Below are 144179 nucleotides of genomic sequence, written 5' to 3' on the forward strand. Positions count from 1 at the left end.
GGATGGACCATCGAGTTTATATCGATGGACCTAATTCTCAAATTAAAAACTCAATGCGTAACTTACAAATATTTTTCACGGGTGATCAATAAACATTACAAATAACAATAAGTTATAAAAAAAGAGATTAGTTTTTTTAAATGTTTTATTTTTGGATAAAAGGAACATAAAAAAAACCAGCACTCACACAACACACAGCTGTTGTCATCACACCTCGCTCAACACCTGATATTTTCCCAACCAGTGCAACACAGTTCTTAACTAATCTCTTTTCGACCTCCTTTGAACTGTTGGGCATTTTGTTAATTCGATTTTGAAAATTTTCATTCGACGCAAGATTGTACTTGTTCTCTAAAATGTCAGAGACCTAATTGTATTTTATTACTGAAACGAGAAGCTTAAGTCTCAAACTACTAGATAATATAGTACTTGAAACAGTAAAAGTATTTAAAACTGTGCTATTATGTTTTAAATTTTTAATCGATTTTATAAAAAAAATTGAGTTGAAATTAAAATAAAGTAAAAGGGTTTTCTTGAATTGCTGAGAAACTTTTTAATCATCATATTTATTTTAAAACAATTGAGCGAGTATCAAAGATAATTAATTGAGCTGCTGTTACAACAATATTTTGAGATTTTCCATGAATGAACCACTTTGTCAAGTAATCCCTTCGTGAAAACACCTTGAGGTCCAATGACAGCAACTGCGTCATTTTGAATATTCTTATAGGTGCTACTGCTAGGACGAATCATGAGGAAATATGAATAATGCGGATTATAATTGAAAAGGCATTTTTTAAGTCAGTGTTCCCGTTTGATTGATTAGTCACATTCAAAGCATGTTATAATAAATAAAAATCTCAATAATTAGTAAGATAACAGTAGAAATCTTTTTTGACCGATTAATAACATGACGAAGTAATTTTTAGCTTCTTGACGACTCTGCAGTAGACAGTTTTCAGACAAGGGAAGGTACTTTTCTCCGCACACACCCCACCGTAGGCCTTAGGTTCCACCGCCCGGGGGGTCCGCGTGGCGGGCCCCCCGCACGGCTGGGTGCGGCGGTCGACAAGGGAAGGTACTAAAACAGATTACGCGTCTGTATAGAATTTGGTAAGAGAAATATCTTCGCGGTCTAGTCATGGAACCGGTTCATTGACGAAAACCTTCCCCTACAATTGGGGAGCGTTTTTCAACTTCTTTTTTAAATCAGCGGACCGGTAAAATTTATGCAAAACATTTATGGGACCGATATTGTTTTTCATCTTTTTACATAAAAAAATTCTCTATAGAATGTTATTTCCTTCAGAAAAAGTTCTACTTTTAGTACCTGTAATTAATAAAATAAGCAAGAAAAATAATCTTAAAGCCTGAACTACTTGAATGTTTCCAATTTTTAATTTTTTTAAAGATATTAGAATTCTAAAACAAGGTGTGGCTTTGTGGGACATCACAAATGATGATAGTTCACTGAATATTTTCACAATATGCTATCCACAGCTGTGATTATTCAGTTCATGTTATGAATCGTGTGTTATTTTTTTAAATAGACCGCAGAAGTAATAAGTTTTTTCGAGCACAATCGGATAATGATTTGAAAGTTAGCTATAGACAAAAACCTTTTGCAATAAAGCAAATATCCTTTAGTTTATTACATAACTATTCCAACAATATTATCCTTAAATTACCGACATTGTTCTTAGCGGTATTTCGGGAAGTGATTTTTGTCTTATTTAGTCTTAAATTTACGTAGTGTATAAATTAGTAACAGTTGTGAAAAGTTCATTCAGTCAGTGTTGATATTTTTATTAGTTCACGTTACTAATAATAGTTTTAGTTATTATATATCACCGAAATTCCCATAACTGCTTTTATGACTTACATTACTTATTAAGTTAATTAAAATTTCAGAAAATTTAATAATGTAACGGAAATTTATATATAAGTTGAAAATAGCAGCAAGTGGCTCAGTAAGAAGTTTGGGCATTAGTAACATACTAGCTGCGTTGCATGGCTTTGCCCGGTCTACCTTAAAAATAAAAATTGTGTCAAGTGACGTATATTCAACAATCAGGAGTAAAAAATAAATTAAAAAAAGATCATGATTTCCCTTCCAAACAATGACGATATATATTAAAATACTTTTGAGAAATTAAATCCAGAAAGATTGATTTAAAATATGTAACCATAGAAACACAAAATAAAATAATTTTAAGAAATTAAAATGCGAAAGAAAATGGTTCATAATTTGAATGGGATCGAGATTTCTTAAACTTGATTTTAAAAGGCTTGTAACTTTTTTTCCTTTCGTGATAAAAGCTAATTTTTGCGACCATAGGTCGAGTTAGATCTGGAGTAAAAAAGGTCGCTTTTTCCAATGGCGTTAAAAAAAAAAGCTGTGGGACAATTTCTTCACTTTTTATTGATTTATTTAATGAAGAAAGTAGTGCCTAAATTTCAGCTAAGCCGAAAAAAATTCGAGTTAAAAGCGCAAATAACTCCCGCCGTAATAAAGTGAGAGCATTGAAACAAATTGCGTAGAACGTGGATAATTCTACCCTTTCTATTGATATGTAATATTAATATGTGCAAGTAATTTTTCACCCCCATATTTGAGAATTTATGTGAAAATTGGACGTAAATTGGAATAAAAAAAGAATTATTCATCGAATTTAATTCGAACTGGTCTGCAAACCTTTTTAGGACTTAAAGGAACAAACTGTGAAAATTTCAGCGCAATCGGCCTAGTAGTTCTCGAGTTATGCGAGTTCAAACACACAGACGCTTTTTGGGGACTTCATTTTATACTATGTAGAGATATAGAATTAATTAAAAAATTAAAAATTCACTCACAGAATCTTAAAATGGAAAAATACCTTTTAAAAAGTACCTTGGGGGTTTAAGTGATTTCTATAAAGATAGTTAGGAATGTTTTAAACAAGTTTGTTGTATGAGTTTTAAGTTTAGCTTTAGATTTGTCTTAAAATACGATAGCGATAGAATATATCACGAATGTTACACGAATGTAAACACCATGTTACTTAGAGCATGTTTTAAATTAATTTTGAGGCTTCAATATGAAAATTTTTATTCCAAACTTTTTGTATACACGCATCTTGTCAACGTGCTTAAAAATTAACGAAAAATGTCTAGTAGAAAAAATTACAAAACTTAATAAAGAGTCATTGTTTACCGAAAATGACTTCCGGCGAGCTGATCATATGACCTCCAATATAGAGTAGGGGGGGGGGATTTTTTTTTCTTTATATTTTTTTTGTGCGAACATCATTTTTTTTAGAAAGGAGCTATCATTACGGTACCCCGGTACTAATAATATAGCTTTTTATGTTGTAATTTAATTAATTATTTATTTATTTATCTATCTCTTTATATTAAAAATTAGTGGTACCCGCACGGCTTTGCCCGTAATAGAAAAATTAAATGGTCTTTTGGTTCGCCAGTATATTTACAATTAATGTGGGGTGAATTTTTTCGCCAATTGTCTTTTACCCATGTTTCGGTTCTACGTTCTGATAATTTCGTATCTCGCCAATTGGCTTGTGCCCATGTTACGGTTCCACGTTATGATAATTTTGTAATTTACTCGTCCATCTTATGATAATTTTGTTCTTAAAATTGGAATAGAAAAAGAACCACATCGAATTTTCGAAAAATCGCTTCGAGGTGCACACTTATGCTACAAACTAACTTTGCCAAATTTCATGAAAATCGGCCCAACGGTCTGTGCGCTATGTGCGTCACAGAGATCCTGACAGACAGAGAGAGATCCGGATCCGGACAGAGAGACTTTCAGCTTTATTATTAGAAAAGAAAGAAAAGTAATGCCAAAGAAAATTTTGAAAGGAAGTCTGTGGCGGGCCTGCGTCCAGAAGACCTCATAGCACCTACACCTTTGAAATTTTGTACAAAATTACTTCGAGTAACGGTGGGCGTTTGTTTTTTAAAATTCGAATTAGTTTTTTGTAATTAATTTTTTAAGCTCAAATTTCGCGTAAATTGCCTATTAAAGGGGTGAAAAATTACTTGCACATATTAATATTATAAATCGTTGGAAAGGATAGAATTTTCCGCGTTCTACGTAATTTGTTTCAACGCTCTAACTTAAATGCGGCGGGAGTTATTTGCGTGTTTAGCTCGAACTTTTTTAGGCTTAGCTTAAATTTAAGCACTACTTTCTTCATTAAATCTATCAGTAAAAAGTGAAGGAATTGTCCCATCTTTCTTTTTGACACCACTGAAAAATGCGGTTTTTTTAACTACAGACCTAACTCGACCTATGGTCGAAAAACGTATTTTCTATCTCCAAAGAAAAAAAAGTTACAAGAAGTTTTAATCAAGTTCGAAAAATCTTACTTCCGTTCAAATTATTGATGTCTTATTCGGCGTTGCCATAGTTACGTCTTTTCAATTTTTTTGTTTCTTCTTACTTATTCCCAAATTTTAAGGGTTTCGATATTTTAGCGGAAACTGTTAGGCTCAACTCAATTCAAGCCCCGACCTAAAAAGCAAAATAAAGGGTGTCCCAAAATTAACGCAAGATTTGATTTTGTTGCCATTTGTGCAAAATAGTGTTGGCATCTCTGACAAAAAAAAAAAAAAAACAATTGATAGCTGAGAGGTTAGGGTTTAAAAAAATGGAGCCTTATACGATACAATAACGCGCTTTCATTATTGAACAATTGTTTCAAAAATAATGAAAGTTGAGGCTGGTCAAGCAGTTACTGTTATTGGCGCTCGGTATCGCAACACGCTAATGCACGGGTGGTTGTGGGCTTGTTGACATAGACCTCTGAATTCAAATAACCCCATAAGAAGAAATTTAAAAATGTTAAATCACACGATCTAGGGTGTCAATTCTGATCACCGAAATGAGAGAGTACGCGACTAGGAAATGCCTTATGCAGTCATTGAAATGTTTCACTCTCTCTAGCTGTATGGTACAATAACACCCCATTTTTACTAACCCTAAACTCTCAACTGTCAAATTGTTCTTTTTTCATGGCTGCCAACAATTTATGGAAAAAATGGTGGCAAATTCAAATCTTGCGTTAATTTTGGGACACCCTTTATATTACTAGAGACCTTGAATATGAAAGCGACTTTTCAAACGTACCCAACTGTAGTTTTGCAATGCTCAGGAGCCTCTTAGCCCTTATCGCTCTGCAAGTTGGTACTAATTTTTTTTAAACCTGGGGAAAGGGTGCTAACAAAAAGGGGCTAGGGACAAAATCCTAAGGGAGCTCATAATGTGTTTTTAATCTGTTTTTTTCTAATTTGCGATTTAAATTTTTTGTCTTTTTGAATCAAATAAGATTGCGAAGCAATCTTCGGGGGTTGGTGAGCGTTAGCGAGCAGGGGGCAGAGCTCCCTTTATTAAAAAATTAATATACACAGCACAAGTTATAATACACAGCAAGTCGTATTCTAACGTTCATCATTGGCGATGTCATGCGCAGGTGTGCTGTTTTTAGGTACCCCACTTGCGCAAAATTATAATTAATTTTTAATTAAGTGGCTTGATTGACGATAAAATGGGTCTTAGAAATTGATTGTTCCCAATATCCTCGCTACATAAAAAAGAGTTTCGAAAAAATAAGAAACTCCCCATTAAATGTATTTTTTTTTTAAATGTAACATAAAATGTTATTGGAACGGTTGCAATTGCTCTTCAATTACCATTTCAACTATAAGTTTTGAAAATTAGTCAAGCTACGTCGAAGCATGAGGCATTAAAAAAAAGGTAATTGAGTGCTAATGATGAAATAGTGTCGTTCAGTGGAACAGATTAAGCACGTCAGTGCTATAAAATTCAAAAGGGAATTACCGCCATACGCAAATCCTGTATCACATTCTGCGAGTGAAAATGAAAGATAAAGCTTCAAACAGTCATACGAATGACATTCATTGGTAGAAATAATGAAAACTATGTCTACAAGTAATCAATGAATATGAATTCTGTTAATAATCCTTACAGAAATACCGTAATTTAACTGTCAAACATAATCCTTCGGGTAAAGCTGTGTTCGGAAGGAAACGTTGACAAGCTCTCCTTTCTGCAGAGCGCTATGTGTTTAAAAACTTCAAAATGATAAGATTTGATAAAAAATGTTGATTCCTTTTACTATGCGCAAGCGTTAGCACTTAATCCTCAATAAAATAACAAATCATATTCCAGATTTTAACGTGCAAAGCGTACAATTTATTGTTTTGAGAGGAAAATGAACTAATTTCCAGGTTTCGAAAAAGAAGAAAAATAATACTAAGAAACAGTAGGAAAAATGCTAATTAATGGGATTCGATTTGTTTTGACAAATTTGAATTACATTTTTGCAATGGAAATTGCGATAGGAACTTTTCAAAGAAACAAAGAAAAATGGGAAAAAAGCTTTTGAAGTCTCTTTGATTGATCAGGCAAATAGAACTAGATTTCTTTTTTTTTTTAATTTTTGTCAAAAATTTAAATTTTTTTGTTTACGAACATGCTTGTTTGGTTTTTGGTGAAAACAAAATATTTTTCACCTTCAAGTTCTATCGTTGTATGGATATCTGTAGGAGATCAGAAAGCTGCTCTTAAAATATTTCTTGAACTCATTTTTTGCTTCCTTTTACCTGTCCATTAGGGATGCGACAACGATGTCGATGTTTTGGAAACATCGATGCTTTTGTTAAAACATCGATGTTTTTAACATCGATGTTTTACTTTCGATGTTTTTGGACCATCGATGTTTTGGTTTCGATGTTTTTTCGATATTGATGGTTTTGCATTTTAATTGAAAATTATCATAAAATTTGCCCCAATTTTCTCGCTATGTAATTAAGTTTACTTATGGAGTTGCCAAAAAAAAAAAAAAAAAAATCATTTTTTGAACCCATTTTATAAGATCAATTTTTCTGTGTAGAGGATGAATTTTGGGAAGATCACTACAATATAGTAGAAGATTAACTAGAGAATGAGGAAGAGGTTAAAGCTGTTGGAAGAACCTGAAACTGGTAGTCTGGTGCCAGAACTTGCATTCTATTTCAAGGCTCCAGTTCTTAAACTAAAGGAAAATCCTATACGTTACTACGGTGAAAATTATAACTTTAAAAATTCAGAGCTGGTAAAAGTTGCTTTAAAGTATTTGATAGTGATGGCTACTTCTGTTCCATCGGAAAGAGATATATCTTTGAGTGGTGGGATAGTCTGCGAAAAGAGAGATGCGCTTCTGGGGGTACAAAGTAAACAAACTTCTTTTTCCTCAAACTATCAAAACCAATATTCGGGGTTACTTATCGATTTCCCCCAACAAGTCGTCTCTCTATTACTTACAATTTGTGTTTAATTATTAACTAACAGTACAACACATGTTTCTTGCTCTTAAAAATAATTGTTAGAATTAACTTTGTATTTTTAAAATAATTGGCGCAACTTTTTCTCATCATTCAACTGACGGTAAGTGCTATGATACATTTTTTCTTAGATTCTTTTCTGATGTAAATTTACTTTGTTTCATTCAGTTTGACACTATTTCCTTATTCTATAACTAGTTTGTACTAATAGGTGCTTGTCTTATTACTCATTTTTTTCCTATTATAATACCAAGATGTTGCGAAATTATTCTTATATTCATAATTTGAGGTTCAGTATTTTCAATATTTTCTTCGGGTACGTACTCTTTTGTATTGCTTAAATTAGTGTAGTATATTCAAAAATGTATGTTATACATTGATAAAAAGATTGATGTTTTAAAGCATCGATGTTTTTTGATCGATGTATCAATAGCATCGATGTTTTGATTTCTAACATCGATGTTTTGAAACATCGATGTTTTACTATCGATGTCGCACCTCTACTGTCCATGGCATTAGAGACACAGTACCACTATACAACCATAAAGTTATGGCTCTCGTATCTCGCTATCCACTGATCACAAAGCGAACAAGACTAACGCTAAGCCGCGACAGAACGCAACATCGCTTAACCTGTAAAAACGATTCAGAAACATTCTTGGTAATTGATGGGCAGCTCATGTGCCCAATTTCTGCCAGTAACATATCTTCCAAAAACCAGGAACGTTTTTCGCTAAAAATCCTTCCTGAAATTATCCTTAAATATTTCTGAGGAATACGGGGATGATCTCACCGGTTAAAGCCAGTCTATAGAACCATGGGCGCCAATATGCAAAATTTTAAGGGAAGGCTCAGATATTTTCCCCATGGTTTAGCAGGATATTTTCCCCATAGAAACCAATTTCAGAGATTAGAGAGTTATTAAAGTTGGACATTTTTAATAAATTATTCATTAACGGCTGAAGAAGAAACATTTTTACATTCTTGCAAAGAAAAAAGTACTGAAAGCAAGGAACTTCTAAGGGGGGCTTGAACCCCCCTTGACCCCTATATGGGTGCAGTGTTGCCAGATTGGGGGAAATTTCCCATTTTGGGGAAATCTGGTGCTCTCTGGGGAAATTTTGGGGAAATGGGTTTTGAGGGGAATTCTTTGGGGAAAATTTTTTCCCTTGGGGAAAACCTGGGAAAAAGAAAATCTTGGGGAAAAAGAATTTTTTTTCGCATTTAAATTCGCGTCAAGAAGTAGTGGGAACATTGTTTGTATCAAACAGTGTTGGTTAGCTTTGCTCAACTTTATGGAATTCGCATTTTGCATTATGTGGAATATTATGGTATAGAATTCGCATTAATGTTCTGCGTGAGTAACTAGTTAATACGTGAAACAGGTAAAAATAAGTGTGATGAAAAGTGTTCTTGGATAAATATATTCAAAAATCATAGTTTAAATGTACATACAGAAGCAGAGTAGTAAATGCGAGTAGAAAAAAAATATTTGGCTATTTCTTATCTCTCGATCAGGCGCTTGTATTTATGACTAGTGGCACCCGCACAGCTTTGCCCGTAGTAGAAAATTAAAAGGTCTTTTGGTCCTCCTGTATATTTACAAATAATGCATGATTAATTTCTCGCTAATTGGCTTGCCCACGTTACGGTTCCACGTATGATAACTTGGTAATTTACTCGTCCATCTTATGATAATTTTGCTCGAGAAAATGTTCTTAAAATTGGAATAGAAAAATAACAAAATCGTATTTTCGAAAAATCGCTTAAAGAAGCACACCCCCATGCTACAAACTAATTCTTTGCCAAATTTCATGAAAATCAGTCGAACAATCTTGGCGCTAAATGCGCGTTAGAAATAGACAGAAAGAGATCCGGACAGAGATATCCAGACAGAGAGACTTTCAGCTTTATTACTAGCAAAGATAAAGAAAGATAAAGATAAAGAAGACAAAAGAAAAAAGCGAAGATGAGGAAAAAAAAGTTGGGGAATTTTATAAGAAAATTTGGCTATTTGGGGAAAAAAAAAATTTTAAGAGACAAAAATATGAGAGGAAGTCGATTCATTTTAGGAAAATATAGTGGAAAAATAATTTTTGCATTTGGGGAATTTTGGTAGAAAACATCGTTTTTTGGGGAAAAGTTGGAAGGGAATTGGGGAAATCTGGATTTGACCATCTGGCTACACTGTATGGGCGCCTTTGTATAGAACCCTTTTGGGAAATTCGGTAAGTTTGATGTAAATGATTAAATAATTCCAGAGCTCTTAAGAAAGCTCCTGAAGCCTCACTGCACCCATGGCCAAACCTAAGGCAGAATTGCAAGTAAGGCCAAGCATCTTCCTTGCCGTCAAAGCTGCAGCTATCCAGAGAATTATTCGTTCTCGTTGGGAGCTTTGTCAAGCCTGAGTAAGCCGTGATCGGGCTAAAGACGATACACATAATAAATACACTCAGTTAATCTTTAAATTGGTAGCTAAAAAGAATTTTTGCACTAGTAAGGAGTGTATATTCGTGCAACTTTAAGCAATGCAAGAAACGTTTTTGCAAAAATTCTTGATTTCAAGGGGAAATAAGCGAAAACCCGTGAAATCCCGCAACGTTCCACGGTAATAATCAGCAAAGTTTCGGAATTGATTTTGCAGTGTAGGACCCACTCGCCTCTCAAACAAATGGATCACGTGTCTCACTATCTACCAATCACAAAAGCAATAGAATAAGAAATGCCAGGACCCCGCAAAGCATCTCCATAAGCAATATTGATTTCAAAATAAAAAAAGAGACCATAAGAAACATTTATTAAATAAGACAAAACATACTTCAGTGAAAAGCAACGTAAATAGGGGTTGTTCATGAAGGATGTCACACTTTGTTTACAAAATATTTGAACCCTACTTCTATTGAATCAAAGTGTCACTTCACCTTTCTGCCACATCTAATTTTTTTTACGTGTCACTCAATATTTTTTTAATCTATTATTACAAAAATGTTTCCTTTTACTAGAACATATGATGTCACGCTTCTTTTTCTCCTATCCCTCCCTCTTGTCACAAACTGTCACGATATCACTGACCTCCCTCCCCTTCTTGAAGCGTGACATCATTTTTCGACGATTCTATAGGGGCAGTCCTCAAATGATGTCACGCTTGGAGGGACGAGGGGGGTTCGTGAAATTGTGACAGTTTGTGTTAAGGGTACACTTTTCAGTCCAGGGTCCCCCGTACCTTCCATTAGTTGTGGTTTTACCTGTTGGATGGGACCCTGAAGACAACTCTGATTTTTTGATCCAGATCAGAAACCGAGCAATCCCTGGTCCAGCACCCCCAGAGAACCCGTTTCAATTTAAGGACTTTGTGACCACGACCATATTTAACGTTCCCCAGTCACCAGTAATGAAGACGGTGGTTCCTCGAATGGCTAGGATTGAACCGGCAGAGAGGATAACAAGAAGAGTGGTATCACACATTATTTCATTAGAATTTATTTATGAACGTGCTGATGTGTGCATCACATGACTTCCTTTTACTCCAATTTTAATGTCATTTTCCCATTATTGGCAATTTTAATGTGATTCAATAGTTTACTCTCTAAATGTCACCAACAGTGACCAAATTGAAATCAGATTTAAAAAATAAAAAAAATCGCCAAATTTGTCGCCAAGTTGGCGACAAAAATTGGCGACCAAAAGCCTGGCGATATATTGCCAAGTGTCCGCCAAATTGTAACAGTACTTGAGTTTACATTGAAATTAACAATTATTTCCCCCCAAAAAGGGGCAAAAGACCCCCTCAGAAACATCCGAATGCAACCAAAAGGGGAGGTGCATAACTAGACCCCACTAGGAGTCTACGTACCAAATTTAAACTTTCTAGGACATACCGTTCGTGAGTTATGCGACATACATACGCACATACGTACATACAGACGTCACAAGAAAACTCGTTGTAACTAACTCGGGAATCGTCAAAATGAATATTTCGCGTGTCTATACGTTTTTAGACACTTATCCACGTGTGGTCGAGTCGAACAAAAAACTCAACATTCATTTGGGGGTTAGCAAAATGGAAATTAAGGTCGATTTTTGAGTGAAATTTTTTTCGTGAATACAATCCTTTTTACTTCCTTTTACAAAAGAGGAAGTATTGTATTCGCGAAAAAATTTTCACTCAAAAATCGGCCTTAATTTCCATTTTTCTCACCTCTGAATGAATGTTGAGTTCTTTTTTCGACCCGACCACACGTGGATATATGCTTAGGAACCTACAGACACTCGAAATATCCATTTTGACAACCCTCGAGTTAATTACAACGAATCTTCTCGTGACGTCTGTATGTACGTATGTATGTGCGTATGTGTGTATGTGTGTATGTGTGTATGTATCTCGCATAACTCAAAAACGGTATGTCCTAGAAAGTTGAAATTTGGTACGTAAACTCCTAGTGGGATCTAGTTGTGCATCTTCAATTTTGGTTGCATTCAGATGTTTCTAAGGGGGTCTTTACATTTTTCAGGGGAAAATCATTGTTAATTTCGATGTAAAATCAAGTGGTGTTATAATTTGTCGGACACTAGGCGATATATCGCCAGTTTTTAGGTCGCCAAGTTTTGTCACCAACTTGGCTGCAAATTTGGCGAATTTTTTAAATTTTAAATTTGATTTTAATTTGGCCACTGTTGGTGATATTTAGAGAGTAAACAATTGAATCACATTAAAATTGCCAATGATGGGGAAATGACATTAAATTGAAGTAAAAGGAAGTCATGTGATGCACACATCAGCTCGTTTGTGAAAGGAACTTAAAAATGAGTGACATGTGACATAAAGGGAGGAGGATCAAAATTGCTTTAAAAAATGTGACATTTATGGACAGGCACATAGGTGACGATGAAACTGACTAAAATTGATTTCCGTCATCAATCGCTTCCTCCGTTAGTGCCAAGCAAGGAATGTAAAACATACTCTCTGAAGGAAATGGATACTATACAGAGGGCTCTAATCTAATCACGATTCAGCATTTGTAGAAACAGGATCCTCCAAAGACGTATTGAAAAAGGCAAATTTAATATTATCAGGAGAAATCTGCGAGACTGCTAAAGACTCATTACAGATTCAGCCGAAGTTTTTGCGAACGTGAGGTGTTTTCAAGAAGCCGAATTAACCGACAGTGGGAAAAGTTGGCAAATAATTTTAGCATCGGAAAATTTAAACTTGTGACCTACTGTTTAACCATCGATTACATGGAAAGGCTAGTATCCGGTTTATAGGCGGAAATGGACGTATCTATTAGTTTATAGGCGTGTTAATTGATTTGTTTCAGATGTGCACTTTTGCCTCTCTATTATTTAGCCTTAGTTTTGTAAAAAGGAAAATTTGCTCACAGCAACTTTTTTTAAAATCAAAATTATATTCGATCTATTTTCTCACGGCAAAAACTAATTGAATTATTTATTCACAACAAAGTTTTGAGCTTACCATTTTGCTTTTACGTTCCTGAACGAAATTAAAATATTTTATTTTATTTTTGTTGTTTCTATGGAAACTTCTTTTGTTCCCACTTATTTTATTTCTGAGAATGCAATACATGAAAAAGGCACTAGTGACATCATAAAACGCATGTATCAATATCCCATAGCTATTTTCCCATCTTCCCAGCTAGATTCATTCACATGGAATCGTCTTTACTTGGCAGATTGCCAGATTACATACAATCCGTGGTCAAACAGTATGAGTCTCAAAAGTGTATGACTCCAGTTGCAGAACTATTTTAAGCAGTCTGTAACGTAGATATGACTCATTCAAAATCATCACCAAGGAAAGACTGAATATAAAATGTTGTATTTAAAAGCTGCGAGTAAAACGTAAACCCCTATACCCGAAGGTTTAGCCGAGGTAACTGATGTTGGTAAGATTGTGGGATGTACAGGTCATACTGGGACTTGGCGAAGTATTTTTGCACGCTTTGTTGACTTGGTGAAAACAGAAATATAGTGCACTTCAGTATTGTTGGCGCTCGTCCTTGGACGAGTCCACTTCAAAACCCGTTGAAAATTGCAGAAGCATACGGGTTGCTATACTTGTTAAGCCTTGTAAATAGTTTATATAAAGTTATGTTTTGAGCCGCGTGTGTCGGCATCTCTGTTGTCAAGGCAACAATAGCTTTGGTTTAAACTGACTTGTTCGGAAGATTTGTAGAGCAGAGTTTGCAATATAAAAAGAGCAAATGAAATTAGTATCCTGTTAATCTTTATAACTATGGAGTTAGTCTTTTGCAAGTATTTTTAAGTATAGCTACAGGTTTTTAGTATAATTTCAATAAGGCATGAGAATGCAACAATACTATCGTGGGAAAATTAAAGGGCAATAACTGCGAACTTTCCGTTTTTATTTTATTTTCTATCATCTATTGCACTCTAGCTCGGAAAAAGCGTTAAGTACCTACATTACCCTATTCTTAGTAGAGAATCCAAAGTACGTTTCTTCAAGTATCTCAAAAACTCATTTCTATAGATACTGTCTTTTACCTTCCCAATACAGTATAATCAAGCGTTGACATTTTTTTTTGAGCAATCACCTTGCTTATTGTTCTCATTTGACTGTTTTGATGTCCTATGACTTTATTTTCCCCCCGCCTCCCTCTGCAGCACCACCGACGACCGGCCTCACAATGCTGCTCCTCTAGCGAAAATCGTCTCCAGGTTGAGTCCATATCCTACCCACAAACGCATACATACACACACCTACACACAACTACACACACACACCTACACACACCTACACACACACACCTACACACAACTACACACACACACACCTACACATACATACACACACTCATGCCTGCACACAGACACGAACACACACGCCTACATACACACACAAACACACACGCCTACATACACACACAAACACACACGCCTACCTACACACACAAACACACACGCCTACATACACACACAAACACACACGCCTACATACACACACAAACACACACGCCTACATACACACACAAACACACACGCCTACATACACACACAAACACACACGCCTACATACACACACAAACACACACGCATACATACACACACAAACACACACGCCTACATACACACACAAACACACACGCCTACATACACACACAAACACACACGCATACATACACACACAAACACACACGCCTACATACACACACAAACACACACGCCTACATACACACACAAACACAGTCGTGATTGCGAAAAACATAATTTGAATTCCAGATGTCAATTTTTTTTTTTTTTTTTTTTTTTGCGGGAAGCATCGTTGCTTGTCTACAATACAAAATAAATTTCGGTAGAAAATTGCGCCAAACTCGCCGCGTTTACTATCCTCCCCATTTTCTATGCATTTGATGATTTTGACTCTTCCACCGATTGTCAATAATGCTGATCAGTGAACCATCTTAACAGTTTAACTATGAAAAAAATAAAATAAAATAAATAAAATAGGTAGCAATCGAAGGCATATATTGATTCTTTTTATTTGAAAAGGGATTGTCCACAAATAATGTCACGTTTTGAGGGGGATTCACGAAATTGTGAGTTTGTAGCAAGAAGGAGAGATGGGGTTACAAGAAGTATTACACCTTAATTTTACTTCATTTTACAAAAAAGGAAGTACTGATTCGCGAAAAAATTTTCACCCAAAATTCGGCCTTAATTTCCATTTTGCTCACCCCCAAATGTTGAGTTTTTTTTTTCAATCCGACCACACGTGGATATGTGCCTAGGAACGTATAGACACCCGAAATATCAATTTTGACGATCCCCGGGTTAATTACAACGAGTTTTCTCGTGACGTCTGTATGTACGTATGTATGTGTGTATGTATGTCGCATAGCTCAAGAACGGAATGTCCTAGAAAGTTGAAATTTGGTACGTAGACTCCTAGTGGAGTCTAGTTGTGCTCCTTCTTTTTTGGTTGCATTCGTATGCTCCAAAGGGGGTCCTTTGCCCCTTTTTTGGGGGGAGTCACTGTTAATTTCGATGTAAACTCACGTAGTGTTATAATTTGGCGGACACTTGGTGATATATCGCCAGTCTTTTGGTCGCCGAGTTTTGTCACCAACTTGGCGACAAATTTGGTGTATATATTTTTTTCTTTTTTTAAATCTGGTTTCAATTTGTCACTGGTGGTGATATTTAGAGAGTAAACTATTGAATCACATTAAAATTGCCAGGAATGGGGAAATGACATTAAATTGGAGTAAAAGGAAGTTATGTGATGCACACCCCAGCTAAAAAAAATCTGCAGAAAATCTTTTAAAAAAATCTGCAGAAAATTTAAGCATATTTGGAACATGCTTTCTAAAGAAAATCTGCATATTTTATCTGTAGATTTTTTGCAGAAAGCGTGTTCCAAATATGCTCAAATTTTCTGCAGAATTTTTTCTGCAGATTTTGTGAAAATAACATGTTTCAAATATACTGAAATATTCTGCAGAAAATCTGTAGATAAACTGCAAAAAATGTACCCAGCAAATTAAAAACAGTAGATAACAATTAATAACAAATGAAATTAATGCAATAAAATCCGAAAACATTTTTAATTTTAAGTTTCGACATTTTTTTAATAAAAATGAGTAAATTCACTGCAGAGTGGTGTTTCATGTTTGTTTAATAAAACATATAATTAAAACTTGAACTACTCCTCCAAAATGAAAATTTAAATTTTATTAAATTGGAGCTTATGCAAATTGAAATAATTAAACCAAATTTGTCACAAAAATACATCGCTATGATTGTAAAATTAGTATAAAGTTTCAAGACGAAATAATAAATAGAACTATTTGTAAAAATTAAAAATTCCGAAAAATTCTTCCAAATCGACCACGTGGTGGAAAGTAATTAAGTTAATTAGGCTGGTTATTATTGAGACATCGTAACACAATTTTTTTTATTAATAGATATTGACAACGTAAATGTTCGCTCAAAATTTTAAGTCAATCGGTAAAAAAGTAAAAATTTCAAAAATTAAAAACCTCCGATTAGGCAAAACATTTCAAACTAACCCTAATATACCATACACTTATTTAATAAAAGTTAATTTAATCAAATAATAATTGTTGAATTTTAAAGTGTCTTACCTTTTTGTGAACCGGGGCATGAATCCAATATTTTTTCATGGGTTTCCAATGATGAAACTTGAAATTTCCCTAATTATTTGTTTCCGTGGCGGAGCAAAAAAAAAAACAATACGCGTCACCTGGTCGAGGGGTCATCTACTCTCGTAGCTTTGTGGCACCCGAATATTGCGGGACGGACCGAGGCCTCCGCGGACGATAAGAGGCTTGGCGTTCGGTGCGTTTGTACTCGAACGGCGCGCCGTCCAAAACATTATTTCAAGTCATATTTGTTCTTATTCAATTTCAATTTCCTGATTTTTCTCCAAGTGAGTCAAATTTGACTCTGCTCCAATCCGTATCCTTCTTGAAATTGACATTTTTGAAAGCCCTTTCAAACCATGTAATAACTGCGTTATTCAATATCGTTTTGTTTTCAAAAAAAAAAAAATGATGTATTGTAATTTCATTTTTATTTGATTTGAATCATGCACTTATATTAAAATTGATTTTCATGTCATATTATTTGTATAATACAATAAACAGACATTTTTTATTTGGTAAATATTTCAAACGTGTTGAAATGCTTTTAAATTTCAATTTAAGTTATCAAAATATAAATCAAAGTTGTTGGGGGAAAAGTTTAAGTTATTTATTACTGATTTTAATTAGAAAAACAAAAAAATGTGTTTAATTTTCTAAAAACTGAAAAAAATATAAAAAAAATTAAAGTGTGAAAAACTTTTATGCTGTAATAAAACTTTAAAAAATAATTTAAATTGAAATACAGATTTCTTTTTGATGACCATAAAATATCTACAAACGTGCGAATTATTTAGAGAAAACTGTAAGAGAATTTTTTGTGTAGATTTTCTGTAGATCTAATTGAAGAAAATTTGCAGATTTTTTTTACCTTAAAAAAATCTGCAGAATATTAAGAGAAAACTAAAAAGAAAACTTTTTTGTGTGGATTTTCTGCAGATTATTTTGAAGACAAAATGCAGATTTTGCTTGTCTTCTAAAAATCTGCAGAAATCTTGAAAAATACTTCAAAAAAAAATTTTTTCTGCAGATTTTCTGAAGATTATTTTTAGCTGGGACATCAGCTCGTTTTATGAGAAAATACTTGAGATAAACATTGTGACATGTGACAAGGGGGGGGGGGGAAGTAAGGTGAAATTCGACACTGTGTGACAAAGGAGAGGGGGGGGGAGCAAATTCGCTCAAAAAATTTGGACTTCATTTTCGGACAACCCCTTAACGCCAATTGTACAATTTATGACTTACACCTCTAGTCTTCTAACATGCCTAAATAATAACCCAAAGCAGAAAGAGTTGCAAAACGTCAACATAAATGTTCAAATTTTTTTTCTGCAGATACTTCATAACAAACATCCGCAGCAGTCGAATTCAGTAATGACTTTCATTTTCTAGAAGTCATAGCTATGCCGGGACATTTTTCACAAAATAGCAAGATGATATCATCATTCCCAAAGAACCAATTTATTATTTTGTATTTCAGGAAAGGAGCAGATTTATTTTCTTTCTTTGCATTCAATTCATTTTCAACGCTTTGAATATTTGGAGCGATGCATGCGTGTGACACACATATGCATATTGCCAATATCCCAACATTTCTATTTTTGTCCATTTTTTTTCCGCAGGCTATTTTCTATTCGTTCTTCAAATTTGCAGTTTATTATTTTAGTTTTTCTAGAAAACTGCCTTTGTCATATTATTCAAGTCAGAAAAATGTCTAGCAATTTATTCATTTTTATATTTTTTTGTGTGTTAAAACGGAAATGTGACATACCAAAAAAAATAAATAAATAAATAAATAAAGGATAAATCTTAATAAAAAAATTATAAACCTGTTATTAAGAAATCTCATCAAGCAGTTTTCACATTTGGAAATTTTTTTTTTATCTTTCCAAATTTCGATGCTCTGTTCCGTGTTTCTGCAAGTCATAATTCTATAGGCTATCCATAAATGATGTCACACTTTTTTTCAACAAATTTGACTCCCGCTCTTTCCTGTGTCACATTTTTTTCATAAACATTCTTATAATAAACGTATGATGTCAACCTTCTTGCTACCCCCTCCCTTTTTTCACTAACTGTCACAATTTCATGAACCTCCCTCCCCCTTTAAGCTTGACAGCATTTGTGGACGATAGCCTTTTTTTTAATTTCATTCTATTTTTTTCGGATTTTATTATTCGCACTGAAGATTATTACAATAAAAAAGACTCATAAATCGTCATACATTTAATAGCTACACCATGATATTTGAAGCAATTATTAAAAAAGATATATGCAGTAAAACAGTGCACAAAATGTATAACCAAATTATAAAACCAATTTTAACGACACTGTAATAAAATAAAATGTTTTTGCTGTATTGTCATAGGTATTGCTCACTAAGAAGATTCGGAGTGCCATTGTCTCGAAAGGTTGGACTCTTTATTAACAGTTTAGATAACACTAGAAATATTTACGGCACAAAGAGAGGAAATAACGTCGAGGGGTGCGGTGGGAATAGAACCCACAACCTTCGGTATTCGAAGCGAAGCTTCTACCTCAAAGAGACAGATGCTACCCATATAAAATGTCACTTATGTGGAATTATTTGGAACTAGTGGTACCCGCACGGCTTTGCCCGTAATAGAAAATTAAAAGGTCTTTTGGTTCGCCCGTATATTTAAAAATAATGTATGGTGAATTTTCTCGCCAATTGTTTTGTGCCCATGTTTCGTTTCCACGTTATAATAATTTCGTAATTTACTTGTCCATCTTACGATAGTTTTGCTCTTAAAATTGGAATAGAAAAAGAACCACATCAAATTTTTGAAAAATTGCTTCAAGGTGCACACCAAAAGGTTCCAAAATAACTTTGAGTCAAATTTCATGAAAATCGACCGAACGGTCTAGGCGCTATGCGCGTCAGAGATCCGGACAGACAGAGATCCGGACAGAGATCCTGACAGACAGAGAGACTTTCAGTTTTATTATTAGTAAAGATAAAGATGTCTTGCAGTTGTCCCGTTCTTGCTCTAAATTCATAAAATAAGTTAAAACAAAATTGAATTGTTCATAACAAATCAAGCCGCCCGCCTTGTCTAGTGGTGCGGGGAGTCTGACTGCGATGGGGTGGTATCGGGTTCGAATCCCGGTTCGGGCATGGATGTACTTTCTCTCTCATGCCCTTTTCCTTCCTTTGTGTGAATGTGTTGTTATGCAGTGAATGGTTGTCCACCCCATAAACGGGATCCTATGGCATGTGTGTACTTACGAAGTCGGATTTCACACTAAATTACGGTACAGTTGGAAAAGCGAAGCAGCTCGCTCCGAATTGCCAGCCTAGCTGGCACACGACAAAAACAACAACATAACAATTCAAATACTATTTGGTTCTTTTAAGATAACAATATGTGTCTTGAGATGAATCTCTAACACTTTAATCTTTATCTTTTCTTTACTTATCTTTGCAAATAATAAAGCTGAAAATCTCTCTGTCCGGAGGATGTCTGTAGGATGTCCTGATCTCTGTGACACGCATAACGCCTAGACCGTTCGGCCGATTTTCATGAAATTTGGCACAAAGTTAGTTTATAGCATGGGGGTGTGCACCTCGAAGCGATTTTTCGAAAATTCGATGTGGTTCTTTTTCTATTCTAATTTTAAGAACAAAAATATCATAAGATGGACGAGTAAATTACGAAATTATCATAACGTGGAACCGTAACATGGGCACAAGCCAATTGGCGAGATACGAAATTATCATAACGTGTAACCGTAACATGGGTGCAAGCCAATTAATTGGCGAGAAAATTCACCAAACATTATTTGTAAATATACAGGCGAACCAAAAGACCTTTTAATTTTTCTATTACGGGCAAAGCCGTGTGGGTACCACTAGTTAATAATAAAGCTGAAAGTCTCTCTGTCTTTCTGTCCGGATCTCATGTGTCTGTCAGGATCTCTGTGACGCGCATATCGTCTAGACCGTTGGGTCGATTTTCATGAAATTTGTCACAGAATTAGTTTATAGCAGAGGTTCCCAACCGGTGGTTCGCGAACCCCTAGGGGTTCGCGAGGTGCAGGAAGGGGGTTAGCGAAAATTTCGGTGCAATGGCGGATTTTTCCTAGTTTGGTAAAAAATTATAAAATATTCAATTTGCACACATAGTTACTAAATTTTTTTTTTAATTTGAAAACGCGCCAGACTCTTGTATTAAGCTCAAAAAAAAAAAAAAAAAATCTTTCAGCGGTTTTATAATCTTGGTTAAAAAGAAATTTTCTCATTTTTTTTTCGATAGACAACAAAAAGAGATATCCTTCCTTCTTTATTGCGAGGCGCCATGCAGAAACGTTGTATTAAGCTGTGGCGGGGATCACGATGACCTTAAAAAGGCGCCATCGCCTGGAGTCAATCAAACAATATACATAATATACATATGTCGAAAAAAATAAAGAATTCTCAAACAATGCATCATAGGGGTATTATTTCTAATCTGGTTGAAATATAACTCGGGAATTTCCGTCGAATTCAGTCATCGAATAGCAGACATGACAGCAAAAGGCTCCAAACTTAAAATTTATTACTGGATTTTACCCATCTGTTCGTTTTCAAAAATATATAACATCAGCATGCTCATAGTTCTGGGGAAATAGTTGTTAACAGACGTATTTAGAGATACTTTAGAGATGCTTCAAAACAAGTGATTTTGTTTGCAATTGGTTTCGTTACGTGAACTTGCTACTCTGTGAAGTTAATTTTTATGATTTAATAACTTTCTTCTGTTATGGATCGATGGTTGAAAACTGGTAGTTTGGTTGAGCGACAAATGGACAAGCAGTCAATCGATCAACCCTCAACATCAGCAGTAACTTTCGAATCAGCACAATATTGAAATAGATAGCTGTAATGAACTGCCGCCTCCCCCGACTAAACAGAAAAGTGAACTAGGGGAGAAAAAAGGAAAAAAACGAAAATATGACAGTGACTATTTACAAATGGGCTTTTATTTTACTGGAGAAGAGTCTGAACCTAGACCGCTTTGTCTTCTCTGCAACGAAGTTCTAGCGAACAGCAGATTGAAACCGTCACTTCTGAGAAGACACCTCGAAACAAAGCATCCGACACACAAGGACAAACCTATCGAATATTTTAAAAGAAAATTGGAATATAATAAAAAGTGTAGCGTCTCTACGTTCCTGTTAGAATCCAACGAAGATAGTAAAATGGCCCTTGAAGCTTCATATCGAGTCAGTTATAGAATTGCAAGATCTGGACAGCCACATACAATTGCAGAAAATTTAATTGGACCGTGTGCTAAAGATATTGCTAAGTGTATGATGGGAGAAAAGTCAGCAAAAAAAAATTGACCTGGTTCCGCTATCAAACAACACAGTATCACGCAGAATTACTGATTTGGCAAGTATTGTGGAGAAAGAACTTGTAAATAGAATAAAAAAGAATAATTTTGCGATCCAGCTTGATGAGTCGACTGATGTAGCAAACGCTGCAATATTACTTGTCTATGTTAGGTATATTTTTAACGATACAATTAAAGAAGATGTACTATTTGCAAAACCTTTGAAAACCAACACAACTGGAGAAGCAATTTTCGAACTGGTCAACAGTTACTTTGAAGAAAATGGAATAGATTGGTCTTTGTGTGTGGGTGTGTGCACGGATGGTGCAAAATCAATGACAGGAAAATTTGTTGGCTTTGTGGTGCGAGTAAAGAAGATCAACGAGAAAATTGAATGGACTCATTGCTGCATTCATAGACAAGCATTAGCATGTAAGCGTATTCCCGCAGAATTATCCGCTACTTTGAATGATGGGTAAAAATTGTAAATTTCATAAAATCACGTGCCACAAACTGCCGTCTATTACACGCGCTTTGTGAGGAATTGAGAAGCCTTCATGTTACTTTACTTCTTCACACAGAAGTTAGATGGCTTTCCCGTGGCAAAATTTTGACACGCTTATTTGAATTGAAGTCAGAAGTCCAAGCATTTTTTGTTGATCATCCATTTTACTTGTCCACTTGCATATTCGATCCTCTTTGGATGCAAAGGCTTGCATATTTAGCTGACATCTTTTCAAAATTAAATGAATTAAATCTATCCTTGCAAGGTGCAGTTGTTAATATTTTCGTTGTATATGATAAAATTGAAGCTATGGTAAAAAAATTGAATTTCTGGATCCAATGCCTGAAAATGAATGAGTTTTCTTGTTTCACTTCTCTTAGTAGTTTTTTATCAGAAAACTCAATGAAACTTGATGAAAGCGTTAAAAGAAATGTATGTGAACATCTGCAACATCTTGAACTAACTTTTGACGAGTATTTTCCTAATAGGCGTAACGTCCCTCTCTCAAACAACTGGATACGCAATCCTTTTGAAGGAAATCTATGCTTAGAGAACACCCAGACATTACCTGAAAAGGAAATGCTCATCGAGTTATCCTGTGATAATTCATTGAAAACTACCTTTAAAGAGCTCTCGTTAATTGACTTCTGGCTCAGTGTAAGAAATGACTATACCGTTTTGTCCAAAAAAGCAATTCAAATTTTATTACCATTTTGTACAACATATCTGTGCAAGAAAGGATTTTCTTCCTATACTTATCTCAAAGATAAATACCGAAGCAGATTGAATGCAGAGCCTGACTTAAGACTCAAACTGTCAGACATTGAACCAAACTTTCAGTTTCTTTGTTCCGTCAAACAGCCACAAATATCGCATTAAGGATTTTTTCCCCCAATTTAAAGTATGCTTAAAAAAAATAGTTGGTTTATAAAACTTCTTGTTTATAATTTTTCTTGTAGATGTAGTTTTAACTTTTTATTAATGTTTGCACTTAATGATATTTTACAATTATATTTTTGTTTATTGCAATCAAATGCTGCAAAAAATGGAAAGCAAACATGCTGTTTTTTTATTGTTTCTTACATGTTACTAATTTCAACATCAGGGGGTTCGCGAACTTTTTTGCCTGTTCCAAGGGGTTTGCAAAGAGAAAAAGGTTGGGAACCGCTGGTTTATAGCATGGGGTGTGCACCTCGAAGCGATTTTTCGAAAATCCGATTTTTTTCTTTTTCTATTCCAATTTTAAGAACATTTTCCCGAGCAAAATTATCATAAGATGGACGAGTAACTTACCAAGTTATCATAACTTGGAACCGTAACATGGGCAAGCCATTTGGCGAGAAATTCATCATACATTAGTTGTAAAATATACAGGCGAACCAAAAGGCCTTTTAATTTTCTACTATGGGCAAAGCTGTGCGGGTGCCACTAGTTTCAAAATAAAACATAACAATGTAAGTAATGTTTTTATTCATCTCCTCCTGAAAGGTAGCTTGTTATAGCTTTACCTTCATAGCTTACCCTTTAATATCTTATAGAATGTTGGTTGGAGATACCTTGTTCATGTACAGAATGAAAGATAGTAGGGGAATGTGGGGCAAAGTGAAATGGCTAAGATGATTGAGCATTTTCAAAATAAACAAATTGGAAATTTGCTGTGAAAACTACAGTTCAAAAAGAAAAGAACATTTCTTTTAAAACTTTCTTTGAAACATTACTTTTTAGTTTTGGCAGTAAGTTTGAACCAAAAAAAGGGGGGGGGAAATTTTCACTTATTTTTTTCGTGAAAGTGGAAAAATATCAAGTGAAAATAAAACATTTTTATAATAAAATATTTTTTATTTGATCAAATATATCTCTAAATAAAATTTTGAATGAATAAATGAAAAGAAAACGGAACAATAAATGAATAATTTATTTAATTAATTAATTAATACATGAAGAGAAATAAATGAGCGAGTGAAGGATTGAATGAATAAGAAAATAAGTGAATGAATGAATCGATAAGTGAGTTACTAAATCAAGGATTGTAAATGAATTAATTAATAGATGAATACCTAAGTGTTAGTAAATGATTGAATGAGTTAACGGAATAAGCTAATTCAGTTTGCCCCATCCACTTTGCCCCGCATGTACTCGACAACTTGGGTAAAATATTTCAAATACAAATAAGCTTAATATCAACTAAATAAATACTACACCGCATATTGCAAGGTCTCATTTAATATGTAAAATGTTAATAAGAAGAACTTTATAATTTTATGATATCATAAGTAATTTTTGACTTACAACAAATATTACATTATGAGTAGCATTTCTTTTAACTGACTGTCTTATCATATGCTTTAATCTTTGAAGGTATTTTTACTTCCTTTTACAAAAAAGAAAGTATTGTATTCGCAAAAAAAATTTCACTCAAAAATCGAACTTAATTTCCATTTTTCTCACACCCGAATGTGTGTATGTGTGTATGTATCTCGCATAACTCAAAAATCGACCTTAATTTCCATTTTTCTCACACCCGAATGTATGTTGAGTTTTTTTCTTTTTTTTTTTTCCACCCGACCACACGTGGATATAACAACGTGGATAAACATATATGCCTGGGAACCTACAGGCACCCGAAATATCCATTTTGACGACCCCCAAATTAATTACAACGAATTTTCTCGTAACATCTGTATGTACGTATGTATGTGCGTATGTGTGTATGTGTGTATGTATCTCGCATAACTCAAAAACGTTTTGCCCTAGAAAGTTGAAATTTGGTACGTAGACTCCTAGTGGGGCCTAGTTGTGCACCTTCAATTTTGGTTGCCTTTGGATGTTCCTAAGGGGGTATTTTGCCCCTTTTTGGGGGGAAATCATTATTAATTTCGATGTAAACTAAAGTGGTGTTATAATTTGTCGGACACTTGGCGATACATCGCCAGTCTTTTGGTCGCAAAGTTTTGTCGCCAACTTGGCGACAAATTTTCTGATGATTTTCTTTTTTTTAATTTGGTTTTAAAACGGTCACTGTAGGTGATATTTAGAGAGTAAACAATTGAATCACAATAAAATTGCCAATAATGAAGAAATGACATTAAATTGGAGTATAAGGAAGTCATGTGATGCACACATCAGCTCGTTTTCCTGACTGGAATAGACTACTACATTGTTAAAGTATTACCAGATAGGTGGCGTTAAACGCAGAGCAAATATTTTACCTTTTCACTTTGATCCACATTCTCCTACTTTTCTTCGTTTATTTCAAGGGAAAATACCAAAACAACTAAAACTGCACCCCTTGGACAGAGCTTTTCAGTTTTAATTCTAACCCTCATTCAAAAGATTTTATGATGCAACTATAAATTCAATTTCAAAGGCGACTACAAAAAGTTTAGATTTGACATATGTTTGGCTTGTAATTTAAGTGAAAACTTTTCAAGCACTTTCTAAATATTTATAACGATAAGCGATTTTTAAACTCGCATTTCTTGTTATAGAAGCATTATGAATAATGCATTACATGCATTATTCAAATGTTTAACTATAGTTACTTTAAAATCTCTTTTGTTTCTTGAAAAAGTTACCTCATAAACACTTCTGTGAATAATTTAACTGCGTGAATGCTTAATAAGTTTAACGCTTACTTTCTGATGAAATTATGGAATCATAATGCATTAGGGGTGGGGAAATTCTAAAAGCGGCTTTAAAAAGCAAAACTTACTGGCAAATACGAGGAAAATAAAGTTGTACAGATATGTTGAGGCAGGGGCGGCATTTCAGCATTTCGTTTGGGGGGTCGAGTTTCTTAAATTGTATTACCACAGTGCGGTACAAAACACACATTAGCTAACAGGAAGTGCTCATAAAATCGGTTTAATATGAATAAAAATTAGTGTTTAGAAACAATTAAAATTTTGATTCGTTTTCTAATAAGTTATCATACAAAACATCTCGATACTAAAGTTTTTATACCTTTTGGAAAATTTTTAATGCATGGTTTTTGGAAAAATGGAAGAGCAGGGAATCGCGTTACTAATCTATCAGTGCCCAGTATCGAGCTGTTTTGCCAGTACAGCGAAATAGAAAAGTTTTTTTTTTTTTTTTTTTGCTCATGGTACTTCGAAAGTATAATTCTCTAACCTCCTGAGACATAAAAAAAAATATCTTTCTCTACTAGGAGCTGATTGGGGTAGTTAAAAAAATAATTGAAGTAACAGAGTTATATATATGAAAACACTCTTTAAATATCTTGCTCTTCAAAATCACCCTGACAACTTCAAAAATTGTGAGAGGCTTAGTTTTTACTCATTGAATAATTTAGTCTCGTCGGCGCTCTCAGCTTCAATGAGATGTCATCTTCCTCTTGCTCTGTTATTCACTATTCCAGACTGAGGAGTCCATAACAAGGACGAAATTGCAGTCTCTTTGATGTAATAACGGTCTTTCGGTAAATTGCTCGTAAATTTCTTGCCTCATGCTAAAAATGTTACTCATAATTGAAACAATTTATTTTTCGTTTTCAAAACCCAATCCAGATAATATATAAAGCCAACCATACAAAAAACTAATTATCATCAAATCTTGTGTTAATTTCATTCGAAACTGAATCTATTACTTCATACAAAATATTAAAAAATCAATGTTTAACTTCACATCATCATGGATTTTTCTTTCTTTCTTTTCTTTTTTTTTTTTTTTTTTGCTCCTTTTTTAAATTGACTCGGAGGAAGAATTTTTTTGAAAAGTTTCACGATTGATTGAGATACAATAATACATCTATGTAAAATCTATTTTCAGTTTCAATTGTAGATTGAACTATAGTAGTACGAACTCACAGATCAATTGTAGATTGAACTGTGGCTTGAATAGTATGAAAATTAAGGGTAGCGGATTGAAGATGTTTTGCGATAGAGTAAAGCATTTTTCAAAAACTTTCCTCAATACAAACAAACTGAAAAAAAATTCAAACGAAGACATACATGCTAAAGGGCATGAGCTTTTTCACCTTTGAAAGAATCGTTTTGCAATAATTCTTCCAGTCGTCAAATCACTGCTTTGAAGTTATAGAGAAATGTTTTTATGGTTTTAATTCTTGAAAACCATCTTGTGTCACTCCGAGATTGCATAATTATAGAGCCCCATAAAAGGCATTTGTTGATACTTTTTTTTATTTTATTTAATAAGCACATGCATTTTTAAGAAGTTACTATGAAAGCATATAACGCATTGAGCAGCTGAAACGTGTTTCTAGCAAAAGAAAGCGATGAACACTCATTAAATAAATATACACTTAAAAAGTGAGCGTAAAAGTGAATGTAAAATATCAAGGAATTTTCTTGTGAACATCATGCAGCCACATCACTTTGCACGGGCCTCTCCTATTGGACATACCATCGTTACACTGGGCACACAAGTATGAAATATTTAGCCTATATGAGGAAATGTCTTCTTTAGTTAAAATTAACCATAGTTGTCTATCAGCTTTTTATGTTCTGAAAAGGCTGGGAAATACTTAATGAATTTCTAAGTCATCATCCAAATAACGAAAAACCCATTTTCTAGTCTGGGAATGTGTCGAGTTTCATAAAATAGTTACTGAGAACCAGAGAGATTTTTTTTATTGAACATTGATTTCCGACTTGCATAAATTAAATTCACCCATTTTCTATCATTCTGCTCAAAAAATTTGGGGGTGCGACCGCCCCCTCTTGACCCTCCTACTTGCCGCCCCTGTGTTGAGGAATAAATCATTAATTTGAAGTGTGTATGGCAAGGAAAGTACATGGTTTACTTCATTTTTGATGGAATAAATTTGTGTTACGTAAAATAAGTAACTTCGTTCTTCTTTTTTTCCTTTAAAATAAGTAATTTTTTATTTCTTTTTTACCCCTTTAAAATAAGTCAAATTTTTTCTTCCACCCCCTTTAAAAGAAGTACCGTAAAATGGGGGAACATTGCTCCTGCAGAGATAACATTACTCCAAAAAGTGTATAAGTTTTTTTTACTGATTTTCGGTCTCGAACTGGCAACTTGCCCACCTGTTTACTATTATCTTCTATCTAGTTGAAAGAAAGTCTACATTTTCAACCACTTTGTCACTGAAGTCCTCAAAACTCAGTAAAAAACCTTTGGAGCAATGTTATCCCTACAGGAGCAATGTTCCCCCATTTTATGGTATTGTTCCCCCCTTTTTTTCTTTTAGAAAAAAATCTTTTTTGGGTGAGGAATCAAAAAACATTAAAATCGTATGGTAGAGTACACGTTATGTTTCATTTTTGTGATAAATCAGTCATTACTTTTTGCTGTTTTCACGGAAAGAAGGCAATTAGAACAACTAGGCAGCTCCAACATACCTCCCAATTATTTCACAAAACACCCTACAAAGACTTTGAGATACGTTAGAAACTTTTTTATTGCATAAACTTCATAAAACATGGGCTCCATCTACTTTTCGCAATGAAATTAAATTTTGAAGATTTGCAGAAACAATATAGGCCAGTGCCAATAATGTTTGAGACCAAAAAAATTTAGAACAGGGTAAAACCAGTTCGAAAGGTAAGAAAATCTAATAACATTAATAGGAAAAATGAATTACGGGCGAGCTGAGTTCGGGAAGGGGGGGTGTAGGGGGGGTTTAAGGGGGGGGGAACGGTTTATCACGATTTCCGGAAAAACTAAGAGTCTTATCGAAAAAAAAATAAATTACAAAGTGGTTAGTAATAAAAATATCTACAACTTTTGTATTTGCACTTTTTTTCTATAACCTCAAAATATATGCGAAAAATTCAAAAAACCGACTGTTTGGTTTTTTATTTTTATCTCTCACAAAAAAATTTTTTTTTTCACTAAATTTGATGAAAAGTTACCTTATTATGTCCCAAATACACTGTAATTTTATGGATTTAAAATATTTATTTTTTGTCCTTATTTTTATTCAGTAGTAAAAAAGCATCAGAATTTTCAATCAAAAAATCTCACGTAAAATATCTGATTTTTTTAAAAAATCGGAGCAAGTTTTTTTCGTTGGAATCTCTACTTTTTGATGGTATAAAAAACAATATACAATACTATAGAAAATTTTCACAAAAAATGAAGAAAATCAAAAACTCGAATTTGAAAAAAAATCATCACTGATGTAAAATTTTAAGCTATTTATTAAATTAACAGCAAACACAATAATTAACAGCAAGCACAATTGGAAAACTGATTATTTTTCATAATATTCAAGGTAACACAGTTCGAAATTGCGGAAATTGCTCATTTATCCCATCCTACAGTGTAGCTTGCTATTCGTAACTCCAAAAAAATATAGGGGGCACTGCAGTCACCGTCTAATGGTTGATGAGAAGGGTATAATACAAATGCATGCTGTAGCTTGATTTTTAATTATTTTAGTATATTTTTATTTTCAGTTTGTGTCAATGTAACATGGAAAATTTCATTTTTCGAGTAATTAAAGTGTACATTTTAATAAGGAGCTTAAAACTTTTACATAGTTATAACTTTTTTTTTTTTTTTTTCAAATTCCAGTTTTTTGATTTTCTTCAATTTTTGCGAAAATTTTCTATAGTATTGTATATTGTTTTTTATACCATCAAAAAGTAGAGATTCCAACGAAAAAAACTTGCTCCGATTTTTTAAAAAAATCAGATATTTTGACGCGAGATTTTTTGATTGAAAATTCTGATGCTTTTTTACTATTGAATCAAAATAAGGAGAAAAAATAAATATTTTAAATCCAAAAAATTACAGTGTATTTGGGACATAATAAGGTAACTTTTCATTAAATTTAGTGAAAAAAAATGTTTTTTTGTGTGAGATAAAAATAAAAAACCAAAAACTCGGTTTTTTGAATTTTTCGCATATATTTTGAGGTTATAGATAAAAAGTGCAAATACAAAAGTTGTAGATCTTTTTATTACCAACAACTTTGCAATTTATTTTTTTTCGATAAGACTCTTAGTTTTTCCGGAAATCGTGATAAACCGTTTCTCCCCCCTTAAATCCCCCTACACCCCCCTTCCCGAACTCAACTCGACCGTAATTTATTTTTTCTATTAATGTTATAAGATTTTCTTACCTTTCTAACTGGTTTTATCCTGTTCTAAATTTTTTCGACTTTTTACCATTTTCAAAGCTATTGCCACTGGCCTAATATTAAAATAATTCATTTTCGCTCAGCAGTAAATGTATCTTCTTTACTAATAATAAAGCTGAAAGTCTCTCTGTCCGGAGGATGTCTGGATGTCTGTAGGATGTCTGTGACGCGCATAGCGTCTAAACCGTTCGGCCGATTTTCATGAAATTTGGCACAAAGTTATTATGTAGCATGGGAGTGTGCACCTCGAAAAGATTTTTCGAAAATTCAATGTGGTTCTTTTTCTATTCCAATTTTAAGAAAAAAAAAATCATAAGATGGACAAGTAAATTACGAATTATCATAACGTGAAACCGTAACATGGGCACAAGCCAATTGGCGAGATACGAAATTATCATAACGTGGAACCGTAAGATGAGTACAAGCCAACTAGCGAGAAAATTCCTCATACATTATTTGTAAATATACAGGCGAACCAAAACACCTTTTGATTTTTCTGTTACGGGCAAAGCCGTGCGGGTATCACTAGTATGAAATATTGTCCGTTTTCCACGAGAAGGCGCTTGACTCCACCTTCGTCACGTGGTATCCGGTGATTCTATTTCACTGCTTCCGGCAGAGTGCATGTCGAATACTAGCATTTTGTCCTAATAGCAGCAGTTTTTTATATGTAAAAATAACAAAAGTAGCGACAGAAGAGTGAAGCAAGTGATGTAAAAACACTAAGACTTGTTTCGCAGATTTAAATGCACGTCGAAGTTAAGGTTGTCTGGCTGTCTCATTTGAAAGCACGGGGATTTACTTACCGATCACCCCCGCATAAAATTGAACTCTGCCTTCGAGAAGGCCGGACTAGACGTTAAATCCCGGTTATCACAAATTTGCCAATTCAACTGCGCTTGCGCACGGACTTTTTGTGTTAGGATTTCGTGTTACTTGTTTATATTTAGGCTGAGCTAGAGTCTCAACAAATTAATGAATGCGATTAGAATAGTTTCACAGCGATTTCGGGATATCTTAATATATAAAAATCAATGTCCTGAGGTAACATATATATATACATATATACATATGTATATATATATCAACGCACAGCCGAAACCGCTGATACCTCAGACTTGAAATTTGGCAGGCATGTCCGCATGATTACGAAAGTAACCACTAAGAAAGGATTTTTCGAAATCTCAATCAGTTCGGGAGAAATTAATTAAAACCCCTTAATTTCTGCGAAATTAAAACCTGTCATTGAAATTTAAATCCCCCTTTGAGAGGCTTTCCTCCATTCAAATCATTATTCAGTACTTCATCTAAACTTTTGGTCGATAGCGAATTTTAAATTTGATATTGTTTTTATTTCTCACGTGATTCTTCGAGGCTTTTCTCAAGTCAAATAATGATGTTTCTGTCTTTTGCTTTCATTTTTTCAAAACTAGAAACGAAGTTTTTAAGAACATCATCATAGGCGGACTATCCTTTTGAATTTAGAAGAATGTAGTTTCCTGTAAAAGTTTGCTTTGCAATAACCGTTAATAAGTCACAAGGACAGACATTAAAAGTAGCAGGGACCAATTTAAAGAAGACTTTTTTTTTCACACGGCCAATTTCATGTAGCTTGCTCCAAAGTCTGTTCATCAAGCAGCTTACTAATTTTAGCACCAGAAAAAAAACCAACCTAAAAAGGTGTTATACAAAGAAGTTCTTGCTTAAACTTAGGTATAACAATAAAATGTGGATGGCCTGTGTTTGCAAAGATAATCAATACTTTAAAAGGATCGTTAATAACAGCTAAAGATCGGTTAAGCACAAGGGCATATACATAAGGAGTCCAGGGGCCCCGGGATCCTCCCAAAATTAGAAAAAAATATAGGTAATAAGTAATTATTACAGGGGATTTTCGAAACTAGGTGCCCCAAACACTGTTAACCCTTGCTAATTCCGTTACCCGAGCAATGCCGGGTACGGGAATGCTAGTATTATATGAAACTACGGATATGAATAACTGATAATCTTTATAAAGAAAAGAGAAAAATGACACTTCAATATTTATTGGTTTGGAAATATTTAATTAACGTAAACGTAAAACACGATATGTACTTCAAAAATGATTGGAATATGAGTACAGATATCCGTCTTTTGCAGATATTTTACGTTAGGCGTAAACAGCTCAGTATTCTACATTTGTATTTAGGTTGAGGGTTCGGCTTTGTATTAGAAGTGATGCTGCAATTCGAGTACGCTCTATTGAGATTAAAAATTGGGCCCTGCAAAGGGCCTTTGTTCGATAGAAAAATCAGACTCCGAATCCATTAATAATTAAGACGCAAAACTCAATCTTTACCGAGGCGTGAAAACTAAATTAAAGAAAGATTTGTAATTTCTAATTTTATCCGTTGTTATATCATATTTATCAACAAATTTAAAATATTGAGCAATCACGATTGCTTATTGTTCTCATTTGACTGTTTTGATGTCCTATCTTTTTATTTTCCCAACGCCACCATCCGCACCGTCACCGTCGACCGGCTCCTCACGATGCTGCTCCTATAGCGATAGCCGTCTCCAGGTTGCATCCATGTCCTACACACACGCGCATACATACGCAGCTACACACACACACGCACGCACACACACACACGCACGCACACACACATACACACAACTACCCACACATTCATGCCTGCACACTGACACAAACACATATGCCTACACACACATACACATACCCCCCCCCCCACACACACATACACACATTCATATACACAACTACCCACACACTTATGCCAGCACACAGACAAACACACATGCCTACACACACATACACATACCCTACACACAAACACACATACCCCCACACACAAACACACATACCCCTACACACAAACACACACGCCTACATACACACACTTGTGATTGCGAAAAACATAATTTGAATTCAAGATGTCAAAATTCAAATTAATTTTTTTTTAATTACTTTGAGCAAGAGTTTTGAAATCAGCAAAGTCCGCGCGTAAGCGCAGTTGAAATGGCAAATTTGTGATAACCAGGATTTAACGTCGAGTGAAGGCCGGGCGAAGTGCCTTCTCGTGGAAAACGGGCAATACTTCCGTTACTGAGAAGCTTTATTTAAATATTGTTTATGGAAACCTTCAAACAAGCAACGATAAAGTTAAAAATTTTAAACTCCCCGACTGAGTCGCAACTGCACAATCAAGAGGGAAAATTGAAAATCCTTTTAAAAGCCTTACATTATTAAAACTCAATGTTAAGTATTTTATTTGCTATTAAATACAAACTAGCAACAGATAAAAATTTTTAAATCATTGCGTTTTATTTCCTTGTCGGCCAACAATGAATTCGGTTATTAATTGCGTGAATAAATGCTTAGTTGTTATTAAAACCTGCTTTAAAAGAACGTTATAATTCAAATTCTATGAAAAATGGAAGTTCCAAACACATTCTATTAGACGCGGAAAGAAATTCTCTTTATTTTGGTATTAAATTTAAAATTTTGTAACTATGTTTTTCTGCAAAAATGGCGAAAATCTTTTAGAGGTTTTTAATTAATATCTTCGGTAATTAATGTCATCCAAAGATGCAACCTAGCTAAGAGCACTCTTGATCAACTCTAATTTCGAACATTTTTTTTTTTTAAATCAGTCCATCCGTTTAGGCGCTAGAGTGCCACAGACGGACACACAGACACGTCAAACTTATAACCCCCTTCCTTTGTGTGTCGGGGGTTAAAAAATAACGAAAAGTAAATCACAGAAATGAACCGTTCCAATGCAAACAAGCGCTTCTTAGCTGTAACAAGCAAATAAGTTCTGTACCTCAAACCAAAATTGACTTTGGAATGAATTTCTGAATAAATTAGTGGTACAACTTTTATGAAATATGTTCAATGCTTAAGATAAGGGATTATTAATTTTTTTTTCATGAAATACTTTCAAGAGTCAGTTAACTAAACATCAGTTAACTGAAAATAAAAATTAGAAGTATAATTTTTATGAAAAAAAAATCAAGGTAAGGTAAAGAAAATTAAAATATTTTTATAATTTTCGTGAAATATCTTCAAGGTATGAATAAATTAAAAATAAAAATAAAAATTATAATTTTCATGAAATATTTCAAGATATGAAATAAGAGAAATATATGATTTTCATGGAATATCTTCAAGGTATAAAATAAAGAGAAACAAAATTTAATAGTATAATTTTCATAAAAAATCCTTCAAGGTATAAGTTAAACAAAAATAAAAACTAATGGTATAATTTTCATGAACTATCTTCAAAGTATAAGTCAAATAAAAATAAAAATTTGTAGCATAATTTTCATTCAATGTCTTTAGAGTATGAGATAACTAAAAATAAAAATTAGTATCGAAATATAATTTTTATGAAATATCTTTAAGGTGTAAAATAAAGAAAAGTGAAAAGAGTGCTGCAATAAATTTTTTCTCGAACGAAGATAAAGAAAAGTAAATTAAAAATGAGACGTCCTCTCAATAAAAACCAATGCTTCTTATTTGCTGGAAGCAAAAAAACATTATGAGTGGTAAATCTTGGCTTTGAATAGAAAGCTGTCAACCCCTATAAGGCATAAACAAATTTATAAATAAATATTTCGTATCGGTGAGTCGATTTGATGATGTTAATTTAAAACACTTAAGGTGATTACATGGTAAAACAAAGAAATTACTTCGAATCAAACAACAATAAATTTTAAAAAAAATGATATCTCCTTGACTATCCGTTTTCAAAAACAATGAAACAGAAAGTAGTATTTTCTAAGATTTTAATTACAGATAAACTAATTTGTTAACATTTTAATTACAGAGAAGGAAAACTCGAGTTTAAAAAAAGAAACAAAAATGTATTTGTCAAACAAACAAAAAAATTATTAAATTAACTTATTTACATTTTGTAAAGGTAAGCTTTCAAACAAATGTTAACAACCTTTGTTTTGTGTGAAAGTTTCTAATTTAACTAGTAACTTTTTCTTTGGACAGCAAACTATTATTTAGCCTTATTAATTACTTTTACTTTTCATCATTTTTCATTATTTCGGAAGTTCGTAACTAACTTTTTATCAAAATAAAACTACAAAAAATGAAAAGAAAAAAAATAATTAAAAAAAAAATTAATTTGAATTTTGACCTCTTGGATTCAAATTATGTTTTTCGCAATCGAGTGTGTGTAGGCGTGTGTGTTTATGTGTGTGTGGGGGGGTATGTGCGTTTGTGTGTAGGGGGTATGTGTATGTGTGTGTAGGCATGTGTTTATGTCTTTGTGCAGGTATGAGTGTGTGGGTAGTTGTGTGTGTGGGGGAGGGGAATGTGTATGTGGGTGTAGGCATGAGTGTGTGGGTGGTTGTGTGTAGGTGTATGCGTAGGCGTCTGTATGTATGCGTGTGTGTGTATGTGTTTGAGTGTGTGTATGTGTTTGTGTATGTGTGTAGGCGTATGTACGTGTGTGTGTATGTGTTTATGTGTGTGTGTACGTGCGTGTAAGTGTGGGATATTGACGCAACCTGGAGACCGGTTTTCGCTAGATGAGCAGCATCGTGAGGCGACCGGTTGACGGTGATGCTGCAGAGGGTGCTGACGGGAAAATAAAATGAGAGGAATTCAAAACAGTCGAATGAAAGCAATAAGCAATCGTGATTGCTCAAAAAGAAAGGAAAGTTTTTCAGTGCTTAGCGAGAATTAGACACACATTACACAAGTAACGTTCGCGATCTTGAAATAAGTTGTGTTTTGTGCAATACTGTTTATTGATAGACAAGAAGATCTTTTAAAAAATGAAGTATAATGTAGGTCTGATCAGTTGACGAGGTTTACTTCATCTGTGGGTAATTCGGAAGGGTAATTGGCATTTAGTTGAGTTGCGTTACTTTAATAGCAGTTTTGCAAACATATTTCAGACATTAAACACGTGCCTATTACACTCCCTTTCTTTTGATGGAACTCTCCACAAAGAAGTAAATACTATCACGGTCATGTCTCAGTTTATCAGAGTTGACCCATATACCTGCATAAAGGTTTCAAAATCTTAAATTTCAAACGCAAACAGCTGTAATGGATTTAAAGCGTTTGAAAATTTCAAAACGGCACGAGCTTAAGAAGGTTTCAGCTTTTAGGAATTTTTGAAAATCAACATAAGTCACCATAATCGTAAAATAAGTTTAAGCAGAGATATATTGACATAGCTACATAGATTGGTATAAATAGATCTATATAAGTAGATGTAGAATGATATGAATACATAGAGATCAATATGTGTAAGTAGAGAGAGAGAGAGAGAGGGAGAGAGAGCTATATAAATAAATAAATATAAATAGATCTATGTAAGTGTGGATAGACAGGTTTATATGAATACATGGGTATAAGTAGATAAGTAGCTCATTATAAATAGATCTATGTAATAAGATAGATATATAAATTTAAACAGAGAAAAATAAACTGATGGATAGATATGAATAGATAGACTAAACTAGGTGTTTGTAGAGGGATGGAGAGGTGAATAGATTCGAACAGTAGATAGATATAGTTGAATAGATTTATATTAATAGACATATGTAAATACGTATGTTAGACAGACAGGAAGATAAATAAATCGATAGATATGAATAGATAGATGTCTTTCAGATATGTAAACATAGAGTGCTTGATATAAACATAGAAATGATAGATAAATAGATACATAAGTAGATTGATAGACGTATACAGAAATTGCAGTTGTTTTGTGAAAAACTTTTTTGATATGCGTTGACACTTTTGCAAACTTAGTTTCTTCATCTGAAGGGGCGTAATTCTTCTATTCCCTCCTCCCCTTCGCTATGCCTCTGAGATTATTTATAACCTGACAATTTTCTATCACAACCAGAAGGGCAGATACATTTTCTGGTTCCTGCTTAAAAGCTGGCAAGCGAGTCATGAATTATACTTCTCCAACTTCTTGAAACAAATTTTGGTGCCAAGATAATCCCTCTTGTTGTAAAAAAAAACGAAAAACGCTTGTTTCCTTTCAATATTAATTTAAGAACACGAAACTCAGAGGGCTACATAACTTATAAATTCTCGATTTCGCTAACATGTTTCCTGGCACACAAGAATTCCAAATAATCATAAAACGAAAAGTGTTTTAAACAAAAGAAATCTGGACTTGAGTTTTCATTCCTTTTGTTTAGAATGCACGAGAACTATTGATTTTACAATCAACATTGCTCAAAGCATTTTAGGGACGATTTTTCAAATGTAAGGATAAAGAACAGCAATGCTCGTTGTTTTATTGTTTTCTCTAAGGTGGAGGAGGTCTCGGTGATACTAAAATGCAAACGATGTCTCGCAAGAGTTATTGTAAAGGGGAACATTTTTTGAGGAATATTTTAGTACCTGTAATTACTTATTGTATGTTATCCAATTGCGTTTCCATATAATGGGGAATTTCTTTCATACTTGCAATTTTTTCGTAAGTTCTTTCAAACTTTGCGTATTACAAATGGTGCCTTTCTGTTTGGGGCAATCAAAGTGATTCTATTGTTTTCGTGATTGTAAGTTAACAACCACGTGATCCATTGCGATCTTGCCAAGTCTTGGAATTTTACGTTATCGTCTGCTTTGTTAGCATGTGAAATTACGATGTTAATTTCTGTTGATTTTTACTCCATTGTTTCTGTTCTATTAATAAGTATTGTTACTATTTTTTGCAGACGATAAATTTCATTTCAAATATATAATTATTTTTATTTTTCAAATGTAGGGATAACGAGCTGATGTGTGCATCACATGACTTCCTTTTACTCCAATTTAATGTCATTTCCCCATTATTCGCTATTTTAATGTGATTCAATATTTATTCTCTAAATATCACCAACAATGGCCAAATTGAAACCAAAAAAAAAAAACTCCGCCAAATTTGTCGCCAAGTTGGCGACAAAACTTGGCGACCAAAAGACTGGTGATATATCGCCAAGTGTCCGACAAATTATAACGCCACTTGAGTTTACATCGAAATTAACAATGATTTCCCCCCAAAAAGGTGCAAAAGACCCCCTTAGGAACATCCGAAAGCAACCAAAAGGGGAGGTGCACAACTAGACCCCACTACGAGTCTATGTACCAAATTTCAACTTTCTAGGACATACCATTTTTGAGTTATGCGAGATACATACGCACATACGCACATACGCACATACACACATACGCACATACATACAGACGTCACGAGAAAAGTCGTTGTAATTACCTCGGTGATGGTCAAAATGGATATTTCGCGTGTCTATACATTCTTAGGCACTTTTCCGCATGTGGTCGAATCGAAAAAAAAACTCAACATTCATTTGGGGGTGAGCAAAATGGAAATTAAGGGCGATTTTTGAGTGAAAATTTTTTCGCGAATACAATACTTCCTTTTTTGTAAAAGGAAGTAAAAAACAGCAATGCTCTTTGTTTTGTTGTTTTCTATAAGGCAGAGGAGTTCTCGGTGATGCTAAAATGCAGTAGATGTTTCAAAAGTTGTTGTAGAATGAAACATTTTTTCGAGGAATATATTAATTCCTCATACTGTCTTTGTTGAAGCTACCTGTTCGCAATTAATACAATGCTGATTTTTTAAATCAAAAGTCTGATTAGAAAACTTTTCTTTTTATTTATTGTTTATCTGGCGTTTCTAAAGTTTACTAAAATGAGGCGTCAGAGTTCTTTAATTAAAAAACTGGGGCATCAAATAAAAAAATTAAGACAAACATTTGCATATTGATTACAAGGAACGTCTCATTTTTGACGAAAAAAATTGAAAGGTCCTTTTTGAAAGTGGAACAATGACCGTACTTCAAAAGACCGGAACAAACAATGGCAGAATGTGTATTAACGAAGCGAAGAAAAACGTTTCCCTACTACATCTTTTTATTATAAATCTTATTTAAATTCTTATGAGACTATTTTTTGCTCGAATTAAAGTGAAAATCGATGTAGATTTTCTACATTAATACGTACTTTGTGTTATTTATAAGATTAGTACCTGGACGACCGAGCCTCGCTCGGCTTTAAAAGAATTATTTTTTGTCAAATTGTGTTTTTTTAAGGTTCAATACTTTTCCAAATATACTTGAAAAGCTTCACGTTAACAAAATATTAAGCACTCAACCTTCTTATAACACTAAAGTACCAAACAAAGAAGATTCTGAATGTAATTAAATCAACATTTTGCTTTAAATTATCTGTTACATTTGTTTCAACTATACAATTTTCTTGTCAGTAATTAAAATATTTTGATCTTGGAGCCAGTTTTGCTATGGTGAAATCGGTTTTTAACCGAATACTTCTTTTCATACTGTAATGCGTTTCACGATTTTATCCCAAACGAGCTTTTCTTTTTGAACAAGTACTTTTAGTGCAGTTGGTCACTTGACGCCAAAAAATGCTACATACAGCATGATATCCATCAAAACTGATGATCCACAAACCATTCCAACAAATGATAACAACTGTCTTAACAAAACATAAACAGTCTCAAGACATACGTTTCTTCGAAATAAAATTTATATGCGTGATTTAAAAAACATGTTAAACTATTTGAAGTGTAAAAGGAAAATAAATAATAAAGTAGGACGTCAAGCAATAGTTTCACTTAAAAAGGAAAAAAGCATTACATCGACTTACATAATGCTTTTGAATTTGTTTTCAGCTAAGTGTGTTTGAAATTAGCCAAAGTGGCCAATGTCAGCCAAGCCTGGCAACCCTAAGCAAGTTTAAAATTTTAAAGCGAGAAGAGACAAATTTTCATTGTTATGGCTGCAAATCGTCTGCCTGATGCGTCAATTCACAGTTTACTTCAAGGCTTAACTTAATTAGACTTTATATTAAAAAACTGCTTTTTGTAAAAAATCGCGTTTTTACAGAAAAAAACACTGATGTAGATGAACTTAGAATGCAAAACTACAATTTTATCCAAAATTTCATCTAAATCGTTAGAGCCGTTTTCGAGATACGATATATATATATATATACCCAAAAGAATTGCTCGTTTAAAGATATAAGATACCATAACTAAGATACGCCAAATCTGGAAGCGTTTATGGCTTATCCTCAGACCGTCTGACGGAGTCAGACAAGGTCCATAAGACCCTTAAGAAATCCAATACTAGGAGGGGAGAGGAGTAAAGATGGTCCCCTACAAGTCCTAAGCAACTCATGATATGTTCAGGAGATGCCCGCTGAGTTCGGCATTTTGTACAAAGAGTAAAAACCTTCTTGCCTTCACGAAAGGAGGGACTTTCAATTGTGACCGCTATTCAATTTTGAGATAGTAGTTTGGGAGGCTTTGTCGCATTCTAGAGAGAAGGAAGATCCGGGTTGTTTACTTCGGTACCAGTGATGGGGGGGGGGGGGGCAATGCCTTTCATTCCGTAGAAATTTCAGAATTTACCCTCGCCTGATGTTCAGAGTAAGTAAGAGCTGTGGAGATAAGTGAAGTAGTGCTACAACCCTCTTTGGCCGTGAGATCTACTTGTTCATTACCGATAATGTCCACATGGGAAGGAATCCACTGGAAATGGACATTATAGGACTCTGATATATTTTTAAGTTTCTGGAAAATAGAGACGCTAGTTTTGTCTCCAACTGTAATCCACTTATCTAGGTAATACAGTAAAACCTATAAAGTTGACCATCCTTGTAAGTTGATCACCTGCCTATCTTGACCACCAATATGCACCAAATTTGGCTGAGAATCATATAACAAACCCTTTTTAAATTGACCACCTGTCTAAGTTGGTCAACTTAGACACTAAAGTACTGCACCGCACGTGATCAACTTACACAGGTTTCACTGTATCCAATAATCTAAGACCAATTATCAATAACTTCTGCTATCAGAGAGAATCCAGAGATCACCAAAGTCGCATTCATTGAGAACTGTTTCAAGGCCATGTTTAATTGCAACAAGTTCACTTTTGAAAACTGAAGAAAAGTCAGGATTACGGGGGCAATAGGACAATTTTCTCCCCGGTTTCTCAATGTATATGCCACTACCAGCCTGATCGTTCAGTTTGTTGCCATCTGTGTAAATTTTTATGGTGTTACTAGGGATTTTATTGATGACTTCCAATGCTAACTAACTAAGATGGTTAGGAATCAAGTCTTTTTTAACGATCGGTTTAGAAAAGCCAAAATGGAAGTGTACTCTTGGAATTCCTTCCGCTGGGCTGAGACAAGATTTCAAGGAGTAGGGTTCCACATCACCATAAGGCAATTTTAGATGTTCTGCGTGACTAAAAGTGCTATTTTTTTTAGTGCTGATTGTTTCTCCTGTTGTTAAGGTATGCGGAAGTTTTATTGTATTGGCCATAGCTAGAAAGTTTATTGAAATATTTGGTGAGATTAGCCCGTCTTCTAATTCGGAGAGGTTGTAAGTTAGTCTCAAAAAGTTAGTCTCAACCCGGTGATAATTCTGGCAGCACTGAGTTGAACTCTTTCTAAGCTGTCCAAATTAGTATCTGATGCACAGCTATAAATAGGAGAGCCATTACCTATGTGGTTTTTCAGTCAAACAGAAGCTGCACATTTCCTCTCTATGACCTCATTGTAAACAACTTAACCCAATCATTCTCATTTATTACATTTTTCTCAATTTTTGAGGAAAAATAGATCGATCAAGTATATTACCTTTTCGCTTTAGAAAACTTATTTCAAACTCTAGAAATCCAACTTCGCATTATGTCTGCTAATGGGTCTACAAAATAGGCAACTCACTTTTTTTGTTGTTGTAAATCTAACTATAGCAAAATCATTTTTACTTCCTTTTACAAAAAAGTTGTTTACTTCCTTTTACAAAGTATTGTATTCGCGAAAAAATTTTCACTAAAAAATCGACCTTAATTTCCATTTTGCTCACCCCCGAATGAATGTTGAGTTTTTGTTTCGGCTCGACCACACGTGAATAATTGCTTAAGAACGTATAGATACGCGAAATATCCATTTTGACGATTCCCGAGTTAGTTACAACGAGTTTTCTCGTGACGTCTGTATGTATGTATGTATATGCATATGTATGTCACATAACTCAAGAACGGTATGTCCTGCAAAGTTGAAACTTGGTACGTAGACTTCCAGTGGGGTCTAGTTGTGCACTTCCCTTTTTGGTTGCATTCGAGTGTCTCTAAAGGGGTCTTTTGCACTTTTTTGGGGGAAATCATTGTTAATTTCGATGTAAACTCAAGTAGTGTTACAATTTGGCGGGCACTTGGCGATATATCGTCAGTCTTTTTGTCGCCAAGTTATTTTTTTTAAAATCTGGTTTCAATTTGGCCACTGTTGGTGATATTTAGAAAGTAAACTATTGAATGACATTAAAATAACCAATAATGGAAAAATGACATTAAATTGGAGTAAAAGGGAGTCATGTGAGGAACACATTCGCTCGTTTTTCATTCAAACAACGATTTGACATCTATTTCAACTTGTTCAAGCTCATTTGACTATCAGAACATAATTCATTAGTGGAGTAAGTTTATGCTTAGATGTTTGAGGTATTATGTGGGTTACAAGTGCGAACTGACATTTTAATTTTTTAGCATATTTACTGTAGTGATTGTTTAAATCTATCACTCATACTATGATAAATTTTATTATGTGAACGTGGTTTTGAATGTTTAAAGTAAATGTCAACTACGTAAACAGCAGTTATATTGTTTCATTGTGTTTATATTGCCATACGGGTACTTGATCCCTGGGATCATGCATCCCCCTAAACGAAGGGATCAAGTATCCCTAATATGCGATTTTTACAAACCTACGTGTTCTATTATTAATAATCAGTGGCAATTTACTAAAGATACATCTTAATTATTAAAGACTCTATACTTTAACATTACACTTCAATATTTTTTTTATTAAGTTGTATGTAAAGTAAAATGTAAACTTCAGAATGCTTTCCCAAAAAAGAGTTCCCTTGACACATTCAGACAATCATTTCTTGAGCTACAAAATGGCTGAAAGCAACAAAGTGCTGCCAGTTTTTACCTACAAGTATAACTTTAACATAATTTTCAGGTTTCAAATCTCTACTTAATGATTTTGGTAAACTTTTGAATGTGGGATCATGTATCCCCAGGAGTCAAGTATCCCCAGTCTCCCCTACATGATCGATGAAGGTTAGTAATAATACCAAACGTGGTTAGTGTCAACTAATCTAATACTTATTGCCTGAAAGTTGGAACCGGAAAACAGTACTAAAGTAGCAACACATTATCATTTTTAGATAATCATCTTCAAATCTGGACATGATTACAACTCAGACATTAATCCCGACGGAGAACCGGACTTTCGAGACAAAATCCAGCTGTCTCGAAATTCCAACTGTTTAAAAAATAAAGAAATACCTACCTTCGTGCAGAAAAGTGAAAAAAAAATCGCAACGTTAAACCGCACAAATTTCCAGAGGTACTGCGGACACGTGTTTCGGAGTTACAAAGAACCCCTTTTTAAATGCAGAAGTCAGACAGATTTTCATTCATAAATTTACCTCTATTGCATTGAAAAGGGGTTCCTTGCAAACCTGAAAATTTTTTCTGCAGTTCTTTATAAATTTTTGCAGTTTAACGGGGCAATGTTATCTTTTACCTAACTGTTTAGTATGAAATCAAAACATATCCATCGTGAAAAGTAATAAAGTGAATGGAGGTTGAAAAAAAAAAAGAACTAATTCGTATTGTATATAAAACTTTAAAAAAATCTCTATACCTCACATATTCTATGCCTCTCTAAGATAATTTGGAACGTAAGAACAACAAAAATTAGTTTAAGTTCGTCTTTAAAAAATATCGTTGTTACCAGTTTTTTAAATGATTGTAAAAAATGAAAATGCTACTAATTTAAGAGGAATATGCTTGTCTGTATCTGTGTTTGGAAATATATAGATTTTTATTGTTATTTGTTTTTCGAAAAAGGGTATGTTTTTTCTCTGTGCGTTCTTGCAAATATTTCTTCATTTATGAAGATACATAAGGCATTTGCTCAGAGCGAAATTTACGTTTGGTTGAACGATTCAGGGCGGAGTTTAAAAAACAATAAATTGTTGGTTGAACATCTGCTCAGTCGTAAATGATTTCTTAACGACGCTTTTACTTCCTTTTACAAAAAAGGAAGTATTGTATTCGCGAAAAAATTTTCACTCAAAAATGGACCTTAATTTCCATTTTGCTGGCCCCCAATGAATGTTGAGTTTTTTTTTTCGACTCGACCACACGTGGATAAGTGTCTAAGAACGTATAGACACGTGAAATATCCGTTTTGACGATTCCCGAGTTAGTTACAACAAGTTTTCTCGTGACGTCTGTATGACGTATGTATGTCACATAACTCAATAACGGCATGTCCTAGAAAGTTGAAATTTGGTACGTAGACTCTTAGTGGGGTTTCGTTGTGCAACTCCCCTTTTGGCTGCATTCGGATGTTTCTAAAGGGGTCTTTTGCCCTTTTTGGGGGGGGGGGGAATCATTGTTAATTTCAATGTAAACTCAAGTAGTGTTACAATTTGGCGGATACTTGGAGATATATCGCCAGTCTATTGGTCGCTGTTTTGTCGCCAACTTGGCGACAAATTTGTCGATTTTTTTTAAAAAATCTGATTTCCATTTGACCACTGTTGGTGAAATTTAGAGAGTAAACTATTGAATCACATTAAAATTACCAATAATTTGAAAATGACATTAAATTGGAGTAAAAGGAAGTCATGTGAGGCACACATCAGCTCGTTAAATGTCGGGAAGAAGTGGGTATAGTAAGACAGAGGGAAGAATAGTGAGACAACAGCAGTTTATTTTCTGTTTGGATTTTTGCAGCCTGGTAAAATTTTAAAAAGTCAAGTCGACATACTGTGAACAATATTATAGAAAAAAGTTTACCTTCAAATATCATGTAAGAAAAATAACAATGTCATCATAGTTTGAACCTATCGATGTAAAATATCTCCAATTTTCGTTGCACTGTTTCTAAACTGTTGGATAAACTTAACAGAATGGTGTTAGGTATTCATCTGACATTAACTTATTAACTATCGTTTATTTTGGCAGTAGAATTATATTGTTTATTTTCTTGGTCTGAGAATGGCAGCTATTAAATTTATATTTTGCGACAAGGGAGCAGTGAGACAACATTAATTCGTTGCTCGCTGCTCCCATGGCACTTTTATGCTAAATGTAGAGAACTTGTACGTTGAATTTCATTTAATTACAATTTGTCTGTTGATGCAAATAATAAAAAAATAAGTTTCAAACCCCTGCATCAACAAAATAAGGAGGCTTGAATGGAGTTAGGATTTTCATAGATATAAAATATCACATATATGGATCTATTTCTTACTTATTCTATTTGCGTTTTTTATTTACTGTTCGATTGCATTATGCTTAGTGTAATACATGTTTTTCCACATTTCAAAATTTCAACATAACTAGAAAAATAACTGTTTTGAAGATTATCTGAAACAGAGAGGAAAGAAGCTGTTGTAGTAGTATTAAGCAAAGGCTACAGTGAAAGCATTTCATCCTCATGTAAGGCTGCATAACAAGATGACTCTTTCAATTCAATTTCAAATCAGTATCCACACTCATCTAAATTATTCTATATCAGTCCCAAACAAATACATGGAAGATGTCCCACATGTGTGTCAAGACTAGAGGTGGGCAATGCCATTCTTTTTAATGATGAGTTCTAAGGCCCCTATATATACGAGCCGACGCATCAGCTTAAGATCAGCCTTTTTGGATCGGAGCGCGTTTTTGAGTGGTTGCCTTTTCTGGCAAGTTATCGCGTTTGGTAATTGTTCACTGTGAGCAATTATATTAGCGGGACGTGAATTGTTTATTAAATAAAATTTTATTTTCGGCAATTTTGGCGAAATCCGAAATTTAGCTGTGGTAACCCTAGCAGTGCAACAATGAAAATCCGATCCAAAAAGGCTAAACTTAAGCTGATGCGTCGGCCTGTCTATATAGCGGCTCTAATGCGTTCAGTTCTAATGCGTTAATCAGAGGATCGTTCATTCTTTTAAACCGTTCAATTAGCTCGTTCATTTGAAAGACTCCGTTCATTTAAAAGAGTTACTGGTGATATTTCTGCACGGACGTACTCACTTATGTTCAAAATGTTTCATTAGATCAGTAATATTCTTTGAAGGGAAAATAATTAAAATGATCTAAAAGTAAGAAAATACGCCTATGAAAAATAAATCAAAAAAACTTTATTCAGGTTTGAAATTATAAAACAATTATACAGTCATACCCTCCTTTAAGGGACACTTTTTCTGGTCCCAGTCCCTCTGAATAAGGGACACTCTATTTAAGGGACAGTTACATAGAAAAATTACAAAAGAAATGGGTGTAATTTATTAGAAATATCAAATTTATAGGAATTCAAGCTCCCCTTTTTGTCCAAAAATTAACTGGTAAAAGTTTGTCTTGACATTAACTGGCAAACAAACAAATAAGTACTCTAAAATTCTTGCTGAGTCTACCATTCATGCTTTTGCCTCTCATCAATTTTTTTTCAATGGGCTCAGCCCCAACAGATAGTGTGCCTCATATGACAAGATTTGTATAGAAAACTTGAAATATGATCGTTTTTTTTTTTTTTTTTTTTGCATTGTAAATTAGATGACATCAATGAAATCCATGTAACACATTAATTCAAAATTGTAATTAATGAAAATCTGTTACAAAACTTTGATTTTTTATAACAATTTACAATATTTAAACATAAATGTTATTAGTTTACGCTTATTATTGAAATTATACTCATTTTACAGAGCATGTATGAATTCATCTACCTCCGAAGAAGGGACACCTCTATTTAAGGAACAAATTATCCGGTCCTTTTAGTGTCCCTTATCTAGAGGTTCTACTGTAGTTCATTTTGTAAGATATTTCTCATTTGCCGAAGGTTAAGATATGTTTTCGATTCCAAAACTCGCAGGTTCTATTTCATCACGTCAAAAAACTAAGTTATTAAATTTTTTCAGCTACATCACTGAAAATATTGTTACAAATTCTGTAAATAGTAATTATTGTAACAACGTAACCTGTAAATAGTTTCCCGTAATGAATATACAGCCCCTATACATTCGGCTGAAGTATATGGGCCCCTATTTTTTTCATTGATAAGATTTGTGAAAGAAAAGAGAAATAAGAAAGTGTGAACGGTGTAGCATTTTCTGGAATAGTTGAGAGATCTCTTTCGGTGTATATAAAAAGCCATTATGCAGGATAAAAAGTTTAGTTTCGATTGAGAATTTGTACTGAGAGTGTATTAGCTCTGTTTATTGCGAGGCTTTGTTTTTCGTATTTGGAAGTAAATACGTGTGTGACCGTTGAGTTTACGGTGTTGTGTGATATTTGCTTAATTGCTGATGATTAATTTAGCAGTTGTTGACGATCTTTCCTGTACATAGTGTAAATAAATTTCCTGTGTTTCCCTCAAGAACTGTATCGTCCTTTCAAGAAAGTTGCAAGTCGCACCGGATCCGTTACAATATACATTACCAATAGACCATGTATAACCAGGCTTGCCAGATTTCTGAAATGTTCAACACTGACACCAGAATGCCCTCTCCCTTCTGCCTCAGCGTCGCGAGTTTCAAAAGGGTACACATTCCTAGCTGGTTTTTAGAAGGTAGTTCATTCTCATTGTTATGAATAAATGGTTACTAATTATAAGCGTAAACCAGGGATAAAAATAAAATATGCCACAAGCAGATAAATTTAAGCATTTTATTTCTTACATATTAATATTTATAAGCTGCTTTAGTGAGAAGAAACACTTTGAACAAAGAATAAAAATTTTAACAATGTTTTGGTTTTTTCCTTTTTGTAAAAATCCTCATAAACTAACCAGATATTAATTTTTCAAGTCAATGTTTCAAGTGACAAAGTAATTATCGTAATTAGTCTTTTACTGTTAATTATTTTGAGACTTTTTTGGTCAGCTGTAATCAAATTTACCTTTTAGCGGGACATGGAGAAATTATTGTTCTCACTTGAACGTAGTTGATGTCCTATCCATTTATTATTTTTTTATAAACCGTTAACTCACTTTACGATGGCATGGCTATGGTGCTTGAGATATATTTTTAAAGCACGAACTTGACTGACTGCCAAACGCGTCTTGGAGGAAGATAATGGCAGAAATTGTTTCCGTTTTGATAAAAAGCAAATGTGGTGTTGGAATTTCTCATGAAACTCGATGAGTAGCAAAAATCCAAGAGTCCGAAATCCAAAATCCATGAGTAGCGTCCAATCGCAATTTGTGGATTCGAAAAACCTAATTTAAATTCAAGTTGTCAAAATTCAAATTAATGCCTGGGGCTGTATGCTTTGTTTTTTTTTCTTCCTGTTTTACATTTCTAAAAATATAAATTTTTTTTCACATACAGTAAATTGTCTTCTTTGATGTAGCTGAATTCGCCTATATACTTTTATTAAAAGAAAGAGGTTCCAAAGGTATTTGTGATCCGAAATTTCCGAAAATTGTTTGTTGCCTTTTCAAAAAACTTTGGGCTGAAAACACATTCAAAAACTAAAAAATTATTTAAAAAAATCTTATAAAATAGTTTTTTTTTCCCAATGATTTCAATAATTTTTCGATGCATATTTGAAGAGTTTTTTCGGGAGAGGGGATGGGAAGGGGAAGGTCAAACTTCCTCATCGTTTCCGAAAATTTCATACCGGCTTCAGAAAATTTTACTTGAGTCCACTATCATCCGTGGGATTTCAAACTAGAAGTGCTTTTAACGCCAAAACAGTAAGCAAATTTCCGCTCTGAAAATCGAAAAGATGCCACTAAAATGTTGACAAGCGTAGTTTCATATTTGGCAAACAAAAAATTTAGCATCCTGGAAAATGTGGGGAGAAGCAATTGAAATTTTTAAAACAGTTTCATTTCTCTGTTATTTTAATCAAAAATGTCAAGCATCTAAACTAGAAAATCGTCCGTCAAGGTATGACGGTGAAAATTGCTTCCACATTTGAACGAAGCCATTGCCGGTTTGAGGATAGTTAAGTAGTTGAAATTTTAACCCTGACTCCAATGGATTAAACGCAAACTCCGGTAGGTAGCGTTCATTGTTGACCATTCTTTCGTTCCTTTATTATTCTAAAATGATACTATTACCAGTAAAACTATTAAGTGACCGGATCGAGTCCAGCCTTGTCACATTGAAGCCTTTCCCTGCATTTTAAACATTACCAAACCACATTCTTAAAATTATCATGGCGTTGGGCAAGTTTCATTGTTGATGACGTCAGGAGCGTTACTCGATCATTGGCTATTATATCTATGACGATATTAGAAATCAAGTGCAACTCTCTTCTTTCCCTGCCATCTAAAGGGCCATTTTGCTCTTAGAAAATTTGTTTTCTTTGGAATTGATTACCATTATGGTTTTGAGTCTTTTCGAAAATTTCACTTATACAAAATGAATTGCACGCCTCTAAAAATGTCAAGAGGTATTTTCATGCTAAATACTTCTTGAAATATAATAAATTCCTTGCTATAGCTCTGTTGCCAACAATACATTCTTTTATAGATTCCATAAACATATCTAACACACGACAGAAAATGATGAATTAAAACTTCTTTTTATCACCGGCGGAAATAATGTCCCCAATAATGATTTAACGTTGATTTAACACTGCTTACGGTAAGGAGTCTTTCATGATTCTTAGAATTGGAGGTTGCTTGTAGGTTCTTTCAGGCGCGTGCACAAAAATTTTGGGGCCCGTCACTTTTCCGGACCTCTCTCCATATTGTTTACCCCTATTTTTCACGCCCAGTTTTAAAAATATTGGATCCCCTTCAGGCTCAGGCCCGGGACAACAAACGTCCCCCCCCCCGTGCACGTCCCTGGATCCTTCTAAGCCAGAGGACCTCAAAGTAGAAACCATAACGTACCTTGACGATTTGAAAACGTAGTAACTTTTTGAACCCGCCATCCCTCCCTTCCCACCAAACAATTACGTTCAAATTTGATTTTCTAATATGTATTTAAGTAATGTTTTTTTACATTTATTCATTTTCTATACAATTTTTAGAATTAACTGTCTAACTTTATTTAGCACTTTTGTTTTGAGTTGTGGTGGTAAATATCAATTTAAAGTACAATATCTAGGGATAAATGTTGTCAATCTAAATATTGCTGTTATGCAGGCCTGTCAATTGGGAGACCAGGAGGGATGAATTGTCTCCTGGTTTTCAGAAATATAATTTCAGTCCTAATAAAAGTCACTGTATAAAGAACTAAATTAGTATTAGCAACCTGTCCTAAAACTAAGGGTTCTGGGAGGCTCACTACACCCCTGTGTGTATGCAAACATGTGCTTTTTTTTCTCATACAACATAATTTTTTTTTGAATTAAAATATGACTACACACGCTGCGATTGCTATTATTATTGCTTTTTGAGCAACCACGATTGCTTATTGCTTTCATTTGACTGTTTTGATGGGCTATCATTTTATTTTCCCACCAGCACGCTCTGCAGCACCACCGTCGACCAGATCCTCATCCTCACGATGCTGCTCCTATAAGGAAAACCGTCTCCAGGTTGCATGCATATACTACACACACACACGTATATATATACACGCCTACACACACACATATACATACATACACCTACACACACATACACACACACGCATACATACAGACACCTACACAAACACACACACACACACCTACACACAACTACACAAACACATACACACACACGCATACATACAGACACCTACACAAATACACACACACACCTACACACAACTACCCACACACTAATGTCTGCACACAAACACACATACCCCCCACACACACAACACACACACGCATACATACACACACACACACACACACACACACACACACACACACGCGCGCGCTCGTGATTGCGAAAAACGTAATTTGAATTCAAGATGTCAAAATTCAAATTAATTTTTTTAGCAATCACGATTGCTTATTGCTTACATTTGACTATTTTTGATGTCCTATCATATTTCCCACCGCCACCCTCCGCAGCATCACCGTCGACCCGGTCCTCACAATGCTGCACCTCTAGCGAAGACCGTCTCCAGGTTTCGTCAATATCCTACACTTACACGCATACATACACGCACCTACACACATATACATATATACACCTACACACACTCACATACACACAACTACCCACACACTCATGCCTGCACACAGACACAAACACATATGCCTACACACACATACCCCCTCACACACATACACACAACTACCCACACACTCATGCCTGCACACAGACACAAACACACATGCCTACACACATACACATACCCTCCACACACAAGCACACACGCTTACATATACATACACACTCGTGATTGCGAAAAAAATAATTTGAATTCAAGATGACAAAATCTAAATTATTATTTTTTTTTTTTTTTCCAATTTTTAACATGAGCTCGCGAAGTCCGAGGATCTGCTGACTACACTTTAAGAAACTGTTATCTAACCGTCGAACCGCGTGTCGGTTCGACGGATCGACACCGGTCTTCAAATTTGAGTCCACAGGTCCTCCAAACTTTGACGGGTCCTCATATTTTACCTGTCCCATTAAAAAAATTTTGGTTAACAAAAAATGCTAAAATATTTTGCAATATTTTTTGCATTACTTCTTTGGTTTTGATCTCAAGAATTCATAATTTTGATTTTGAAGGTTGTCACCATAAGAGTGCTTTACGTTTATTATTTATTACGTCTTGCTTAGTTTTGTTTCTTGTTTTAAAAAGTAGACTGGATTTTTCAATTACACTTATTAACGTTCTGTGTTTTGTTTTAGCTAGGTTTATTTGCATATTAATAGCTAAATTTAAATGTAGTGTAAGAAAGTAGAATTAAAAACGTATGTTATTATTAACTTATTCTGTTGTTTTTTTCAATGTCCCCCCAAAAAATTTTTTTACAAGTAGCATCAGTTTTTTCTGGCTTCCAAGAAGGACACACTAAATTTTCTTTTGCTTTGTGTGCTGGTAGCAGTCACAAAATCGATTTTTTAAGAAGCTGACGCTATAATAAATCTGACACATTAACTTTTACACCACATCTAAATTTTAAATGATTATGAATCCGGGTCGTCCACAAATAATTTCACGCTTTTAAGCGAGGAGGAGAGTTCGAGAAAATGTGACAGTTTGTGATAAAGAGAAGGGGTAATAAGAAGTGTGACATTATACATTTCGGTTGAAATAATAAAAAAAATGTATTGCAATAAGTTAAGGTAATATAGTTAACCTAATAAGTAACGTGCGCTTTCAATGTTTATGCTTCTGTCCGATGACATCACAAATGATGAAATGCCATTCTGTGTTGCCATTCACAGAACAAAATATTTAATTCGCATCTTTACTCACGTGTATTGGCAACGATATGGTTGATAGCTAGCGTAGAGCTCAATTTTAATTCGCTTCTTTCGCGCCAAAGAGCATTATTTGAGACGTCATCTAGGTCACGCCTTGTGTGCAAAATCGGACATTTTAAAAAATTAATTAAAAAATAACTGTTGGGAAAATTAAAGAATTTTCTGTTTCCGTGTTATTTATTTATTTATTTATTTTTTTTTTGCTTGTTCTATCAGTTTCAGTGACTAAAAGTACTACTTTCGACTGAAGGAAACAACCCCATTGTAATAATTGCATTGTTGGCAGACAAGGAGTTATTTCAATGATTTAAATTTTCTGTATGCTGCCATTTTCTATTTGTTAACAATTAAATATTTTTAATTGGTTGTAGTAAGAGCAAGACTTTAAAAAGGATTTTTGAATGTTTCTCTTGATTTTGCGTTTAAAATTATATTCTTTTTTTAGTTTTTCAATTTTTTGAGTAATCACGATTGCTTATTGCTTTCATTTGACCGTCCTTGATGTTGTGGTTCCTTTTTCAGCTTGAACCAGGGACACCAGCACCACCGCCCACCGGCCTCTGCAGGCGCGGCTTCGAGCACTGCCTCCAGGAATCCGTTTCTCCTGGTCGGGGGCGTCCATGTCCTACACACACGCGCGCTCATACACACAGACACACACACACACACACACAAACACATACACACAAGCCTTTACACGCATACACACACGCCTACGTGCATGCAAACATGTCTACGCACACACACAAGCCTACACATGCACGCACGCGCGTCTACACATACACACACGCCTGCACACACACACACACACAACTATACACACGTAGCCGCCCAGGAGGAGGGGTAGGCTTGGGGGGGACAGGAGCTGTTTCTAGGAACAATAGCCCCCAATGAGTAGGGCCCTGTCACAACTCGCGATTGTGAAAAACATAATTTTAATTCAAAATTTCAGAGTTCAAGATTTTTTTTAATAAATTTTATTTATTTTAAATTTTATAAAGGTAGAACGGTGTAAAAACATGCATCATTCAAAGAAACGCGTTTCCGAATAAGGATATCCGCAGTAAAAACTTCATGCGTCAAGACTGCCATACGTAACATTCTGACACAAAATTATGTCTCCGTCCGGATCTCAGCAGGTCATGATTTAGGTTAGAGGTGGAAGAGTGGTTGTCGCTGTCATCTCGAGCTGTTCGGGAGAGACACGAAAAGGCGACGAATTCCTGACTCTCCTCATTAACAGTGTCGTCCAATCTCTGAGGCGAGATACGCGTTGCTCAGAGGCAGCTGCGGTTGACGACCGAATTAATTGCAAATTAAATAAGTCGCATTCTTTTCCGTCGTCACGCAGTTTGCTTGCAGTTAGTTTTGCAGTTACTTTATAGAATGTGGTTGGAAAATTTTTACAATTTTCATCTCATTCTTTTTTTGTTCGGAGCATTAGAAAAACTGCTTTGATATTTACTTTTTTTCTTGCGCAGATTTCATAGGTCAGACAACTGCCGAAATGAAAAGGACTTCTGTTATCTTCATATGTATAACTAGTGGTACACGCACGGCTTTGCCCGTAATAGAAAAATTAAAAGATCCTTCGGTTCGCCTGTATATTTACAAATAATGTATGGTGAATTTTCTCGCCAATTGGCTTGTACCCATGTTACGGTTCCACGTTATGATAATTTCGTATCTCGCCAATTGGCTTGTGCCCATGTTACGGTTCCACGTTATGATAATTTCGTAATTTACTCGTCCATCTTATAATAGTTTCGTTCTTAAAATTGGAATAGAAAAAGAATCACATCGAATTTTCGAAAAATCGCTTCGAGGTGCACACCCCCATGCTACAAACTAACTTTGTGCCAGATTTCATGAAAATCGGCCGAACGGTCTAGGCGCTATGCGCGTCACAGAGATCCTGACAGACAGAGAGACATTCAGCTTTATTATTAGTAAAGATAATGATAGCCAATGATCGAGTATCGCTCCTGACGTCATCAGCAATGCAACTCGCGCCACGACATGATCATTTGATAATATGTTTTGGTAATATTTAACATGCAGGGAAATGCTTGATTGTGACAAGGCTGAACTCGATCCGGAAACTTAAAACTGTTTAATAGTAAGCGAATTAAATCCTTAAATAAGCAGATTTAGTTCTGGATCTGACAGCACTTCTGTAGGAAAGTTCGAGTAGGGAGAGTTTCTTTACGAAAATGTTTAGTAGGTGTCCTAGAAAGTATTTTGGACTCGGGCGGACATCCGCCACCTGGTCACTTCTCCTGCTATGACGTCATCAAAGATGGCGGCATCTCGATCACATAAATTCTCATATTTATTTGAATACTTAACTTTTTTACGTGATTCTTGCACATTTTTATATTAATTTATATTAACTAGTTTACTTTTAAGTTACAGTGTTAAAGTTTTCCCGAAAAAGTAGTTTGAAAACAATTTATTTTATTTTTTTTATATTTTTTTTTCCTTTTTTTAAATTCATTCTTTAAAATTATTTTTTCAACTTTCAATCGTTGAATAACCGTATAAAATTATACTCAAAAACTATTTATGTGAAAAATATTTATTTGGTATTTTTACCGGGTGTGACTTCAGAATGTTTATTATTCTCTCCACTTAGGCGCGCAACTATAGGCGGCGCAGACATAACAATCGAGTGCGTTGTTATTCTTTGAAGTAGTAAGTTGGCAGCAAAGAATCTACTTTATCCGGTATAGGAGGCTTTCATGACACTGTGTGCGTACTATTTCAACATAAACAGCAAGACATATCAGTTAAACCATGCTAATCGGAAACTGGTATCACACGAGGTTTGAAAGCAATTCAAGAACTACTTCCATGCCAGAAGATACAATTGTATTTCAAACCGGCAAAACGTCCTGATCTTCCAAACGATTATGAAGTTTCCTCAGATTTGTTTAGAATAGATGAGAATGAGAAGAAATACGAAAATATTCAGACAAGTTATGGCAGTTTTTAAGAATTACACAACCTCTTTTACACAGCTCTGATGTTATTGTTGATTACGAGCATTGTAATCAAGAAGAAAACCTTGAACAGCTTGTCTCATCCTGGAGCGCTTTTAATGCACTTTGTACAGATGAAAATTTCTAGCAACAACAACTCGGATTTCTACCAGTGATTCCAAGCGCAGTAAATCAGCACAGTTTACACTGCTCCATTGAATTTCAATAATGTTCTCGACCAGTTGGATCAAAATTATTTACCAGTAACCTGTAACGAAGGTGTATACGCTATTGCACGTGAAGTGCAACTTAGCAATCCAGATAAATTTTCAAATATTTTACTGGTTTTGGGTGTATTCCATATGGCTAAAATTGTGCTATGTTGTTTAGGTAAATATCTTCGAGGAAGTGGAATATCCGATGTGTTTATTGAATGTTCCGTCTTTAGAGTAAATGTGCTACAATCGGTTTTACATGAAAAAGATTATGTGAGAGGTGTCAAGGGGATGTTCATGTTGGGAGAAACCATGTTCATATTGCAGGTGAAATCTTTTTTGGAAGAATCCATTGAGTCCTACGCTACAAAGTTTGAAAACTTACAGAACATTCAGCGGAATATTTCTTTGGCATGGGAAAAAAATCAGATCATAAGATGTAGATGGTAAGGTGGAAAAACTCTTCTCGGACTTTGAGAGGTTTGTCAGCCGAGGAAGAAAAATGTCAGAGCAATTTTTGTACTGGGACAATTTTTTGAAAGTCGTCCAACTTCTCAGAAATTTGATTCGTTCAGATAGATAAGGTCTTTAGGAATTACATTTAGATACAGTGCAGAAACTTCAACCAGTATTTGCCGTATTTCACTATTTCAACTATCAGCGATCTGTATTTAGAAGACATGAGGAGACTAACCAAGACAGCCCCAGAGGTGCATGAAATGTTCATGAACGGGAAACATGTTGTGAAACAATATAATCATAAATTTTCAGCTGTTGCTGGGGATATGGCATTAGAACAAACCATTAATAGATCCCAAAAAATCTCATCTGGCATCTTACGGCGAACTAAACAGAAAGATTTTGTAGCAGAATGGGAAATAACGCATAATGAACGTTGGATGGTATCAAATCTATTTCGAGAGGTAACAGACTCTATTGCTTTTGTCGAAGGTTTGAACATTTACCATGAATTTTCGAAGAAGCAAACTCAGAACATAGATGCACAGGTTTGTCACAATGTTTAAATATATATTACACAAAGGTAATCCGTTTGATATGCATATGCTTCCTAATCCATTGCACTATCTGCTAACAAAAGCACTGGTTTCCCGAGATGCAAAGGAAAAAATATTAAAATTATTTAAGACCGGCGAAAAGATGTATTGTACATTGCGGAAAACACGATACGAGGACAAAACAGTAAGAATATCAAGCACCATCCATAAAGCCATGTTGCCACCATTTCATTGCACCAAAGCGCAAAGTATAGCTGATACAAGGAAAGTTACTAAAAAAATATCGAACAAGTCATCTCACCGAATGATACAAATAGCTCAGGCTCGTTCGTATGACATGCAAGATTTCTTTCGTTATGAACTATCTGAAAACTGTTCATTGTTCAATGACTAAGGAAACTGCAAAAAAGTGCATTGTTAAAAGAGCTGGAAACATCTTATGGTAGCACCAGTGATGATGGTTCAAGTCTGACGATAAAACCTGTTTTATAGTCGACGTCATGAACTCTGTACGAAAGGTTATGACAAATGAAAATAAAACCTTTGGTGGAGCTGTTTCAGCTTTTTCGTCATACATCGGGAGCATCACCAAGAACTGGAAGAGTAGATTACATTTTTGACAGTTATCGCAAATTTTCTCCTAAAAAATCTGAAAGGGTGCAAACATAAGGTAGCAGCATCGTTATAGATGTGGTCAAAATCTCAGAAGATATTCCATTGCCTGTCAAACTCAGCAGCTTTTGGGGATCTTCAAGAATAAACTGATGTTGCAAAAGTTCATTGCTTATACAGTGACAGCTTCTTTGACTCAAACACCACATAATACCAACCACACTTTTAGTACCTTTCATGGTGATGAAGAGGGTGATGTAATATTTAACTGTACATCTGTGCAAAGTGGAAAACAGATAAATCACCCAGAATTAAACTGTCTAATAGTAAAGGAAGCTGACTTCAGAATGTTGATTCATTCAAAACATGCATCTCTGTGCGGGTTCACTAAAATCGTTATTGTTAGCGCCGACACTGATATAATGGTGTTAGCTTTGTTTCACTATCTTACTCTTCAACGATTTGGTGTTCAGGAACTTTTTGTGCGTACTGGAGTTGGTGATTCTACACGATTCTTATCTATTAATGATGTTCATCGAAAAAAAGGTGAAAACTTATATTCGTTGCTTCCTGCCATCCACACACTATCTGGATCAGATTGTACAAATAAATTTGGTACCGAAAAATCTGCGCTTCATTGTGCATCTGTCGAGTATTTGGAGAGTTTTGGCGTATATCATCTGACTGGATTTATATAAAGCAAAGCCTTAAATCTGCAGAAGAATACTTAGTGCAAGTACTGCGAAAAGGGTCATTCTGTAAATCTTTAGATGAACTTAGGTTATATGACTGTATCACATGCGAAAAATATTGACTCTGATAACTTTCCACCTACTAGGAGAAGTGCTAAGGGCCACTTATTAAGACCATATTTTTACACATACCTACAACGACATTGTATTGACGATGTTGCTGTTGACTTAGATCCTTGTGAATTTGGTTTTGCAGTGGTAGATGATGATTTGATGCCAGAAAAGAACTTACAGAGATTAACAATTGATTTTATCGGAGCGTGTAATTGCGTGAAATGTGCCAAATATTCCTGTGCTTGTAGAGCAAATGAAGAAACCTGTTGCTCTTTCTGTAAGTGTAATAGTACGGGTTTGCAACCAAGTTGTAACAACCCTTTTTAAATATAATTTAATTAAGTGCAACAAAAAATTTAAAAAAAAAGTTATTAAGTTATAGCAGTAGTAAAAATACATTGCTATTCGTCTTGAAAATACTAATTGTAACCTACTGGCCAAATTTTCATTTTTACTGGTTAAGTATTAACATATATTAGGGCTTATTTTGGGACGAAAGCGCGCCCGCCATCTTTGATGACGTCCTAGCTAAAAAATGTACGAAATGGCAGATGTCCACATAAACTCTAAATACTTTTAAGGACACCTACTAAACATTTCCGAAGAAAAATTCTCCGTACTGAATCTCCCTATCGAAGTACTGAGCATTTATGAGAGCGAGCGGCCGCCATCTTTGATGACGTCATAGCAGGAGAAGTGACCAGGTGGCGGATGTCCACCCGAGTCCAAAATACTTTCTAGGACACCTACTAAACATTTTTAAAAAGAAACTCTCCCTACTCGAACTTTCCTACAGAAGTGCTGTCAGATCCTGGACTAATTTACTTCTGGGAAATTTCGCGGTAATAGACACATTGTTGCGCAAAGCATCTTACAAAAACTCCAAACATATTATGTTCTAGTTTCATTTCATGAACTCTGTGAGTAATTTGGACTCTAGATCTGTGTCATGACAATAATTTCTTTAATACTTTCCGTAACAATCCTCCTATATATAATAGTCGATGATCGAGCAACCCGCGAGTTTCAACAATGAAACTCGCTCCACGGCATGATTATTTGATAATGTGGTTTGGTAATGCTTAAAACATGCAGGAAAAGGAGAGAAAATGTCTTTTATATTGCTCTACACTCAGGATTTTTTTTTTTTCAATTTTTTTTAGTGGACAGTACGAAAAAAAATTTAAATGTGATTTTTTTTCATAATTTTGTGTTAAAAAAAATTTAAATATTTTTATTACCAAAATAATCATTTGAACTAAGTCAGTTATAAATCGTCTGCTAAGTAAAATAGAAAATGAAAAAAATAATTAAATTTCGAAAATATTATCTTACCAGCGAAAAAACATAAAGAAAGTCACTGAGCTTTTTCGTGTATCAAAGCTAAAGAGAAATGAAAATGCTTGATGGCTTGTTTCACAAAACAGTATTATCTTTGGCAGATTTCAGTGGCCCTAACGACATACAATAAAGAATCTTCTCAGAATAACCCCCTCTTTAAAATCTTTGAGAAAAAGAGATTTAATGGTATGAATTAAATGGCATAATTTTCATATGCATGAGAAGAAATCCTTGTTGATTCATGTCTACAGTTGACTTTAAACATAAAGCTTATCAGTTTTGTCTTGAGTACCGACGTTAATCTATTTTTTCAAAAGAGGACCTTACTAGAACGTAATTTCAAAAATATGCGTCGGTCATATTTCACTATAATAGGCACTTTAAAAATTCTTGACATTTTTCATGCTAACTTTGAAGTAATAGGTATATAACATCGGCCGACTCCTCATTTCCCTCCCCCATTATGTCAATAGGTTTTGCTTCTCTCTCTCTCTAATCTTTACTAATAATAAAGCTGAAAGTCTGTGTGTCTGGATCTCTGTGACGCGCATAGCGCCTGGACCATTCGGCCGATTTTCATCAAATTTGGCACAAAATTAGTTCGTAGCATGGGGCTGTGCACCTCGAAGCGATTTTTAGATCTCCAATTTTAAGAACATTTTACTGAGCAAATTATCATAACATGGACGAGCAAATTATCATACCGTGGGCCCATAAAATGGGTGGGGAAATTAACATCGCAAAGCGGCGAGAAGTTCATCATCCAGTAATATACAGGCGAACCAAATGACCTTTCAATTTTCTACTACGTGCGAAGCCGTGCGGGTACCACTATATACATACATATGCCGTTTTAAAAAGAGTTGATTATCTAAAATCTTTTTTATTACCAAGCTGCCCAAAACACAATACTTGGTATCCTGTAAAATGTCATGTAAAGTGAGGCTAATCTTTCGCCATATATTTTGTACAAAATTGAGGATATTCGTTGACGTCAACAGCACTTTCAATATAATACTTTACACGCCGTTCCCTTTTTGTCCGTTATCATATTTTATATTTTTACCACTTGCTTATTTATATATGTCAGTTAAATTGTGAAAGAAAAATATCTTTTTGGTATTTAGTGAAGATAATTGCTTGGTCTATATTCAAAAGAAAAAATTTACGCATTAAGTTTCACAAAAACCAGTGGAATGGTGTATGCCTTAAATCAGCGGTGACCTACCTACGGTGCGCGGGTCACTATTGGCCCGCGAAGCTTATCCATGTAGGACGTTATTTTATTCATTACTAGCTGTGCCCGACGCGCGTTGCTACGCCAACAAAAAAAATACATCATTATACTGATTTTCATGACAATCGGTTGAACGGGACAGAAGTTGCTACTCTGCAGTGCCACCTGGTGGCGAGTGGCTTCAATGAGCATATTATGCACCTTCTCCGTGGAAAAATACATATATATATAGCAATTTTCATAATAATCGGTCCAGGTATCAAGTGAAGCCGTGACTATACTCAAATTTTGTACTCACGCAGTTAGCAAGATCAATCAATCGCTAAAAATATCAAATAGAAAAAGTTTTAAATCTCCCCGTTGCATGAAAAGCCATAAAACAATAAAGAAAGAATTTATTTGTTCAAACTCAAGAAAAATGGCAACAGCTCACTTCTTATCAATGAGATCTTTCACGCGAATTAATTTCTGCAGCCGATCATTTTATTCGTATTTATCCGATGGATTGTGACTTAAATTGGAATAAAAAATGAACCATCGATCGGATTTTTTTCGAACTGGTCTATAAACATTCCCAGTACCAAAAATAACAAAGGGTGAAAGTTTCAGCCAAATCTGCCGGGTAGTTTTTGAGTTCATGGATGACATACAGACAAACATTCATTTATATATATATAGATTAGGAATCGAAAACTATTTTCTGAAAACTTCCAAAACAACGAATGATCTCCATTTGAGAATTAGGAATGATTCCTGCAAATTTATAACAAAATGGTCAGAAATTGGTTTCTATACGACAGATGGAAACTTCGTATTGATAAAATAAGCAAACAGTCTGACCACTAAGGTGGTTCAAAAATACATGTAAAAAATATTGTTTCTCCTAGATAACAGGACACCCCTCAATATTTTTAGACTTGTGGATAGCAATGTACTGGAAGAATTTTAGCTTCCTATTTCAACTGAAGGAGGGTGCTCAACCCCCTCCCCCAAACTTCAAAAGTATGGGGAGGGGGTTAAAAAAGTACATTGAATTGAAAAAAATAATGCTGCGTATTATAATGTACACTAGTAATATGCATATACATTGCAATAAAATTATTATTTACAAAAAAAAAAAAATTGAATTTTGACATCTTGAATTCAAATTATGTTTTTCGCAATCACGAGTGTGTTTATGTAGGCGTGTGCGTTTGTGTGTGGATGTGTGTTTGTGTGTAAGGGGTATGTATATGTGTGTGTAGGCATGTGTGTTTGTGTCTGTGTGCTAGCATAAGTGTGTGGGTAGTTGTGAGTATGAATGTGTGTGCGTGGGGGCGGGGTATGTGTATGTGTGTGTAGGCATATGTGTTTGTGTCTGTGTGCAGGCATGAATGTGTGGGTAGTTGTGTGTATGTGTAGGTGTCTGTATGTATGCGTATGTGTATGTGTTTGTGTGTGCGTGTGCAGGTGGGTATGTATGCGCGTGTGTGCTGGACATGGATGCAACCCGGAGACGGCTTTCGCTATAGGAGCAGCATCGTGAGGAGCCGGTCGACGGTGATGGCGCGGAGGGTGGCGGTGGGAAAATAAATTGATAGGAAGACAAAAACAGTCAAATGAAAGCAATAAGCAATCGTGATTGCTCAAAAAAACAGCTAGGAAAATTAAATATTTTTAAATTTGTTACATTTTTTTGTGCTACGGCTAATGTTAAATTAAGGGATCCTTGAGCAGGGTGCGTCTTATAATGCACATTTCGAAAATTTTTTGAATTTCTTATCGGGCACCCCTTTAAATGCTTCCTTTTCATAAAAAAACACCCACTTAAAAGTTTCATAGAATTTGAACAAAATTTAGAGGTTGCTACCAGCGATTAAAATTACGTTCATTGTGAAAAAATAAAGTAAAAATATATTCGCAATTTTCTATTGCAATATTTGACATCAACATGAATTTGGGTTGGTTAAGGTAGAAACATAACCCAAATACTTATTTCCTATGCATAGAAAAAAAAATAATATGCATTTCATGGTTGCTATGCTGTTAATGTTGTCAAACAAAAATCATGCAAAAGTTCCACTACGCCATTCATATCATTGGTATACAATTTCAGTCTTTTACATTCACCAATATTGTAATTTTTTCCCCTTTGTTTCGAGTAATGTGAAATATACAAGCCTTTTTCTGATTGCTACTCTTCATCCAAACTATTTGATAATATCTCTTCAAAAAAACTTGATGAAAATACCTTTCTGGTGAAAAATCTGAATGTTAGTAATGAAATCCTCTATTTTACCCCTTTGGTTTTAGTTCTACAACACCTGCTGTTCAGTGTTTCACTGGAAGAGTTGTTCTTTTAGGTTTCTTTAAGAAAGAGACTCAAAGTACATTCAGTTACAACAGAGGCTGCTAATAAAATAAAAAAAAAAAAAAACTTTCACTACAGTTGATTCAGATTTTTCATGATTTTCTTTCTTTCAAAACTTCTTCTTTTCACGCAAGTTCTGTTGCCTATTAAAATAGAGATTTATGTGTTACCAATTTCGCCTTGTCCTCCTAGTTTTCTTTCAGTTAGAAATAATTTCTTGCCTGGAAGTGAAATCTTGCATAAAGTATCATCAGCAAGAGCAAGGTCAAGCAAATAAACTAATGATGGATTGCAATAATTTTGTTTTTGATTGTTGAAATAGAACTCTTAATTATCTTTTTGAGTTCTTAACTGGCAACTTGTGTTTCTTTGAGTTACTAACCAACAGTTAGTCAAGAGGTTGAGAGTTGAAGTTTAACATGATTTAATGAAATATGAAATAATTTCAAAGTTAGTAACAAACTAATTTATTACTAATTAAAATTAATGACAAAAAGATAACATAAATAAATATTATAATAATCAATGCAAAAAAATTTAAAAGTTTTCAAATTTTGCAGCAACGGTAGCAACCTCTAAATTTTATTTAATTTTTATTTTTGTGATATGTGAAATTTTTTTTCATCCAAAGGAACAAAATGAGAGGGTGCCTCATGAAAAAATAACATCTTCAAAAATAAGACGCACCCTATAATGAGCACCCTCTTAAAATTTGAGTAAGAAGCTAAAACTTTTACAGCATAATACTATTAGTAAGTCTAAAAACAATAGGGGGTGTCCCGGACTCTATCTGAAAAAAAGTCATTTTGAACCACCCTACTGACCACTAATTAGAAGGAAAGGCAAACATCTGGTTTAGAGGTGGAAATGAACGCATCTATTAGTTTTTGGGATGTTTGGTTTTGCAGATGTATCTTAGCCTCTATATTCAGCAGTCACATTGAAATGAGCGCTACACGGGCATCAAAAATTTTTACTTTTTTCCTTAATTCAGATAGACTCTGCTTAACTGGACGTTTGCCAATTTCATATAATCCGTGGGCAGACTGTAGATGACCACAATTCTTGGTTTATAATTTTTCTTTCCATTCTGTGATTTCCTATGTTATGCAAAAAACACACACATATTTAAATTTCGTATGCGTACTGGCCCGCGATATTCATTTTAATATGAGGTACGGCCCTCGGGTAAAAAAAAAAAGCACCACTGCCTTAAATGATTTACTTGAAGGTAGATAGATCTAATACTCGGAAAACGCAAACACCAAAATCTTTTGTAAAGTGCTTTGTAAAACCTTTTCAGAAATCATCTCAATCAAACAGCTTTTGAAAGTAATACAGTAGTTATCAAAATTATTAGGAAAAATCCCCAGATCTTGGCTGCATTTGGTTGGAAAGTTATGCAAATTTTAGGACTAGGAACTAATGGTAAAAGACACTTTTTTAAGTACTTTAATAGGAAAAAAATAGAATTTCGTAATCATACAATACAGTTTGAATTTATTCATCCCCGTTACTTGGACAAAATTATAAGGACAATTAGATTTGTGTGTTCTAAAAAGCAAAATTTGCTTGTTTTTTGCTCTGCACTCTGCACTACATAACAATATAAATGTTCAGTAAACGATATGGGACGTCGCATTCTATTTTTACAATCATGCCGGTAAGAACTAAACTTAAAGAATTCGAGAAAACGAAAGTGGTTGCTTGAAGAACTTCACGACTTACTGTACGTCAAATAGCAATAAATCTGAATAGTTAAAGATTGGTCATTTAGAGCTTTCTCAAAAATCCCGGCAAATAGGGACCACAAAGACGAACAGGTGGGAAATCTTCTGTTTCTCTACGTGTGAAACACATGATAATGAGAGAGAGAGAGAGAGAGAGAGAGAGTGACGAGCTTTCTCCAAAACTCAATCATCAAGACATATTAGATGGGAATTTTAGTTACAGTGCAGTTCTCGAACTATTCAACATGTTTTACAAAACGAGCTGATGTGTTCATCACATGACTTCCTTTTACTCCAATTTAATATCATTTTCCCATTACTGGAAATTTTAATGTGATTCAACAGTTTACTCTCTAAATTTTACCAACAGTGGCCAAATTGAAATCAGATTTAAAAAAAAAAAAAATCCGCTAAATTTGTCGCCAAGTTGACGGAAAAAATTGGCGACCAGGCGATATATCGTCAAGTGTCTGCCAAATTATAACACCACTTGAGTTTACATCGAAATTAACAATGATTTCCCCCCAAAAAGGGGTAAAAGACCCCTTTAGAAGCACCCGAGTGCAACTAAAAAGGAAGGTGCACAACTAGATCCCACTAGGAGTCTACGTACCAAATTTCAACTTCCTAGGACATTCCGTTCTTGAGTTATGCGACATACATACGCACATATGCACATACATACATACGCACATACAGACGTCACGAGAAAATTCGTTGTAATTTGCTCGGGAATCGTCATTATGGATATTTCGCCTGTCTATACGTTCTTAGGCACTTATCCACATGTGGTCGAGTGGAAAAAAAACTCATCATTCATTCCGGGGTGAGCAAAATGGAAATTAAGGTCGATTTTTGAGTGAAATTTTTTTCGCGAATTCAATACTTCCTTTCATGTAAAAGGAAATAAACAGAAAAAGTTTCATGATGTGAAACTAATGTCACGACCGATTCTAAAGAAATGCAAGAGATCAAGGGTTGAGCGTTGCCAAAAAAGCATAATTATGGGTAAAAAGAGGGACAATGTAATCTTTTCTGATGCGAAAAAGTTTAATTAGGATGGACTAGATGGTTTTTGCTACTTCTGGTACGATCTCCGTGCAGGAAAAAAAAATCTCAACGCGTACATTTGCAGGCGGCTTAGAAATGGTCTGTGGAAGTTTCGCTACTGACAGAAACTATACCAATGTCTTTTGTGCAGTGATGTGCCGGATCGTTACAAAAGTAGATCCGCGGATACGGATCTCACTTTTTTTTTTCTTTTACCCAATTCAACTATCCAAGTGTATTTGGTTTCCAATTTGCTACGGAAGGAATTTCCGTTAGAGCAATGGCACTGTTTCTTCAAAAAATGTCATCTTACCTTGGAGATATAATCAGGACTATGATTTAGTCTTTTAAGAAATCTCCGTTAAAATTGAGGGAGAGTTGGAAGGAACGGGTCAGCGTGGCATCAATGCTTAAACAGAATGTGAAAAATTATTTCTAGCTTGCTCGGTAGATGTAGGATACAGGATATAAGAGTGTAAAGCTGCTACTGGATAGGCTAGAATTATTTTTTCGCATTTTATTTCAGCATAAATGCAGCGCTGACCCATTAAACCCAAAATACTCCGATCGACGAAATAACAAAGCCGGGAACACTTTTACAAACAATAAATAGGGAATCTTGTCTCACTTTTTTTGAAGGATGCCGAGAAAACCAAAATGAAGAATAACAGAATCCCCAAAGCAATAACAAAAATTAATATTAAACTAAAAATTAAAAAAAAAAACATGTCTCAGAGGACCGTTGGCTTCTGAAATGATACCTTATAATTTAAATAGGGAATAAAACCTAATTTAAACGGAACTTAAGAGGCTTTTATTCACATATTTAAGAATTTTTATAATAGAAAAGATCCGTTTAAGATCCGTCGAAAAAATAACGGATACGGATTTTTCCTCGGATTTCTGCGGATACGGATACGGATATCCGGAACATCACTAGTTTTGTGCATGGCAGAATGAACTCTGAGAGTGATGTTGATGTACTGAGCAGAAATTTTTAAGCCAGAAACACCATTAACTACGATTTTAAACAATTTGTTCCAGGATGATGTCAAAATGCATGTATCTTAAACCTCAAAATCAATGGGTAATGCTTATTCCGTGAATTTGCTGCACTGGGCCGACAAAAGGCTCAATCTAAGTTTAATGGCAACTTTGTGAGGCATTCTGGCACCCGAAGTATAAAAAAATGGCGTTCAACGTCGAAACAAACAAGAACTTATTTTCTCCATCAAAAAAAGCCAGGATAAAATTGTTCAAAAACGCTCTTTAACTTCCATGACATCAGGACTGATAAAGTGATTAAAAAAAGGGGGGGGGGGGGAATTACTGATAACTACAGTTTTTCAGGGCAAAGTGCTCGTTGTTCTTATGATTTTGTCCAGTTTTAACAGTGAGATTTTTTTTATTAATCACGGCAAAACATTTATATTTTATATTTTCAAATATTCTACTTTATACAACGATTTTTAGCATAAATAGGCATTTTGTGTATAAATTTCACTAATTATTTCAGAAATAACTTTTTTTCTGTGCAATTTTTTTCTGCCCTTATAATTCTGAGCACCGCTGTGTGTAAGAAAGAAATCCCTTACTAAGTAAGGTTGTTGTTAGAACTTATTCGTTAACATTTCTGAAAACTCAACAAATGTGTTGTTAGAATTTTCTGCTCTTAAATTTATGTGAAAACTCAGTAAAATCACATGAGATCTCGAGAGAAAAAAAATGGCCCGTCTCAAAATTGCATTAAAATGTTTCAGTTGTACATTAAAAAAAACACCTTCATTAGAACACGAATCGCACACTAAAAAAGTTATGTATATTTCATTGCACTATTTCAAGAAGAGTAGAAACTCACTTGACATAAGAAGGAAACGTAATAATTCTGGAAAAAATATAGTTATGAAGCAATTTAAGACTAAATACAAGCTAAGTTTAGCAAACGATAAATAAAAATGTAGCTGTAGAATAATGGAGTCGTTTCCAAAATTTTAAAAGTAATATTTTCTGAAAGAGCATGCTTAAAAACACAAGATCTGACCATTTTTTTAAAATAATTTGTTCAAGTTTAATATTTTTAAAAAATTACTTAAATCGGCGCGCTTTCATTGTTTACGCTTCTGTCGTGTGACATCACAAATGATGAAATGCCATTCAGTGTTGCCATTCACGGTCCAAAATATGATAGCAAACGTACAGCGCAATATTTAATTCGCTTCTAGATTATCGTAACATGGAAACTCGGCAGAAAGATGCGCCAAATTGCATCATTTGTGACGTCATAAAGACCACGCCTTGTTTGCAAAATCGGACAGTTTTAAAAACTAATTAAAAAATAAATGTTGAGAAAATGAAAGTATTTTCTGGGTCCATGTTATTTTTTTTACTCATTCTATCAATTTCAGTGACTAAAAGTAGTACTTTTGACTGATGGAAGCAACCCCATTCTGTTCGTAGTTCAAATAAATAATGAAAGACGCTGCAATCTCTCTGACCAATGGCTATTGAAAGGAGTCAACACCTGTGCAATCAGACATCTGCTTTGACTGCGCCAAACTGCTATGTTTTACCTCTTTGATTTCTTAAATTACCTCAAGGTAGCGCACAGTGGGGCGAAAACGCCAAAAAGCGCTTATAAATGGTTTTTTTCCCTATATTAAACCAATTGAGGATTAATAAATTTGCACAGGCCTACCTCTTAGGCAATCAGAACTGAAATTTTAGAGCCCTTCGTCCACTACAAAGCTGAAGGGAGCCTTTAGAAAGTTGAAGAACCATGAGTGCGGGAATTTACGAAAATTGCTTTTAAGCAGTCTATTTTTTTTCTTATTAAAGGTGAGATATTTAATTTCTCTCGTGTCTAACGATAGTAATAGGATGAAAAAATAAGTGATCGAATTCTCAAACCGGAAATTAGTTTTGATCATCACCGAAAACTTGTGTGGAATTCAATGTTGCTTTTTTCAAAACACTCTACGAAAAAATTTCCTCTTATGTCCTCTTAGAAAATAATATAAGTTAGTCATAAATGGTCTGTAGAAAGACCCTGAACAGGAATTAGCTGCGTAAACCTGCGAACTTTGGACCCTGAGACCAAACAGATCGAAAAACACTCATAATAACATGCCTGGGTTGACAAACAAGCGAGAGAGGTTTAAAAACATTTTTAAGTGCTTTTTGGCGTTTTCATCCCACTGTGTGGCGTATTAAAGCTCTGGATTTTCAAATATAAGAATAAGCACAAGCTTTGCAAACGATAAATAAAATGCAGCTGAAGATTAATTCCATTTAATTTGTCTAAGAAAAATTACTTTTAACTCGACAATATTTTTCACAATTATAAGAACTAAAACATAAAGAACTGATACAATAATGAAATAAAACAACACTAACTATAAACTCTTATGTGATGCTTAATATTCTAAAGGTGTGTTCTACCTTCTCTCTTAGGAGGTTTCGTCTCTCCTCTCCATGCTTCATTTACGAGAAGTTAATCAGTATTGATTATTTCAACTCTAACCACTTAGTAAACTAGGGTTCCTAAGATTCGGCTTTTCCAATTGTTGGCTAGCAATGCTCCCTAGAAGCATTGTTATGTTTGTTGCAGCGGGATTGTCTTAAGATTATTCTAAAGGGTAGTTTATATTATCTGATCTGTAACCATGAGGTTGGGTGTTCTACTTTCCAGAAAACTTCAAATTCTAAAATTATCTTCCCTTTTCTAAGCACAAAGATTTATTCTGCTTAGACTTTTAACAAATTTTACCAGCTTTAAAATCTTTGTGTGTATATAGTTGAAATGGCTATAAAAGGTTGGATAATAGGGAAAGGTTGCCGTCAATGAACCACATAAAGGTTTTTAATTTTTTTTAGAAATTAAAGCCAACTCAAATTTCACATAAATTATAGGAACAATTTCTCAGTATATTTCTCTTTTAATAATAATGTTCACTTTCATGATAAATATACACAATAAAGAATGAAAATTAAAAATATATATTTTAGCATGTGGTTAATTAATAGCTACCGGTTGCTGTGGATGGACTATTGAGTTTCCATCGATGGACCACATTCTCAAATTAAAAAATCAATGCGTAACTTAAAAATATTTATAACAGGGGATCCATAAACACTATAAATAACAATAAGTTATAGAAAAATTGATTTATTTTCGAAAATGTATCATTTTCGGATATGAGGAATATGAAGTGCCCTTCTCAGTCAAAATTATTACCACGTAATGATAATTCTCTAGTATTATATTTTCATCCATATTTTTAATGTCTTTTAATTCTTAAATTTAATTATTTTATTTCTATTTAACAGAAACTGCCGAATGGCAACACGTAATTAAAAAAAGTGAAAAAGACGCACGAGATCGTGTTCCACAAAATTTGGTCTTGAGAAAATAAAAATGACGACTTCTTGAAGTATATGTGATGTAAATAAAGTTTTGTCGATTTTTATAAAATAATGGAGTCAAATTCTTATACAAAATTAGGGTGTTGTTATAAACCTTCACAACACTCCCAGTGGTGACCCACGTTTTGGACAAGAAAAAAAGGAAAAGAAAAAAAAGACGGACAATGCTTTATTCTATGGTATGCTCTTCACTTAAAGTCATTCACTTGAAGGGAAATGCTCTGGCCTAAATTTTATTTTCGTGTAAAGATAAATTTTATCTTTGACTAATTTTTCTTTGTTTTAATTTAATTGCATTTGTTTATTTTACTTGTAAATTCTCAGTTAAATTTTAAAATGTCGGTAGAAAGTTTAGATAATGTTGAATTTACCAATAATACTGTTGAATACAAACTCAAATTCTAACGATGAGTTATTTTATCAGGACTGCATTAATCAATGCGTGGTGCTGGAATCCAAGAAGTTCACCTTTTCTTCATAAAAAAATACATTTATTTTGCTATAACTACCAGAAAACTACAGAGCCAAAAACATTTGTGCATTACAGCACCATTTTTAAACTCCTACTGATTTTAATTTTATTTTTCAGTGTTCTGACGATTTCTCGTGCACACATTTATCATTCACTTGGAACTCTCTTCACTTCAGTTTCTAACATACCTCCCCCCTTTGAGACTCTGGGAAGGGTCTCAAACATGTAACACTCATTGTTTTAAAGATCCAGTCTTTTTGGTACTTTCACACGCCTTCCAGATCTGGTATTTTTTTCCAGAATAATATCAGGATTACACTTTTTAATAGAAGTCTTCTGAACACCTTCCTTAGGATTTGATTCCATCACACTCATGGCTTTGTCGGAAATTGCAACCGCCTCATCATCAGTTCGTATCTCCAATGGGTAAACACGTTCCACTGGACGAACAAAAATCCCATTTTGAGTTTTGAGCCTAACAGCGCGAACCCTTTTATCTCGCCCAAGAATCATTTCAATAATTTTCGCCAAAGGCCAAAACATACGTTTTTTATAATCGTCGCCAATTAAAATAATTTCGCCAACTCTTGGCTCTCGGGTTGGCTTCTCATTGTGTTTTTGAATTAATTGGCCTAAATATTCTTTTCTGAAACGCTGTCTTAAATCATTGAACAGCTTATATCTATATCTTATTCTCTTTCTTAGACTTTGCAAATCCACATGATCAATATCTGTAACATCAGAACTACGGTTTTCAATAAGGAACATTGCAAGTGTGAGAGGAATCAACTCCTGAGGGTTTTCCGACCCATATGTTAGAGGCCTTGAATTAATTACAAATTCACAATCACATATCAATGCGTTCAACTCTTTATAATTCAACACTGATTTGCCAAGAGTTCGTTTTAGTAAGTCTTTAACAACACGAACCAACTTTGGAGGCAAAAGCGGTGCGTCCAGATTCAGATCAATAGTGGTAATTGTTAATATTTTTCTCTTCGCGTCTACTTCTTTTGGTCTCCAATCTACTTCACTTGGTGGCCACTTTTCTGGTGCCAACTTCAACCAGGTCGGTCCTTCCCACCATTTGGAGTCAAAAAGTTGTCTAGGACTGCATCCGCGTGACAATACATCAGCTATATTCATTTTCCCAGAAACATGTTTCCACAACTCAGGTTGAGTCAATTCCCTGATTTCTTTCACTCTATTACTAACAAAAACTGACCAATTTTCCTGACGTTTTATCCACCAAAGAGCAACACTTGAATCCGACCAAAGTGAGATTTTATAATTCGGAAAATCGAGTGCTTTTAGTACAGAATTCAAAAGTCTAGCACCTATGCAGCAAGCCATGAGCTCTAACCGAGGAATACTCAGTGGTTTTAGTGGATCTACTCTAGATTTACACCTAACGAGATATATTTCAACTTCAATTTCCACTATTGGTCGAACGTAGACGCACGCCACGTAAGCTCCTTCAGAAGCATCCACAAATACATACAGTTCTGTCGTGAAATTGGTTATCATGTATCGTGGCAAAGTTACATTATTTGACAATGCAATTTCCTTGAAACATTTCAAAAATTTATTTACAATATCAGGGGGTAGTTCTAAATCCCAGGAATGTTTTAACTTCCAAGCATCTTGCAGTATCAGTTTAGGAAGCAATGTAGCAGCGCTTAATAAGCCGATGGGATCAAAAATCTTTTGCACTGTAAATAAAATTAAACGCTTTGTAATTTTTGTTTCACAAATCAATGCTTCTATATTTATATTACACCTGAGAGTCATTATCCAAATTCCATAAAATTCCTAAAACAGACGCTTCCCCTGCTTGCTTAGTAACATTTTCACTAGCTACATTGCTTTCGAACCCTCGCAAGTCAAAACATCCCTTTGACATAATAAGTTGCGATTGTTCGATGAACTTCGCTTCTCCTTCGGTATTATGAACCCCTGTTACACAGTTGTCCACAAAGAAAGAACCTTCCAACTTCTGTGCAATCTCATATTCAGGAGGGATATATGCCTTTTCAATGCCTACACTCAACCCTATAGGATGCAATCTGAATCTATCAATATCTGGCATTAGTTCAATGAGGTTCATTAGTTTAAACAAGCATTCATTCAAAGAAGGCTTACCTCTCTGGGGTGCTGAAGCATCAAAAACAGGCCGAACTTTTGTGGTCTTACTATCTATTTTTATAACAGGCTTATGTGGTAGATAGTGGCACTTATTCTCTAATTCCGAATCTGATACGCGCTCAATAATATTCAAGTTTTCCGATTCTTTGAATACATTTTGGTAATCCTCAAGCAAATTACTACATTTTGACTTAATAATTTTTTCGTTCCTTTTCCAGGCTAAAACCTTATTATCTGGTAAGTTCGAAAAATCATACTTCCAAGGAAGCTCTACTTCATATCTTCCACAAGGAAGAATTTTCAATTTATCCTCAAATTCAGCTAGATGTTCTCCTATGCATGCTTTCTTATTAACATTGCAAGTGGGATCTGTTATTCCTATACTTTCAAGTTCCCACAATTCATTCAAAGGAATATTTTTAGCATGCATCGATAATGTTCTGAAAACATCATCTTTCTCATTTGTGTTCTGCTTACCCATAACAGTCCACCCAAGCTTCATTTCTACGGCAGTAAGGCCGGATTCTAAATCTACTGAACGTCCCGTCAGCAATTTTCCTAAAACATCTACCCCTATTAAAAGATCAATTTCTTTCATTTTACAAAGGGAATCAGAAACTTCAATATTCTTTTTCTTTAATTCATTCAAAATATAAGGATTGCTAACTTTTGGTATAAAACTACAAATTTTCCTTTCAGAAAGAGCTTCAAAGCTACAAGCAAAAGACCCTTTCAAACCCCTCACTTCAACAGTGAATATCTTATGCCGTTTTGGGTTCGTTTCCCTCCCCCCAAATAACGAGTGAATCACTGTTTCTTCACGAAGTGGAGTTGCTTTCAGCTCAGACAAAACTTTCTGACTTACATAACTACTTTGACTACCAGAATCTGCCAAAGCCCGAATTATTTTTTCTCGATTATTACATTTAATCCGAACACACAGAGTTTTCAAAAATACAGTTTGAGTTTTATCAAAGTTAGAGAGAGAATTTTCAGACTTAGAAACTACTACATCCTTAGCTTCACAACTTTTGCTTTCCAGCTTTGGACACATTACATAAAAATGAGGTTCTCCACAACCATTACATTTTAACTCTCTTTTTACATTACAATATTTACTAATATGATTTGAATTAAAACATATAAAACAAACTCCCTTTTTTAACAATATTTTTTTGTTTTTCATTTACAGTCATCTTTTTTGCAATGAAACATCTTTTACTTGAATGACCTTTTACACAAAAAAATACAACGTTGAAATCGCTTACCTTCTTTCTCAGTACTTACTAACGCTGCAGCTGTCGGCAGGTCGCTTTCCTTCTCAGTTGTGGGCTCTCGTTTGCACAAATTTGAATTTGCGCCGAAACCAGCTCTTGCAAGACGAACCATTTCTTCTCCATTGACTTCTGGGCGAAGAAAGTTCATTAACTGCTCTAAACTGCGACAGTTCTTATCTTCGGTTAAATTATGATTTCGGCTTCTTTCCCACGTTACTAAAACTTCTTCCGGCAGACAGCTCTCAACCAAAGGCGTCAAGAAATCTCCATACTTTTCTTTTGTCCGTCCAAGGGTTTCCAACGCGCGGAAGTTTTCCTTCCAATTCGTCATAGAGGGATGGAAGATCAGCTTTCCCCTGTCCTGCGGCAGCATTTTTCATAACTAATCTCAATAAATCTCGAACATACACTTGCACCAGCAGATCATCACGGCCAAATCTTTCCTTTAACTGCTGTATTGCTTTACAATAATTTTCTCCGGTAGCAGGAAAACTCAGCACTAATCTTTCTGCCTTCGAACCAGGTTCCATCGATTGAATTAAATGCTGCATTTTATCTTCATTATCAATGCTCTTGTCCTCATGGATTTTCTTGAACTGGCTCCAAAAATTTAAAAATTCTCTTGCTTCGCCGTTAAACTTTTTAAGTTCTATCGTCGGCAGCTTAAAGTTGCGCTTACTAATGTTCCCATTACGCTGAACATTTTCAAACTTTAAATCAAGCAGAGAGCAAATTTGAATAAACTTGTCCCGATAATTTTCTGCTTCTTTACAATCTTCATAATAAGCCTCCTCGGCATTTTTATCTTTCAACAACAGCTCAGATATTATGCTCTGACAATCATCCAGCCGCTTGAATTTGTCAGAAATCTGATTTCTTAAAATTAAAAGTTCATCCGAACCAGTAATTTCCTTCAAAAGTTCAGCTTCAATTTTTTTCATACTGAGGGTAAAAGACGCCCTCAGTCCTTTTCTCTGAGCTTTCAATGTAGTTAAATCCATCTTCTTATACAAGTTCCCAAGCACCCGTCCTGTCACGGACGCCAAAAATTATGTTGAATACAAACTCAAATTCTAACGATGAGTTATTTTATCAGGACTGCATTAATCAATGCGTGGTGCTGGAATCCAAGAAGTTCACCTTTTCTTCATAAAAAAAGACATTTATTTTGCTATAACTACCAGAAAACTACAGAGCCAAAAACATTTGTGCATTAGAGCACCATTTTTAAACTCCTACTGATTTTAATTTTATTTTTCAGTGTTCTGACGATTTCTCGTGCACACATTTATCATTCACTTGGAACTCTCTTCACTTCAGTTTCTAACAAATACTGTACAAAGTGACTCAGTTTTGAGAGTTGCAACCAGATTACCTCCACTATGGAAAAGTAATATAACAGTTTGGTTTATTCAAGTGGAGGCTAGTTTCAATGTTTCACGTATAACAAATGATGAGACGAAGTATAACTACTTGTTATCCGCCATTGACGCAGATACACTTAGTGCTGTTTCGGAATTAATTATAGCTCCTCCAGAGGGAAATAAATATCAAGCTTTAAAAGATAGATTAGTTAAAGAGTTTTCCGATTCGCAATCAAGCCAAATACGGAAACTTTTGTGTGAACTTACATTAGGTGATAAAAAACCATCTGTTTTACTTCGGCAAATGAAAGAACTTTCACGAAATTCAATTACTAACGAATTTTTAAAAACCATTTGGTTAGAGCGTTTGCCAACACATATTCAAGCCATTTTATCAGCATCAACTTCAGAGTTGACTGAACTGTCCATTTTAGCTGATAAAATTCATGAAATAAAAATGGAGCCATCAGTTTGCAAAATTTCAGAAACACTAAAACATAGTGAACAAACGACGCAAATATCAAATTTGCAAAATCAAATTGAGCATTTAACCATGCGAGTTTCTGAATTAACTAAAATGGTATCAAAACGTTCATTTTCAAGAGGTCGTAGTAATCATAGATATAGGTCCCAATCTAGGAGTAGACGAGTTTCAACACCCTCAGATAATCAAAATACATCTGAGTTTTGTTTTTATCATGAAAAATTCGGCGATAAAGCATTTAAATGTCGCCAACCATGCAGTTATGATGCAGTCCAAAAAAACTTGCCATAGCTGCTATGTCTATATTTACGATACTTACCCTGACATAGCAGCACATAAACAGTGTAGATTACACATAATGGATAAAAGTACGGGATTAAATTTTTTGGTTGATAATGGCAGTGATATTTCTTGCATTCCTGCCCATTTTTCATTCAAAGCAAAAACTCCTATCACTTACGTGTATGCTGCGAACGATTCAAAAATAGCTGTGTACTACCACAAGGTGTTAAATATCAACATTGGATTGCGTAGAATATATCAGTGGCCATTTGTTGTAGCAAATGTTTCTTGCCCAATTCTAGGAGCAGATTTTTTACGAAATTTTTCACTACTAGTAGATTTAAAGAAGTCGAGATTAATTGATTCAGTCACTGGTTTGACAACGAAGGGAGAGCTAACTAAAACTCAATATAGTGGCATTAAATTAGTCTCGGATAATATGGTGTACAAAGAATTATTTAAAGATTTTCCCGAGTTATTGAATCCTATCCCAAATTTCAAAAAACCAGTCAGTCACGATACTGTCCATTATATAGAAACAAAAGGACCGCCCTTATTTTCTAAGCCCCAACGTTTACATCCAAAGGTATTAATCGAAGTTAAAAAAGAATTTCAATACCTTATGGATCAAGGAATATGCCGTCCTTCAAAATCTCCTTGGGCTTCTCCTATTCACGTGGTACCAAAAGCGGATGGATCTTACCGTATTTGTGGTGATTATCGAAGGTTAAATTCGGTCACTGTGCCTGACCGTTACCCTGTGCCACACAGACACGATGTAACGAACATTTTACACGGCAAGAAAATTTTCTCTAAACTCGATATTGTTAGGGCATATTTTCACATTCCAGTTTTCAAAGATGATATTCAAAAAACTGCAGTTACCACACCGTTTGGTAGTTTTGAGTTCTTATATTTAAATTTCGGTTTAAAATGTGCAGCAAATACGTTCCAAAGATTTATTAACGAGGCACTTTCAAATGTAGACTTTGCTGTTGCTTATTTAGACGACATACTATTTTTTTCCGAAAATGAAACGGAACACTTAGAACACATGAAAATTGTATTAGGTAGGCTTGCCAAATATGGTTTAAATGTGAATATTTCCAAAAGTGTTTTTGCTCAAACTGAAGTATCATTTTTAGGACATGATATTTCTTTTGAAGGAATTAAACCTTTAAAATCAAAAGTTGAAACCATTCAAAATTATCCTAAGCCAAAAACAATATCAGAGCTTCGACGATTCATTGGATTAATAAATTATTTTAGAAGATTTGTTAAACATGCAGCAAGACTGCTTACCCCTTTAACAGATCAAATAAGAGGATGTAAAAAAAATGATAGCACTCCTATTGAATGGTCTCCAATTTTGAATGACGCATTTGAGAAAGCTAAACAAAGTTTGATTGGCGCTGCATTGGTCTTTCCCTCGCAGGATGGGCAGTTAGCATTACACACTGATGCTAGTGATTTCTAAATTGGTTCAACCTTAAGTCTGCAGACTGAAGAAGGGTTGAAACCAATAGCATTTTTTTTCAAAAAAACTGAATACTGCTCAGTTAAAATACTCGGTTTTTGATAGGGAATTATTAGCCATTTATGAATCAGTAAAATATTTTCGACATTTCATCGAGGCGAAAGAATGTATAATATACACTGATCACAAACCAATAAAATTTGCTTTTCAAAAGAAACGAGATACCTACACAAATAGGCAAAGTAGATGGTTATCCTTTATCTCTGAGTTTACAACTGACATTGAATATTTGCAAGGTAGCTCAAATGAAGCAGCCGATGCCCTTCCTCGAATAAGTACAATTAAATTTCCTACTTCGCTAGATTACGCTAAGTTAGGTGTTGAACAAAAATCTGACTTAGAACTTAAATCTGCTTTAGAAAATAAGGAATCTAATTTAGTATTAAAATTACTTACTATGCCTGATTCAAAAACTGAAATATTTTGTGATATTTCTACAGGAAAAGCACGACCTTTTCTAATAAAAAATTTTCGTAAACAAGTTTTTTTAAACCTACATAATTTAACACACCCAGGTATAAAAGGTTCGACTAAGCTTATTAAGCAGAGATTTGTTTGGCCTTCAATGGCTACGGATATCAAAGTATGGGTTAAAGAGTGTTTAAACTGCCAAAGATCAAAGGTTTTCAGGCACACTAAAACTGAAGAAGGAAAATTTGATATTAACACATCTAGGTTTGCCCATATACACATTGATCTAATAGGACCACTACCAGAATCTGAAGGAAATAATTACTGCTTAACGGTAATTGATAGGGCAACGCGATGGCCAGAAGCATATCCTATTTGTGATATGACAGCACCAACTGTCGCTAAGACGTTGATGTCTGAATGGATTTCAAGATTTGGATGTCCAGGAAAAATTACATCAGATCAAGGTCGTCAATTTGAGTCTGAGCTATTTCGACAATTAACTCGATTCATTGGTGCCGAAAAGATAAGAACTTCACCATACCATCCTCAATCAAATGGTCTTATTGAGAACTGGCATCGACCATTAAAATGTGCTTTAAAAGCTCGACGAAATGAAAAATGGACCGAAGTTCTTCCCACCATACTCCTAGGATTCCGTGCAGCAATTAAAACGGATCTGAATGTTTCACCAGCCGAACTTGTTTATGGAACTTCACTTCGACTTCCAGGAGATTTTTTCGATGAACATTCGGTTATAAAAAGCCCTGAAACTATGATACAGAAGCTAAGAGATATATTTCACGATTTTGCTCCTTTACCGACAAAATCACATTCTAATATTAAGCCTTTCGTATCACAAGACTTAAAAACTTGCACCCATGTTTTTATCAGAAATGATGAGGAGCGGAAAAGTCTTCTGCCGCCATACAACGGACCTTATGCAGTCATCAAGCGCGGCGCGAAAGTGTTCAAAGTAATGATAAAAGACAAAAATGTCACTGTGTCTGTAGACAGGCTAAAACCAGCATTTCTGTCTGCTGACAAGGACAATGTTAACCAACCAGAAGAAGAAATGCGTAAAAAAGATGAAGAAACTTCATATAGGACAAAATATGGACGAACAGTTCACTCCCCAAAGAATTATGGACATGTCATTCGTGGTTAATGCGTGACTTTCGGCAACGCATTTATTATCATCATTATAGAAGGGCACTTCAGTACCCCCCACATTCTGGGAAGGGGGTACTGAAGTGCCCTTCTCAGTCAAAATTATTACCACGTAATGATAATTCTCTAGTATTATATTTTCATCCATATTTTTAATGTCTTTCAATTCTTAAATTTAATTATTTTATTTCTATTTAACACAAACTGCCGAATGGCAACACGTAATTAAAAAAAGTGAAAAAGACGCACGAGATCGTGTTCCACAAAATTTGGTCTTGAGAAAATAAAAATGACGACTTCTTGAAGTATATGTGATGTAAATAAAGTTTTGTCGATTTTTATAAAATAATGGAGTCAAATTCTTATACAAAATTAGGGTGTTGTTATAAACCTTCACAACACTCTCAAATATAAAAAAACTCCTTCACTAATACAACACACAGCTGTTGTCATCACACCTTGTTCACCACTTGATGTTTTCCCAACCTGTGCAACACTGTTCTTAGCTAATATCTTTTAAACCTCTTTTGAACTGTTGAGAATTTTGTTAAATCGACTTTGAAAATTTTCGTTTGACGCAAGATTGTACATGCTCTCTAAAATGTCAGAGAACATTTTCGACTACAGTCGACTCCCGCTACAACGCGATTCGACTTACTCGAAATGGCTATAACGAGAGTTTTTCCCGTGTAACGAATTTTAGGGATAACGCGAGTTCATCGTCCGCAATGCGATTTTTTTTGGAAAGTAGTATCGGTTTCGTTATTGGGTCCTAAATATTGATTTCGTGAATATATTTTATCCCTATAGCGTCACTGATAGCAGAAGTTCCCTTCACCCTACTAGTACACACATCGCTTTGTTAGTGCCTCAAATAACCACTCTGCGTCTTTCTTTCATTTTTTTTCTAAATATTAAAGTTGATGAAATAAAATGGCACCTTAGAGCACTATTTCATCTAAAGATTAAAGATGAGAAGAAAGAGAAAGTTTCTGAAGGGAAAAAAAAGTTTAAGATATTCGATATGCCTTAACAACTAAAAAAAAAAGAAAAATTAATTTGAAGTTTGACATCTTGAATTCAAATTATATTTTTCGCAATCACGAGTGTGTGTATGTAGGCGTGTATGTTTGTGTGGGGGGGGGTATATAATTGTGTGTAGGGGTTATGTGTATGTGTGTGCAGGCATGTGGGTTTGTGTCTGTGTGCAGGCATGAATGTGTGGGTAGTTGCGTGTATGAGTGGGTGTCTGTATGTATTTGTGTATGTGTGTGTAGGTGTATGTGTGTAGTTGTATGCATGTGTATGTGTTTGTGTGTGTGTGTGCGTGCGTGTGTATGTAGTTGTGTATGTATGCGCGTGTGTGTAGGACATAGATTCAACCTGGAGACGGCTTTCGCTATAGGAGCAGCATCGTGAGGAGCCCGTCGACGGTGGTACTGCAGAGGGTGGCGGTGGGAAAAATCAAAAGACGCCACAAACAGTCAAATGAGAACAATAAGCAATCGTAATTGCTCAAAAATACGTCGACGGTAACATGACAATAATTATAAGTGATGTACGTACCATGTAGTTTTATTTTGTCTTTCCCTGCCATTGCCATTGATCATTTATTTTGCACATCTTAACAGTTTTTATGTCGAATGAAGCAGATTTTTTATTTTATAAGTTCAGTAAAAGTACAGTTCTTAATTATAGTAAGAAACTTTAATGTATAGTTGAGATATGCTTTAAAGCAGTTTGAGAGTTGTTTATAAGTGTCTAAAAGAATTTGGTATGTTTCAAAAAAATTGTATACATACCCTTTTCTACAACGCGAAATTTCGACTTACGCGTGGAGTCTTGGAACGCATCCCTCGCGTAAGTCGGGATTCGACTGTATTTTATTACTGAAACCAGAAGCTTAAGTCTCAAACTGCTAGATACTATAGTACTAACAGAGTTTTTGTCTTAATAAAATCTGTGGGACATGTTATTTTTCTCAGCCTCTTGAAAGGCCAATTCCCCCAATTTTTCGGAAGTAATTTCAAAAACTTCTTCTCTAGTTTCAAAATTGTTATCACTAATCATATTCCGATTTCGGAGGGCTAATCTCCTAAATAGTTAATAAGTGACTAAGGTAACAACAAACCGGTTTTTGTTACCTTATGAATGTTTAAAATTCGTTAAGGTCCATGCCACCACCTCTGTGAGCTACTGTAGCACGTTACAGGCTCTCACTTGTCCACTGGCCATTACAAATTTTTGAAACAGCAAAAGTATTCGAAACTATTATTATGTTTTAAGTTTTTAGTCAATTTTATAAAAAAAAATTGCCTTGATATTAAAATAAAGTATAAGAGTTTTCATGAACTACTGTGATTGTTTTTTTTAATTGTCATATTTATTTTAAATCAATTGAGTAATTTTCAAAGGTAGTTTAGCTGAACATATAGCAGTATTTGAGATTTCTCATGAGTCAGGTCCATTTATGGAAACATCTAATGGTCCAATGACAGCAACTGCGGTATTTTGAATATTCTTATAGGTGTTACTGAGCTGTGACGAATCATGATGAAACATGAAGCATGGGGAATTGTACTTTAAAAAGCACTCTTTTAAGTCAATGTTCACATTTAGATGATCAGTGATATTCAAAGCATGTTATAACTAAGTGAAAATCTCAGTAACTACACTGCTTGACAATTGCTAAGTAATAAGTGATTTATGCAAATTTGTACCTCAACCACCTTGCCAATGGAAAAAAATTCAAGTTCAGATGGCGTGGTAGACCAAGACTCGTTATCTATATGAAAGACAGTGCATACACGCTCAAGATTCGTACGAAAATTCACGCTGTTTGGTTTTTAACAAAAATAGCGCTGGATGTTAAAAAAGGTTTTTCTCTGAAATTCTGTTTGGTTCTTGAAATACTTAAGAGTAAAATGTCAGCAAGACATCATTTGAATATCTACGATCATGGACGAGCGGTTGGACGACTGGAAGCAGGTCAAAGTGTCACCACTGTGGCTGCTGCAATGGGTGTATCAAAAAGTGCCATCTCCCAATTAAAGACGGCCACTGAAGGTGGAAATGTTTTGCAAAAGCATGCCAGGGGTCGTGGTAGGAGCACCACACGTTTAAAGGATCGCTATGTAGTCCTCGTGGCAAAAAGGAACAGAAATTTCACTCTTGGACGGATAGCAGCAAGTCTAACAACCGCTACCGCTACGCATATTTCTGCAAGAACCATCTCACGGCGAGTAAATAATGTCGGTTTGTATGCACAGAAACCCGTGCGTTGCATCCAAATTTAACCACGCAATCGTCGAGAGAGATTACGCTGGTGTAAGGAACATGTTGGTGGGCTCATCAAAATTGGTCTAGAGTGATGTTCTCTGACGAATCTCGTTTCAGTGTGACATGTGATTCTGGTCACCAACTACCTTGTAGAGAGCGTGGAACACTTTATCCACAAAAATTTGTTTGCGAACGTGATCGGTACGGCCCAGGCGTCATGGTGTGGGCAGGCATCATGCACGATGGCAGAACACCGCTTCACATTTTGGAATAAGAAAGCGATACGTCGCAAATGTATTGCAGAGATGTTATGCTGGACCATGTTCGTCTTTTTAGGGGGGCTATAGGTCCAGACTTTCTCGTTACGGACGACAATACACGACCACACTGGAGCATTAAAGTGTCAGACACACTGCAAAGTGAAAACATTCTCCGTATGCAGTGGCCTGCTTACTTTTCCGACTTAAATCCAATTGAACTTGCCTATGAGGCTCTTGCCAGACGCGTTGCGCGAAGGACCGTCCCTCCCAGAACAGTACAAGAACTCAAATCCGCATTGAGAGAGGAGTGAGAAAACACCCCCCACGCACTCCTCAATAATTAGTGGGGAGTATGGAAAACAGATGTAAATTGTGCATCAGTGTCCCTGGTAATCATATATCATATTAAGGTACTCATATCTCCATCATTCTGACCTAGATCATTTTTTTGTGGTTGCATGAAAATCATCTAAGTAGGATTATTTTTTTATTTTTAAGTTTTTACTTCATTGATGTAGTAATATCTGTGTTATTTTGTACTTATAATAAAGGCACATCCTCCCTACTAACTATATATTTCATTCTGTTAATTTAATCATTATCTATTCTTAACTATTCAAAAAACGTAATTGTTCCTTAGCAATTGTCAAGCAGTGTAGTAAGATAATGGTAGAAAACTTTTCTGACCGATTAACAATATAATGAAATAGTTTTAGCTACTTGACGACTCTGCAGTAGACAGTTTTCAGACAAAGGAAGGTACTAAAACTGATTACGCGTCTGCAAAAAGTCTTGTACGGGAAATATCTTCGCGGTCTAGTCATGGAACCGGTTAATTGACCGCAACCTTCCCCTATAAACAGAAGAAAATGATGAGACATAAATAAAAAGCAAGCTTTTGGAGAATTGAATAAATACTACCCTACGAAAGTAAAGCGAAATTTCTACTAGAATAAGCTTTTGAGCTATCTGCAAAAAAAAAAAAACTTTTTGGGAACTGTTTATGCAAATTATCATATAATGCTGTAACCGCCGCTACGCGGCCCAAGTTTATAACTGAAGGCTAATTCAGTCAGTGTTGGTTCTGTTTTTTGAGAGTGTAATGTGTTGTTTTGCAGCGCTAGAGTGCCGCTAATAAAGGTGTTTTTTGCACAAGGTGTTTAAGTACTTTTTGTGCTTTAGAGCTATCGAAGTTGGTAATTTTGGCCAACAGTAACAATATAAGGAAACGTTGGAATTTTGCGGGGGGTTTTTTTTTTCACGTTTTATTTTTATTGGAAATTAAATAGGATGGCTTGTGCAATAAAACTCAAGTACAATAGATGACAAAACTGCAAAAAAGTTAAAAATAAAAATTTGCACATACTGCACTTTACCTTCCTACGGCAGAATGCCATTGTGCATGAAAAGTTAAAGAACAGAAAAAAACGTATAGGGCACAAATTAGCAGAAAAAAAATCGCTGCTAATTTGTGCCTTTATTCGTCGTTTTATGTTATTTTAGGGACTTTATTCTGTATATTACTCTAAAAAATATTGTTACAAATCCTGTAAATAGTAATTATTGTAGTAACGTAAACTGTAAATAGTTTCCCGTAATGAATATACAACCCCTTTTCATTCGGCTAAAGTATACGATCCCCTATTTCCTTTTCTTTTCATTGATAAAATTTGATAACGGTCTACGCATTTCGAGAAGCAGCAAGAATGTTGTGGGAACTTCTTCGATGTTTATAAAAGCGTCCTGTGTGATAAAAAGGAGAGTTTCGATTGAGATTTCGAACTGAGAGCGTATTTGCTCTGTTTATAGCGAGGCATTTCTCTGTGTTGTTTTCGTATTTGGAAGTAAATACGTGTGTAAACGTTAAGTTTACGGTGTTGTGTGATAATTGCTTAATTGCTGATGAATAATTTAGCAGTTGTTGACGATCTTTCCTGTATATAGTGTAAATAAATTTCCTGTGTTTTTATCAAGAACTGTGTCTTCATTTCAAGAAAGTGGAAGTCGCACCGAATCCGTTACAGTTTGGCGCCCAACTTGGGGCTACTTCTGGACTTTCTTGGAGTAAGTGTGACTTTGGACATTTTTTTCATAAAGACTTTTTAAATTTGGACTTTGTTTTTATGGTGATTACTCGCGCAATGGATGAACAATTAAAACAACTTCTTGACGCAATCACCTCTGTAAAAAGTGATTTGACTGCAAGTTTTACTGCAAATCAAGAACAATTAAAAAATGACATTACGGCTAATCAAGAACAATTGAAAAATGAATTAGCGACTAACCAAGAACTGTTAAATAGTGATTTAACTGCTAAAATTACTACAAGTCACGATGAAATGAAAAGTGACCTAACGTCGATGAAAACCATGATGGAGAATCAACTAACCGCCATGGGAGATAAAGTCGATGCTCTGGAAGAAAAATTTGATACTGTGGAAGAGCGCATCGCCAATATGGAAAATAAGTTGGTAGAAGAAGACAAGAAATTGACTTCATTTAAGGAAGAAATAATTAAGGACGAGGGGGCCGTGGTAGCCTGATCGGTAGGGCATTGGACTCGGGGCCGGAGGGGCTCGGGTTCGATCCCCGCTGGTCGAAGACCCACCGTCGTCATTAAAGGGGACTGGGCGACGTTAAATATGCTCGTGGTCTCAATGTCCTCCAAGTGAAACGATACCTCTGGGGGTGCTAGTACCAGGTAGCTATTAGCTCTTGGACTAGTTCTAAATTCTCATTAACTGTTCGATCCGGTGATGGTGCTGCCATCTATCGGTATATAAAATAATTGGAGGCAAGGCACTAGTATGCAGTCCTCGACATAAATACAGTTGTAGTCAGTTCTGACTCTTGAATAGAAATAGAAATTAAGGACGTGGAAAGGAGATTGGCGACCGCGGAAAGCAGCTCTGTACAGTTTGGCGCTTCCACATCTGTTGCTCGACCGTCCATTAAACTGGCCACATTTGATGGGAAAAGTTCGTGGCAGGTGTACAAGACCCAATTCATGATAGTGGCGGAAGCGAACGGATGGGCCTCTGCTACCAAGGCCTGCCATCTTGCAGCATCCCTGAGAGGTGACGCAGCGGACATTCTTCAGACCCTTCCGGACAGCCAGCGCCTGGATTTCGCCGCCCTCACATCTGCGTTGGAGCTTCGCTTCGGTGAGAAGTGCCAGAAAGATTTCAGCCGACTCCAGTTGAAGTCCCGCTTCCAGAAAACCGGGGAAACCCTGCAAGAGCTTGCGGCGGACATCGAGAGACTGTCTCATCTTGCTTTTTGCGACTTCCCTGCGGATGTTCGAGAAAACCTGGCACTCCACTACTACATCGACGGAGTTCGAGATCCGGAAATCAAGAAAGCTCTACGGATGGTGGATGTCAAAGACCTGAATTCTGCTGTTGTGTATGCGATGAAGTTGGAGGCCGCCCAGCAAGCAAACCGTGTGAATCGCCATCCCATCCGAACTCTGGAAGCTGATGAGTCTGATTCCAGGTCGTCCCATCTCGCTGAACTTGAGAGACAACTCGGTGACTTGGCAAGACATCTGAACAGCATAACAGCCCAAAAGAAACAAGAGCAGAAGTGCTGGAAATGCGGTAGTGAAGGGCACCTGCGAAGGAGTTGTCCTGCTCGCCAAGCTACGCGAGGGAAAGAAATCACCTCCACCAGAGCTCTGCAGGTTTCCTCTACTAGTAGTGGCAGTGATGGACTTTTCATTTACGCCCATGTAAATGGGAATCCTTGCAAACTGATTGTCGACACTGGAGCCAATGTGACAATCGTTAGGATAGACGTGGCTCGTGAATTTGGATTGAAACTGTTGTGGACATCGTTACGCGTAAGTCTCCAGACTGTGACAGGCGACAAAATTGAGATTGAGGGTAAAGTGGACTTGGAAATAGTGTTTGGGAATGCCACCTACCATCATACGGCATTTGTCGCTAATATCACGGACCCCTTCATTCTCGGAATGGACTTTTTGAAGAAATATGACTTCACTCTCGACTTCAAGACTAATGAGCTGCACTCGATGAGAGAAGACATAGCCGTTTTCCCTGCAGAAAGTGATGTAAAATCCGCTCATCAAATAATAGCCCAAACAGATTTATCGATTCCCTCAAGGTCAGAATCATTAATACCTGGCTCCCTTGAAGAAAGCAATAGTTTTCGATTTGGACTCATTGAATATCCTAACCTAAGCAATAACCTAAAAGGAGTGCTGGTAGCATCTACGCTTGTGGACCTTTCTAAGGATGTAATTCCTGTGAGAGTCGCCAACGTGAGTGAAAGGCCAAGGAATATCCGAAAGGTGAAGTGTTGGCAACTTGTACTCCAGTAAACTGCATCATTAGAAGAATCAATTCCCCCGACACTGTGTCTTCTGAGTCCTTGACATCGAAGTTAATTGGGAGTGCGCCATTATCGAAAGATCAAAGAACTGCTGCGGAACAATTGGTGGAGGACTTCAAGCATCTGTTTTCATCTACATCGGAGGATGTGGGCAGGACGAATTTAACGCAGCATAGGATCTACACTGGAGACACCTCCCTATTAAACAGCATCCAAGACGACTACCTTTCGTCAAGAAGGAAGAGGTTGAGACCCTCCTGAAAGAGATGAAGGAGAACAATGTAATCGAACCGTCATCCAGTCCTTGGGCGTCTCCCATCGTCTTGGTCCGAAAGAAAGATGGCTCCACCAGATTTTGTGTCGATTACCGACGGCTGAATGAAATCACCAAGAAAGACAGTTACCCTCTTCCACGGATAGACGACACCTTGGACACTCTTTCCGGACACAAGTGGTTTTCGACCCTGGACTTGAAGAGCGGCTACTGGCAGGTTGAGATACACCCTGATGACCGAGAGAAGACAGCGTTTACAACTGGACAAGGCTTATGGCAGTTCAAAGTGATGCCCTTCGGCCTCTGCAATGCACCAGCTACGTTCGAGCGTCTTATGGAGACAGTTTTAAGAGGACTTTCCTACGAATCCTGTCTGGTCTACTTAGACGAAATCATCATCGTGGGACGCAGTTTCGAAGAACATCTGGCAAATCTTAGGAAGGTGCTGCAGAAGCTTAAGGAAGCCAATCTGAAGTTAAGCCCGTCCAAATGTAATTTGTTCCGCCGGGAAGTGAACTACCTTGGTCACATCATCTCTTCTGAAGGTGTACAAACCGATCCAGAAAAGGTATCTGCAGTCAAGAGTTGGAGTCGTCCCGAAAACATCCATCAGCTGCGAAGTTTTCTGGGACTCTGCACGTACTACAGGAAGTTTGTAAAGGGCTTTTCCAACATTGCACGACCTTTGCATAAGCTGACGGAGAGCAAGCAAAAGTTTGAATGGTCCAAAGAATGCGAAGATGCATTTCTACGACTGAAGGAGGCTTTAACATCAACGCCTATCCTCGCTTATCCTCAGCCTGAAAAATATTTCATCCTCGACACTGATGCGAGCCACGAGGGCATTGGAGCTGTTATATCCCAAAAAATTGACGGCAATGAACATCTCATCGCTTACTGGAGCAAATGCTTATCAAAGTCGGAGCGAAATTACTGCGTCACCAGAAAGGAGTTACTGGCCATAGTGAAAGCTGTAGAACACTTCCATCATTACCTCTACGGCCGAAAGTTTCTGCTTCGGACAGATCATGCCTCGTTAACTTGGCTTTTGAACTTCAGGAATCCAGAAGGCCAGATAGCCAGGTGGATACAGCGGCTCCAGGAATATGACATGGAGATCAAGCACCGAAAAGGGTTGTCTCACGGTAATTCAGACGCTTCATCAAGGAGACCCTGCCTGAGAACTGCAATTATTGTTCCCGAATCGAGAAACAGTATGGAACGACTACTAGCCCTACTGCCTATCAGGTGACAGTGACTCCAACATCATCAGAACCTGATCCATGGAGTGACGACCAAGTTCGAAAAGATCAACTTGAAGACCCCGACATAAAACCAATTTTGGAGTTCATGGAGAGTGACAGTCGGCGACCTAGGTGGCAGGACGTTTCCATTTTCAGTTCTGCAACAAAAAGATACTGGGCTTTATGGAACTCGCTCCATTTACGGAACGGCGTGCTACACCGAAAATGGGAATCTGATGACGGCAAAGCATCTAGGTGGCAGTTACTACTTCCCCGATCAAGGATTTCAGATGTTCTGAAAGAAATACATAGTAGTGCGACTGGAGGACATTTTGGTGTCTTGAAAACCCTCAATAAAGTTCGGGAGCGTTTCTTCTGGAGCAAGGCGAAGGATGACGTGGAGAAGTGGTGCCATTCTTGTGACGCCTGTGCTGCTCGTAAAGGACCGAAGAAGAGAAGCAGAGGGAAGCTACATCTGTAAAACGTTGGAGCTCCTTTCGAACGAATTGGGATCGACATCCTGGGTCCTCTACCAAGAACTGCTGATGGGAACAAATACATTCTTGTTTCCATCGACTAATTCACCAAATGGCCGGAAGCATATCCCATTCCAGATCAAGAGGCTACCACCGTAGCGGAGACTCTAGTCCAACATTGGATCTCGAGATACGGAACACCTTTGCAGATTCATTCCGATCAAGGGAGGAATTTCATCTCTGCTGTGTTTAAGGGCCTATTTCAAATTCTCGGAATTGAGAAAACTAGGACAACACCACTACACCCACAATCGGACGGCATGGTGGAGAGATTTAACCGCACAATCCTGAATAATCTCTCACTTATGGTATCCAGAAATCAACAGGATTGGGACAAGAAGCTACCTTTGTTTCTGCTGGCCTACCGCAGTGCTGTCCACGAGACTACCGGATTTGCCCCATCTCAGATGCTCTTCGGACGAGAGCTTCGGCTACCTTGTGATCTCGTCTTCGGTCGCCCTCCGGATGCGCCTGCATCGCCTGAGGAGTACATCCGGGATCTCCAGGCCCGGTTGGAAACGTTCATAACTTCGCACGAGAGCGAATCAACATCGCGGCGGAGAAGATGAAGACCCGATATACGACACAAGGTCTACTGGACATGAATTCAACGAAGGCGACAAGGTTTGGTTATGGAATCCCATCCGACGGAAAGGTCTTTCACCCAAATTGCAGTCGCATTGGGATGGACCCTACAAAGTCCTTAACCGACTGAATGACGTCGTAGTGAGGATCCAAAAATCACCTAATGCAAAACCTAGGGTTGTACATTATGATCGGTTAGCCCCATACTATGGCCATAGTTCATGAGTATTACGTAAAAAACCATGGTTGATAACATAAAAGTTGTAGATAATTTTTTTGCTTTTAATGTTTAGTAATATTTCTTGTTATTTTTGTGTTTCCTATGCATTATTGGTTATTATTTAATGTGTGTATTTGTGAACATGTGATAGAAGTTTGGCACCCTTGCTGGGGATTGTACTGCCCGGGACGTGCAGTCCTTAGGAAGGGGGCAATGTGACAAATCCTGCAAATAATAATTATTGTAGTAACGTAACCTGTAAATAGTTTCCCGTAATGAATATACAACCCCTTTTCATTCAGCTAAAGTATACGACCCCGTATTTCCTTTTCTTTTCATTGATAAAATTTGATAACGGTCTACGCACTTCGAGAAGCAGCAAGAATGTTGTGGGAACTTCTTCGATGTTTATAAAAGCGTCCCTTGTGATAAAAAGGAGAGTTTCGATTGAGATTTCGAACTGAGAGCGTATTTGCTCTGTTTATAGCGAGGCATTTCGCTGTGTTGTTTTCGTATTTGGAAGTAAATACGTGTGTAAACGTTGAGTTTATGGTGTTGTGTGATAATTGCTTAATTGCTGATGAATAATTTAGCAGTTGTTGACGATCTTTCCTGTATATAGTGTAAATAAATTTCCTGTGTTTTTATCAAGAACTGTGTCTTCATTTCAAGAAAGTGGAAGTCGCACCGAATCCGTTACAATATAAAACGTCACTGATTATTTTCGGGTAACGTTTCGGGATTTTAAGGGTTTACACCAGCTTCCTGTGAAAAGAAATTTTGTTTTCCAAGTTTGCCGATTTCGCACTGTGATGAAAAACATTTTTAACTCCAGTGTAAAAGCATATTAGACTTCTTTATTAGGTGTTTCAGCTTAGCTACGACCCCTTCGGATTGACTGAGCCCCAATCAAAGGCAAAATGCTATCTCCGGATATCGTAGCGGTGAAGGAATTGTTTGTACGCCCGCCGTCTTAGCTTCGGTCATGTTTGCCTCAGGAGCTTTCCTGGTAAATCAGGAAGGTGCCAAGCTGTTACTGTATACATATACAGGGTGTTTCGAAATGAATAGCGGGGTTTTAACATGTTATAATATTTATTACACCAAACTTACAGCCACAAGTGATATATCAAATGAAAGAGAAACTCAAACAGTTTTACATAGTAGCCTACAAGTGTTCAGTGTGAGCACCATTCGTCACTCGACACACGTCAAGACGATATGCGAGTGCTTCCCAAACTATGACGAGTGTCTCATTAGTCATTGCTGCAACAGCTGTTTCAATCCTGTTCTTTGCTTCGGGAAGGTCGGCTGGCAGTGGAGGCACATACACACGGTCTTTAATAAACACCCAAAGATAGAAATCACACGGCGTTAGGTCGGGTGACCGTGGAGGCCATGGGAAACAAGCCCTGTCATTAGGCCCCTTACGGCCAATCCAGCGCTCGGGTACAATTAGGTTAAGCCAATCGCGTACCTCATTATGCCAGTGAGGCGGCGTACCATCTTGCTGAAAGATAAAACACAAAACGCTTTCTGTTCTTTAGTCGCCATCTTTGCTACAAGCGCTTTCCAGCGGATTGCAGCAGAAGCATTCCACGCGCATGCGCACTGATGCCAAGAAACAAAAAACTGTTTGAGAGTCTCTTTCATTTGCTATGTCACTTGTGGCTGTAAGTTTGGTGTAATAAATATTATAACATGTTAAAACCCCGCTATTCATTTTGAAACAACCTGTATAAATTTTCGCTGAAGTTCCTGAGTTAGATCAGAAGAGTGATTGACTTTTATTGGAAAGGTTTCTGAATTCCAGGTTAATTTCAGGGAGGGTTACTAACTTTTCGAGGGAAACTGTCCTAATTTTGAAAGATATGTTATTGGCAAAAATTAGGCCCATTGGCTGCCCATTATTTTCCAGGAAAGACTCGTTTTTTTTTGAGCAATCACGATTGCTTATTGTTCTCATTTGACGGTTTTTGGTGTCCGTGCCTTTTTCAACTTGGACCAGAAGCCTTTGCAGCACCACCGCCCACCGTCCTCTGCTGGCGGCGCGGCGTGGCTGCTCCGGTTTTGAGCTATCCGCTTCTCCTGGTCGGAGACGTCCATGTCCTACACACACGCACGTTCACACACATACACACACACGACTTCACACACATACACACACACGACTTCACACACATACACTCACACACACCTACGTGCATACACACAGGTCTACGCACACACACAACTTTGCACAAGTAACCGCCCAGGAGGAGAGGCAGACTTGGGGGGGACGGGAGCCGTTTCTAGAAACAATAACTCCAATGAGTATGTTCCTGTCTCAGTTCGTGATTGCGAAAAACATAATTTGAATTCAAAGTTTCAGAATTCAAATTCATTTTCTTTTTTTTTTTTTTTTCCAGTTCAGACATAAAAAACTTTAATGTCTCAATTTTACTTAAGATAGAATTTTACAAGTCCTTCCGCATTGTTCACATCCCCAACAGAAGGACGAGCAGCGTGCCCATAATCCGATCTCTTTTCCTAATTGAAGATTAATGAACCATCAGCGCGCTCTTCATTCCCAAAGCCTCTTAATGCCCTAAACACTGCCCTAAATGTTTAATTAATGTCTTTCAAGAGATAATCTCTGTGACAAGGACTCACACGGTCCTCGAGTGCTACGGTTTCCGACCGATTCATGAATCTTCCACCGCTAATGAGAACCAATTGCTTTGTTTTACTAAAAATATTACAATTAGAGGGATTGAGAGACTCTAGTAATGGAAGAGCAGAAGTTAGAGAGACGCCATATGAGGTGAGACGCCATACCTTCGGAAATTCAGTGATTAAACGAGCTGATGTGTGCATCACATGACTTCCTTTTACTCCAATTTAATGTCAATTTCTCATCATTGGCAGTTTTAGTGTGATTCAATAGTTTAATCTCTAAATATCACCAACAATGACCAAATTGTAACCAGATTTAAAAAAAAAAAAATTAAATCGCCAGATTCGTCGCCAAGTTGGCGACAAAACTTAGCAACCAAAAGACTGGCGATCTATCGCCAAGTGTCCGCCAAATTATAACACCACTTGAGTTTACATTGAAATTAACAATGATTTCCCCCCCAAAAAGGGGCAAAAGACCTCCTTTGGAGCATCCGAATGCAACCAAAAAGGGAGGTGCACAACTCGCCCTCACTAGGAGTCTACGTACAAAATTTCAACTTTCTAGGACATTCCGTTCTTGAGTTAAGCGACATACATACACACATACGCACATACACACGTACATACAGACGTCTCGAAAAAACTCGTTGTAATTTAACTCGGGGATCGTCAAAATGGATATTTCGGGTGTCTGTACGTTCCTAGGTACATATCCACGCGTGGTCGGGTTGAAAAATAAGCTCAACATTTATTCAGGGGTGAGCAAAATGGAAATTAAGGCCGATTTTTGAGGGAAAATTTTTTTACGAGTGCATTACTTCCTTTTTTGTAAAAGGAAGTAAAAACAGATGGCTATATTACTCACTGTTTTTATTTGCTCATAGACGCTTCCTTCTTAACGAGTCAGTTCTTGTTCCACTGCGCTTGAGTGTGACGTGTGTATGGTGAAGAGATTATTTTCGTGCGAGCATTTTTTGATGAAAATTTTGTCTTGCTGAGGTTACAATAAGTGTTAAATGTAAAACGAAGACACCGTAAGGTACGAACTGGTTTTAATGTTTGATTTAGCTTGACTATTAACTGATTTCAACTAAATTTTGCAATGTATGTTAATACTTACGTAACTTTATACCTTTGTGGCATCTCTCCCACATAATGAGGATAGATGCCAAACTTTTCAAAAGAGTAAAGAAGGGATGTTTTATTTTTTTTAATTTTTTTTTATCTTTTAGAATGTAAAGGAAATACGCGAGGAAGCATACGAGGCAGTAGAGTAAAGATAACTTAATTCTCGCTATTAAAAGAGTAAAAAAAAGAAAAGAAACGAGAAATATTGAAAAATGAAGATTTAAAACCTTATGGAATGCCGCGGGAAATGTTACATCAGATTTTAAAGCTTGTGAAATATTTCCACTCAATCCTAATGTTATTCCAGATCATTTCTTTGCTATATCTGATTTAATTGAAGTCGCAACTCCTGAAATCTATATGTATAAAAATGAATGTTTGTCTGTATGTCATCCACGAACTCAAAAACTACCCGGCAGATTTGGCTGAAACTTTCACCGTTTGTTATTTTTGGTACTGGGAATGTTTATAGACCAGTTCGAAAAAAATCCGATCGATAGTTCCTTCTTTATTCCAATTTAAGTCACAATCCATTGGATAAATACGAATAAAATTATCGGCTGCAGAAATTAATTCGCGTGAAAGATCTCATTGATAAGAAATTAGATGTTGCCATTTTTCTCGAGTTTGAACAAATAAATTCTTTCTTTATTGTTTTATGGCTTTTCATGAAACGGGGGGATTTAAAACTTTTTCTATTTGATATTTTTAGCGATGGATTGATCTTGCAAACTGCGTGAGTACAAAATTTGAGTACAGTCACGGCTTCACTTGATACCTAGACCGATTATTATGAAAATTGCTATATATATGTATTTTTCCAAGGAGAAGGTGCATAATATGCTCACTGAAGCCACTCGCCACCAGGTGGCACTGCAGAGTAGCAACTTCTGCCCCGTTCAACCGATTGTCATGAAAATCAGTATAATGATGTGTTTTTTTGTTGGCGTAGCAACGCGCGTCGGGTACAGCTAGGTACTTTTATAAGTGCTTCTATTTCAGCTGTCTCCACAGCAACCATCAACTTCCTGACAAACATCCACTTGTAAAGAAACCCCGACAAATATTCTTGAAGTTTTATCCAAGCCCAAAACTACCTAGCTCGACAGTGAACGAAAACAAGTTGCGTGTGTGCGTGGAATGTTTAGACAATTATTATTAAACAAAAAAGAAGAAAAACTGACTGAGTTAAATAATCTTTATGTCAAAAACGGCTACATGAATCATGTACAATGTAAGCTTTGTATTGTAATAACTGTTCAAATTTTATCCGGAAACAACATAAAACGCGCCTACTTATGTGTAAAAACATTAATTTTCGCAGCTTGGGAGGGGGCAGTTGATCTCACATGAACCTCCTAAATGACGGGACTGAGTTTTTCAAATCTGACCCATCTCTAGTGATTTTAATAGATCATGTATATATTATCTGCGACAAAAAGTATGATAATGGATTATTACGTTCTAGTCTTAGTTAAAAAAAAAAGATTTCTCGTATTAGAAGCTGACCCATCTCTAGTGATTTAAACAGATCACGTATGTATTATCTGCAACAAAAAGTATGATAATAGATTATTACGTCCAGGGGCGCCGACTTGGAAAAATTATTGAGGGGGCTAGGCCAGTCATCACCGGGGGTTTATGGGGTTATGTAACCCCGCGGAGGTTACCCCCCCCCCCCAAAGAAAGGTCGTTTTTTGTGCCTTGAAAATGCCAATTTACATACTTTCTGGTGTGTATAATTTAAACAAACAAACAGTATGTGACATGGCGTTTTCAAAGTAAAACAATCCAAAAATTGGTATACAAATTTTTCTGATTCAACTAGATCATGCCACTTGTCTTAGTAAGAGACATTTTTTTGTTCTATTTTATGGGGAGTCATGCAGTGCCGTAGCTAGGCATGGAAAAGGTAGGGCGCTTGACTTGCATTGAAGGGCACTCCCAGAAACTTCGACTTAAAAAATATTGGGGGGAGGGGGCATGCCGCAGGAAATTTTCTAAATCTGAGATGAAAAATAGTGAGTTTTAAAGTTTTTTTTAAAGCATTTTAAAGTCATATAATCAACATTAGAACCCCGAAAAGTCGACAAGCCCGACACATATTTTTTGGCTTTGAAAAAAGGAAAAAATAAATACGAACACACACAGTATTTTTGTAAAAAGGTAATTTAATTTAAGTATGCTTTTTAAGACCAGTTGTTTTTTCATTAGTGATATCGGCTAACATATTCAAGCGTAAACGCAGTCTCTCAATGTCTAGGTCACTTTTGAAAAACTCAGTTGATTTTTCAAAATGTTTCACCTTTGTTTAATAAAAGCAAGCACTCTTGTTCAACTGCAATGACCTGTGTGCATCCAGTTGATGTAAATCGCCCAACAATGCAAAATTGCACCATTTTACAAACCTCAATGTATATTGCCTTGTAGTACACTCGAGTCCCGACCTACGCGAGGGATGCATTCCAAGACCCCTCGCGTAAGTCGAAATTTTGCGTTGTGGAAAAAGGTATGTGTAAAATTTTTTTATAAACGTACCCATTTATGTTAGACACTTGTAAACACCCCGTCAAACTGTTAAAAACCATCTCTTAACTCTATTCTAACTTTACATTCCTGTTTCTTACATAAAGAACTGAATGTTACTTGTTTTTTAAAAATACCGTTTTATTCAACATAAAGTACTGCTACGATGTACAAAATCAATGATCAATGGGAAAGAAAGAAAAAATAAACCGGTATACGGTAAGCACAGTATATAGTAAGAAAAGCAAATGCATCTTTAGTTGTACTGAACAGTCGATCCATTAATGATATTTGTACACAATACATGAGCAGTTTCCATTTTCATAAATATTTGCATTTTACTAAGACACTACTCGGTGAATTTTTAAGGATTTCCTTTTCTTGACTTGTAATTGTATGTATGGAAGATTCACTCATATATAATTCTCGTGCTACCTTCAACGCATTTTTTAGTTGAGCTTCAGCTTTTCAAGAAGCTCTAACTTTTCTTTAATTGTCAGAAACTTTCTCCTTTTATCTTCACAAATTTTAAATGAAACAGCGCTCTTAGGTGTCATTATATTTCATTAACTTTCGCATTTAAAATGAAAAAGGAACTTCCACTCTCAGCGATGCTAAAAGGAAAAAGATCCATTCATGAAAAAAAAAAAAAAAAAAAAATAGTAGCCAAAGCCGATACGAACACACCACGATTCCCTCCCGAGAATTTTCGTGTTGCGGGTGCGGAATTCGCGTTAGGTCTGAATACTGGAGAAAAAATCTCGTTATAGCCATTTCGCAAAAGTAGCTGGAGTCAACTGTATTCCTTTTGGATTTTGAAAGTGTGCGGTGAGCTGCCTTCGTTGTTTTCACTTCTTTGGTATACGTCGATTCCGAGGAAGGGAAGGATCATCATTTTGTGAAGGTTTTCTTTTAAACACAATTCCTAAAAGTATTCAAAATTATCACGCCTCCCATTTTATATACAAATCATGCTCTCATATATTTTTTCCGGGTCAGCAACACTTAGGTGAGCGTGTCGCAGCGCTGCCCACCGGCAACAGACTTGACCCGTAATTCGCGCACTATGACAAATTTTTACAGTACTCGCAGCACTGTTACACAATCATTATTCACACCACTCGTTTTCAGTTAACCTGCTTACACAACCGTAATAATTATTTGTTTTAACTGATTACTGAATGTATTTTACAAGGTAAACTATCTTCAAATAAGGAAAATAAAAGATAAATTTATGAGTTTAAAAAGCATAATATAATTAATAATTTTTTTGATTTATTGGGGGGGCTCTGCCCCCTCAAAAGTATTTTTGAGGGGGCTCGGGCCCCCTCAGGCCCCATGGAGTTGGCGCCACTGATTACGTCCTAATCTTAGTTTAAAAAAAGATTTCTCGTATTAGAAGCTGCCCCATCTCTAGTGATTTAAACAGATCACGTATGTATTATCTGCAACAAAAAGTATGATAATAGATTATTACGTTCTAATCTTAGTTTAAAAAAAGATTTCTCGTATTAGAAGCCTTCCTCTATTAAGCTAGCTCTTAGTTGAAATAAATTTTTGATGCTTCTTTAAATTTCTTCTCGAAAAGATCTAGTGCAATAAATAAAGAAGAAAAAAAAGTACAAAAAATCGCATAGAAATCTTTTTTAGAAATATCCATTTCTTTTTCTACTGTCGCTTTTAAAAAGAATGTTTTCACGAGCCTAAATTACATTTATAAAAGTACTGTAACGCCGCTCGTTACGTGTAGTTAAAACATCTTCTTAACTCATAGTTAATTGAATATCAAAACGTAGAAACATTTATTTTTGCCCCAACCGATTTCGCCTCCGGTCACAAAAGATAAAGTATCCTTCCAAAATCGTTCCGGTGCTGAAGATACATCTCTTATGGAAATGTAAAAAGTTCCATTTCTTTTGCAGTCTTTTTATCGTGACTTTTGAAAGCAATCTTTTTATTTTTCGAAATTCTACCCATCTTTCCTCCGAGATATTTCCTTAAATGTTCGGTGGTTAAGTAAGTATGAACACCAATTTAATTTAAACTTATGAAGGAAGTGAAGATAATATTTCCCGTTTGAATAAAGGATTTTTCCCCCTTTTTTTCTCGTGTCTCAGGATGAATGCTGGTTATAAAAATAAGAGGTTGGAAATAAGAAAGTTTTGAAGTCTTGAAGATATTTAGAAGAGCAAAAACTTACTCTTTTTCGAACATTTCGTGACGGTTTTATGTTTCAGGGATATGTCGTTTATGATCGAATGGGTCTAAAAGCTGTGACCGGTGCAGTACAGTCTGGTAAAAAACAAACTGCCGTTCTTTTAAACGTTGAACAGTTTCGATTTTAGAACATTGTACTGATGCACTAAACTATTCCTACACGTCGTTCGTTCGTTCATTTTAACAGTGAACCGTTCATAACTTAACACTGAAAGTACATTTGTTTCAGTTCGTTCGTTCAATTTTATGAACTCCTATTTTATGTTCATTCCAAAGTTTTGAAATGATATTTATGCTTTGGGTTGATTTGTAGCTAGAATGTTGGAGCTAGACATGGGCAATGTTATTCTTTTTAATGATGATTTTTTAAAAATGAAGGAACTAAAGATAATACTTCGAGTTCGCTCAGTGCAAGATTTTTTAAATCCTTTTTTCCACGTGCCTCAGTTTGTATGCTGGTAAAACGTTGGATAAAAGATAATTTTGAAGATTTCAAGTAAAAAGAAGTAAAATTTAATTTTTCTCAAAAAATTCGGGACAATTTTACGTTCCAGCGTTTGAGCTGCGAATCAGTTCATTGTTTAAATTTTACGAGTTATTCCTACGCAAAATGCTACAAGTATTTCAAATGCAAATTAATAACTGTTTAAAAACTACATTACAAGGCTGCCCATAAATGATGACAAACATTTTTCCAACATTTTTGACCTCTCCTCCTTCCTCTTTGTCACAAAGGGTCGCATTTCACCTTAAAACCGCTCCATTGTCACAAACTGTCACTGTTTCACGAGCTCCTCTCACCGATCAACGCGTGGGATCAATTGAGGATAGCCCCAATGTTTTTTTTTTTTTTTTTGAAAACATCGCAAATGATACACAACGATTCAAAACGCTTCTACTTTTAATCAATATAACTTTTTTTATGATGAATAAATGTAGGTACTGTCATTAATTAAGAAAATATTTCTGAACATTGCAAATGTTTTTGACACTTCTTCACATTTCAATGTATGGGCAATTCTCTATAAAATGGCAAATTTATGGTCCAGTCTCAAAGCAACCTTAGAAAATTGTTCCCCATTTCTTTTACCATTATTATTTACTAGCTGCGTAGAGCTGCTTTTCTCAGACTATTTCGAAAACATAAGTTATGTCAAGTAACGTATGTTCAACAATCAGGCTTCAATAAAAGAAAAAAAAAACTTAATGCAAAATTTTCCGTCAAAATAATGGCGACAGATGTTCACAATTCCCATCAATCAAAGTCAAAATATTTGGGACATCAGTCCTTGAAAATTCCCACCCGAATAAGAAAACTTCGCAACAAAACTTAACACTACCATAGAAATTCTAATGAATACGGAGGGATATATCTAAAAGGGTCATTAGAATAAAGGCAGGAGTCCCAAAATAGTGTCAACGAACGTTATAAATCCTCGTTATAATTAGGACAACTGTCCACAAAAATACCCAGTTCAGTCTCAACGTTAGTTCCCAAAAAAATTCCACTTGAGTGAGAACAACAGTACTTAAAAATCCCTATCAGAGTAAGGACAACAGCCCCCGAAAATTCTCATTAGAATGAGGACAATAGTCCCTCAAAATCTCCATTAGAAGAAGAAAAACACTCCCTAAAGTGCCTAAAGTGCCTTATTATGATAACGACATCAGTCTCAAAAAATCCCAGTTAGAATAAGAGTTACTGTTTTTAAATAACATCAATAGTCCCTTTAAAAATATCTGTATAAGAAAAATAGTTCCCAAAACCACTTTCAGCGTGAGAAAAAAAAATCAAAATGACATCAATATTCTCACCTTTAATCCCCATCGGAATTGGAAAATTAAATAGCTTCAAAATATTCCGCTTTAATAAATTTCTCTAAACGTCTCCATTAGAATAATGACGTCAACCCCTCAAAATCCATATCAGTATGAAACATTTTTAAACAACGTTTACTGCGAATCTTAAAGTCCCAATTAGATTAAAGTGAATAGTGAAAATATCCACTAGGACAACTGAAATCATTGATTATCTTCTGCCATCATTGCAAAAAAAAAAAAAAAAAAAAAAAACAAGAAGTTCTGTTTAGAACTAGACGAGCCTACTTTTTCGTATACCCATACTACTTTCTAGTACCTGATCAATATTCTCAAAAATAGCTAAAATCGCAAATGTTTTAAACATATTTTTTAAATACTTTAAGCTGATTTCTAGGAGTAAAATGTTCCCCACTCATCTAAAAAATTAGATGCGTTAAAAAAAAAAAAAACTGAACAAATAAAATAGCAGCAACTTTTAAACAAAGCAGCTAATACACTTTTTTCCATTAAAAAAGTCTTAAACAGCTTTCAAAACGAAAAAAAAATAATTAAAATTAATAAGCTCATTAAAATAAATACATCATATCAAAAAAAAAAATCGTTTCTTTTTCCCTGTTGCCAAAAACAATTTTTTAATGCACTTTCCAAAATAAATAAAAACAATAAAATGTCAACTTAAAGAAATAATTTTAATTGTCAAAAAAAAAAAAAAAAAAAAAAATCGTCTACGTATAACTTTATGTAGAAACATAAATGACTTCGAGTGTATTCGCCGAAAACTGAATACCTAAATTAAAACTTTAGCGTAAAAATAAAAAGAAGTCAAATCAACAATAATTATTTCACAGTCAAAACCATAGCTGCGGAGTCGGGGTCGGAGTCAATCTCATTTCGGGGTAAAGAAGTCGGAGTCGAATATCTAAGAATCGGAGTCAGTCATTTGTCCTTTGTGTATACATTTTTGCCAAAGCTACGAAGTCAGAGTCGAAGTCGGGGAGTCGGAGTCCGATTAATTGTCGGGCACAGGAGTCGGAGTCGGAGTCAAGTGCCCCTAAATTCTCGGAGTCGAAGTCTGGAGTTTGGCGTCAAGAGCTATTTCCAACAAAATTTGTTTGAAGTAAATCTGCCTTCAAGTACGGAATCTACGTTGACTTTCAATTTCCCCGTAGGCGCTAATGTTAAGGGATTTGAACTGTTCAAAATTGAACGGAAAATTGTTCAAATCAAAAAGACATTTTATATGCAAGTTTTTCATCAAAAGCTTTTTCCTACAAAGTTTGTTTGAAGCAAATTCGTTTTACAGTTCGGAATTGCCTTGGATTTCCCCGTAGGCGCTAATGTTAAGTTTTTTTGAACTGTTCAAAATTGAACAAAAAATAGTTCAAATCAAAAAGTGAAATATGGGAATGAGGTGTCCTCGCCGAGATCTTTCGAACAAAAAAAAGTTTGTTCGAATCGGACTATTCATTCGGAAGTTATTAGGGGGGGGGGAACAGACAGACAGACCGACAGACAGACAGACCGACAGACAGACCGACAGACAGACAGACCGACAGACAGACAGACCGACAGACAGACCGACAGACATTTTTTCCCCATCTCAATACCCTACTTTCCAATTTTTAATTTTTCGATATTTATTTAATTATTTTATTTATTTTTGCCTTTTTTTTTGTTTTTCGGGATATTTTTAAGATGCATTAATCCTTCTTCCATGCTTTTTTCTTCTTTTTCTGACTTTTACTGGGAATGTAGGCTAATAATGAATTGCTGGAAATGAACCAAAAGGGGAAAAACATTTGAATGTTCCGATTATATGAAAGATAGATCTTTCCACCCAATGATTTTATTCACGACTAGTGGTACCCGCACGGCTTTGCCCGTAATAGAAAAATTGAAAGGTCATTTGGTTCGCCTGTATATTTACAAATAATGTATGATGAATTTTCTCGCCAATTGGCTTGTACCCATGTTACGGTTCCACGTTATGATAATTTCGTATCTCGCCAATTGGCTTGTGCCCATGTTACGGTTCCGCGTTATGATGATTTCGTAATTTACTCGTCCATCTTATGATGGTTTTGTTCTTAAAATTGGAATAGAAAAAGAACCACATCGAATTTTCGAAAAATCGCTTCGAGGTGCACACCCCCATGCTATAAACTAACTTTGTGCCAAATTTCATGAAAATCGGCTGAACGGTTTAAGCGCTATGCGCGTCACAGACATCCTGACAGACAGAGATCCGGACAGAGATTTTGACAGACAGAGAGACTTTCAGCTTTATTATTAGTAAAAGTAAAATTATTAGATAAAGAAGATCATGCTCTACCTCAAGGCTAATATACTTGAGTATATAAGCGAACGTCAAAAATTTTGTTTGAGAAAAATCTCTAATTTTCAATTTATCATCGTCGTGCGTTACGTTTTATAAAAAAACAACAGCTGGTCAAAGGAACGAAATCACATGACAAAATTTCATGTTCCGAAGGAAAGTCATAAACTAAGATTTCTTTTATTACCCAGAAAAGAAGCAAAAGCTCAGTTTTATTGTTTTAGAATTGAAAAACCTTCCTCCTATACCTCGACTTTTATTTCTCTGTGGACTCGTAAAAAGCATGATGCTTCTAACTCCTAACATAATTAGATGGCGAAGTGAGTTTGGTTTTAGAATCGCACATATTGACACGGGTTTAGCTCTTTTTTTCAGTCTAATTAATTCGTGTCAAACTTTAATTAAATATTAGCTGCATCATCCGGCTTTGCACGGTTTACCTCCAATACAAAAGGTATGTCAAGTGACGCGTGTTCAACAATCAGGCTTGAACAAACAAAAACAAAAACAAAAAACAAAACAAAAAAATAATAAATCAGCAAAATTTGGCGGCAGATTGCGGAAAAATAACCAAAAAGGAAACATTATAAATTCCCCGATTACAGGAAAAGCCTCAAAAAAAAAAAGGCCAGAATTTTATTTCTTCATATTTGAGGAAAAAAATGGCAACAAATATTTCTTCTCAATGATTTTTTTCAGGCTACAAATTTTAATAAAAGCATTGTTGCGGAGAATTGAGATGAAGCACTGAATAATAATTTGAATGGAGGAAAGCCTTCGATAAATAGGGATTTTATGTCGAAATCTAAGTATCATAATTAATAGTTTTTAATTGATATCTCCACTAACTATTATCGGATGATTATGTTAAATCGTCAAACATAAAGAATCTATCGATACCTGGTTCGATGGTCAGTGCACTGTCGTTCGGGAGAAGTAACTTGGACATATATACATAGGTACATACGTACATACGCTCAGTTTTTAATTATATAAGATTATATTTCTATTATCTATATATATATATAAATGAATGTTTGTCTGTATGTCATCCATGAACTCAAAAACTACCCGGCAGATTTGGCTGAAACTTTCACCGTTTGTTATTTTTGGTACTGGGAATGTTTATAGACCAGTTCGAAAAAAAATCCGATCGATCGTTCCTTTTTTATTCCAATTTAAGTCACAATCCATTGGATAAATACGAATAAAATTATCGGCTGCAGAAATTAATTCGCGTGAAAGATCTCATTGGTAAGAAGTTAGCTGTTACCATTTTTCTTGAGTTTGAACAGATAAATTCTTTCTTTATTGTTTTATGGCTTTTCATGCAACGGGGGGATCTTGCAAACTGAGAGTACAAAATTTGAGTATAGTCACGGCTTCACTTGATAACTGGACCGATTATTATGAAAATTGCTATATATATGTATTTTTCCACAGAGAAGGTGCATTATATGCTCATTGAAGTCACTCGCCACCAGGTGGCACTACAGAGTAGCAACTTCTGCCCCGTTCAACCGATTGTCACGAAAATCAGTATAGCGATGCATTTTTTGTTGGTGTAGCAACGCGCGTCGGGTACAGCTAGTCAGATTATAAGGCGTGTCCCACTATCCGCAACTGAAAATCAAGTTTAATAAAAGCAGTAATAAAATGGCACCCTTCGAAAAAATCCGAATACTATACGTAACAACAGACCACACAAGTTGAGACATTTTCTTAAAATTGAAATAATCCAAGGACGTAAAATCGTTAGAATGAAGGGTTGAGTTAGCTGTCCTTCGTCATTTCTAAAGACATACACCGAACTGCCAACTTTTGAAAATCTAAATTAGCAGCAGAAGTATGCCCCGGTTGGGAGGGGGAGACGAAACGGGACATTTTGTGACAAATCTAACTGACACAATGAATAATTTATGTTTAAATGTGCAATGGTAGACGTAACTGTTTATTTTGAGAATTATATTTTGATTTCTTATGTTTTATCATTTGTTATGGTAAATTCATTTTGTTGATTTTTAAACAAAAAGAATAGAACATTATAAAGTACTTAAGCAATCTTATGTTAATGATTATTAATATGAATATTATTTGTAATGATTTAGATTTTTCTTAACAAAAAAAAAAAAAAAAATCACAAGTTTTGAACACTTTTTCGTATCATTGTTACTCAAGGCTAGATTTCGTTAAAACTGCGTTTTTTTCGTAACATTTGGCAGCTCTGGCAGTTTTCTACCCAGTTGAGTAAATTTTGTATCGTACGTTTTGAAGCATATTGTGAATAAATAGTACTTAGTTAAGAACAAACTAAAATTGCAGAATTTTATCCTTTTTACTTTCTTCTATATCTAATACTAGCAGTACCCGCACAGCGATGCCCGTGTTAAAAATTTAATGGAAGCCCGTTGAATAAAAAAAAATTGACGCCCCCTCCCCCTCTGATGTGAAACGATCGTTTTTCTTTGTATAAAATGAGTACACACCTTTTCAAAAAAAAAATCTATTTAAGTTTCTTTGGAATTTAAAACTTTTTGTCAGAACATTAAAAAAGATTTACAGTTGCTTTAAAACTCTATTTAGCAACTGCAGCGATTTTTACTGCAATTTAAAATATTTCGCCAAATAAACAAAAAAAGACATCAAATAATATCTTTCAAATGAAGAAATAATTCCGCAGCTCTATTGTTTATCCCCAAACTTACCCAGCAACCACTGTATCATAATCCAATCGTCTAACGAAAAAAGAAAACATCCCGTGGAACATTCAAAATTCATCGTCAGAAAAAAAGAAGAGAATGTCGTACATTTCCCCCGGATAAAAATAAATCTAAAGTTTCTTTTCTTTCAAAACAAATCGCCAAAACAATGAATTACATTAACGGTTGCCTTAAAACAATATTCCTAGACTGAACTGCTTAGCGCACAACGTGCCAAGCGACCACGCTACCAGAACCCAGCCCTTTTGCGAGTAAAGCCTTGGTTTCCTAGAAGCGAATCGCCGATCTTCGACGTCGCTCATCGACGTAACGCTGAAATCAAAGTCAAGTGGATTCCGACGTGACCACTCAGAACGCCGAATTGGCTCGGGCGCGCATGAGCAGAAGAATCAAGTTTTCGCCTCGGCGAGGAACGACGCCGACGCTAAGCGTGTTCGCTTCTAGGAAACCAATGCTTAAAGTGGATGTTTTTTCTTTGGCAATAATAAATGTTTCGCCAAACAAACAAAAAGATATAAAATCACATTAACAGCAGCTTTCAAATCTTTATATATTAAGAGCTGCGTTGCCCGGCTTTGCCCGGTCTACCTTGAGAACAAAAATTGTGTCAAGTGACATATATTCAACAATTAATTAAAAGAATAACTTAATAACTTAAAGAATAACTTAAATAAAAGAAAAAAAAACACCATGCAAAATTACCCTACCAAACAATGACGACACAGATATTTAAATAATTTTAAGAAATTAAAATGCGAAAGATGAATTTTAAAAGCGCTACCATGGAAACATGAAATAAAATAAGTTTAAGAAATCAGAAACAAAATAAGGAAATAAATGATGGATTCAAAAAGCGTAACCATGGAAACGCGAAAATAAAATAGTTGACAACCTGAATCAAAATGACATATTTCGAAATTGATTTAAAAACGCTTGTAACTTTTTTTCCCTTTGAAGATAGAAGCTAATTTTTTCGACCAAAGGCCGAGAGAGATCTGGAGTAAAAAATCTCGCTTTTTCCAATGCTGTCAAAAAGAAAACTGTGGGACAATTCCTTCACATTTTATTGATAGATTTAATGAAGAAAGTAGTACCTAAATTTCAGCTAAGCCTAAAATTGTTCGAGCTAAAAACGCAAATTACTCCCGCCGTAATTAAGTTAGAGCATTGAAACAAATTGCTTATAACGCAGAAAATTTTACCCTTTTCAACGATACAAAATATTAATATGTGCAAGTAATTTTTCACCCCTTTAATAGCCAATAATAGGCAATTTACGTGAAATTTGGGCCTAAATTTGAATTAAAAAAAACGAACTATTTATCGGATTTTTTCGAATTATAGCCTATGTTACTCAGTAAGAAAGCACCTTTCATACAGTGAAAGAATTTTTCAAATAGGTGCAGTGGTTCCGGAGATTACCTCGAACATATAAACACACAAAAATCTGCCCTCTCTCTTTATAATATTAGTAAAGATATGGAAGAAAGTATTGTATTCGTGCAAATTTTCGAATTTCGAATTCTGATGGATTCGAACGTTTTGAGGTGCGCTGAGTCCATTTCGACCATTTTTGGAAAATGTCTGTCTGTGTGTGTGTCCGTGTCCGTGTGTGTGTGTGTGTCACGTATGTGTGCGCTCTACAGCAAAAATTGCCACATGAAATCGAACAAAATTTGGTACACATATGTGCCCCTATCTGAACTTGTGCCCCATGGTTTTTGGCGCGAATTCCTCCGACAGGGGTGGAGCAATGGGACGTTTTTTGAGTTTTGCGTGACTGCTAGTCCCCAGGAAATAACTGGCGGAATCAAACAAATTTTGGTCCATAATGTTGTCCCTAACAGGTACAGGTCCTGATTCAATTTTGGTGTCAATAGCTCAAACGGGGGTTGAGCTATAGAACGTTTTTTGTCGTCAATTGTGACTGCTGTATATCAAGAAATAATGAACGTAATCAAACAAAAATTTATCAACAAGTAGCCCTTAGAGGGTATAAGAAATGATTCTATTTTGGCGTCAGCAACTGAAAAGGGGGTGGTGCAATCGAGCGTTCTTTTTTTCCATTTTGAGTGCCATATCTCAAAAAGTAATGCTACGTTCTGGATGAAATTTGGAATAAATATGAATCCATATGTAAACAGGTGTTGGTTCAATTTTGGTGCCAATCGCTCCATGGGGGGCTGATTTTTTTTTCTTGTGTGAATAAAATTAGCTTTATAATTGCAACAATAAGAAAGATAAATCGTCACAGATTGTCGTCTGCTTGATTTTAATTGCATGGAAATGATCGGAAATATTATCTCAATGATTTGAAAATTTTAACTGTTGCCATCTTGTGTTTGTTAACAAATAAATGTTTGTAATTTAAGCAAGGCATTTAAAATAATTTTCAAACTTCATTCTTTGCTTTGCTTTTGAGATAAATCAGGAATTGGGATGTTGTCGGCTTTTGGCATGTGTAATTTTGTTTTTGTTGGGAATATTACTTCCTCGTTAAGCATGGTGAGGGATTAGAATAAGAATTATTAGAAAGATATAGAAGAAATTTTCGTGATGGCCACAACATACTAGTTTGAGAATTGTATTTACTCGTATATGGATAGAAAGGAAATTACATTTTGATGCACGTTAAAAATAAATCCAAACTTACAGACGGGGCACGTTTACGTATTTTCATCGGGGCCAATTTACGCACGTTCTTACTGTGTCTTACTACTCTGCCTTACTTCTAAACGGGCCCCAGACTCTTTTTTTTGCACTGTATACTGTCTCAAACCTTTAGTATTTTTAGGTTATTTAGTTTTGAAAATCGCTATTCATTTTTAATTAAGCAACAGATTCGTATCTTGTAGCCTGCAATTATAGTGTTGTTTTCATGCCTGTTCAGCTTTAACTTTATACACTATTTAGCCTGTTATACATTTTCGTTATTTTAAAGATGGTGAAGACATCGCGTCCAATACCTAACAGAACCACGTTAGATGTCAAGATAATAAAAAAGCTTATAGTAGATAATCCAAGTATTTTTCCCAATAGGCCTTCCACATTGTCACACATGGACTACCTCAACTGAGACCATTTGGAAAAGTAGGACCACAGCTTAGGAACCAGGAAAGGAAAAAAATGAGAATGCTCTCAATCCTAACTGTTACTCCGATTAAAGAAGCCCTCAGACAAGAGCAGTTAGAAACTACAAAGAAATGATTGGCAAATTAAAACAAAAAGGAGAAATTACTTTAAAATTTACAAGTTTCTATTGAAGTAGAACTAGAAGACAGAAAAGAAAAAAGTATGAAACCAAAACCTGTGACATGGAAAAAGTTAATACTCTGTAAAAAGAAAATTAGTGAACGATCCAGTCTACGAAGTAGAAACTTGTGCTTGCATCTATTGTTTGAAAGATCACAACCAATCGAAAAAAAGGGCCAGACAGGGTTCAATGTCTTTGATGTCAAAACGCAGTCCCATGAAAAGTATGCAAAAGAAATACTTTTTTTTTTTTAGTGAAATCTAACAGTGATGAAGAAGATGACTAAATAGTTTCTGTTTTTAATTAGCAGTAAGCCCTATGACTTTAGTTTAGCCAACAAAATGTTCTTTAATCAATTATTTGTGATTTTCTTATTTTTAAAGTGATTTAAGAGAAAACATTTAAATTTGGTTAAATATCTATTTCACTTACTTCTTGGTATCATTTTTAATATGCGTAAACGTGCCCCACTGGATGCGTAAACTCCCCCCCCCCCCTGTTCGAGGCAAGTTTACGCAATGGACTTGGACTCAAAAAACATTTTTTTTTTTTTTTAACGGTTAAAAGCACATGCTGAGTAATAACTGAATATACAAATTTTGACTTCATTAACTGCTTCATAAAACAACAATGTCTAAAATTTCCATGGTCAAAACGTAAAAATTAGAAAAGTCATTGAAAAAAATCCGCGTAAACATGCCCCGATCTACCCTATATAAAATCCCCTGCCTGTGTTAATAAATCAGAAACAATGTCGCACTAGGAAGCCAACATTTTTAGCGACTTTCAGCCAGATCTGCTCTAAAAAGTGTTAAAAAACTAGGAACCTCCAGATTACGCCAGCCGCGGTGGTCATATGCCCAAAATCATATTAAAAAAAAACCACTTGAAATTATCTTTCAAGTAAAGCAAATTACACGAATATTAATGACATTTTTTCTGCTTTATTTCCTTTTCCAGTTTTCTGCCTCTAAAAAAACATCCTTTACAACGCTTTTATGACCGTTTAATTTCCAAAAATGTGATTAAAAATGGACAAGACATACGCAGAAAAATATTATTTTGAGTTCGCACTCAAAACTTTCCTAAGAAGAATTCAGTTTTTCGCATCGCTTAAGAAGTCGGAAAGGCAGCTAATTTTTTCGCAAGAAAAAATTTCCCTTAATCAACCTTCTCTCCTTCCAAAAAAAAAAAAAAAAAAAACGAAAGAAAGACAGACAGTTTTGGCAAACACGTCGCGCGTTATTTCCAACTGGGTAGTTTTTTCCTCTTCTTTCATAGAAAAACCAGAAATTTCTCCAAGAACTAATGTATGAAAATGAAAACATTTTTAAATTAAAGTTATTGTTTAGGTCTTTTTAGGAACTTATTCGTGTCAAGACTGCGTGTAAAACGATTTCTAAACGTAACTCTCCCAACATACTTTTGAAAATGGGAAAAGCTTTTGGCGCAACAATTTTATTCTTAGAATAACAGAATTTCCCTCTTATCTAATGATTAAATGTGTTTTTGAAAAGATTTTCACGCTTTCTTGTTTTAATTATATTACAAAGAAGCAAAATTTATTTTGATGCATCCTTTTGCGCTTACATGTAACGGTTCCCTTTTTGAATTTAATGAAAATGTTTCTTTCATTTCATTTCTTCTGAATTAAAAAGTAAAAAAAAAAAAAAAAAAAAAAAAAACTGTCCTTGGGTAAAAAGAAAAATCTTTCAATTTTTGTTTAGGAAAAAAATGACTTATTTTCCTACCTTTTCCTTTCCTTATGATCAAACACCACTTAGCGTCTACACACCAAATTTCAACCTTCTACGGCACACCGTTTTTCAGCTATGCGCATTGCGCATACAGAAGTCACAAGAAAAATCGTAATAATTGACACGAAAAGGTTAAAATATATATTTCGGTTGTGCATAGTTCGTAGGTACATCTGCATGCGCGGACGGGCCAAAAAAAAAAAAAAATAGTTTGATATGCATTCAACGATGAGTAAAATTTAGATCGAAATTTGAGTGCAACTTTTTTCGCGGATTATTTCATGTACTTCATGAAATATTATGACTCAAGAAAGTCATAATACAGAGAAATAAAAACATTGCATGCGGTAATCAATTCGCAACCCCAGAGCTCGAATATGATACCTTGCGGTGATTAACAATACTACCGAAAAAGGTAAAACACTCCATTCCGCGTGTTTTCTTCGGGGTAAATCACAGGCTTCAGACAGTTTATTTTGTAATGTAATTTCAGAAGAATAAAAAAGGTTTCTTACAAACACGATGAAAAATTACTGTTATTCACTAAGCGTCAAAACAAGATATAAGTTACGGCATGCGTTTGTTTTGCCTTTTTCATCCACCATTAGACAGTTCGCTGCGGCGCCCTCTATAGTTAATTGGGGTTGCGAATTGATAAAGGATGAATGTTAAACACAGCAGATGATAAATTGAGCAACAGTTTTGTTCTTGGAATAACAGAATGCCTTTCGTATTAATGATTTGATGTTTTTTAAATAGTTTTCATACTTTCCTATTTTATTCTCATTACAAAAGATTCAAATTCATTCTTAAACTTTTATGATGTAACGGTTTCCTTTGCGATACAATTAAATGAGTAGCTGTGGGGTTACTGAAGCCCCACTGTCATAAACAGCGTGATGAGTATGTCCCGAGGCCATCTCGCTTGATTGGATTTTTGGAAGTGCAAATCGATCGAATCCTGAGTTTGCCCCGCTCCAACACCAGCAAAACATGATTTCTTCTGATCTTCACGAAATAGGCCCCTCGATTCGGATGCTATTACTGAGTCAACAAGGAATATGATTTTTATTTGAGTGACGCAGAATGAAAATGGTCTAAGTAAAGGAAATTCAGTCCTTTATACTTCCGGGAACCCTTTGAGCTTACCATTTTCTTGAAGAATTCTTTTGATCGGAGACCATAAAAATAATATGGAATATGGGGAAAAAGTGAAATAGTTAAAGTAACTTACCTTTTCGTATAATTAAAAAAATGGAAAATTGTTTTGGAAATTCCAGTAAATAAGGAAAGAGCATTGCATTTTATGATAACACTTTCAGTGAAATATGATTTTTACTTTCTTCTATATCTAATATATAGAAGAAAGTATTGAATTCGTGCAAATTTTCGAATTTCGAATTTTGACGGATTCGAACGTTTTAAGGTGTGCTGAGTCCATTTCGACTATTTTTGGAAAATGTCTGTCTGTCTGTGTGCGTGTGTGTGTATGTGTGTGTGTGTGTGTGTCACGTCTGTGTGTGACCAGTTTTTTGTGGCCGCTCTACAGCAAAAACTACCGCATGAAATTGAACGAAATTCGGTACACATATGTGCCCCTATGTGAACTTGTGCCCATTGGTTGTTGGCGCGAATTCCTCCAAGGGGGGTGGAGCAATGGGACGTTTTTTTGAGTTACGCGTGCTTGCTATTCCTCAGGAAGTAACTGGCGGAATCAAACAAAATTTGGTCCATATGTTGCCCCTAACAGGAGTAGGTGCTGATTCAATTTTGGTGTCAATAGCTCAAACGGGGGTTGCATTATAGAACGTTTTTTTGTCGTCGATTGTGACTGCTGTATCTCAAGAAATAACTAACGGAATCAAACAAAATTTTTTTGACAAGTAGCCCTTAGTGGGTATAAGAGCTGATTTTATTTTGGTGTCAACAGCTAAAAAGGGGGTAGCGCAATCGCCCGTTCTTTTTTTCCATTGTGAGTGCCCTATCTCAAGAAGTAATGCTACGTTCTGGTTGAAATTTGGAATATATGTGAATCCATACGTAAACAGGCTTTGGTTCAATTTTGACTCCAATCGCTCCAAGAGGTGTTGATTTTTTTTTTTTTTTTTTTTTTTGCGAATAAAAATAGTTTTATTGATGCAACAATAAGAAAGATAAATCGTAATAGATTGTCGTCTGCGTATTTCTCGTGATTTTAATTGTATGGAAATGATCGGAAATATTATCTCAATGATTTAAAATTTTTAACTGTTGCCATCTTATGTTTGTTAATAAATAAAATATTTGTAATTAATTCAAGTTAGGCTTTTAAAGTTACTTTCAATTTTCGCTCTTTGTTTTGTTTCTACAATAATTCAGACATTGGGATGGTCATCAAGTTTTTGCATGTGTAATTTTGTTTTTGTTAGGAATATTGCTTCCTCGTCAAGCATGGGGAGGGATCAGAAAAAGGAAAAATATAGAAGAAAGTTTCGTGATGGCCACAACATACTAGTTCATTTTTGGCAATACGTTTGCAACTTCAAAAAAAGAAAAAAGAAAAGAAAAGAAAATTAATTTGAATTTTGACATCTTGAATTCAAATTATGTTTTTCGCAATCACGAGTGTGTGCATGTAGGCGTGTGTGTTTGTGTGTGGGGGGTATGTGTGTTGTGTGTAGGGGTATGTGTATGTGTGTGTAGGCATATGTATCTGTGTGCAGGCATGCATGTGTGGGTAGTTGTGTGTATGTGTGTGTGTTCTTGTGTGTGTGTATATGTAGGTGTCTGTATGTATGCGTGTGTGTAGGTGTATGTGTGTAGGTGTATGTATTTGTGTGTGCGTGCGTGTGTGTGTAGTTGTGTATGTATGCGCGTGTGTGTAGGACATGGATGCAACCTGGAGACGGCTTTCGCTATAGGAGCAGCAACGTGAGGAGCCGGTCGACGCTGATGGTGCGGAGGGTGGCGGTGGGAAAATAAAATGATAGGACACCAAAAACAGTCAAATGAAAGCAATAAGCAATTGTGATTGCTCAAAAAGAAAAAAAATTAAAAAAAAATTAAAAAAAAAACAGGAATTTTTTTCACTTATTTTATTTATGTGACAAAGTGAAAAAAAAAAGTATTTTCCAATAAAATATTTTCTAATTTATTATTGAAAAAGTTTTGGTCAAATGAATGAGTGAACAAAAGAAATTAATAGATAACAAAACTTAAAAAAAAAACTACATAAACATAAATGCATAACATTTCAAACAGAAAAGAAAACGCTATTTTAACATGGTAAATCACAGCATCGTATGTACATTAGTACACAAGTGTGTATTTTGTGGGTACGTCATAACTTCCTTAGTACTTTAGCAAACTTCATCAGTAAGACATTATTCTAAAGAGTTTTTCACAGCTGTCTTCAAAAATAAGCAAATTGTTCACATTTTGGCTGATATTCGAAAAATTACACTTAATAACTCGGTCTTTTCCATTCGTACATTCAAGCTAGTTTTAGAAATTTAAAACTTAAAAATTTTGTAAGAAATAAATTCTCAAAAAGTAATCAAGTTACACATCAAATTAAAAATCGTGTAGAATCAGCTACACGGCGATTTCACGAAAAAGTCAACCGCTTGTCACACACCTGACGGTTCATATGTTTCATTAAAAAGTAATAATTTTAAAGGGTAATGACGAAATGTTTTTTTTAAGGAGTCCCACATAAATTTGAAATTTGTTTAGCAGAAAAAATTTGTTCACCATTATTTTTAATGACATATATGAGGCGTCATGTGCGAGACAAAATGAACTTTTTCCGTAGAATGGCCCGATTGTATTATTTCGAAGTTGAAAATCGTCTAAACCTTATCTGAACTACGGAAGGTACCCACAAAGAAGTATATTAATGTTGCGACAAGCAACGATAAAATTAAAAATTTTAAAAATCCCTGACTGAGACGCAACTGTAGAATCAAGAGGAAAAATTGAAAATCCTTTTAAAAGCCTTATATTATTAAAAATCAATGTCAAGTACTTTATTTGCTGTTAAATAGAAACTGGCAACAGATAAAAATTTTAAATTATTGCTTTTAATTTCCTTGTCAGCCAACAATGAAATCGGATACCCATCGCGTGAATAAAGGCTTAACTGATATTAAAATCTGCTTTAAAAAACGTTATAATTCAAATTTTATGAAACATGGAAGTTCCAAACACACTCTATCAGACGCGGAAAAAAATTATCTGTATTTTGGTATTAAATTTAAAAATTTTTAACCATGTTTTCAATGCAAAATTCGCGAAAAACCTTTTAGAGGTTTTAATTAATAGCTCCGTAAATTAATGTCATCCAAAGATGCAACCTAGCTAAGAGCACTCTCGATCAACTCTCCTTTTGAACTTTTTTTTTTGAATTTTTAAAATTGGTCTATCGGTTTAGGCGCTAAAGTGCCACAGACAGACACACAGTTACACAGACACGTTAAACTTTTAACTAGTGATGTGCCGGATTGTTAAAAAAGTAGATCCGCGGATACGGATCATTAGTGTCAAGATCCGCGGATACGGATACGGACCTCAATATTTTTTTTACCCAATTCAACTATCCAAGTGTAAAATTTGTTACGGAAGGTATCCCCGTAAATGTATTGGCACTGTTTCTTAAAAAAATGTCATCTACGGCGCAAGTCTATGATTTACTCTTTAAAGAAATCTCCGTTAAAATTGGGGGAGAATTGGAAGGAATGGGTCAGCGCTGCATTAATGCTTGGATAGAATATGAAAAATTATTTCTAGCTTGCTCGGTAGATCAAGGATACAGGAACAAGCTGCTACTGGACAGGCAAGAAATAATTTTTCGCATTTTATTTCAGCAAAAATTCAGCGCTTACCCATTCTTCCCAACTTACTCCGACCAACGAAATAACAGAGACGGGAACACTTTTACAAACAGTTAATAGAGAATTTAGTCTTTTTTTTTTTTTTTTTTTTTGAAGGATGTTGAGAAAAACCAAAATGAAGAATAACACAAACCACAAATAAATAACAAACACTAATATTAGATTAAAAATTATGTAAAAAAAAAACTATGTCCCAGAGGGCCGACCTCACATTAAGATGAATTTCGCGGGTCAAAACACACATTTTTAACAAATATGAACTGTCAGCAGATAGAAATTTTAAATCATTGAGCTTTTTCTCCTTATTTTCCGACTATGAAATTGCTACAAATCATCCGTATAAAGGCTTAGAATTGCATTTAAAATTTACTTAACAAGATCATAGCTCCTATTGTATATAACTAGGAAGTTCCAAACAAATATCAAAAGCCGAAAACTTCGTTCTATTTCGACCAATAATTTTAATGTACGGGAAAGTATTAACTACCATTATTGTGAAAAACTCTAAGTCGGTTTTTAATTAATATATCTGGTGATTAAAGTTCTACAAAAACGAGGTCAAGCTACGAACACTTTCGATCAAGTCACCTTTTGAGCGAAAAAAGAACTATCAAAATTGGTTCATCTGCTTAGGAACTACGATGCCACAAATAGACACACAGATACACACTGTAAAAACTTATTGCCCCTTCCTTTTTGCGACGGGGGAGGGGGGGGGACATCCGAAATGATTCCTTATAATTTGAACAGGGAGTAAAACCTAATTTAAACGGAATTTAATAGTCTTTTATTCAAATATTTAAGAATTTTTAGAATAAAAAAGTCCGTTTAAGATCCGTCAAAAAAGTATTGGATACGGATACGGATATCTATTTTCCCTCGGATATCCGAGGATACGGATACGGATACGGATATCCGGACCATCACTACTTATAACCCCCTTCCTTTGTGTATCGGGGGTTAAAAATAAAGCGCTTTTTGAAATACTCTCTATCCTCAAAAAAAAAAAAAAAGGATTAAAATTTAGTTGTTGTAAAGTCTTTAAGTCAAGTTTTTTTTTTATGTTTTTTTTTTCTCAGTGCATTTTTTTCTTACTTTTAAGCAAGCCTCTCGTACTATTAAGTATGGCACGAAGTTTTCTGTTTCAGTCAAAATCTATATAAAAAGAACCAAGAAATATGTGTATATATATATATATATATATATGTGTGTGTGTGTGTGTGTGTGTGTGTGTATGTGTGTGTGTATGTATGTGCCCTATACAAATCCACAGTTTACGCCGATTTTCGACCACATTTTCACTCAAAAATCGGCCTTAATTTCCATTTTTCTCAACCCCCGAATGAATGTTGAGTTTTTTTTTTTTTTCCGACCCGACCACACGTGGATACATGCCTAGGAGCCTACAGACATCCGAAATATCCATTTTGACAACCCCCGAGTTAATTACAACGAATTTTCTCGTGACGTCCGTATGTATGCATGTATGTGCGTATGTGTGTATGTATCTCGCATAACTAAAAACGGTATGTCCTAGAAAGTTTAAATTTGGTACCTAGACTCCTAGTGTGGCCTAGTTGTGCACCTTCCCTTTTGGTTGCATTCGGATACTTCTAAGGGGGTCTTTTGCCCCTTTTTGGGGGGAAATCATTGTTGATTTTGATGTAAACTCAAGTGGTGATATAATTTGTCGGACATTTGGCGATATATCGCCAGTCTTTTGGTCGCCAAGTTTTGTCGCCAACTTGGCGACTAACTTGGAGATATTTTTTTGTAATTTTAAATTTGATTTCAATTTGGCCACTGTTGGTGATATTTAGAGAGCAAACAATTGAATCATATTAAAATTGCCAAGAATGGGGAACTGACATTAAAATTGAGTAAAAGGAAGTCATGTGATGCACACATCAGCTCGTTTCAACTAAGTAACTCGAAATCTCACAGATGTATACCCTCTCCTAAATGAGTAGTTAGCTTAGTTTTACATAACACTCATGGTGTTTGGGACATTTGTTTATTCGTAATAATGCATTTGGTACGCAATAATTGAAGAAATTAGAAAATGGTAGCGACTATAATTTTTAATATCTATTTTGACATTTTTAAAATTTTTGCACTGAAATATTGATTTTCCGATTTATGATTTATTCGTGAAAAATACAAAGAATGAAAAAATAAATTGTAAACACTACTAAAACTAGAACAGTCTAGTGCAACTATTAATGAAATAGAAACTCAGTGACTACTATTGAAACAAAATTTAAACTGTATACTTTGATTATCTTACTAGCCGCACCCGCACGGCTTTGCCCGTAGTAGAAAATTAAAAGGTCATTTGGTTTGCCTGCATATTAATGGATGATGAACTTCTCAGCAATTTGCTATGTTAATTTGCCCGCCCATGTTACAATTTCACGTTATAATAATTTGGTAATTTGCTAGTCTACGTCATGATAATTCGCTCGATAAAATGTTCTTAAAATTGGAATAGAAAAAGAACAAATCGAATTTTTGAAAAATCGCTTCGAGGTGCATCCCCCTATGCTACAAACTGATTTTGTATCAAATTTTATGAAAATCGGTCGAACGGTCGAGGCGCTATGCGCGTAAAAGAGATCCAGATATCCAGGCATCCAGACACATCGACTTTCAGCTTCATTATTAGTAAAGATATAATTAAAAACTGAGCGTATGTATCTATGCATGTATGTCCGAGTACTTCTCCCGAACGACAGTGAACTGATCATCGAACCAGTTATCGATGGACTCGTTATCTTCTCGTCTTTATGTTTGGATATTTGACATAATTTTCGGATAATAATTAGCGGAGATATCAGTAAAAAACTATCAATTATGTCACCTAGATTTCGACATAAAATCCCTATTTTTCGAAGACTTTCCTCCATTCAAATTATTATTAAGTGCTTCATCTCAATTTTCCACAACAATGCTTTTATTAAAATTTATAGCGTGAAGAAAATCATTGAGACGAAAGACCTGTTGCCATTTTTGTTTCTCGAATATGAACAAGTAAAATTCTTACTTTTGTTTCCAAGGGTTTTCCTGTAATCGGGGGATTTAAAATGTTTACTTTTGGGTTATTTTTCCACAATCGGCCGCAAAATTTTACTGATTTTATTTTATTTTTATTTATTTATATTTATTTTTTTATTTATTTATTTTTATTTTTTTTTGTTCAAGCCTAAGTGTTGAACACGCGTCATTTGACATAACTTTTATTTTCGAGGTAGACCGTGCAAAGCCGGGTGACGCAGCTAGTTGATCGTAATAAAAACCACAAGAAATAAAATAAAATGAGATGCTATTATTTTCTCGTGCTATAGTTTTAAATTGTGCATTATTATGTAATATTTCAAGCGAAGGAAAAATGTCGCCATCCCATAAGAAGTGCTCCATGGCCCCATTTGAGGTTACGACCACAGGTTAGGAACCTCTGTTCCGCAGATTAAGGTGTAAACAGTCATTTCTTTGCCCATGAGGGTTATATAAGCAACTAATCGTAACACAATAATCAGCTTAGAAGCAAAACAAGTTTTTACCAACCGTACTCCTTATGCGGTTCATTAGGCAGCATACGACCTACTGAATACTTCAAATATAGTCTGAAATCACGTAAAATGCGAAATGAAACAAAAAATTAAATTATGGTTAAATATCGAGCTATAGAAAAAAGCAATATTAACAGGCAGAGAGCTGACAAATTATTTTGCTTTTATTTTGTCTAGCCTTTTATTGTTTAACTTACTGTGATTACACATTTTACTGAGTACGAACAGTGAGTAGATCAATAGTAAATGTGCACAGAACCTTTTAGGATGAAAATAGAAGATATGAATATAGAAATAAATTAGGATGAATATAGAAATAAATTAGTGATGTCGTTTCGTTTAACTGTTTAGACTTCTTTCTTTTTAGTCTTCATTTGAAACTATTTCAACACCAAAAAAGCATTTATTCCCAGAATCCATTAAAACAACCGTTCTTCATGACTCGAAATTAAAACTCACGAATCTTTTTTCACTATTCAACAATTCCTAGAATTTCCTTTAAACTTGCTTCATATGTATAGTTTTCCCCAGGGTATATGCCTCACAAGTTATATATAGTTCGAAGGACTATATGACTGCGTATGTTAGGTGAAATGCTTTTTGCCTCTAAGATTTATTGTGGGTAATGATCGCTTTGGATCGAATTCGAAATGACTGCAGCAGGAATTCGAGATAAATAGGTTTTCAGGAAAACTAATTCGAGATGAACATGGGAGAAAACATTGAATTTATATGATAAATTTAAAGGAAATTTAAAATTTTAACATGAGAGGTTTTCTAGATAAGCAGGTTTTAGGTAAAGAAGTTTAACTGTACTCTTTAATTACAATGTATAATATCATGGAGTGAAGAAAGACAATATTACAATACAGGATGTTATGGGGGTCCCCAATGTTTTTTTCTTTTTTTGCCTACAGCTCATCAAAGTCAAAAACAGGCTCTGGCAAGGTTAACCCATGTGGCTCAAAGTTACCCTACCCGACAAAATCCAAAATGAAATCCTTTTTTGTCAACATTTCAAAATCATACCTTTCCCTCTTTAAAGAGCTTGGAAAACGAAAATAAGATGGTCGAAAAATTAGAGAAACTGAACTTTTTCCTCTTCCTTGACTTCATTCCTCAATGCAAATAACCACAAAGAAATTTCCTAAATTAATTTTCCACTAAATAAGATTAACTTTTTTTCTTTCTTTAAACAAAGCGTTTTTTGTCTCCAAATCGCAAAATTTACTTAGCAATTGAAGACGTAAACGCTTTTACAAAAAGTCACTGAAGTGTCTGAAAAACTTCTGACGCATTTTTTATGAAAGTAATTATCAAAATTATAAAGGAAAAAACTTTTAAACGAGAATGTACAAAAGATTCGATGCTTCGTTGAAATTTCAATGGAAGAAACCACAAAAGCGTGCAATCGCAGCAGTATAATTTTGAAAGAAAAGTTCTGTTTTCTCGAGAAAATTGAATTGTAAAATACAGAACCTGATTATATTTAGTACTAGCTGTATTGCCCGGCTTTGCACGGTCTGCCTCTAAAATAAAAATTTTGTCAAGTGACGCATGTTCCACAATCGGGCTTCATTTAGAGGAAAAAAAAATACTACAAAATTTCCGGTAAAAATAATCAGTCTCAAAGATAACGGCAAATCAAAAATTCTTGAAAAAAATTAGCTTACGCAACCCTCCATAAATACAACTAAAATCCTAAAAAAAAGGAAGATAAATCGCCAAATAATAATCAAAAGGGGAAATTTTTGCCTCAAAACGAAAACAAAATTTATTTAGTCACAGCCGAGGAAAAAAAAGTGGCAACCTTCTGAACGCTGATTCAAAATGAGATCGCGCAAACGATAATTTTCTGGTTTAAAATTTCTGTTCCATCAGGTTTAGCAGTGCTTTTTAATTTTTTCTCGGTGATTTTACAGCTTTTTTGCTTTGAAATTCGAAGAAAATGAAGAAACTCAATGGGTGTTTTTCGTGGGTTTTCGAATGGGACCTGAATTAAAGAAATCGGATAATGATTTCGGGTAGAAAGAGCCATTCAATGCCATTTTCGGGCTTTAAAATTAAAATTCGAACGGTTTGGTTCTTTTTTGGAGTTTGAACCCCGCCCTCCCCCCTGAGAGTGCAAGACAAACTTGTCATACACTCTCAGAGAGATAATCTTAAATGCAATGAACAAAATTTTCTCAATTCAACCCAAAAGAAAGGGAAGGATATCAAGTTAAAGCATTAAAATTCCTTGTCTATTTACCCCAACTCACCCTGTTTATGTTAATATGAGTGACAATCTCAAAACTGAATATGACTGAAATGAATAATTCGTACCACGTGAAATAATCCTGTTAAAATAACACCCTCTTTAAGAAACACGCTCATATTTAAGTACACTAAGTTAATCACTAAATAAATTCTTATCAGTATCTAAGAAAAGATAGCGCCGCGAGTGATTTCCGCGTTTCCTTTCTGATGAGCTCCTTTCTCCTCGAATAAGTTTACACAAGCGGAATAAACTGTTTAACGAAAAGCTAGTCTTTTGCTTAATTCTACGTCCTGCTGCACCACTAAACTTTCTCTTTACTGACAGTTTTCATTCACCATTAAAATCAGCAATGCTCATTTCTATGCTTGAATATATTCCAAATCTACGATAATTTTGTTTCAGATTTTTCAGAATAAGTTGAAAATTAATTGCAAAATTGAAAATGTAGAAATACATCTTAAATATTATTGATCATTAGGTATCTAATAAGAAATGAATAATTTCTGCCTGTTGATAAAAAGGAAATAAATGGAGTCGGTTTTGAGGATGATAGATTTTTTTATGCAAGATATTTGCACCCGATTATCCACGTAATAGGGTGGCCGGGTAACCACGGATAAGCGAATTCGCTGATAATTTGCGATGTAGGTAAAAAACGATACTAGAATATAAAAAGAGTCAATAACACTCCCATACATTTCAACTATAGCTAAACTGAACAGTGCAGGGTAGACTGTGGCACGTTTACGCAGTGCCCTTTTTAGTTCCTTTAACAAAAGGAAGTATCATATTCGCAAAAAAATTTTCACTCAAAAATTGGCCTTAATTTCCATTTTTCTCACACCCGAAAAATGTTGAGTTTTCTTTTTGGACCCGACCACGCGTGGATATGTACCTAGGAACGTACAGACACCCGAAATATCCATTTTGACGATCCCCGAGTTAAATTACAACGAGTTTTTTCGAGACGTCTGTATGTACGTGTGTATGTAAGTATGTGTGTATGTATGTCGCTTAACTCAAGAACGGAATGTCCTAGAAAGTTGAAATTTTGTACGTAGACTCCTAGTGAGGGCGAGTTGTGCACCTTAAATTTTGGTTCCATACGGGTGTTTCTAAAGGGGTTTTTTGCCCCTTTTTGGGTGGAAATTATTGTTAATTTCGATGTAAACTCAAGTGGTGTTATAATTTGTCGGACACTTGGCGATATATCACCAGTCTTTTGGTCGCCAAGTTTTATCGCCAACTTGGTGACAAATTTGGTGTTTTTTTCTGTTTTTTTCTAAATTTTGGTTCTAAATTGGCCACTGTTGGTGATATTTAGAGAGTAAACAATTGAATCACATTAAAATTGTCAATAATGGGGAAATGACATTACATTGGAGTAAAAGGAAGTCATGTGATGCACACATCAGCTCGTTTCAAAACGAATTATAACTAGAGAGCCAACAGTCATAACAGATTGATGCTGCTCCCTAACAAATATCCTCACAAGATTTTAAACTTCGGTCGAGCTTCGGTCTAGCATGCAGAAAGAATAATCTGTTTTCTACCAAGTCGAGTAAATTTTGAGTTGAACGTTTTGAAGTTTATTGTTGATAAATAATACTTAGTTAAGAAAAAACAAACATATAAAAATTATCAGAATTTAATCCTTTTTTGAAAATTGTATTTGTATGAACTGAAATGTTATTAAATATTTTTGCACGTTAAAAATTAATCCAAACTTGGAGACGGGGCAAGTTTACACGGTGACTTTTTGAGAACCTTTATACGCACGTTCTTACTGTGTCTTACTTCTAAACGAGCCCAGACACTTTTTTTGCTCCGAACTGTCTCAAAACATTTTAGTATTTTAGGCTATTTAGTTTTGAAAACCACCATTTAATTTTTAATTGAGTTACGAATTCGTATCTTATAGCTTGCAATTACGTAGAGCTGTCTTCATACCCGTTCAGCTTTTACTTTATACACTATTCAGCCTGAAATAAATTTGCTTTGTTTTAACGATGGTAAGACATTATGTTCAAAACTTTAATAGAACCAAGTTAGGTGTCAAAATAAATATGCGTAAAGGGCACGTTTACGCAATAGACTTGGACTCAAAAATAATTTTTTTAACGGTTAAAAACACAAACTGAGCGACAACTGAATATACCAATTTTGACTCCATTAACTGCTTCATAAAACCGTAATGTCTAAAATTTCCTAAGTTAAATCATAAAATTTAGAAAATTGATTGAAAAAAAAAAATCGTGTATACGTGCCCCGGTGTACCCTATGTAAAAACCAAAAAGAGATAGTTCATTATTAAAATTAACCAAGATAATACACTAGCAAGGGGTCATTTATTAATTTCGTAAGGGTCCCGAGGGGGAGGGGGGTCAGACACATTCTTACGTAATATTTTTCAAGTCGATATTTTATATTAGAAATCTTGCGGTCAAGTGGTTTGGTAGGGATCATATTTCATTTGCTTGTGGAAAGTAAAGAAAGCATTAGAATGAGCTGTTTTTTACTTGTTTTTCAAAGAATGAATAGTGCAAAATATAATAAAAAATCACACTGTGTATCTCACGTCTTATTTTTAATTAGTATCGCATCATATACAAAAAATTTTTGTCGAAAAAAACATTCAGTTTCGATTCGTTTTAGTAAATATTTCTTTACACAAAAAGGTTTTTAAAAAATAATAATAGAAAGTGAATTTAATGACGATTGCAGGGATGTAAGATTCGTTATTTTATTATTTTGAAAAACGAAATGGAATTTTATATAAGAGTAGGGGGATGGGTTTGAAAAATCTTATGTACCCTTACATGGGGGGAGGGGGGTCAAAAATTGCCAAAATCATCCGTACGTAATTAATGAATGGCCTCCAAATCGTGCAAACAGATGAACTGAAACTGATCGAGCGAAGTTACACCAAAAACTCATAGGAGAGGAAAGGGGAATTTTTTCGAACAAGACTGGTCTGGTCACTCGATTACGCGCATTAGTTGTGTAGATCTAAAAATTAGTAATTAGTGTGGATTTAAAAATCAGGTTTCAACTAGTCAGGTTTTGATGATCATGGAAGGTTTGATGTCATTGGTACAAACAGGAATGTCAAATAATAGATTTTGCACTCTTTTCGGTGAAAATATGCGCATTTATCTACATTTAGTCAATTATCGAGGATTTCTTTTTTCTTTCTGAACGATTGAAGGTCTTGGATAATCGATAGGTTACTGTATTACGCTGAAAAAAATCTGCGGATTTCGGTTATCATCAGATGGATTATGGATACAGTACTTAAATATCAATTTGATCATCGCTTCCTGTTACAAAACGCTTTTTGATGCTTTTTGTTAGAAAATATTGTTTCCCACACGACGATAAAATGTCTTTAAAAACTAGTTTGGTAGTGATGAAATAAATTTTCGAAAGCAAACCAACGTGTAGCGCAAAATGCCATAAATTTGTTCTTTAATATGTTAGTAGTTTCGGGCTGTTCGTTTTATTTGTCGATGAGAATGCCTTTGCATCTTAGAATATATATTTAATTTTGTGGATGGTAAAATAATATATTTATTGCCTGCCGGAAGTCATTTGGAATTTTCTCTTCGATTATGTATGGTATGTATGGCAATTTTTCAATGTGATTGAATAGTCTGGAACAGATTGAATTTCATTTTACGAAAATCTAATACAGCTAATTTCTTTAACAATATTGTAAAATCCTATACAATATTACAATTTAGAGAAATTGTTTGATGTTATGAAAGAAAAATAAGGAGCTTTCAAACGTTTAGAAATTTAGGGTATGTTCGAATAAAGCAACCAGTTTATGGTGATGACGTGTTTCATGAGGTCAACTAGAGCCGCTATATAAATAGGGTAGGGGGAAAGGGGGGTCATATGTGAACAGAAGGCACGTGTGAACATAGTGCGTTTTAAACAGATCGCTTCAAGCAAAAAATTTGGAAAAATTCTCAAATAAAGACAGTACCAGTTGTACCTCTTGGGCAAATACTTAGAGCAATGAGCCATTTTATGTGTCCGTAGTGGCAACTTCTTTGTTTTAGCAATGGTTGAAAAAATCTTTTCACAAAATATTTTTAAAACTAACTGCAATGCTTAACCTAAATATTACGAACCATTGTATGAACATTCAAGTAAATTTGTGACAATGTTTAAATTTTTTTATTAAATTAAAAAAAAAAATTCATTTTGCGAGTTAGCTTTAAATTAGACGATGGAGTACTTGTGAACACATCTAAGGGCAGAAATGAACAGTTCTCATAGCCGCTCTCCGTAATATTATTATTAGTGCAAAATATTGTAAGTGTTAAAAAATGTGTAAATATTTATAATTATTATTTTCCTATAATTAGTTTGTAAATTTAATGTTAATAGTTATTAATATCATTAAGTATTTATTTATTTAAGTTTATTATTTTTATTTTTAAATCTTTTGTTACTAAATCAATTAATTTAAATTTTCATTAAATCAGTAATTTAGTGTTATATAATACTTACAGGAAATAAAAAGACACAAACTATTTTCATTTACTAAAAAACTGCAGATAAAAACCATTTTAAAATACATTATCAAACAATATATGAAGCTTAAAAGCAAATTATATATGGAAAAACTCTTACATAAGAAAAAGTTTTTTGCATTATGTAGTCATATTAGTATTTTTCTAGTCTATTCAGAACAGGCTACGAAGCTTAAGAATTTGACAGTGAGCAGTTATATATTCGGAAAAAAATATTTTCTTAGTGGAACAAGTGCTGTACAATTGAAATTGACGTAGTATAAGTTACAAACCCTTCAACGTATTTGTTATTTAGGTATATGTTTCACGTTGAAGAATTTTCCTTTAAAATATTATGCTTCTGCTGCATTTTTTATCCGTGTTCATATGTGTCCCAAGCCTTTTCACATGTGCCCCTCTATAGGGGCACATATGAACAACTGAAGATGTTTCTTAAAAATACCATGAAGTATAGAAATAGTTTTTTAAAAAATCTCAAAACAATCTATGGCACAAAGAAAAATTTATTCAATCATAATGACACTTTTGCGCTGAGAAATTGATAGTATTTTTTGAAAAATTAGGAATTGAAAAAGATTTTTCACATGTGCCCCCTTTTCCCCTACATATTATCTCTCTAGGGGCCTCAACGGTTGATTTTATGACGTCAGTGGTGAGTGCCCACACATTAAGGCCCCTATATATACGAGCCGACGCATCAGCTTAAGATCAGCCTTTTTGGATCGGAGCGCGTGTTTGAGTGGTTGTCTTTTCTGGCGAGTTATCGCGTTTGGTGATTGTTCACTGTGAGCAATTATTAGCGGCACGTGCATTGTTTATAAAATAAAATATTATTTTAGGCAAATTTGGCGAAATCTGAAACTTTGCTGTGGTAACCCAAGCAGTGCAACAATGAAAAATCCGATCCAACATGGCTAAACTTAAGAGCCGATGCGTCTGCCTATCTCATAGACTAATAATAAGAGTAGACAGAGTTTTCCCAGACTTGCTGATGAAAAAAATTGGTTCATGGATACATCATGTGACTGGTGGGAGACTTGGCGAAAACTTTGGCAGCATGGTTGCTAGATGGCAACATTATTTATAGTTTGGCACTCGACATGTATTTTAAGACGTAATGTGTTTTCATTATTCCCCTCCCCCCCTCAGGTGTAGAGATTGAACTGTTTTTCTTTTAGTTATGCATTATTTTGACATTAGTATTTAGTTTTTGATCAGTCTTCAGTAACTTTTATTTCATTCGGAACTGCTACGTCAGCGTTGGCGTGAACGTAATGGCGTAAACGTGTTGCGTTAACGCAAAAATGTTCTAATCGGTATCTTAAATTGAAATTGAAGATAAAAATCTTACCGTTTGCCGATTCTTTTTGGGCGCTTGCATCTTTAATTGCTTAGATAGTTATTGAAATTGAATAAAGAAAATGCACAGTACTATCTAAACGAAAAACTCACTATATTAACAAAATATTTACAATGTAGAATAACAAATTTACAAATCGGACTCCATAAAAGATCATTCTTCCGTGTTCCATCAATTGCATTTATTTTATTTCTCGCGGGCGTTGATCGTCTGCTCCGATGAACGCCCGCTGTTGCTAGGATATCCACCAGTCACACTAGGACCACACGTTTGCTCATGCCAGATGTGAGGAGATACAACTTTCAAAATATAAGTGAGGTGGTTTAAGAAAAAGAAAAATTGTAGATCAAAGTTACTTTGATTGATTGCACTGCTTTATTCATTTCATACATAAAATTAAACGTTTTGTTCCAGTATTAATCATGTTTTCTTAATTTTAATTTGGAGTTAGTCAAGGTGTTTAATAGGATAATATGTTGCTAGTCAGGATAAATGACAAGAAAATATTTTGCGAGTCATATTGATTCATAGGATAATATTTGGCTAGTCGCGATATTTAAGAGGATAACATTTGGCTGGTTAGGATGTTTAAAAGGATAATGTTTTGCTTCTCAGAATGATTAATAAAACACATTTTTTTTTTCGAGCAACCACGATTGCTTATTGTTCTCATTTGACTGTTTTTGGCATTACGCTGATTTTATTTTCCCGCCAGCACTTTCTGCAGCATCACCGTCGACTGGCCACCTCACGATGCTGGGCGGTCATTCCAAGCTCGTCAGCTTGCGAGATCGAGATTCTCGCTCACGTGATCGGTTGTGATGTAGAAATGTCGCAAAGTAGTATTTTAATCTATTCGAACTTAGCTTGCGGCTAGGTGGTTGCGCACACACACACACACACGAACGCCTACACGCACACGCGCGTACACGCACAGCACTGCATACACAACACTCACACACACACGCACCCACACACATGCGTCTACACAAACACACACGCGCATACATACACGCACGCTCGTGATTGCGAAAAACATAATTTGAATTCAAGATGCCAAAAATTCAAATCAATATTTTTTTTGTAAAATGCCACTCGAAAACTTAAATCGGTAGAAATTGACTCCGACCAAAGGTCTTCAACATGGGCTCCACGGATCCGTAGGTTTCCTCGAAACTACGACAGGGATTCCGCAAGCATTTGGCATAAACAAAGATACAACATTTTAGCAAAATATAAGAGATCAAATAAAATATAGGGTAGACGAGGGTACTTTTACGCTGATTTTTTTCAATGAATTTTCTAATTTTTATATTTCAACTAAGGAAATTTTTGACATGGCGATTTTATAGAAGCAGTTAATGAAGTCAAAATCGGTATATTCAGTTGTTGATAAGTTTGTGTTATTAACCGTTAAAAAAATTATTTTTGAGTCCAATTCGGTTGTGTAGTGCCCCGGACACGGGGCACGTTTAGGCATATTTATTTTGACACCTAAAGTGGTTCTATTAGTGTTTTGAACATAACGTCTTACTATCGGTAAAACAAAGCAAATTTATTATAGACTGAAGAGAGTATAAAGTAAAAGCTGAACCGAAGAAAGCCCTTCATGATTGTAACCGATAAGATATGAATTTGTAACTGAATTTTTAAAAAAATGGTGATTTTCAAATATAAAGAGCCTGAAAAAACTAAAAAGGTTTGAGGCAGTTCGGAGCGAAAAAAGCGTCAGGGCACCTTTAGAAGTATGTCACCGCAGAACGTGTGTAAAGATGCTCCGACGTCAACGCGTAAACTTGCCCCGTCGCACACTGGGGCAAGTATATGGAAAGGTAGGACATTTCAGTAAAACCAATTTCGATTTAATATTTTGATCATATTTGTTATTTATATTGTAAAAATAACAAAATACTTCGTAATTAATGCGAAATGAAATAAGTAATTAACAATTAAAATCAAATTTCATAGAAATATGAAGCATTAGTTTATCTAATTTCCGTTACATCATCTTCAAGCAAACTCATCACTACTTGTGGCATTTCGTGTTGTAAAATGTAAGTCTTCGGTCACAAATTTGAAATCTGAGGATCGGAATGGATTAATAAATTATTAAATACATCCCCAATGCTATTTCAATTATTATTAAACTGATTCTCCGAGGGATTGAACTGAAAGAGCTTGCAATAAAAAGTAAAAAACTGAAAAATGTAAACATGTTTAATTGTCAATATCTTTTGAATAGGCAGGTTTAGGCAGGAACTGAAACTGGATTATAAAAGCTTAAACTCTCTACAATGTATGGGATGTAATAGTTTTGTTAGCGTTTGTTAGCGATTTTCGTAATTCAAAAATTTATTCAAAATACTTTGAAAATTGTCTCCAAAATTTTCTTATTTTCTAAGATACTTTTTCAGTGTTTTTGTTATTTATTAGGAGCGCATAAAGCACAGCACATCACAGCTTTAAACTTGTTAAGTTCTTAAACAAGTTGCCTACTGTTTACTGAATTGTCTACTAACGAAGTAGCAAGTAAATTCTTCGAATTCAAGGCATTATCTTCGAATAATAATGTTAAAACTAGTAAGTTTAGTGGGAGTATGTTCTTAGTTTATCAATACAACACTAAAAAGGCAATACTAAATTGTTTAATTTTCCGCAGAATGTCCAAAATTATTATAAGGTCGCCCCACTGTGCGTCCCAGAGTTTGGATTTACTTTTAACGTGAAAAAAAAATTAATAACATTTCAGTTCATGCAAGTACAATTCTCAAACTAGTATGTTGTGGCCATCACGAAACTTTCTTCTATATCTTTCTTGTGAATTCTGATCAATCCCTATGCTTGAAGAGAATGCAATATTTCCAGCAACAACAACAGCAAAAAAAAAAAACTTGACGACCGTCCGAAATCCTGAATTCCCGCAAAAAGCAAAGCAAAGAACGACTTGAAAGTTATTTTAAAAGCCTTGCTTGAATTAATTAGATGTTTTATTTGTTAACAAACATAAAATGGCAACTGTTATTAATTTTAAATCATTGCGATAACATTTCCGATTATTTCCCAAAAATTAAAATCACGTGAAATAAGCAGACGACAATATTACAATTCATGTTTCTTATTGTTGCATTTATAAAGCTATTTTTATTTACACAAAAAAAATCAGCCCCCCCCCCCCCCCCCATGGAGCGATTGGCGCCAAAATTGAAACAACGGCTATTTACAAATAGATTCACATTTATTCCAAATTTCATCCAGAACGTAGCATTACTTCTTGAGATATGGCACTCACAATGAAAAAAAAGAACGTTCGATTGCGCCAGCCCCTTTTCAGCTTTTCACACCAAAATAAGATCAGCTCTTATACCCACTAAGGGCTACTTGCCGATAAATTTTTCTTTCATTCCGTTCATTATTTCTTGAGATACAGCAGTCACGATATACGACAAAAAACGTTCTATAGCTCAACCCCCGTTTGAGTTATTGACACCAAAATTGAATCAACACCTGTTCCTGTTAATGGCAACATATGGACCAAGTTTTGTTTAATTCCGCCAGTTACTTCCTGAGGAATAGCAAGCACGCGTAACTCAAAAAAACGTCCCACTGCTCCACTCCCCTTGGAGAAATTCGCGCCAAAAACCAATGGGCACAAGTTCATATAGGGGCACATATGTGTACCAAATTTCGTTCGATTTCATGCGGTAGTTTTTGCTGTAGAGCGGCCACAAAAAACTGGTCACACGTGACACACACACAGACAGACATTTTCGAAAAATAGTCAAAATGGACTCAGCACACCTCAAAACGTTCAAATCCGTCAAAATTCGAAATTCGAAAATTTGCACGAATCCAATGCTTTCTTCTATATATTAGATATAGAAGAAAGTAAAAAGGGTAAAATTCTACTAATTTTTTTATATTTGTTCCTTTTTAACTAAGTATTATTTATTCCCAATAAGCTTCAAAACGTTCAACACAAATCTTATTCAACTTGGTAAAAAACAGATTTTTATTTCTGCATGCTAGACCGAAGCTCGACTGATGCTCAAAAACTTGTTCGAATATGTGCTAGAGAGCAGCATCAATCTGTTATGACGGTTGGCTCTACATTTATAATTCGTTTCAAAAAAAGGGCACTGCGTAAATGTGCTCCATGCGTAAACATGCTCCTGTCTACCCTACAAAAATATTTTATGGATAAAATAAATTTAAGCCGCAAAATTACTTTGCAATGAGAAATAATCGCAGCAGAATCCATTATTTTATTTTTTCACTAATGTTATAACTTAAAATACTATTGACTTTATTCCCGCCAAATAGCCAGGGATAAAGCAGAAATACATGAAAGGCGGTGTATTTCATGTGGCTTTGTTTATCATTCGAGGAATATGTTTTAGAAAACCGAAAAACAAAAACGCCCTTCAGTACCTTGCCAGTCACAATCTTAATTAAAATGTTTGTATTGTCATTAAATGAAGATGCTATAGTATCTCCGTAAATTTGAGTAGAAAAAAGCTTTTGATATCCGATTTTTTCTGCTTTATGATGAAGAGATTTCTTCTGTAAAACAGTTCTTCTCCTTCACACCAGGTAACCTAATTGATTCAACTTTCGAACGAGCGGCTATTAGGAAGCAGAGGTGGGCAATGTCGTTCCTTTCAATGATCTGCTCATCAGAGGATCGTTCATTCTTTTGATCCGTTCATTTAACTCCTTCATTTAAACGAAATGTTGCAAAACATTTTGTTAGTAGCCCAAACAAGTTACACAAAACATCTTCTTCTTCTTCTTCTTACTTATCTCTCTGTTCTGAATCAGATCAGATCCATGAAGTTGTTCGCCTTAATCAACTTCAAGAGAGAAGCAGGTCCCTTCAGTAGATCCTCGCTACACAAAAAATTAATGATGGATACATTGGGAATTGCAAATGAATTGCAGCGATTAAAGAAAAATAATGAATTGAGAAGAAAGTAAAAAGGTTTGAAAGAATATATTGTACTGCACTGAGAAAATGGAAATTAGAGATTGATTTGGAGCTAAAAATTGGAAGATGAATGTAATTTAAGAAAAAAAATGTGATTTTATCACAAGTGGTTCACGACAATGTTTCAAACTGCTCACTATTAAAAATAACGGTCGTTCATTTTTTAAGTAAACGAACTGATCCATTCATTTTAATGATTCGTTCTTTTTGACTCGCTCGTTGACTCCCTAATTGGGAGTGTAACCAGGTAGAAAAGTGAAGGAATCACCAACCATTCTTAGCACGATAGTCAACTGTGCCTGGTGTTCCAGCCACACCAGTCACACTTGCCGCTACCTTTCTCATCCCGATGAGTGCAATCAACTTTTTAGTTGATTATAGTCATCGGGACATTGCTAACCGCCTTATTCACCGTTAACCTAACCACACGCCTTAAACCGCGAGGTTCATTAACTTGTAGTTGGGATTGTTACCGCGAGGTTAAAATTTCGGTATTCACCGACGAAAAACACCACGGAGTTTCTCAACAAGAAGTTATTGTTTAATACTCAACCAAACTTCATGCGGTTATAAGCGCAGACACCCTATTGGCTAATAGAGATCATGAGACTTTCACACGTTTTCTTCTTCGTTACTGTTATTTCAGCTCTGCGCTTGTGTAGAGTTCGTGGTAGAGGTAAAGCCGATCTTTGCTCGTGGTGTTGTTGTCGTAAGCCTGATAACTTTTTTATCTTTTTATATAAAGTAGCTTGTTGGTAAAGAAAATGGAAATAGGTAACAAAAAAGAACGCGTCATCTCTATATACGCGTCTCTGAGTTCTAAAATCTCGATATATTGCAGTTGCCCTATGCGAAGTTGCACTCGGTCCGCCATTGTTTCAAATGTTTACTTGTAAAATGCGCATGCTCAGAAGCCAAACCAAGCCCTTAACCTTGCTTCCGGAGCTTGGATAGGTTTTCCAACCAAGCCTGGTTTCGAAAACCTGTCAGCGCATAGTTGAAGTTAACGGTGAATACAGAAGAAGGGGATAACTCCAGGTTAAGCGCTTAACCGCGTAGTTCAGTTAATGGTAAATACAGCGGTCAGCGTTTGCTCTACACACGAGTAAACAAGTTGAGAGTCTACTGGGTTCAGTTTTAACAGTGTTGGTGGAGCAGCTGTTTGAACAAATTCGTCCGTTTTGAAGAAAAGTTGATGAAACTAAGTTGCCTCGAGGTGAAGAAAACAATACACTGTTTAAAAAAAATCCTGAAATATTACGGTAAAAGTTGCTGGCATACATGTTGACAGTAACTTTTATCGTAAAATCCTATTTTACTGTAAAATTTTATAGTAGAATAAACGAGAGTTTAAAAGCGCAAAATGCGAACAGCAGGTATGATCTCGAAACCTTCGGATTAGCAGGCGGCTTTGCTGCCCAGCATAAGAGTTGAGACACATCAGGGCCGTTTCCATAGACACTTTCGACCCCGGAAAAAACCGGCTTTTCACCGCATTCCGGTTATTAGCGGGTTTTATGTGGAATCTTTCTACTCCTGCTAGCTTCTGGAGTGAAAGCGGTGTTTCTACCCGAAATGCATTACGCGAAATAAGTTCGTCTACTAGCCGCTAAGGATGCTGGATAAAAACCGCTTTCTCTGGTACGATGGCAGAACCTCTTTTTACATAGAAACGGGAAATTTTTCAATCGTGTTTTTTGCGGAGCCAGAGCGGGAATTTACCGGCTCGAAAAGTAAGTTGTGAACGCGGCTATCGAGCGGGAAAAAATACGGTGTTATGTGCTTCGCACTGTACTGTCCGCCTTTGGGGATGTTTACAGTGGGCCGTTACCAGGCATTTCAACTTGGATGTATACAACCTTTTAACCAAGAGTCTTTTTACTATAAGTATTTTTGTACATTTACTTTTCTGTTAATATTTTTATTTTATACGAGGATATATATGTAACAGTATTCTCTCTCATTAATTCCTATAGCTACTTGGCCCTAATATAGTACTTTGAACCTATTAACTTTTTCAAGCCTTTTCCCCCTTATATATATATGTTTTTTTATGTATATGTGTATATATATGTATGTATGTGTGTGTATGTATGTATGTATGTATGTATATGTATGTATGTATATATATGTATATATATATATATATTTATAGACATATATATTTATATATATATGTATATATGTATGTGTGTATAGGTATGTGCGTATATGCGATATGTATATGTATTTCAAGTTTTCCCTTCAGTTTCTTTCCCTCCCCCTCAACCACCATGGTACCCTTCACCGGTTAAGTTAGAAATGACCGGTACGAAGGTATCATTGGTTTAAAATAAAAATAAAATAAATAAATGTACTGTCCGCCTCTGGCAAGTTGAGCTCCGTTGGCCGGATTAAACGATTCCATTTGCTGAAATAGTGATGAGGGAACACGGCTGAAGGTTAGCGCAGAGTTGGGCTTGATGGTAGCCCAACTCTGTGCTAACAATTTCTCTTCTTACTGTTTGCTCTCCCTTGAAAGAAATGGACTTGCTGAAGACCGCAGCTCAACTTCTCAGAGGCGGACAGTAAGTCACGTGTTGTATCAATTGGCGCTGCAATCGTATATTTTTAACACGCTTTTATTAGCTTCACCTGTATGTATGTATGTATGTATGTATGTATGTATCTTGTAACGGAATCTTGCAGCTCAAATTTCGCCCACTTCCTGCGATCGGATTCTTTTGAAATTTGGAACGCTACCTCAGACCCGATGACAATGCAATATTCTATAATCAAATTTATTAATTAACTCTTTTAATTGTTAGTTTCCTCCGATTTCAATCAATATTTTGGCATAAATCCAACAATGTGAAAAAGGAAAAATTAAAAAAAATACATTAAAAATGCTCGCAAAAATTATTTAAGAATATCTACAAAAATCTTTAATTTTTCTGCATCAGACAAAATTTGTTCCAATGTTCTAAGGTAATTAGAACATGAAATATAATTGTTTTTAACTAATTTCATGCCAAAATTTAGGTGAGTCTTCAATTGGAAATTCATTGCTGATCAGTCCATTGTTGAACAAAACTTTTATTCAAATGCATCTCAAATTTTCAAAGTAATGAAGATATGATTTCCGCACATATACATCGATGACTGAGATGGATTAGCTTTTTTTGGGCAAATTTTATGAATATAAAAGATTTTGAACAATGTTGAAATGAATTTATTTTCGTAAAACAAGTTAAACTAAAAAGAAGAAAATAAAATAATAGTTTAAAAAACTAAAAAAAGCACGCTTTCGTAGCAAAATGAACTAAAAAGTGAAAAATAATCTTTAGATGATAGTAGTTGACCAATCACTTAATTTTAATGTAATACAAAAAACCGTGGGGTGCTGTCTATTTACATTTTTGCATGGACAACAAATGGAAGAAATTCAAGACAACTGATAAGAAGCCCCCCACGCTTTTTTGTATTACATTAAAATTAAGTGATTGGTCAACTACTATCGTCCAAAGATTATTTTTCACTTTTTAGTTCATTTTGCTACGAAAGCGTGTTTTTTTAGTTTTTTAAACTATTATTTTATTTTCGGTACTCTTCACTGTATTTTTTTTCCTGTACTGTAAGCACTCCATTTTACAGTAATATTTACCATTAAAGTGCCCTGAATTTTTAACAGTGTATACGCCAGTCAAGTAGTTGACAGGCAACTTTTTCGAAACGTTGATTCCACTAACAGACAGGAGAACGCAAGATGAAATTTTTCTCCAAAATGCAAGAGGTTGATCCTACAGCAACGTGACGTTAGATTTCTTTCGCGGCAAAATCTTCTCTCAAGACCGAAACGTAAGAGATGCCGAGGATGACTTAACTAGCGATGCTCCCCCGCGCGGAAGAACATAGGAATTCACTCCTCGGGGGCGCCACCTCCCACTCTTCGACCTCTTGCGCACGTGGCGGCAGACACCACTCGGCCCTCGGATGCCATCTGTGTCAGGTGGGAGGAACTGATCCATCGCTCCCGAAGATTTCGCGGCGGAGATGACAAAACAATCGCACTTGTTGCCGCTAAGTGAGGATTAAAGATATCCATGTGCACCCCCGGAACTGAGAGCGGAAAACGAGTTTTGGTTGGCGGTGGAAAAGTGCCTTTGCGATAGAGGTAAGTGTATAAAAATATTGTGCGGGGGTAATTCATTGCCGATTAATATTGTAATATGATTTCTGAAAATAGGGAGAGGAAAGAGGGAAAAAAATCTTCCAGTGAACTAATGTTTGGATACTCAAATTACTTATCCTTTTTACTTCCTTTTACAAAAAAGGAAGTATTGTATTCGCGAAAAAATTTTCACTCGAAAATCGGCCTTAATTTCCATTTTTTTCAACCCCGAATGAATGTTGAGTTTTTTTTTTTTTTTTGACCCGACCACACGTGGCTATATGCCTAGGAACGTACAGACACCCGAAATATTCATTTTGACGCCCCCCGAGTTAATTACAACAAATTTTCTCGTGACGCTCGTATGTATGTGCGTATGTGTGTATGTATCTCGCATAACTCAAAAACGGTATGTCCTAAAAAGTTGAAATTTGGTACGTAGACTCCTAGTGGGATCTAGTTGTGCATCTTTCCTTTTGGTTGCATTCGAGTGTTCCTAAGGGGGTCTTTTTCCCCTTTTTGGGGGGAAATCATTGTTAACTTCGATGTAAACTCAAGTGATGTTATAATTTGTCGAACACTTGGCGATATATCGCCAGTCCTTTGGTCGCCAAGTTTTTTCGCCTTTTTTTCGGATTTTTTTAAAATTTGGTTTCAATTTGGCCACTGTTGGTGATATTTAGAGAGTAAACAATTGAATCACATTAAAATTGCCAATAATGGGGAAATGACATCAAATTGGAGTAAAAGGAAGTCATGTGATGCACACATCAGCTCGTTTTGTTTTTTTTTTTTTTTTTTTTTTTTTAAATTTTAAAGTCATTGAAACAGCATTGAAAGAATGGGGTCGTTCCCAAAAATTTAAAAGTATTTTTTTCTGAAAGAGCATGCTTAAAAACATAGGATCTGACCATTTTTTAATGAATTTGACTAATTTTAATATTTTTTAAAAATTACTTTAACAGGTGCACTTTTATTGTTTACGCTTCTGCCGATGACATCACAAATGACGAAATGCCATTCAGAAGAGCACAATATTAATTCGCATCTTTACTCACGTGTACTGGCAACGATATGGTTGATTGCAAGAGCAGAGCGAATGTTTAATTCGCTCCTTGATTATCATAACGCGGAAACGCGGTAGAAAGATGCGCCGTATTATATCATTGTGACATCATAAAGACCACGCCTTGTTTGAAAAATTGGGCATTTGAAAAACTTAATAAAAAAATATCTGTTGGGGAAATAAAAGTATTTTCTGGGCCCATGTTTTTTTTTTTTTTTTTTTTTTTTTTGTGCTTATTCTATCAATTTCTGTGACTAAAAGTCGTACTTTTGAAAGAAGGAAACAATCCCAATACGATTGTTTATTTTAAGATAGGCAAACACACTAATTTTCGAAAAAAAAATCAGTTTTGAGACTTTGAGAAATTTAGAGAGCCCCAGTGCTCTTTCTAAATCCGCATTTTTTTTTTTTAATGAATGAATTATGGGGAAAACTAGAAGAAATTCAAAAAACTCAAATGCACTGCTTATAACTGAAATTTACTTTTTCTTTCTTGATTTTCTCATAACCATGTTTTCAAAGTTTTTTTTTTTTTTTCGCCAAAAGCTCTAACAAAAAAAGTTTTAACTCCAAAGATATGAAACTTTGAAAAAATGAATTAACAGACTACTGTGATATAAACTTCGAAAAATAAGGTACATGCTATGTGGGGTTTTGAAATAATGATCAATTAAACTTAGGGGGCAAAACGTACGTTTTTCGAGGGAATTTTCCCAACATTTACCCATAATATCTGTTTTTAGTTACTTATTAGTTGGTATTATCCAAGTTGGAGGGTCATATCACTCTCTGGAATGTAATGAAGAGATAAACACAAAAAGTTTTAAAAATTATGAAAAAATTAAAACACTTCAAGTGTTAAGGGAAAGGGTAGTTTTTTTTTTTAATATGGATTTTTTTTTAATCTATAGAATTTTTTTTAAACAAATAAGTAGTCAAAATGTATTATTTATGTCATATTTAATAACTGCATACTTTTAGGAAGGTCAAATAAATATTGAAGAAAACAATGTTTAGGGTGTTCGCCTACCTTAATTATGATAAGGTTATCACACTCTTTGTAACAAAGGCGGTTGGAGCACCGAAAAAGTGGAGGGTCAAAGGAGATGCGAGTGGGGGGGGGATGGTTACAACTCACCCCTACAACTCACTTTTTTTATGAATTGAAGCTTACCCTTATTATTAATAAAATAACCTCTAAACAATTCGGGACTCGACCTCAAAAATCAGTATGGATGGCTACAGTAGACTCCTCTCTTCCAATTTGAAGCTCCATTATATATTTTGTGAAATAATAACTTGAGAAAATAAAACCCAGCCCTTATTAAGCGATTTCTTCTTTTTTTAAACACGTTAATCGATCAATTTTACAATATTTTTGATCGATTGTTAGTTTTGAATTTAGAAAAGTGGAGGGGCAAAGTCCCTTTTCTTTTAAAAATGAGGGGCAGTTGCCCCCTTGCTTCCCTTCCTCGTATAAACCGACTTTGCTTTGGAAGTCCCAACGCAAACAGGAAATAGGTTATAAGTTTAGCGGGGTGTTTGTGTATATGTGTGTCATTCTGTGGTTTAGTTCTTCAACGGATGAACCAATTTTAATAATTATCTTTTTTGTTCAAAACAAAACTTAATCGATGTTGCTCTTTGCTACGTCTTACCTTTGCAAGATTCTAATAACCGGAGCGGGCATATTACTAAAAACCAAATTAGTTAGTGTTCTTTCACAATTTTGGTTGTGAAAATCTACTCGCACTTTTAAAATATTAGTACCAATCAATAGGATGAGTTTTCCTGCGCATGATGGAATTTGTTTCGCGCTTCTAAGTTAGACATAGTTGGAAATATAGTCTGCTTTTAGTAAATTTTAAATGCAATCCTAAACTTTTATTCTAAATTTAGGCTTCAGAGTTCCATAGCGCCTAGGAGAGACTTCAAACTTTTCAGAAATAGAATGTTTACTTTTATAGTCTAGCAAACTGCAAGAATATGAAGAAAAAAAAAGAGAAAATATTACAACGTTAAATCGCACAAATTTGCATAGAAATGCAGAAATATGTTTCGGGGTTAGAATGGGCCCTTTTTTGAATGCAAAAAGGGTAAAATTATGAAGGAAAAGACCTTTTCTCGGACATCTTTTCAGCTGTATCCCCGAAACACGTGTGCAGCTATCAGCAATTGTTCACGATTTTAATTTTTACGGCGTAAAATTTGCTTTTAATTTTCTGTGCAGAGGTATTTCTTTACTTCTTATTTCTTGCAAGAATATTATTCTGTTTCAGAATCGGACAGCTACACTAAGGAACCGTCCACAAAAAATGATGTCACGCTTTAAGGGAAAGGTTGTTCATGAAATTGTGAGTTTTTGACTAGGGGGATGAAGGGTGTGATGTCACACATTTTTTGTAACAATACGCTTAGGCAATTACAACGTGCCATATGACAAGGGTGGAGGAAGGGGTAAAGTGAGGTGTGACACTTTGGGACAGAGGCGGGAGAGGGATTAAATTCGTTGAAAAAAAAAAGTACGACATCATTTATGGACAATCCAAAAGACAAACGGTATTAAAATAGCACAACTATTTATTAAACTTGTTTTCAATTTGCAGCAGTAAAAAAATATACACTGTGAATTGCTATTACAACAAGATTAGACTTACGCGAAATGGCTACAGTACGAGCTTTGCACGCGTAAGGAGTTTTAGAGCTAACGCAAATTCGGAGGAGAATCGCGGGACTTAAGTATCGCCTTCATTAATGGCTACTAAATACTGGTTTCGAGAATGGGCTGTCCTTTTAGCAACACTGAAAACGGAAGTTCCACCAAAACCGTACAAGAACAAACATCTCTTTGTTAGTGTAAACATATAATCACTCCGCATCTTTAGTTTATTTATTTATTTTTAACCCCCGACGCACAAAGGAAGAAGGTTATAAGTTTGACGTGTCTGTATATCTGTGTATATGACTGTGGCACTCTAGCGTTTAAACGGATGGACCGATTTTGAAAAAAAAAAAAGTTCGACAGGGGTCATTCCATGCGAAATGAGCAAAATTCGCAAAAAAGTGGTGGCCGCATGGTAGCAGATTTTTATGAAATTTGGTATACAGGTTCCTTTTATGCCTATATAAAAATATCTAAAATATTTTTGCTTAAAATTTTTTATTTAAATAGTTACATGCGATTGAAAATTGGTCAAATTGAACAGCATTCTCATCAATGCTAAATGTTGCACTTTTGAAGGCTTGTATCTTGTTAACTATTTAATGAAAACATAAAAGTTATATGTTTTTTCAATTTATGGAGTAGAGTAATCAATCTGATATCAGTAAAATTTTCAAAGTTATTATAGTTAACTTTTAACCGAGTCTCAAAAACTGAAAATATTTCAATTTTCTCATAATTAAGCGTTTTATTTTTTAATCTCAATCTTTAAGGAATGCATTAGCTTTGATGAAATTAATACCCAATAATGTGCTAAGTATCATAAAAGAAATACCTTGCTTTTGAAGTTGTATTTTAACTCATTTGTCTTCAAAATCAGTTTTAAACTTAGTGACATTTTGTAAAATGATGATTTTCCCCTTCAAGTACACACAAAAATTCAAATGAGGGAAAATTCAGACAACTTTAAAATTTTTCAAGAATATAGAGCTGTGTTTCTACTATTTGCTTGAAGAAACTCGAAATTGGTTTTTGATTTCCAAACGTAAAATAAAATTCAGAAAAATAGCATTTTCTTTCTGTTTTATGGGTTAATCCATACAGGTTCGACGGATGGTTGCGCTCGACCATTTTTAATATTTTTGAAATTCATATTCCTAAAAGCTGCATATGAAAGATGTTTAAAACCTCTTTTATTTTTTCTCTCAACTTTGATTTTTTGGAGGTCATCAAAAGTGATTTTCGTATTCAAAAATGGGACTTTTAGACCTTTGCATTTTGGCCAAAATCTATTTGAATTACATTTATGACAGTTAATTTAACGCTTTGATGTTAAAGTGCATAAGTTGATAGTTTTACATGCTGAGTTACGTAGCTGTACGTTAATAATTAAAATAATGGCAACAGGTTAGTTCAAGACCAAATGTAAAAATTTTACACATTTCAAAGGGGGATAACTCGCGTAGGGGACGGAAACACAAAATTTAATACGGCAAAAACTAATCACTGGAACCATGCTAAAAAAAATATGTAACTGTTGCTGTGTGTTTGTGCACCCTTTATAGATTACAGTCCCTCAAAAATCGGAAAAATGACAAAAATGACATTTTTAGAACCCTGTAAACCCAAAGGGGATGGAATTAAAAATAAAATTTCTTGGCCAATTGAATATTCCATTCAAGTACTATACATGTTATACATATTGTTTTTTGTTTTGGTTTGTAAAAAAGATACAGGTCTTTGAAATTGAGCAATTTTGAATATTCCATTCAAGTACTATACATGTTATATATATATTGTTTTTTGTATTTGATTTGTAAAAAAGATACAGGTCTTTGAAATTGAGCAATTTTGCTAGTCAATTCACACACTAAAACAGAAATTAAAAGTGTGAAAACTTCATTGCACCTTCTTAAATTACATATATTGTGCCCTACATAATACATTATACTGAAAAAACATATTGTAATTTTCAAAATAATTATTTTAATTTTATAACTTAGAAATATTTGAACATGAATGAGTAGTTTACACTGTATGAAACCTGTATGGATTGACCCTTATGTGAAATTACGAGAATTCAAAACACTAGATAAAAGACTCAATGATGCAAAAGCAAGTATATCTAACATTTATTTCGATTTTTAAAAAATGCACATTTTAGCAAATACTTCATAAACATGCTTTTGAGAAAATGAAACACGAAAGAAATGGTTAGTTTTGCTAAACTTACAATAAAAAGAACTAACTAATGAAATTTTGCTTAAGTTCAAGTTACTATAGTAACAAAAATACGCTGATACCAATGATTAAAATTTAATAGCATCTAAAAGACACTTCAATATATTACATAAAAAAACTTGAGTGAATTTAGAGCATTCCCTCATCTTCAAAAAAACATCTGAAATAGAGGAAAAACTGAAATTTTCGATTTTTTAAAGTACGATTTCGTCATCAAGAAATTCATAAACAATAACTAAATTAGAGCAGATAGTTAGTTACAGATAGTTTTTCAATCTGAATCATTTTTATTCTTATATTTTCATTAAAAGAGCTAGAAGAGTGATTTGAAATCTGAAGTAAATTGGCAAAATTTCAATATTTGTTAATATCTCGGATTCAAAAAAAGATCCGAATAAATTTTACTTTGCTTTTTCCCAATAGAGATTTGTTTATAGAATGCGGAAATATTTATTTTTTAAGTGTACGTTTATAACTTATGGAGTTATTGAGTCACAAACTGGCAGCAATGAACTCTGAAAATTTAGGCTTAGTGTAAGCATCAACTTCTAATGTCAATAACAAAGCAACAAACAGTTTTTAAACTTCCATACTTTGCATTCCCTCATAGATATTCATGGTTTACCTAAATAAAAATTTTCATTGAAATCTGTGACATGTCAGCCACAGCTGATTTGCTCATTTCGCATGGAATGACCCACAGGAGAGTCATGGACAGTGTTCTTAGCTAGGTTGCGTCTTCAGATGACGTTAATTAATGAAGATATTAATAAAAAAATCTCTAAAAGGTTTTGCAATTTTTGCAGTAAAAACATACTTAAAATTTAGTACCAAAATGAAAAGTATTTTTTTTTCTGCTTCTGATAGAATGCGTTTGGAACTTCCATGTTGTATAGAATTCGAATTATTACGCTTTAAAGCAGATTTTAAATACAACTAAGCCTTTATTCACGTGATTAATAACCGATTTCATTGTTGACCGAAAAGAAAATTAAAAAATAAGATTTAAAATTTTTAACTGTTGCCACTTTCTATTTGTTAAAAAACAAAATACTTTTAATTGATTTTTAATGGTATAAGGCTTTTAAAAAGGAATTTAAATTTTCCCTCTTGGTTCTACATTTTCGACTCAGTCGGGGTTTTTTAAAATTTTTAATTTTAGTTATTTCATTCTAAGTATGAAATTTATGAAATTAGGGATGCGCCGATTAATCGGTCATAGTTTGTTACTTTGCCAATTATTTATAAACGGCAAAAATATGTTTTCCATTTTTTTTTTTTTTAAGAATACCTTCAGCAAACGAATTCCGATAAATACATTTATTAACAAAAAATAAATATACATCCTGAAAGTAACTTGCATTGCAGATGTAACTAACTTCTCTTAGAAAAGATGACGGTTAATTACCAGATTCGGAATTGACTTACTAGTGGGATCCATCCGCAACAGCAACGAGGTAGCTTAGCAACCCTCTAATTCCTAAAAATTCGCTGAAGAAAAATAAGGGCACTAGGTGAGCTCCCATGAGCCCTTACACAAATTAAGCCTATT

General features: G+C 35.0%; 1 protein-coding gene across 1 annotated transcript; it reads right to left on the bottom strand.

Moving 5' to 3' along the window:
* Positions 1–74748: 74748 nt before the first annotated feature.
* Positions 74749–75507, bottom strand: LOC129226986 (uncharacterized). The gene has a single exon (XM_054861615.1). The coding sequence runs from the start codon at positions 75505–75507 to the stop codon at positions 74749–74751; it is 759 nt and encodes a 252-aa protein (XP_054717590.1).
* Positions 75508–144179: the final 68672 nt, after the last annotated feature.

The sequence above is a fragment of the Uloborus diversus genome, chromosome 7, assembly GCF_026930045.1.
Source record: "Uloborus diversus isolate 005 chromosome 7, Udiv.v.3.1, whole genome shotgun sequence".
In the NCBI taxonomy this organism is placed as follows: domain Eukaryota; kingdom Metazoa; phylum Arthropoda; class Arachnida; order Araneae; family Uloboridae; genus Uloborus; species Uloborus diversus.

Excerpts from the sequence above, each read along its gene's own strand:
- LOC129226986 (XM_054861615.1), bottom strand. The coding sequence starts at position 75,507 with ATGGATTTAACTACATTGAAAGCTCAGAGAAAAGGACTGAGGGCGTCT.